Consider the following 124,123-nt stretch of genomic DNA (forward strand, 5'->3'; position numbering starts at 1 on the left):
CTCCATTCAAACTTACCTTCCAATTGACTTGACCCTTAACCCTACTGTACCTAATAACCTTGCTCTTATTCACATTTACTCTTAACTTTCTTCTTTCACACACTTTACTAAACTCAGTCACCAGCTTCTGCAGTTTCTCACATGAATCAGCCACCAGCGCTGTATCATCAGCGAACAACAACTGACTCACTTCCCAAGCTCTCTCATCCACAACAGACTGCATACTTGCACCTCTTTCCAAAACTCTTGCATTCACCTCCATAACAACCCCATCCATAAACATAGTTATGTGAATACATAACTGAACTGTTTCACACAGCAGTAATCTCTACTCACATATCTATCCTACCACCAACAAACATAACATTGAAAAAACACATACACACTGAAATAACCCTACGAGCATTAAATATCTGCCTTCCCAACTCAATTTTAAACTCCAACCTACCAGACATGCACCCAACAGAAGCATCACTTCCCAGACAAACACATGTCACCTCTCCTATCTACGTGATAAACACCACCCATCCGTATGCCAATACAAACCATTACAACATATTGGAAGACCCTTCGTGCCCACAGAGCAACTGCCACATTGCTCCAGTTCGTTCTGTTCAATGCACACCTCACTTCCTCCTGCATATTCAAGCCCAGAGTGCCCAAAATCTTCTCAATTACATCTTCCCATCTCCATTTCAGTCTTCCTCTTTTCTTTGTTCCCTCCATTTCTGACACATATATCCTCTTTCTCTTCCCTAATTTTCTCCATATGTCCCAAACATTACATCACACCCTCTTCAGCTATAGTCTTATTACCACTCCTCTTTCTTTATTCTATCATTTCTTACTTGATCAACCCTTCTTACAGGACATACTGTTCTCAAAAATTTCATTTCCAACACACATCCTCTTCTATACATTCTCATCTACGTCATATGCCTTGCATCTATATATCATTTGCCTTGCATCTATATAGCATCACTACAACTATACCTTTAAACATACCCTTCAAGTAAATCGGAATAATGTGGTATACTGGGATCGACGTGCTGTCAATGGACTGAACCAGGGCATGTGAAGTGTCTGAGGTAAATCATGGAAAGCCCTGTGAGGCCTGGATATGGACAGGGAGCTGTGGTTTCCGTGCATTACACGACAGCTAGTGACTATGAACGAATGTGGCCTTTTTTTTTTTTTCCTGGCACTACCTCACTGAAGCAGAGTAGCAATGCTATTTCCTGTGGGACAGGGTAGTGCCAGGAATGAATGAAAGCAAGCAAGTATATGTATATATGTATATGTCTGTGTATGTATATGTGTACATGGTGATATGTAAATGTATGTATATGTGCGTGTATGGGCATTTATGTGTATACATATATATATATATATATGCAGTGGAATTTATTAAAAAAGGGGGTGACTGTATTATTGACTGGTTGGTAAGGTTATTTAATGTATGTATGACTCATGGTGAGGTGCCTGAGGATTGGCGGAATGCGTGCATAGTGCCATTGTACAAAGGCAAAGGGGATAAGAGTGAGTGCTCAAATTTCAGAGGTATAAGTTTGTTGAGTATTCCTGGTAAATTATATGGGAGGGTATTGACTGAGAGGGTGAAGGCATGTACAGAGCATCAGATTGGGGAAGAGCAGTGTGGTTTCAGAAGTGGTAGAGGATGTGTGGATCAGGTGTTTGCTTTGAACAATGTATGTGAGAAATACTTAGAAAAGCAAATGGATTTGTATGTAGCATTTATGGATCTGGAGAAGGCATATGATAGAGTTGATAGAGATGCTCTGTGGAAGGTATTAAGAATATATGGTGTGGGAGGCAAGTTGTTAGAAGCAGTGAAAAGTTTTTATCGAGGATGTAAGGCATGTGTGCGGGTAGGAAGAGAGGAAGGTGATTGGTTCTCAGTGAATGTAGGTTTGCGGCAGGGGTGTGTGATGTCTCCATGGTTGTTTAATTTGTTTATGGATGGGGTTGTTAGGGAGGTGAATGCAAGAGTTTTGGAAAGAGGGGCAAGTATGAAGTCTGTTGTGGATGAGAGAGCTTGGGAAGTGAGTCAGTTGTTGTTCGCTGATGATACAGCGCTGGTGGCTAATTCATGTGAGAAACTGCAGAAGCTGGTGACTGAGTTTGGTAAAGTGTGTGAAAGAAGAAAGTTAAGAGTAAATGTGAATAAGAGCAAGGTTATTAGGTACAGTAGGGTTGAGGGTCAAGTCAATTGGGAGGTAAGTTTGAATGGAGAAAAACTGGAGGAAGTAAAGTGTTTTACATATCTGGGAGTAGATCTGGCAGCGGATGGAACCATGGAAGCGGAGGTGGATCATAGGGTGGGGGAGGGGGCGAAAATCCTAGGAGCCTTGAAGAATGTGTGGAAGTCGAGAACATTATCTCGGAAAGCAAAAATGGGTATGTTTGAAGGAATAGTGGTTCCAACAATGTTGTACGGTTGTGAGGCGTGGGCTTTGGATAGAGTTGTGCGCAGGAGGGTGGGTGTGCTGGAAATGAGATGTTTGAGGACAATGTGTGGTGTGAGGTGGTTTGATCGAGTAAGTAACGTAAGGGTAAGAGAGATGTGTGGAAATAAAAAGAGCGTGGTTGAGAGAGCAGAAGAGGGTGTTTTGAAATGGTTTGGGCACATGGAGAGAATGAGTGAGGAAAGATTGACCAAGAGGATATATGTGTCGGAGGTGGAGGGAACGAGGAGAAGTGGGAGACCAAATTGGAGGTGGAAAGATGGAGTGAAAAAGATTTTGTGTGATCGGGGCCTGAACAAGCAGGAGGGTGAAAGGAGGGCAAGGAATAGAGTGAATTGGATCGATGTGGTATACCGGGGTTGACGTGCTGTCAGTGGATTGAATCAGGGCATGTGAAGCGTCTGGGGTAAACCATGGAAAGCTGTGTAGGTATGTATATTTGCGTGTGTGGACGTGTATGTATATACATGTGTATGGGGGTGGGTTGGGCCACTTCTTTCGTCTGTTTCCTTGCGCTACCTTGCAAACGCGGGAGACAGCGACAAAGCAAAAAAAAAAAAAATAAATAAATATATATATATATATATATATATATATGTGTGTATGTGAGTGGGGGTGGATAATTCGTCTGTTTCCAGACACTACCTTACAGACGCGGGAAACAGCAATTGAGTATAATAAAAAATAATATTTTTTTCATACATATTCGCCGTTTCCTGCGTTAGCAAGGTCCCATTAAGAATAAAAGACTGAGCCTTAGGTGGAATATCCTCACTTGGCCCCCTTCTCTGTTCCTTCTTTTGGAAACTTAAAAAATGGGAGGGGAGTATTTCCAGCCCCCTGCTCCCTCCCCTTTTAGTCGCCTTCTACGATATGCAGGGAACATGTGGGAAGTACTCTTTCTCCCCTATCCCCAATATTCATCGCTCAAGAATAAATTTTACTTTCTACTCTTTCATAATCACAATGCTACATTTCTGTCTGGTCACTGCTGAGTATTTATATACTGTCATTGTAGCTGGATGATTGATAACAGATACAGTAAGATCTTTTAATGAACCATCATATTACTGAAATTTCAACTGAACCAGTATTTGTGAAAACTGTAATGACTTCTAACTGCATGGGTTTACTTTATACTGGATTTTTTGTTCTTACATCCATTGTTCCAGCTGTAATTCCTAAACAGGAAAGAAGACCTAAGAGGTGCAGCATGCTTCTTGAAATTGAGATGTAATTACTACAAATATGTTCTATATATCTGGGAGAGATATAACTGCTGGACTAACTGATCTTGAATGATATCTAAAAACTTGTTCTAGGATTATGAAATATGTATTAAACAGAATTATTGGAATTTCATATTTGTGTGAATGACAAGTGGTGAAGAATTTCCAAAGTTGTGGGCAAATTGATTTTAGACAGAATATTCTTGGATGAAAGTTGTAATATGGGTCCAATTTGCAGGGAGGCACTTCAGGGTGCACATTGTTTTCTTGGGAGGTGGCATCCATTAATGGTGAAAAATTTTGTAAATTTTTTCCTAACTTTAGACATTAACAACTAAAGTATTTCTATACAATTATAAAAGTAATTTAAGGCAAGTATACAAATAATCTAGTGCCTGTATGATAAATTTCACTAAAATTGTAGCAGTATGAAGTTGAAGTGTGTGGTAGTTTCTGCAAATATATAGTAAAATGGGAACTTAATCAATAAATCATATATGTAAGCCACATTGTCACATTTGCTCATATACTCGTGTTTCTTACTGTTTTGTTTTGAGGCTTCTATGTTATTATATTCTCATGTTGCTGTGTCACAGGTCATTGGCCTGAGATGAGTCTTGAATTGTTATCTTTACTGTTTCAGGAATAATTTCAGGAAATAATTCTGTTAAAAGAATTATATTATGGGGAGACCAAACTGAGGATGGAAGGATGGAGTGAAAAGGACTTTGAGCAATCGGAGCCTGAACATACAAGAGGGTGAAAGGTATGCACAGAATAGAGTGAATTGGAAAGATGTGGTATACTGGGGTCAATATGCTGTAAGTGGACTGAACCAGAGCACGTGAAGCATCTGGGGTAAACCATGGAAAGGTCTGTGGGACCTGGTTGTGGATATGAAATTGTGGTTTCAGTGCATTACAAGACAGCTTGAAAATGGATGCGAGCCAATGAGGCTTCTCTTCATCTGTTCCGGTGCTACCTCGCCAACACAGTATGAAAATAAATATATATTACAGTGTTGCCCACCAGAAACCACACGTGTGGTTTCCAGACAAACATGATTAACACTTTCCCACAAATACTCTGGAAATCATCCATCACCACAATAATGCAAACACCGTTTCAACATATCCCAATACCCTTCATAACCACAGAGCAGCTAACATAAAGAAGACGCTGAGCACTTACTACTCAATAGTCCTGCCTTCCCTTCACATAGGTGCAGGCACATTACACTCATCCCGACTGGTGGGTGTGGCCAGTTTCCTGGGTGCTCAAGGATCCTCATAAGGATAGGAGGGACACCTGAGGCAGGAAGTAAGTACATAGCTTTCATGTGTAGTGTACCAAAATTAAAACCAAAGTACATAAATATTACTTTAGTATAGTACATAAAGACCTCTTTTAACAGAGCCTTGTATTATAAATTTTCATTTAATGGACACTAAAAACTATTGATTTAATAAATACAAATAAATACTCTACATAATAGTCATTAAAAACAAAATATGTAAAATGTAAAAGAAAAAGAACTAAAGAATATATCCACCACCACCTTATTTTACACTCTTCCAAACAAGTGTACAGCCTGTCATAATTTCCATCAGTTGTCTCTGTTGCCCTCTTTTTAGCTATCTCGTATGTGTATTTAGAGGATATGTTAAAACCATTAGCTTCTTGTACCATTCAAATAATACTTTTTGGAAAAAAGTTGCAACAAGTTTTCCAAAACAATGAATAAACTGTTAGAGCTGATGAAGAACAGACCAGGAAGGTGTAGATGTGCTGCTGAAGTGCAGCAGCAGTGAATAGCAACACAAGCTTCAACAAACTTGTGAATAATGATTTGATTTAGTTTCATATGGTATTCTTATTAAAAAGGTTTTCATTTTATCTAAAAAAAACACCAAAATAACATCTTCAGAGCCATTACCATTCCCAAAGGAAGCTATTCTTCAGCAAAATACCAGTTTAAGAATTGATACTGTCAGGAACTGATTTCCATAGGCACCATGTTATAACAATCTCTTTCAAATTTTTTTCTGCCTAAAGGAAAGTCCTCTAGAATGCATCTCATCTGTTATAAGAGGTCTCTATGTACACTACTGTACTTATTAGTACATTGACTCCTGATGCAGTCCTGTTTGTCAGTTGATGAGCAGGGTTAAGAGTCCTACCATAAAAATGACAATGGAGGTACAGAACTAAGGTAATTACTTTTTAGGTCTCTTTGTAGGTCAAAGGAATGTAACTCCCTACAATGACACAGTCTGCAGGATCCTATGGTTATTTGTACTGGTTATTTTATGGGTCTAGTGGGATGAAATCCAAGGTTTATGTCACATTTCTTACATTAGTTTTCCTTATGAATGTATCAAAATCAGCTTCTCCAAATAAATGGGAGAACATTTTGAAAAGATGTTCAGCATCGCATACTATCCTCAGAAAATTGCATTGTTCCTTGTCATTTGTAATACAAATGGAAAACTGTGCATATGCCACTCCAAGAGTTTCAGGAGGGTTTGCCCCCTCTGGGCTATGCTATTTGCAAGTTATATCCTAGGAAAACCAGGCACATCCATTATAAACACACAAATGACAAGTATAGAGTTGGAAAAATATTGGCTTGCCTGTAACACTGGGGTAATGAAGTTGTAGGCTGCTGTTGCTGCTGATGTGAAGAGATTGTGAACTACCAGTAGTGCTAGGGTACTGAGACTGAGAGCTGCCAGTACTGTTGGGGTAGCGAGACTACAGGCTGTCAATACTGTTGGGGCAGTGATACTGTGGGCAATCAGTAGCACTAGGGTAGGGACGCTGTGGGCTGAATTTTGCCATGGAATAAACAAAGAAGAGCCCTGCTGTACTGAGCTTGCTGTGATGTAGTCTGCAGAGGTGAAGGAAAGAGAGCTTGTTGCACTGTGCTCTCCTGTGGTACAAAGGAAAACAGATAAAAGCCTTTGAGCTCAGTTATAAAGCATAGGTGCTAAATCGTGCAGTGATGAATTCTGCTACAGCATGGTCTACTAAGGTGAAAGAGAGAAAGTCTATTGTGTTCTGAACTCCCGTTGAGTGGAGTAAGATAGAAATCATTGTACTCCATCTGGCTGTCACTTGAATATGACATGAAGAAATGCCATCCCAATGCAAAGCCAGTTAGAGAATGTGAACCTTGGTGCAATACACTATGATCAGTCCTTACACAAATAGAGTCTGAGCTCAAATCAGTGGCTGAAAAGTGAAAGACAGAACATTCTAGAAAATACCATTCATGTTATTACAGTAGACATGGACTTCACCTTGGCTCATACTACATACTAATTCTACACAATATGTGTGGCGAGGTGGCGATGGGAATGAATAAAGGCAGACAGTGTGAATTGTGTGCATGGGTATACAGGTATGTGTCTGTGTGTGTATATATATGTGTACATTGAGATGTATAGGTATGTATATTTGCGTGTGTGGACGTGTATGTATATACATGTGTATGGGGGTGGGTTGGGCCATTTCTTTCGTCTGTTTCCTTGCGCTACCTCGCAAACGCAGGAGACAGCGACAAAGCAAAATAAATAAATATAAATGAGGAAAACCATTCACATAAATAGGTAATATACATTATTTACAATGTTTGTGTGCATAATACTCTTGGAATTCAGGCAAGACATAATGAATGTAGCATTCCACACATTTACTTGAATATACTATGCTTGCAAGATGACTCGAAGATTATATATCATCTTGAAGGTGCTGGCTAGGCTAACCCACCAATTTTATGAGTAAAGTAAGTGTGTTTTGTCTGTGACACATTATATAGATGTATTACAGTATATGAATGATATGGCATGGGATAACTCAGGTGACAGTAAGAATCTCAGACTTTAGGGAGCTTATTGGTTTGCTCATTCCCAGGTTCTATGGGTCCTTGGTACCTAAATAGGTGGATTGCTTTGTGGACATGGTATGGTAAATATGATTATGGACTAGTCTTTTAATTTTTCTTTCTAAGGTGTTCATGGACTATGAACTTTCTGTTTACATGAGATGACTCTGTAGTCTTAAATTCACTGGAAGATAGATGCTAGCTAGGATGTTAATCTCCTAATATTCCAGTTTCTACAGACAATGGGATAAAGAATGAGATAGACATATCATCAATTACTTTTAAAGGCTTGTATCACTGTTGCATAAATAGTGGATGTATTCTTAAAAACTATTCAAAGAGAGGAAAACAGAGCAGATATCATTTATTTAGATTTTCTGAAAACTAGCTGACCGGCCAAAAACAAAGAGCAACATAGAGATTAATGGTCAAGCCTCAAATGGTTAAATGTAACAAATGGAGTGGAGTGCCATGGGGTTCAATCCTGGAACTAATTTTGTTTTTGATATATATCAGGGACACTGATAATGGGTTATGAAGTAAGATATCAAAATTCACAGATGGAAACTGAACATCAACAGTTGCAAGTTTACAAAGACAAAGTGACGGTCTGGACTCATAAGGTGCAAACAGATTTTAACACCACTGAGTGCAAAGCTTTACACATTGGCATTAAGCACAAAAATATAAAGTATGAATTCTGCTGACCTACAAAATACATAGATGAAGGAAAAAGGTAGGATTAATAATCTCCCATGACCTACAGCAGAGTAAGCAGTGCAGAGTATCAATGAAAAAGGCAAACAACACTCAAGGTTTAAAACTAATCCTCACTATAAAATTCAATAGTACCCCCACCTTAAATATTGTATTGTTCGGCATCCCACTTAGGAAAAAAAAACAGAGGGGAAAGAGTACATAAGTAAGAAACCAAGATGACTCTTAGCCTGAGAAACAAATTTAATCAAAGCTGTCTAGAAGCCCTAAACTAGTTTACCTTAGAAAAGAGGTTAAGAGGGGATATGATATAGATATTCAATATTATCAAAGGCTTTAACATGATCTTAATAGCTATTTAAGGCTAGATCAGTCTGCTTTAACTCAAAGCAACTGATATAAACACTTGAACAAACATTTAGATTTAAATGAGGCAAGGTATGGAAAGATTTACCAGCATGAGCAATTGAAAGCAAAACCATAGAGACATTTAAAAAAGAACCTGACAGATAAATACCTTTAATTCCACAACCGATTACATTTACAACCCTGCACATACAATGTTTCAGTTTTCCTCTGTTTCTAATACCTTCTTTATCACAAACAACCTTAAAAGCCCCAGTGGTCTGTTGCTGTGTGCATTTTTCACTTTCCCATGTCAAAGGATGTTACATTCCACACCCCTCTCCCAGACCTGGATTCCTGAATTTGGGCATTTTAAAAAATCAAACAAGGAACACTTATAACATCTTATTTATTTTATATTATACTTAATCACCGCCTCCCACATTAGCAAGGTAGTGCAATGAAACAGACGAAGGAATGGCCCAACGCACCCACACACACCTGTATATACATAAACGCCCACATACGCAAATATACATACCTATACATTTCAACATATACATACACAGACATATACACATGTACATATTCATACTTGCTGCCTTCATCCATTCCCCTTGCCACCCCGCCACACATGAAATAGTACCTTCCCCCTGAGGTAGCACTAGGAAAAGACAAAACAGCCACATTCGTTAACACTCAGTCTGTCGCTGTCATGTGTAATGCAATGAAACAACAGGTCACCTTTCCACATCCAGGCCCCACAAAACTTTCCATGGTTTACCCCAGATGCTTCACATGCCCTGGTTCAATCCATTGACAGCACGTCAACTCTGGTTTACCACATCATTCCAATTCACTCTATCCCATGCCCCAATCACTCAAAATCTTCTTTTTACTCCATCCTTCCACCTTCAATTTGGTCTTCCACTTCTCCTCATTACCTCCACCTCTGACACATACATCCTCTTTGTCAATCTTTCCTCACTCATTCTCTCCACGTGAACAAACTATTTCAACACATCCTCTTATGCTCTCACAACCACACTCTTTTTATTACCACACACCTCTCTTACCCTTTCATTACTTACTCGATCAAACCACCTCACACCACATATTGCCCTTAAACATTTCATTTCCAACACATCCACCCTCCTCTGCACAACCCTATCTATAGCCTATGCCTTGCAACCATATAGCACTGTTGGAACCACTATTCCTTCAAACATACCCATTTTTGCTCTTTGAGATAACATTCTCACCTTCTACACATTTTTCAACACTCCCAGAACATTCACCCCATCCCCCACCCTCTGACTCACTTCCGCTTCCATAGTTCCATCCGCTGCTAAATCCACTCCCAGATATCTAAAACACTTCACTTCCTCCAGTTTTTCTCTATTCAAACTTACCTCCCAATCAACTTGTCCCTCAACCCTACTGAACCTAATAACCTTGCACTTATTCACATTTACTCTCAGCTTTCTTCTTTCACACACTTTAACAAACTCAGTCACCAACCTATGCAGTTTCTCACATCTATGGCTTATAAAACTACAAAGGAATTATATTGATAAGTAGTGTGCACAGATGCAGGTGATAGTTTTAAACTTTCTGCCTAAGGATTATGTGATGCAAGACGAGAGTAAAGCACTACAGGTTAGCACGAGAAGCTGGGCAATGATATTGTCGTGGTTACCATTTTTACATCTACTAAAGATAAACTGAAGTTGCGATACACTTAATGTATTTCCTAGTTCACTTCATGCTTTTCTCATGGGAAATCATTGTTCTGATTGTGTGGTTCTTGCCTAGCTTTTTGCTGATCACTGAGTTTATTCACGCAACTTTTACAGGCTTGGTGTTGCAATGATTGTGGTTGCCACTTTAGAGGCCAACTTACTTTTGTAATGAATAAATTGTACTTTTAGCTTTGAATTATAACTTGTGGTTGTGATTATACTTATGAATTACATGGTTCAATTCATTACTTTCGCTAAAGATTTTATTTTTCTGACAGTGCAGATTCTATCAAGTACTTGCTGATCATGTTGCAGTGATCCAGTTAGTTTTTACAAGTTTGGCATTGCTACAATGGTGTTCATCACTATAGAAGCCAACTTAATTTAGTAATGTATGTATAGTTTGTAATTTTGTCCTTAAAATGTAACATACTTGTGACAATTAATTTATTTAATTTCCTGGTTCTCCTCAGCATTCTCATTCTGACTGTGGTATTTCAGATTTACTCATGAATCAGTATAGGCCCTCCTGGGGATGGGCTTGCATGGGTTCAAATCTTGGGTGTGGCAATCAACCTACACCCAACCCAAGTGTTCATTCCTCCTACAAGGATGGTCAATAAATGGGTACATGGCTTTGGGTGGGGTGTGTGTATGTTCATAAACACAAAAAGGAGTAAAGATATAGTTAACATATAGAAGATTCAGAGGTGAGTCAACACAAGTTTAAAATTCTCTCCCCATAACATACAAAAAGTAATCACACACACAGACATAAGTTAGAAGCTATTCATGACTGTACTTGGACGATACAACCTCACCAAAGGTGAATTTTCACTCACAGGATAACCACAAGTAGGTGGGGTATAATAATGCCCACCTAATAAACACAACACCAACAAAACACATACACACTGAAATGACCAACAAGCCCTAAGTAACTGCCTTACCAACCCCATCTGAAATACTACCCAACCAGACATACAGCAATCTGAAGTCACACTCCCTAGATGTTGCATTAGTATTTTTTCTGTGATCATATGTTCTTTATGATTACAGTGTTCTTGCTGATAGTTGTTTGACTTATTTGAAAAAATATGAAACCATATAAGGTTAGTACTTCACTTTCTGCACTCTGGGCAGCACCATCTTTACGAAACTACAAACACTGATTCATGCATCACAAGACCCCTCACGCCCAAGATGCAACTTCCAAGATAAAGATACACAATACTTAATCCTAAATTGTCCCACACAGATATGCACACCATATGAACATCTCAACAATGATTTGTGATTTCCCTAACATCTGTGGATGAACTTCACTATCTAAGTATGACCTTACCAACAACCATGTATGAGCTTGCAAACACCCACATATGAACTGCCAAATACCCATATCTGAAGGTGTCAATATTAAGGTGAGATCCATCACAAGCTACAGGAGGTTTAGCTCAGTCAAGACTCTTGTAACTGCCTCCTTCACGGTATCCACGTACTTCAAAAGTGCTGTCTCTTCCTTCAGGTATCCCTCCGCCTGACATTTTTGTCCACATGTTCGTGTGAAGTGACCCAGATAGGCTAAGTCTGGGTTCACCTTCATTCCATCTGATGGACACAAACCTACAGGAAATTTAAATGCTTTCAGTGGTTTAATGATGCAGTCATGAGCAAGGTTCTATCAGTATTCAATGAAATATTGAATAAGGTTACCAAACTTGGGTTAGTTTTTCCATTTGTGATGGTCACCTGTATTTGAGAAAAATAAAACATTGCAGTGAAGGAAGTACTATTTAAGAGCAGCTGGTAACTTTTGTACTGCACTGACAGGCACAAGAATGACACTGCAGTTCTATTCAGCAATAAAGTAAATGAACATGGGTAACCAATACTAATGGAAATTTCCATGAAGGACATGAAAATATTATCACTATGAGTTAATGTCAGAAAGAAATATATTTTCTTAGGCTAAATCAAAAAGGATATTGACCAAATAAGACTTATTTGGGTCAGTCATTACTTGTCAAGTATAACTACCAGTGGAAAATCGATAGCCAGTTATGATGAAATGAGCTTTGTGGAAAGGAGTGTATATAATGTTCATTGTATGTGGAGGTTCTTTTGCACTTTTGACAGGCACCGAGCTAAAAAAAAAGAAAAAAAACACACTGATATTAAATACAGATAAATATTCCAAGTCCTATCCCTGGGGATAGGGGAGAAAGAATACTTCCCACGTATTCCCTGCGTGTTGTAGAAGGCAACTAAAAGGGAAGGGAGCGGGGGGCTGGAAATCCTCCCCTCTCATTTTTTTTTAATTTTCCAAAAGAAGGAACAGAGAAGGGGGCCAGGTGAGGTTATTCCCTCAAAGTCCCAGTCCTCTGTTCTTAGCGCTACCTCGCTAATGCGGGAAATGGCGAATAGTATGAAAAAAAAAAGTGAGAAAGACATAATGAAGAGTAGTAATCAGTGGCACTTTTCTATACGAGCACAAAGCTGTTGTTATACTAAAGTGAGTTTTGTGACCTACAAGTATTGTCAAAGTATTAAATGAGACATAAGGGACCATGTATTCTTTCATATGAGTCAGCATCTTGAGATGCACATGGTCTCTTTAACTTTGCTACATGAAAATTACTGATGAAAAATGGAAAGATTCGGTGAAAGGAAACATGCTAAACTTGTCACCCTTCAATTCTGATAGGCACTTCTTTATGACATACCAAAAGACCAGTTATGATGTAACTAAAAGTTTAAATTTCTTGTTTTCAAAGCCATTCACCGGTTGGACTGGAATTGATCATTATAAACTCAAACCTAGAGTACCTGTTTATCTCCAAGTACCTACAGCAAGATTCCACCCAGGAAGGGCTAGCAGAGCACAATGATTTCTTCTGTCATTACTCTCTGTATATAGTTATCTGTTCTTGACTGATCTAATGTGTTTTTAGCCACCCATCTCTATTTCTTTTGAAGATTTCAATGCTTACCCTAAGCTTATTCATCTCAGTGGGTAGTACACTGAAGTCTCCTCAACTTTTCCTCCTCTGCCAGTTAAACCTATGAGCAATGAAATATCTCTTGGATATTTTGGGGATTAGGACTCTCTAGCACCTGGTCAAACTGATGGGGCAGTTGTAGCTTTCCCTATCCATTGCTACCTACAAATCCACAGTAATGGAAGCTTCCTCGTCAGGGCCCACCCTCAACCAATTAGAGTATGTCACTTTGAAGGCGTGACTGACACACTCACTCTAGGGGAGTGATTTACTTGGCAGCATACAATTCTCTTGGACTACATGTAGACCTGCATGTCTGTCACCAGCCTTTTGCTTTTTGCCTCTTATTTATCCCCACTCTTCTATGATCAGTATTGCTGGAGAAATTTATGAAGGCCCTAGATAAAGATTTAAAAAGTGTAACAGATCAGCAAAGCTAAGGTGGTTAAGTGGGCAGTGGGCAACATTCTTTAATGGTTTGGTCGACTAACAACCCAACTCAGTATGTTGGACCACAGCCCATATCTGATGTGAGGTTAGAAGACTTCCAAAGTGATTACAAGGTTGTGAGCCATGTGCTCTCCGATTATCTTTTCTAATGTCTTGTAGACCACACTGATGTAAGAGATCAGCCTGTAGTTCAGTATAATTTTCCAATCTCCTTTCTAATGAAAGGCACGACATCTGTCCTTTTCCATTTCTGTGGCACTACATCTTCCTTTAGGAGTTACTTAACAATATTTTAGGCAGAAACTCATGTTTATTTACTTACTTCATACACACGTGGACAGACTTACTCAGGAAAATGAGTATTATATGAACCAAGGTTCCTCTGCAGTGTGCTCATGTCTTCTCTAGTAATTTCAATGCTTTCCAAGGCTTTCCAATTCCATTTTGCTAGTGTTGGCAATACAAAGTCTTCCACTGCAGAAGCATTTTTTAACTGGTCATTCAGCTCTTCACTTATATTCACATCATCCTTTATCACTCTTCCCTTTGAATCCTTTACTCTGATATGCTGATCTTTAATCTTTAAATAGCAGGATAGATTTGGAAATCCCATCACATGTGAAAAAATAACTGAATGACAGAATGGCAAGCAGAAATAAAATAAAAATACAGAGAGTAATATACTGTAACTTTGTACTGGCCTAGTGGAGGACTGAGTAAGTGGTAGGAAGGGATGTGGCTGATACATCTGAAAGCTTGAGATAACAGTGGTGGATATGAAGGTCATGTTTCTTTCTTTCCCTTGAACTATGTTTCACACTACCCATATTTCCCAAATGGGCACAGCAATGGTGATGAATAACATGGATATAATTAGAAATATTACACTTTGCACACTAAAAATGAGTGGCTAGTATGTCTCAAGATGATCCCTTCTCACCTCAAGATAAGAAGAAAGGTCTTCGAAGTCCCATTTGTCTGAATCATATCATACTATTATTTCTTTCAAGGGCAGAGCACTGATGGTGATTAATAAGGACTTGTAGAAATATTAACAATGACAATTCCCTACTCTATGAATGATACTTTACAGTCAAAATATACTGAGAAGTATTAATATCATCTCTTACCAAGGTCCTCCGTCATCCACGGATTAGATTAATAAAAATTAGACAAATTAGTTACTTAATCTGTTCCACATGATGACACAAATGCATGAAAGTGAGTATAGTCTGACTGAAAGGGACAACTATTGTATTCTGAACTGGCTTAAGCAAATGGGAATAATCAGTGAAGAGCAACTAACAGAGAGGATTCATGCATGGGAAACAAAGGGAGGGGAAGACCAAGGAGGATGTGGAAGGATGGAGTAGTGAGCTTTGGGTTACAATGACAACATTTAGGAGGACAAGAGACATACGTAGGAAGAATAGGATCACTGTATTATATGGGGGTGTTTGATGTGCTCTTTATGGGCTGAACCAGAGAATACGAAGCAGTCAAGCTAAATCATGGAGTAGTTTGTATGGCCTGGATGTGGAAGGTAACTTGGTTTGGGTGAATTAATACTTGACAGCTAAAGGATGAATAAGTGGAAATAAGGCCATTGTCTGTTCATTCCTGATCCTACCTTGCAAGGGCAGGATAGTAAGCACCCATAGTGACATCACATCTCATTAATATACACCCACTTTCATGGAGAAAAGGCTATTTAGTACAAATAATATTAAACAGTCATGAGCACATCATATACCCTTGATAAAGAGCCATCTTTACTAGACACCACTTTTTGTCATCCTTTCCTATTTATACACAGTCCTTACTGCCTAGGTAAAAACTCTTCTGTATTCAATACCTTCCCAATTATAACATTTCTGCAGCATCTTCCATAAGGCCTCTCCGTCAGCTCTACCATATATTTTCTCCAAATCCATAAATACAAGTTACACTCTCAAAGTATTTCTCATGTATTCATCAAAGCAAACACCTGGTCCTCATCCTTTACCTCTGAAACCAAATTGCTCCTTCATTCAGCTGCTCTGTGATGACACCACCCTTTCAATTACCAATGTCCCATACACCATACCAGGTATACTCACAAAACTCATACTTTTATAATTCAAATATTCATTTTTGTGCCCCTTATCCTTATACATAGGAATTCCTTCTCTACCTCTCCCTCTTACCAGATCCACAGATGATGGCTCCATGAGAGTATACTCCAGTGACGGTGTCCATGTCATACAGTGCCTTGAATCTGCCTAGTGTCTGTGGCTCATTCTCCTTTGGCCGCAGGATATGCTGCATTACATGAAGGAACTTTGGTAGGTTACTGGTTCTTGCAGGGGGGGGTATGTCATCATAAAAAATGCTCCAGTGTAGTTTGTAGGCCACAGGTAAACTGACATTTCTGCTGCCCAGCTCAGAGTGTGATCTAGAGACAATAAAGAATCAGCTTTAAACATGAAAATTCTTCCCAAGAAAATGAAGTAAATTACTGGGAATTAATGCGAGATGAATTACGTGATACAATACAAATTTGGGGCAATTTTCTGGGAGAAACTGTCTGCACAAAGATACTGAGGTAAAGTTACGGAAGGAAGAATATGAAGATTAAAACATAAGGCTGGGAGAACAAATACTTGAGATAACAAGGTATCAGAAACAAGCAATGTATATCAGAGAAAATAATTTAAAAATTCAGAAAAAAGCAGCCATCAGGGCCAACTATATACTACTCTCAAAAGCAGATCAGTTTTTGTCATACAGCCATCCTATACATTGGCCCTATCACTCTTCCCTGTGCTTGATAATAACCAGTTTATCTATAATATCGAAATCTAACAAAGAGTAAGGTGGGTGGAAGGTAATAATCTTATGAAAATTTTGAATCAACTATGATGAACTGATAAGAGGAAGCTAGTCACAGCAGAAATGAAGATCATCTAACTAATACCAGATACAAAAAAGGAGATAAAAGAAGATAACATCCCACTGAGGGGAGAAATGAACCTAACACCACTACTAACAAGGACAGAAATGGCAAAATAAAAATAGCTGGGACATATGGAAAGAATTAGAAAAGACTTCACAGCCTTAAACTGGAGACCCAAGGGAAGACTGTTGAGGACAACAAGAAATATTAAATTTAAAAGCAAGTAAGCCGTACACAGCAACCACCCAGGATAGTATTTTTATCCATCCAAGTTTAGGAAGGCCATGGTGGTGCCTGGTACTATCATACAACTACCATGTCAGGAATGCTGATTTTACTTAGTTTTACCTAGAAAAAAAAAGCCACTGGGCTATATCTTTTTTTCATGTACAGTGCTAATCTACCCTTCTTTTACTTTAACCTCTTACTTTTTCCTCACCCTTTTTTTCTATGAATAAAGTTTTTGTCATGAAGATATGAATTACAGAATAGGGAGATTACGTTAACTGGAAAAGAAGGCAGCATTTTGCAAGCAGGAGTTGGGTGAACATGCTCCACAATGATAGCTGGAAACCTACCTAGAGGATGAAGTACAAAAAGACTAAGTTACAGTATTATAACAATAAATCAGGAAAATCACCCTTTTGAGAACAATGACTTAACCCCTAGATTATGATGACTGACCTCTAGAATATGTTATCTTCAGCCTTCATGTATGATAGATTCCTTTTTTGCACTTCAAAAATCAACGAGAGAAATGAAATTTTTTTAAACATATGTTTGACGTTTACAGATTCTGGCCTAATGAACATACAAATGTCAACAGTCATTAATTCCAAAACCATATATCATACATTAGGGGAATTAAAGCACTGTTCATCATATGTTTTCCTTTTATTTGTGGTTAAAATGTTTATTGGCTGCAATCAAAGATTAAAGTGAGGATAATTAGTTTTTGAAAAGTAATGGTAGAGTATTTGCAAAGAGACTTTCTTAAGCACAAAAAGAGACAGAAAAATATAAAGGTAATAATGAAACTAACAAAATCTTTGAAGAACACAACTGACTTTCATCAGTTTCATACAGTAGTTTGATAACTGTGGCTGTACAGATATATAGTAGCAGTATTGTGGTATGAAAGTAATTAGAGAGTTGCATGGTAGTACAATAGCACTGCAGCATGATAGCAATATTTTTTTTTTTTTTTTTTTTTTTTTTTTTTTTTTTTTTTTTATACTTTGTCGCTGTCTCCCGCGTTTGCGAGGTAGCGCGAGGAAACAGACGAAAGAAATGGCCCAACCCCCATACACACGTACATACACACGTCCACACACGCAAATATACGTACCTACACAGCTTTCCATGGTTTACCCCAGACGCTTCACATGCCTTGATTCAATCCACTGACTATATTGTAGATGATAGCAATATAGTATAACTAAATCATTTCCAGTTACTTTTCTATAATATAATATTACTGATACTCCTGATGCTGTGACAAATATATTTTTATTTTCAACAATCTTGTCATAGCCAGGGTTCACAATTGATTATAAGAAATGATAACTAAGTTCACTTTCAGGGGAAGTCTGGGCTCAATTTCACAGGACAATTGGGCTCTGCAAAGGTAAAGTCTCACTTTTATGGCATTCTTAAATCTAATAATAACAGCCAAGTTCATTTACAATGCATAACTTTGTTTATTTAGCACAATTGAGTTTATTGATTTCCTGAATTCTATGTTTAACAACAGTGGAAAGTTTGGTATGATAATACTATTAGCAAAAACATCATAATAATAGGCTCTAAAAAGGGGCATAACAAGGATCAGATCTCTACATGGTAGAGATGAATGACACTAGAATATGTAACAGCCAACTAGATTAGGCTCATTTGAATAAATTAAGTTTTGGGAATGCAACAGGGTTATGAATTCCCTGTTACTACTGTCCAGAACCATATTATCCACATCTTTGAGGACCTAATTCAGTGTGGAACTTAGTGAATGGCTGTCCTAAAGTGGTATGAGTTATGAGTGAAGATGAGACCCCTCATCCTTCCTCACTGAAGGAAAGGGGATAAGGGAAGACATGATCATACATATAAAATACCAAGAAGATATGATTTTGGTGACACTGACCAAACATTTGAAGTCAGAAGGGATTCCATCAAAATGTCATAACTGGAAGTTAAGCAACAGATACAAGAGGAAGCACTTCAGCACTGGAGGAGCAGAAACATGGAATAAGCAAAGGAAAACTGGACATGCAGTTAGCACCAGGAAATTCAAAAAGCTTTATGACAGAAATGAGTGGTTGAGTGATGGGACCCCCATACATACAACTCCTTACATGCATAAATAACTCGTATATAATCAAATAAGCTAATCAACTGGTGATTTCACCAAAGATGCCTGACAAAGACCCTAACATGTTTAAATGTCATTAAGATCTATTAGCTATAATCTGTTGTATGGTCATTCGGGCAGGACGTCTGAAATGCATGCACTTTAAAGGAAAACACTTGTAGGACATTTACAGAGAAAGTGGTAAAGGAACCCCCATTTCACATCAGATATGACCCTCAAAGGGGTATAACTCAGACATAATTCTATTAACTACTGAAAATTTTACAGAGGAACTACTGGTTCACTAAATAGAAGAGTCCATGTCTCACCTTTTAAGAAGCTCACTGAGGAAGTCATTGTAGGTGTGGTGGTGAAGGAGGAGAGGCACCTCATCGGGGTCATAGTGAGCAATGAAGCGGTACTGGTGCATGTGTCGCAGGAGGCAATCATTGAAGTACATCCTCTCCTGTTTAAACATCTCCACACGGTTCACAAGCGTCCATAATCTAGTAATTTGAAAAAAAGGAATGATGGAACAGCTCAATGATCCAGCACAATGCTTTGTCATGTAAGAGTACATAGTAAAATAATGTGCTTTTTAAAGTTTTCTATGTTTGCAAGTATCTCTTTTGTGAGAAACTGTCTAATTGTAAAAAATTTGGGAGAGAGTCCTACACTCACAGGGCTTCATATCTTGAACTTTCTTCACTATCATATACCATTTTAAACTTCTGTGTATTGTTTGCATTCACAGTTTCATCACTTAGTTGATTCCAATCATCCACAGCCATAGTACTATAAATGCAATTTTTGTAAATCTTTTGCAGATGGTTTCTTACTACGACCCCTAGTTTTCTTCTCATATTTTGCAGCACTGTTCATTTGCATAACTCTCAGTGTGGATAAAAAATCTGAAAGTTGTGATGAAGTCTCTCCTTATTTTTTCCTCTACCATGGTGTGCAAATTTACAGCCTCAAACTTTCCCTAAAATTCAGCTGTCTTACTCCTGGTATCATCTCTGCTGCCCTCCTCTGGCCTTACAAGCTCAGATCATCATATCTCTGAAACTGTGTCAACCAAGCCTGCGATGCATATTCTAATTTGGTTTAATATCCATTGCAATTAGTTAATTGAACATATTGTATCCACATGCTTAAAGGCAATTCTAGTACATTAAGATGATTTGCCTCCTTAACAAATCTCCTGATGGTGTTCTGGCAATAAATTGGGTACTATGTCAACTCCACAGTCCCTTTCACACACACATAGCTTACTTCCTCCTAGATGATTATCCCATCTAGGCATTCCTACAGGGTTCCTGCAGCTTCAAGGCTGTGGTATATCCACAGCAGGAAAAGGATGAACTAATTTGAGACAAGAGGTTTATCAACAAAATTATACACCTTTTTGTTTACTAACAATGATACAGTTTTGTTGAAGATGACTTCTCACTTGTAGTATGACTACATATATATATATATATATTTTTTTTTTTGCTTTGTCGCTGTCTCCCGCGTTTGCGAGGTAGCACAAGGAAACAGACGAAAGAAATGGCCCAACCCACCCCCATACACATGTATATACATACATCCACACACGCAACTATACATACCTACACAGCTTTCCATGGTTTACCCCAGACGCTTCACATGCCCTGATTCAATCCACTGACAGCACGTCAACCCCGGTATACCACATCGCTCCAATTCACTCTATTCCTTGCCCTCCTTTCACCCTCCTGCATGTTCAGGCCCCGATCACACAAAATCTTTTTCACTCCATCTTTCCACCTCCAATTTGGTCTCCCTCTTCTCCTCGTTCCCTCCACCTCCGACACATATATCCTCTTGGTCAATCTTTCCTCACTCATTCTCTCCATGTGCCCAAACCATTTCAAAACACCCTCTTCTGCTCTCTCAACCACGCTCTTTTTATTTCCACACATCTCTCTTACCCTTACGTTACTTACTCGATCAAACCACCTCACACCACACATTGTCCACAAACATCTAATTTCCAGCACATCCATCCTCCTGCGCACAACTCTATCCATAGCCCACGCCTCGCAACCATACAACATTGTTGGAACCACTATTCCTTCAAACATACCCATTTTTGCTTTCCGAGATAATGTTCACGACTTTCACACATTCTTCAAGGCTCCCAGAATTTTCGCCCCCTCCCCCACCCCACGATCCACCATATTTTTTTCTTTTAAACTATTCGCCATTTCCTGCGTTAGCGAGGTAGCGTTAAGAACAGAGGACTGGGCCTTTTTTGGAATATCCTCACCTGGCCCCACTCTGTTCCTTCTTTTGGAAAATTAAAAAAAAAAAGAGAGGGGAGGATTTCCAGCCCCCCGCTCCCTTCCCTTTTAGTCGCCTTCTACGACACGCAGGGAATACGTGGGAAGTATTCTTCATCCCCTATCCCCAGGGATATATATATATATATTTTTTTTTTCATACTATTCGCTATTTCCCACGATAGCGAGGTAGCGTTAAGAACAGAGGACTGGGCCTTTGAGGGAATATCCTCACCTGGACCTCTTATATATATATATATATATATATATATATATATATATATATATATATATATATATATATATATATATATATATATATATATCATTCATTATACTTAATCACTGTTTCCCATATCAGCAAGGTAACACCCGGAAACAGACAAAGAATGGCCCATCCAGTCATATACACATTCTTTTCTTTTCTTTTCTACTATTTGCCATTTTCAGCATTAACGAGGTAGCATTAAGAACAGAGGACTGAGCCTTTGAGGGAATATCCTCTCTTAGCCCCCTTCTCTGTTCCTTCTTTTAGAAAATTAAAAATGAGAGGGGAGGATTTCCAGCCTCCCGCTCCCTCATATACACATATTTATACATAAACGCCCATACACAAACATATACATATGTATACATATCAACATATACACAAATACATACATACTTACATATACATATATACACATGTACATATTCATATCTATTATATGTTTATTACACTTGATCACTGTTTCCTACGTCAGCGAGGTAGCGCCAGAAAACAGATAAAGAATGGGCCATCCACTCATATACACACATATATATACATAAATGCCCATACACGCACATATACATATACGTATCAACATATACACATATACATACACATACACATACATATATACACATGTACATATTCATACTTGTTTGCCTTCAATCCATTCCCAGCGTCATCCCATCCCACAGGAAACAGCAGCCACAACCAGGCCCCACAGACCTTTCCATGGTTTACCCAAGATGTTTCAAATGCATTAGTTCAGTCCACTAACAGCATGCTAACCCCAGTATACCACATCGTTCCAATGCACTCCATTCCTTGCACACCTCTCACCCTCCTGCATGTTCAGGCCCCGATCACTCAAAATCTTTTTCACTCCATCCTTCCACCTCCAATTTGGTCTCCCGCTTCTCCTTATTCAAACTTGATCATCATTTCCCATGTTAGCGAGGTATCACCAGGTACAGATGAAGAAAGGCCACATCTACTCACATCCATACTCTTGCTGTCATGTGTAATCCACAGAAACCACAGCTTCCTATCCACAACCAGACCCCACATAACTTTCCATGGATGAGATTTTGCCGTGATGGCAGAGAGTGAGAGAGACGTAAGATCTCAAACACTCGCTCACTACCCACCTGCGTGTGCTTGGGTCGTTATTGTATGGTGGAGGGTAGGAATACTGAGTTACTTCAAGGAATCCCTCCTTCTCATAGTAGCGCAGGACCTTCTGCAAGTTGGGATGAACATCTGTCTCAAAAAGGAATACTTTAGCGATGCCCTGTGCTCGTAGGATCTCAAGCCACTCCACTAGGCGCCATGAGAAGTCTTGATGGTAAAAGAAGAGGGCAGGACCGCACACTGCCACTGAATACCTTGGCATGGACCTGACAAGAAGCATAATTTGTAACAGTCTAGCTAGACTACTAAACAACATTGTGATTCATATCTATTTTTCTTTTGCGATATGATTAGGTTCAAGCAAGTACCTTCTATAAGGAGCCTAAATACAAAACAAGGAAATGAAAATCTTAAGAATCTTTCAGTAGAGTATGATGTAAACCTTACTTCAAATCTGGCCATCAAAATATAATTTGTTGGGATGCATTAATCTGATTATGATATCCTCATAGCTGCTTTGGGAAACACTGTGTGGTTGAAACTCCACTGCTGACCTTACTAAATAGCTTATCCTTATAATGTTAACTAAATAATCTCCCATTCCCTGCCAGGTGTCTTATGCATACAGACTATCAGCAAAGGCTTTCTGTTCAGGTCTCCACTTCCCTCCTCTAGGAATACAAGATCAGCCTTTTCAAAACTCAGCTTTGCAGCATCTGAGCTGCAATCTTATGGCACAGGAAGTACCTTGAGACTTCACAAAAATTTTCTAAACACTTTGGGCTTAGCCTGTTGTGAAATCATACTAATGACAAAAAAGCTTGTTACGTTCTGCCTCCAACCCTTACATTAAAGGGTGTATAATCAGGCCATAGGCTTATTAAAACAGATAACTCTGAAATAACAGCTTCTGTTAACAGACAGATTTGGGCTAGACACAGATTCCCTTACCATCTGGCAAACATCTCCTGACAGATGATGGCCATAACCATATACCTCCTTTACCCTTCTTAAGTTGGTCAAATACCAAACAGATAAAAATCTATGAAAACATATCTATAATAGCAAAATAAACATGGCTCTCTCGTAACATGAATAATACAATTCATACTTGATATACTTCATATCTCGGAAAGCAAAAATGGGTATGTTTGAAGGAATAGTTGTTCCAACAATGTTGTATGGTTGCGAGGCGTGGGCTATGGATAGAGTTGTGCGCAGGAGGATGGATGTGCTGGAAATGAGATGTTTGAGGACAATGTGTGGTGTGAGGTGGTTTGATCGAGTGAGTAACGTAAGGGTAAGAGAGATGTGTGGAAATAAAAAGAGCATCGTTGAGAGAGCAGAAGAGGGTGTTTTGAAGTGGTTTGGGCACATGGAGAGGATGAGTGAGGAAAGATTGACCAAGAGGATATATGTGTCGGAGGTGGAGGGAACGAGGAGAAGAGGGAGACCAAATTGGAGGTGGAAAGATGGAGTGAAAAAGATTTTGTGTGATCGGGGCCTGAACATGCAGGAGGGTGAAAGGAGGGCAAGGAATAGAGTGAATTGGATCGATGTGGTATACCGGGGTTGACGTGCTGTCAGTGGATTGAATCAAGGCATGTGAAGCGTCTGGGGTAAACCATGGAAAGCTGTGCAGGTATGTATATTTGCGTGTGTGGACGTATGTATATACATGTGTATGGGGGTGGGTTGGGCCATTTCTTTCGTCTGTTTCCTTGCGCTACCTCGCAAACGCGGGAGACAGCGACAAAGTATAAAAAAAAAAAAAAAAAACTTGATACATAGATCTCTCTCTATATTACTCTATTTAACATAACTTTGGCAAATTTACTGGCCTCAATTACATACCATAAGGGTTTAAAATGACTGAGATGTGTAGATTACATTATACATTTACAAACAGCTTTGTATCACAACAAGCTTATTCTTAGACTACAGGAATAAAGTGTCTGCTGTAGTGAGTGCTTTAACCTATAAGATCTGTGACATCAAAAGCTCAAACTTCCAACAAGTTTTGGCATTAGTTTTTTTGTTTTTGTTTTTCTATGTTGAAGGCTCCAGTCTCTAAACTAAAGTCCACATTAAGGCCAGGCCTTAACTGAAATATAGAGAGAATTATGAAGCAGAAAAAGACAAGGGAAAGTACTTATGAATTTTTGAGAAAGTGAAAAACCTGTCTTTTGAAATGAGCTAGGTCATGGTTACTGGGAAAGACATGAGAAGTAGAGTTCCAGAGCTTTGACATAAAGGGAAAGAGGCAGGTATCAAAACAGCCCAGCCTTGAGTTATTGATGGCTACACAAAAATCATGTGATGGAGCAGCTTGCTGAGTATTGCATGGTCTAGCTAGTAGTGTGGGCATACAAGCAAAGTAATACCTAAAGAAGAGGGAAAGTGAACCAACATTGTGGGGTTTCCAAGAAAGAGTGGATGTTACAGTAATGCCAAGTAAGTTCACAGAGTCAAGAGGTGGAATTACAGAACTGTCAAAGGAGAGAATAAAGTTGTGGGAGCTTTTGATACAAAGATGGGTAGAAACTGGGTTTTGTAGGCATTAAACTTAACAAGATTTTGTGTAATCCACTGAGATATCCTGTCCAAGGCTGAGTTTAGTGAGGAGGCTGTGTCAAGAAGAGATGCAGATCGAGTGAAGGAGGGACCAGAATTGAAGGATGTGGAAGAATCCAGTATTGAGTTATCAGCATATGAGTGCATAGGATTACTTGTGAAGAGGAAATCACTGAAGAAAAGAAAATGTGTAGGTGACAGGACAGAACCTAGAGGGACACCACTCTTGGTGAAAGGGGAAGGGGAAGAGGGGTGGGGGCTAATCCATCAACAACCACGGAGATAGATTGGCCAGAAAGGAAGTTACATATGAAGGAGCAGTGAGGGATGAAAACCAAAAGAGGGGAGCTTAGAGATGAAACCCCAATGCAACCACCTGTCAAAAGCCTTAGATATGGCATGAGCAACTAAACGTGACTCCTAAATTTTTCAAGGATGATGACCAGACATTAATAAGATAGGAAAGAATATCACCAGTGGATCTTGCCTTATGGAATCTATACTGGTGATCAGAGAGAAGTCTGTGATTTTCGAGGAGCTTAAGGTTAAGAGAGTTGGAGGAAGGATTCAAAGAATTTGGAAATGGTGGATGTCAAAGCAATAGGACCCCACATTAGTGATGGAACTAGTTATATGGTAAGTTTACACTTCTACTAGATCTTGACCTGCTGTAAACGCAGATTGCAGGAAGATTTACCAACATAATCTGACAACATTAACTGGGGTTACCATGCTACAAGTCCCTACGAATGTAAGGGTTTACCATGTTATAACTGTAAACTAACGATGGTTTTCCATGCTACAAATCCACACTAATGTGACAGCTTGTCTTGCTAGAGGCCTACACTATCGTTTGGCTTTGGTATGGAGTAAATTCTCACTGGGTATAAGATTTGATATGTTCACACTACCGACAAAGCTTGCCTTGCAACAGGTGGTTCGGTATGTTACATGGCCACACTACTAACAAGATGTCAAAATGTGTTGTAAGTACAGAACATAACTCACCCTCTGGAATGCTGAGGAAGAACGCCACCAAGGTAAGCTGAAGGTTCCCGCGTCCCTGACCCTACCACCTGAAACATTATAATGCTACATCACAGATTACTCTATCATGGAAGGCAGTATCATTCTTGCGTGAATGTTTGCCTATGACATTCATACCAAGCGCCAAAGTGATCTCGATTTGTTATTCAGACATCTTAAAACTTCTTAGATAAATACGATTGATTAGTTTAAACGGTCAAGAACAACATTGGTACGCTACTATTTTTTCCCCCAATAAAAGAGATAATTTTCGTTAATAGCTCTTCAGATGGATTTACAAATTTTCTTCGAAAGATTTGGTATTGACTGACTTAAAGGATTCTTCGAATAACAGGATTTTAATTCGAGTTCATAAGATTCAAGAGAAAGAATCAATAATTGTATAGTAAACGATACAAGTTATTTCAGGATTTTATGTAAACTGCAAGGTAAATAATGAGATATACTTAAAGTGGCATTTAGTATAATACAGCGATGAAACATATGCGTGTACAGGGCCGGTTTATTCATGTGGAGCCGTATGCAAAACCTTAGCTGATAAACATCTTTGTTTCTAGTGACATATTTACATCCGCCATGTTGAGTGTGCAAGACACATACCTGGTGGAGTGCTTGGTCTAGTTCATTTGGATGTCACACGGAACCTTAGTCATTTTAGGTTAAGGTAAGTTATAAAAAAGTTGAAAATGAAAATGTACAAATGGTTGAAGAAGAGAACGTATATGGAAGAAAGACGTGTGGTGTGAAAATATAGTCAGAAAGAAGCATAGACGAGTTACTGACAATGGTTTGGTTGTGTTAACATATAGCAGATGATAAGCTGGACAATATGTATGGAAAATCCTGAGCTTAAGTTACAATAACGAGGTAAACAAACCTAGAGATGGAAGTAGATGATAAGCTGTACAAAAAGGAATATGGTAATACTGAGTTCGAGTTACAATAACGAGGTAACCTAACCAACTGGATGGACAGACGGTGTGTATGACGTCATTAGGGCTTGTATTTTGCATTGTTACAAGAGGAATATTTTTTGTCCATTGTAAGTAGGAAGTCTTTCGGGTATCATCGTGAAAAAGAGTAAGAGGTACTTACACCAATATGGGAGCCCATGCTGTGCTCATTATATTTGATATGGGTTGAGAATATATGATTCGAGATCCTATACTAACGCAATGCACTCCTTGTATATGTTAACAAAGGTACAGATAACTTTCATGTATTTTGAATGATTAATTTTTGACAGTTTCAGACCAAGAAATTCACTTTTTATATATAATAAAAAATGTATACCCATCCTTGCAAGTTGTGTTGGTCGCATGGCTTCCCCGGCGAGTCCTACAGCAATTCTTGTGTCGTAAACTGTTTTTCCCTATGTAATGATGTGTCTGTGCTTCGGTGAAGTACTGTGTCCCTTCTGTGTTCCTTTTGTGGTGATAGCTACGGCCTTGCCATGGAACTGAGTAGTATCCCTGAAGATGTTAGCTGACCAACGATGTGTACATCTTGTGGAACCTTGTAACACTACGAATTGTAAGCTTTTCTCTTAATTTCTTATGTTCATAAGTTAGTATTTGCAATTATTGAATAACATTTCCTCGTGTACGTTTTGTATGGTATTTTTGATACAGGAAAATTTGATTTTTTTGAAAATAAATGTGTTTACTTTTGGCATGTACCACATTGTACAGGTGAAGCGGTATTTTCGTGAGCCCTTGACGGGTCTTGATATAGTTAATGCTGAACTCTGAAACAGTGGATTTTAGAATTTTGTATCAGCATAGGGTCAGATTGGAGCAGCTGATTCTTTGAATTTTGTTTTAGGTGCTAATAAATCATGTGTACGTGAACCAGAAGGGCTCTAGTATTTCACATCTACATGTGAAGCCGCAGACTTGATTTTTATCAGAGACGTATATGTCACTTGGTACCCGGGAACTTTTTAATATACTGGAGGTTCCAGTTATGGACAAAAGTCCTCATCGAGGACATAATGGCGCACAACTTGCCGTCAGAAGGTTGGAAGCTCTGGTACATGGGCTAGGCAGGAGGGAGACTGCCTGGGGCTTGTTGAGTCCGGCCGGCACTGCACATGTTACTAGAAATGCCTGTTGTATATCGGATGAAATCTTCTCTGTGCCCACAAACTCTGAGGAAGAAGGGGATGGGAGGTGAAAGAGGATTTATATATTGTGGCAGAAGCATGTTCATGTTTGCTATATAGTTATTGTAGATGAAGCTTGGGGGGAATAGGTGTGGTTGGGTGTAGATATACATTATGTGCTTAACGTACAAAATAAACGATGCATCCTCGATAGTGTTGGGGTTTGTGGATATATCTGTAAGTGCAAAAAGGTAATTTATATATACATATAAGTTTATTAATGATTAAGTATTTGTAATTACCTTAATCTGCATTTTGGGGGTTAAGTTTTACACTCTTGGGGATCCATTTCCAAAATATTTTCACATTAAACATTTGATGTTCAGTTTTTTCACTTCTTTTCATCACCCACTCTATAATAGAATAATTTATTTACTTGTCTAACATCTTTCTTGTTTAGTTTCTTGGATGACTTCTGTGATACTTTTGGCTGTCTCGAAGAACTGGACGAAATGGAAGTTCTTCCAGAAGCCAGTCTTTCAATGAAAAATGAAAAGGGGCTGAAGAAATAATATAAAAAAAGTAGAATTGCTGAAGAGGAGGAAACCTGTGTGAAGAAGCTACATGATGTATTTTTGGTCTTTAGAGTACTGTTACATCAAATAATGGTAAAGTTTTGGACATACTAATGAGAAATAAATTGCTTTAAGAAACCACTATTTTAAATCATAATTTTAATTTAGTAATATCATTTTTAACTTAGTAACATATGGATATAAAGAAGGTATGGGGTTCACTCAAAAACCTTTAACACAGCATGTAGGGGGAACGACTGTGTCAAAGAATAGCTTATAAAATAATTTACAATTTTACATCATTCTCGGAACCATTTTGATTAATGTTGAAATCCATTCGTTCGTGGTAGGAAAGTTTTGTGGGTGTGCCAGATTAATATCCCGGTAATCTGGACAGGAAATGAGAGAACGCTGGGGCGAACAAAGGCAGTTATCTAGTGCTCGTTTCGGCGAGATATGCACATACATTTTGCTAATTTACAATAAATATTCATTCCTGGCGTGGCTTTATGCTCTCTCTCTCTCTCTCTCTCTCTCTCTCTCTCTCACACACACACACACACACACACACACACACACATATATATATATATATATATATATATATATATATATATATATATATATATATATATATATATATATATATATATATATATATATGTTCAGCCACCGATCACACAAAATCTTTTTCACTCCATCTTTCCACCTCCAATTTGGTCTCCCACTTCTCGTTCCCTCCACCTCCGACACATATATCCTCTTGGTCAATCTTTCCTCACTCATTCTCTCCATGTGCCCAAACCATTTCAAAACACCCTCTTCTGCTCTCTCAACCACGCTCTTTTTATTTCCACACATCTCTCTTACCCTTACATTACTTACTCGATCAAACCACCTCACACCACACATTGTCCTCAAACATCTCATTTCCAGCACAACTCTATCCATAGCCCACGCCTCGCAACCATACAACATTGTTGGAACCACTATTCCTTCAAACATACCCATTTTTGCTTTCCGAGATAATGTTCTCGACTTCCACACATTCTTCAAGGCTCCCAGGATTTTCGCCCCCTCCCCCACCCTATGATTCACTTCCGCTTCCATGGTTCCATCCGCTGCCAAATCCACTCCCAGATATCTAAAACACTTTACTTCCTCCAGTTTTTCTCCATTCAAACTTACCTCCCAATTGACTTGACCCTCAACCCTACTGTACGTAATAACCTTGCTCTTATTCACATTTACTCTTAACTTTCTTCTTTCACACACTTTATATATATATATATATATATATATATATATATATATATATATATATATATATATATATACACTTACCTATTCTGACGGCCCTGGTGAAGTCTGGTGGACCAGTAACATTGAACCACAGGTGACACCACGGCTTTGGGGGCCGGGAGGTCTTGGTCATCAACAGCACTCGAACACACGGCCGCACATCTGTGGGTTGAAGGAGAAGTGGAGAAGAGAGCAACAAGGGAAATGCAGGCAGATGAGGGGAAGCGAGATGAATAGAGGAAAGAAAAAGGGAAAGAAGTTAATGAAATCACTGTAGACTTCGGTGGCCATGTACAGGCAACAGTACGTTACTTTTTTTTTTTTGCATGCTGCTTTTATGTTTGTATTTGCGTGATGACAATGTTTAGTCTTATTATTAGACCCGATTTCGCATATATATATATATATATATATATATATATATATATATATATATATATATATATATATATATATATATATATAATGGAAAGGAACACAGTTTTGCGCGTGATCGAGATATTCCTATTAGTCCACTGGGAAAATGAAACAGGATGAGTTCCCAAGTGCACTTTCGTGTAATGATCACATCATCAGGGGAGACACAAGAGGGAAATAAAAGTCAGTTGATATACATCGAAGAGACGAAGCTAGGACGCCGGGTGACAAGTATGTACTTGGAAAGTGTCCAAATTCAAGCGAATTTCTCGATTCATATATCAACAGACTCGGGATTTTGTGCAGTGAATTTCATTATGGAGATCAGAAACGAGACGAGAAATCAATAATTGGATAATCACATGACTTTCTTCGTAAGAGATTCTTTAGATAGGATGACCTTAATTTTGGTGCAGCAATCAAAATCTGTGCGGCACACCAAGAATCAGAGAAGCATATGCAGTATTTCACAGTGAAGAATGGGAAGCTGTCAACAAGTTGACTCTGAAGAAACCCATGAGGAAGGCAAGTGAAATAAAGACATTCAACATAAGGAAGGTAACCCAATATATCATGTAAGCTGACCATTGACTCCTACAGAGAGAGAGAGAGAGAGAGAGAGAGAGAGAGGAGAGAGAGAGAGAGGGAGAGAGAGAGAGAGAGAGATGCTAACACTTGTATTTTCCCAAAGTTTCATCACCAAAGTAATGTGACAATCAATCATTAAAATACTTTTGGATCAAGCGCCCAAGCGACTGACACAAATGTTCCTCCGAGCTCACCAGTACGGCATAGAATATGACCGTGATAGGGACATGCACATTGGAAAATGTTTGAGATAGAAAAAAAAAGTAACAACAGACGATGAAACTGAATTTGCTCTTGGAAACCATAATCTTTGGTTGGCCCGAAACTATAGACACAGTCCCCAGCCAGCAACTGCCTTAGTTTTGTTCAGGAGATGAGTTCTTAGTAAAAAATGGTTTGATATTCAAAGGAGACAGGATACTCATACCTCATGCTTTGCGTGCCCTGATCACGAAGGGTATCCGCTCGACTTGATACAGGTGCAGATAGCTATCTGATTCGTGTATGGTAATGTGTATACTGTCCAAGATCAGAGTTCATCGCCCGGTGTGAGATATGCAACCGATTCAGCAGTGTCTGACGGAAGGAAACCTAACTGTCTCATGAGACAGCAGAACGACCATGGAAGAGAGTAGGTGTTGAACTGACCTCTCGGTAATAGCCGACTACGGAAACAGACGAAGACCTGAGTCCACGAAGCAATAACCGTGGAATATGAAAATTTCCGAAAAACGACACAAGAATTAACGGAATGACCATTGATGATGATGATAGCGTGAACTCATCACATATGATTGAATAATAGAACGTCAACATTAAACAAGACAAAGCTGGAATACTGACCTACTGTCTCATGTCTTTACTAGAAAGCAGAGCAACACAAAAATGTAAGGGTTAGAAATTATCAAGGACACAGAATGCAACAGAGGCCTTTAAAGATTACATTAAGATATTTACCACCAGTCGGTGTCTATCACATATAACAAGAAAATCACAAAACAGATATTATAAAAGAGAAAGACGTTAAAAGACAATGTACTAAAAACACACACAATCAGTAACATAACCGAAGAGTCAGGAGGACCTACCAATGAGAGGTCTGTTGTCATAAGTGGCCGAGTACAGGTATAGGCGAACGTCCTTCTTCATTTGAACCTCTTGCCAGTAGGTGTTGATCCAGGTGATGCTGCATCAGGACAGACACACACTTGAATCATTACTCAATCCACTCCCGGCTCAAGTACTTCCGTTTTCTAAAGAATACGATCTTACTGATTCAGATGCAAGAAAAAAAATTATCCCTTTCCCAGTTAAAAGCTTCAAAGTTGTGGAGACAATATATACCGGTAAATTGTTTAGTATTTTTTTTTAAGAAGCAAATTTTATCAAGAAATTAACTACTGAGAATGTCACAGCATACATTCTCTTATATGAAATATTGTCAACGAAAAAATAATGAATGGATAGATAAGTACATAGATGGATGAGTAAATTGAAAAATGAATATGTAGAAAGGATGATTAATCAACATATAGACAGATGAATGGAAGTGAAAACAAGAGAAGGTTAACAGAAAAAGTTATACTAGGCAAACCTAGAGGACGGGTATCCATTCCTTACTTGGAGAGCTCTGGAAGGAGGCTGCATCTGGTGCCCTCGATCATCATTTGCCTCACTAATTCGACGGGGAAGTTGGGATGTCGCCGCCGCAGGTACTCGGCCGTACTCATGTTCAGCCATGAGAGGGTCAGGTCCAAATAGTTCAGGGTCATTGATTGAAGCCGGATTGTAATCTGGTCACACCAGCACCTCTCCTCCCGCCGAGAGGGTGCCTCAGGCTCCCCATTTACTTCAATGAGGCTATTTTTCTCTGCTTCATCCTTCACTCCAGGCTTCGATTCCCCTCCTTTATTGATGTCTACTCTGACATTAGATTCCGTATCGTTTACCTTTTCTTTTCTTATGTCTGTTATCTGTGTTGGTACACTTGATTCTTGACTGTATATTGTCATTGTTGTAGCAGCTGCACCAGCTTCTATGCTGCTTACCGTCTCTCTTGCTGCTATGAGTGTGTATTCTGGCGAGCTGCTGGTGAGGGGTAGCGGCATGTGCACCTGTTGCACGGACGACGAAGACAGGAGGAGGGCGAGCATGTATAAGATTGCTAACAGGAAAACCGTCGTCACACTGGGAAGACCAACAAACAGATCACACACAGACACACACACACACACTAATATATATATATATATATATATATATATATATATATATATATATATATATATATATATATATATATATATATAAATGAATTAGTGATTGTTATAAAGATATAGGTAGTTAATCAATTATACCCGTTGACCATTTTCCTCGCCCTCACTTCCCCTACCTCATTAATCATCTATTTACTTAGTACCTGACACCATCACCCTTCCCTGGGTTCCTGCCATCGTTCCTGCCTTCACCGGGCTGCCTCACACTGCTTCTGCTCTTCCCGTGCCTGTTTCTTTCCCACAATCCATTATCTCTCCATCAAAGCAGTATCTACATAAGAATATATGTATATATATATATATATATATATATATATATATATATATATATATATATATATATATATATATTTTATCATTATTGTACTTTGTCGCTGTCTCCCGCGTTAGCGAGGTAGCTCAAGGACACAGAAGAAAGAATGGTCCAACCCACCCACATACACATGTATATACATAAACGCCCTCACACGCATACATAGACATATACATATACACACATGTACATATTCATACATGCTGCCTTTATCCATTCCAGCCGCCACCCCGCCACACATGAAATGGCACCCCCCAACCCCCCGCGTGCACGCGAGATGGCGCTAGGAAAAGAGAACAAAGGCCACATTCGTTCACACTCAGTCTCTAGGTGTCATGTGTAATGCACCGAAACCATAGTTCCCTTTCCACATCCAGGCCCCACAAAACTTTCCATGGTTTACCCCGGACGCTTCACATGCCCTGGTTCAATCCATTGACAGCACGTCGACCCCGGTATACCACTTCGTTCCAATCCACTCCATTTCTTGCACACCTTTCACCCTCCGGTATGTTCAGACCCCGATCGCTCAGAATCTTTTTCACTCCATCCTTCCACCTCCAATTTGATCTCCCACTTCTCGTTTCCTCCACCTCTGACACATATATCCTCTTTGTCAATCTTTCCTCATTCATTCTCACCATTTGACCAAACCATATAAATGCACCCTCTTCTGCTCTCTCAACCACACTCTTTTTATTACCACACATCTCTTACCTTTTCATTACTTATTTGATCAAACCACCTCACACCACATATTGTCCTCAAACATCTCGTTTCCATCACATCCACCCTCCTCCGCACAACCCTATCTATAGCCCATGCCTCACAACCATATAACATTGTTGGAACCACTATTCCTTCAAACATCCCCATTTTTGCTCTCAGAACCTTCGCCCCCTCCTTCACCCTGGATGATCCGCTTTCATGGTTCCATCCGCTGCCAAATCCATTCCCAGATATCTAAAACACTTCACTTCCTACAGTTTTTCTCCATTCAAACTTGCCTCCCAATTTACTTGTCCCTCAACCCTACTGAACCTTATAACCTTGCTCTTATTCACATTTACTCTCAGCTTTCTTATTTCACACACCAATCACTTTCCTCTCTTCCTACTCGTACACATGCCTTACATCCTTCATAAAAACTTTTCACTGCTTCTGGCAACTTACCTCCCACACCGTATACTCTTAATACCTTCCACAGAGCATCTCTATGAACTCTATCATATGCTTTCTCCAGATCCATAAATGCTACATACAAATCCATCTGTTTTTCTAAGTATTTCTCCATTCATTCTTCAAAGCAAACACCTGATCCACACATCCTCTACCACTTCTGAAACCACACTGCTCTTCCCCAGTCTGATGCTCTGTACATGCCTTCACCCTCTCAATCAATACCCTTCCATATAATTTCCCAGGAATACTCAACAAACGTAAACCTCTGTAATTTGAACACTCACCTTTATCCCCTTTGCCTATGTGCATTCCGCCAATCCTCAGGCACTTCACCATGAGCCATATATACATTGAATATCCTCACCAACAAGTCAACGACACAGTCACCCCCGTTTTTGATAAATAACACTGCAGTACCATCCAAACCTGCCGCCTTGCCGGCTTTCATCTTCCGCAAAGCTTTCACTATCTCTCCTCTGTATACCAAACCCTTCTCCCTGACTCCTCTCACTTCGCACACACATCAAACACATTCTACAAACTTTCAAAACACTCCATCTCCCTTTCACTTCACCACTACTTGTTATTACCTTCCCATTTGCCCCCTTCATCGTTGTTCCCATTTGTTCTCTTGTCTTACGCACTTTATATACCTCCTTCTAAAACATCTTTTTATTCTCCCAAAAATTTAATGACACTTACCCCAACTCTCATATGCCCTCTTTTTCACCTCTTGCACCTTTCTCTTGACCTCTTGTGTCTTTCTTTTATACATCTCCCAGTCATTTGCACTATTTTCCTGCAGAATTCGTCCGAATGCCTCTCTCTTCTCTTTCACTAACAATCTTACCTCTTCATCCCACCACTCACTACCCTTACTAATCTGCCCACCTCCCACCTTTCTCATGCCACAGGCATCGTTTACGCAAGCCATCACTGCTTCCCTAAATACATCCCATTCCTCCCCCACTCCCCTTACGTCATTTGCTCTCACCTTTTTCCATTCTGCACTCAATCTCTCTTGGTTCTTCCTCACACAAGTGTCCTTTCAAAGCTCACTTACTCTCACCACTCTCTTCACCCCAACATTCTCTCTTCTTTTCTGAAATCCTCTGTATATCTTCACCTTCGCCTCCACAAGATAATGATCCGACATCCCTCCAGTTGCCCCCCTCAGCACATTAACATCCAAAAGTCTCTCTTTCACGTGCCTATCAATTAACACGTAATCCAATAACGCTCTCTGGCCATCTCTCCTACTTACATACGTATACTTATGTACATCTCTCTTTTTAAGCCAGGTATTCCTAATCACCAGTCCTTTTTCAGCGCACAAATCTACAAGCTCTTCATTTCCATTTACAACGCTGAGCACCCCATGTACACCAGTTGTACCCTCAACTGCCACATTGCTCACCTTTGCATTCAAATCACCGATCACTATAACTCGGTCTCGTGCTTCAAAGCTGCTAACACACTCACTCATATATATATATATATATATATATATATATATATATATATATATATATATATATATATATATATATATATATATATATATATATGCATAAAACCACTATATTTTTTTTTTATACTTTGTCGCTGTCTCCCGCGTTTGCGAGGTAGCGCAAGGAAACAGACGAAAGAAATGGCCCAACCCCCCCCCCCCATACACATGTATATACATACGTCCACACACGCAAATATACATACCTACACAGCTTTCCATGGTTTACCCCGGACGCTTCACATGCCTTGATTCAATCCACTGACAGCACGTCAACCCCGGTATACCACATCGCTCCAATTCACTGTATTCCTTGCCCTCCTTTCACCCTCCTGCATGTTCAGGCCCCAATCACACAAAATTTTTTTCACTCCATCTTTCCACCTCCAATTTGGTCTCCCTCTTCTCCTTGCTCCCTCCACCTCCGACACATATATCCTCTTGGTCAATCTTTCCTCACTCATCCTCTCCATGTGCCCAAACCACTTCAAAACACCCTCTTCTGCTCTCTCAACCACGCTCTTTTTATTTCCACACATCTCTCTTACCCTTACGTTACTCACTCGATCAAACCACCTCACACCACACATTGTCCTCAAACATCTCATTTCCAGCACATCCATCCTCCTGCGCACAACTCTATCCATAGCCCACGCCTCGCAACCATACAACATTGTTGGAACCACTATTCCTTCAAACATACCCATTTTTGCTTTCCGAGATAATGTTCTCGACTTCCACACATTCTTCAAGGCCCCCAGAATTTTCGCTCCCTCCCCCACCCTATGATCCACTTCCGCTTCCATGGTTCCATCCGCTGCCAGATCCACTCCCAGATATCTAAAACACTTCACTTCCTCCAGTTTTTCTCCATTCCTAAATTGGTTCAGTCCCTTGTGTTCTCCCACAGTTACTCTCCATCCTGCCTTAGCTACGTACATACATATCTTTCTCTGGGTGACCCACCCAGAATTATACTTCCCTAACAGTAATGAGCACACACAGTATCATCCCATTAAGTCATGATGTTTCTCGCCGTATGGAGACAAACTGATTTGAAGGGCTATGCCGTTACAACATAGTCCATAAACATGATTTATCACCTACCACCATGATTAAATCATCCTCTTACTGACACCCGTGTTACAGTCATTGCCTAATGATCATTAGCTTCCTTAGGAAACAACTGTGATTCGGCCGGCGTGCCTAATAGGTCGCGCAACTCACCCTCTCTCGCTCCTGCCCCAGTTCCACAGAACCGTCATCGTACCCTCTGAAATAAAGGCGGTAAAGTCAGAATCATGACCTCTAGATTGTCTAATTATCATCTAAAGTCTTAACACAATATTTATCAAATGTTTATTTACTTCCTTCATCTATAATTGTTGAAAGACTTATACAATGGTTGTGGTAAATCAGTAGTTGTATAAAACCATCTGATTAACACTGTATTTATAAAGAATGAAATTTGATACGATTACTCTTAATTAGAACGCATACTTAATCAGGTAGGATATCTTTTCGACGTTTTGTAAAAAAAAAAAATGCATATTCACCCTTTTTTATGTTGTCCTGATGTACATTGAACACGAGAGGTTCTGTATCAAATCAACAGCGTTTATTCTTAGCTTTTGCTGCTGAATCACGTATATGAGAAGCCAGGCGTTTTAGAAAAGGTGGGGATGTGTAGATCAGATTTGAAAAGCGCTTTTGTGGATTTGGAAAAAAAAAAAGGGGGGGGGGGGATCGGCACATCACTACAGCTGAAAAGTCGAACGCCGTAGTGATTTAAAATATAGATGATTATTTAGATAAAACGTGCAGTTTGTTAGAGGATAGAAGTACATATTCTCCTATAAGAAGTGATCCAACAGAAACAGTAGACGGAAAGTTTTATATGAAAAGAGGTGCTTAAAAGACAATGATGAGAAATTTTCTTCCGTGCTCCACGAGTATGATTTGAATAAGACATACACCTGGAAAAACCTGTAAGACATAGAGTCTCTTCAGTGGGATCTGCAGTATATAAATTGTCAAAATGGCTCGTCAGTATTCTCTATCCATTAATTGACAAAATCTCTTCTCATATCAAAAACAATATTGATATAGTAGACACTCTCAGTAGTGTCCAGCATGATTATGCATTTAAGCATATCAGTTTTGATGTGTCTTTTCGTTAGTTATTGGAGTTTTTGGCGGAAGAGCTTGACGAACATACTTTACCGATGCCTAAAAGTACCGTTTTAGTTAATTAAACCATGTGTAAATGAATAAGTTTCAGTTCAATGATTTTCTTAACACAGCAGTTTGGTATGAGCATGGAATGAATGACAGTATCCCAAGCATTTCCTTGATTCAGCTTGTAATTTGGCTACAAAGTGTTTTAACACTGTTCAACCTAAAGGACCATTTGTGGGGGGAAAAAATTGGCTAGTATTGCCCTGTTGTGAAACCATGCTTAATGTTCCTGTTTTGTTGAAAGAAATTAGTATCAATGCAGTTTCGAGCAATAACAACACGGTCAGGGAATTTTTTTTTTTTTTTTTTTTTTATACTTTGTCGCTGTCTCCCGCGTTTGCGAGGTAGCGCAAGGAAACAGACGAAAGAAATGGCCCAACCCCCCCCATACACATGTATATACATACGTCCACACACGCAAATATACATACCTACACAGCTTTCCATGGTTTACCCCAGACGCTTCACGTGCCTTGATTCAATCCACTGACAGCACGTCAACCCCGGTATACCACATCGCTCCAATTCACTCTATTCCTTGCCCTCCTTTCACCCTCCTGCATGTTCAGGCCCCGATCACACAAAATCTTTTTCACTCCATCTTTCCACCTCCAATTTGGTCTCCCTCTTCTCCTCGTTCCCTCCACCTCCGACACATATATCCTCTTGGTCAATCTTTCCTCACTCATTCTCTCCATGTGCCCAAACCACTTCAAAACACCCTCTTCTGCTCTCTCAACCACGCTCTTTTTATTTCCACACATCTCTCTTACCCTTACGTTACTCACTCGGTCAGGGAATGTCTTTTAAAAAATTCTGTAACTTTTCAGAAGGGTTGTGTATACAGTATCCCATGTAAAGAGTGTGATCAGTTTTACATTGGTCAAACTGGTAACACCAGGGTTAAACAACACAAATGTCTTATAAAAAATTCTGTAACTTTTCAGAAGGGTTGTGTATACAGTATCCCATGTAAAGAGTGTGATCAGTTTTACATTGGTCAAACTGGTAACACCAGGGTTAAACAACACATTGTTAGATTAGATATTGTCGAGAATGCAATGCACAATTTGCCCACCATGGACTTGGTCATCAAAATGAGTGAAGCAGTGTTATCACAAACAATAACTTAGTAACGGATAGAAATACTGTTGAATCGTCTCTTATCAAACTTAGTAGAAATAGCAATGTGAATCATTAAGTTGGTTTATATAGATAACTTTATAGGAGAAAAAATTTCAATATGTTTCCGAGAACATAGGTTAACCTGAGTTTGTAAACTGGGAGAGGTGAGGTCATCGAAGGGAACCTGTGCCCTAATCTCCCTACTTGTTTGTAATTCATTTGCTTGAACCGCAGTTTTTGTACCTAGTCCTGACGATGATAGTACCAAAGCGCTTGACGTTTCATATTTTCCGTTCCCTTGTGGCTTAAGCTGCATCTGATGTACACTCGCTAATTGTGTATTTTTTGCATATGGCGTCGTAGCTACGTCTCTTCGTTGTATATGAGCTGACTTATATTTCTTTCTTGTATCTCCGCTGATGATGTGATTACTACACGAAAGTGCACTTGGGAACTTATCGTGTTTCATTTTCCCCATGGACTCATAGGGAAAAAAAGATATATATATATATATATATATATATATATATATATATATATATATATATATATATATATATATATATATATATATATCATGCTTGTGGCATGAGAAGAGTGGGAGGTGGGCTGTTTAGAAAGGGTAGTGAGTGGTGGGATGAAGAAGTAAGAGTATTAGTGAAAGAGAAGAGAGAGGCATTTGGACGATTTTTGCAGGGAAAAAATGCAATTGAGTGGGAGAAGTATAAAAGAAAGAGACAGGAGGTCAAGAGAAAGGTGCAAGAGGTGAAAAAGAGGGCAAATGAGAGTTGGGGTGAGAGACTATCAGTAAATTTTAGGGAGAATAAAAAGATGTTCTGGAAGGAGGTAAATAGGGTGCGTAAGACAAGGGAGCAAATGGGAACTTCAGTGAAGGGCGTAAATGGGGAGGTGATAACAAGTAGCGGTGATGTGAGAAGGAGATGGAATGAGTATTTTGAAGGTTTGTTGAATGTGTCTGATGACAGAGTGGCAGATATAGGGTGTTTTGGTCGAGGTGGTGTGCAAAGTGAGAGGGTTAGGGAAAATAATTTGGTAAACAGAGAAGAGGTAGTAAAAGCTTTGCGGAAGATGAAAGCCGGCAAGGCAGCAGGTTTGGATGGTATTGCAGTGGAATTTATTAAAAAAGGGGGTGACTGTATTGTTGACTGGTTGGTAAGGTTATTTAATGTATGTATGACTCATGGTGAGGTGCCCGAGGATTGGCGGAATGCGTGCATAGTGCCATTGTACAAAGGCAAAGGGGATAAGAGTGAGTGCTCAAATTACAGAGGTATAAGTTTGTTGAGTATTCCTGGTAAATTATATGGGAGGGTATTGATTGAGAGGGTGAAGGCATGTACAGAGCATCAGATTGGGGAAGAACAGTGCGGTTTCAGAAGTGGTAGAGGATGTGTGGATCAGGTGTTTGCTTTGAAGAATGTATGTGAGAAATACTTAGAAAAGCAAATGGATTTGTATGTAGCATTTATGGATCTGGAGAAGGCATATGATAGAGTTGATAGAGATGCTCTGTGGAAGGTATTAAGAATATATGGTGTGGGAGGCAAGTTGTTAGAAGCAGTGAAAAGTTTTTATCGAGGATGTAAGGCATGTGTACGTGTAGGAAGAGAGGAAAGTGATTGGTTCTCAGTGAATGTAGGTTTGCGGCAGGGGTGTGTGATGTCTCCATGGTTGTTTAATTTGTTTATGGATGGGGTTGTAAGGGAGGTAAATGCAAGAGTCCTGGAAAGAGGGGCAAGTATGAAGTCTGTTGGGGATGAGAGAGCTTGGGAAGTGAGTCAGTTGTTGTTCGCTGATGATACAGCGCTGGTGGCTGATTCATGTGAGAAACTGCAGAAGCTGGTGACTGAGTTTGGTAAAGTGTGTGGAAGAAGAAAGTTGAGAGTAAATGTGAATAAGAGCAAGGTTATTAGGTACAGTAGGGGTGAGGGTCAAGTCAATTGGGAGGTGAGTTTGAATGGAGAAAAACTGGAGGAAGTGAAGTGTTTTAGATATCTGGGAGTGGATCTGTCAGCGGATGGAACCATGGAAGCGGAAGTGGATCATAGGGTGGGGGAGGGGGCGAAAATTTTGGGAGCCTTGAAAAATGTGTGGAAGTCGAGAACATTATCTCGGAAAGCAAAAATGGGTATGTTTGAGGGAATAGTGGTTCCAACAATGTTGTATGGTTGCGAGGCGTGGGCTATGGATAGAGATGTGCGCAGGAGGATGGATGTGCTGGAAATGAGATGTTTGAGGACAATGTGTGGTGTGAGGTGGTTTGATCGAGTAAGTAACGTAAGGGTAAGAGAGATGTGTGGAAATAAAAAGAGCGTGGTTGAGAGAGCAGAAGAGGGTGTTTTGAAATGGTTTGGGCACATGGAGAGAATGAGTGAGGAGAGATTGACCAAGAGGATATATGTGTCGGAGGTGGAGGGAACGAGGAGAAGAGGGAGACCAAATTGGAGGTGGAAAGATGGAGTGAAAAAGATTTTGTGTGATCGGGGCCTGAACATGCAGGAGGGTGAAAGGAGGGCAAGAAATAGAGTGAATTGGAGTCATGTGGTATACAGGGGTTGACGTGCTGTCAGTGGATTGAAGCAAGGCATGTGAAGCGTCTGGGGTAAACCATGGAAAGCTGTGTAGGTATGTATATTTGCGTGTGTGGACGTGTGTATGTACATGTGTATGGGGGGGGGGGTTGGGCCATTTCTTTCGTCTGTTTCCTTGCGCTACCTCGCAAACGCGGGAGACAGCGACAAAGTATAAAAAAAAAAAAAAAAAAAAAAAAAAAATTTATAAAAAAAAAAAAATATATATATATATATATATATATATATATATATATATATATATATATATATATATATATGGTGAAAAAAGATTTTGAGCGATCGGGGCTTGAACATGCAGGAGGGTGAAAGGCGTGCAAAGGAATAGAGCAAATTGGAACGATGTGGTGTACCGGGGTCGACGTGCTGTCAATGGATTGAACAGGGCATGTGAAGCGTCTGGGGTAAAACATGAAAAGTTTTATGGGGCCTGGATGTGGAAAAGGAGCTGTGGTTTCGGTGCATTATACATGACAGCTATAGACTGAGTGTGAACGAATGTGGCCTTTGTTGTCTTTTCTTAGCGCTACCCCGCGCGCTTGCGGGGGGAGAGGGGTGTCATTTCATGTGTGGCGGGGTGGCGACGAGAATGAATAAAGGCAGCAAATATGAATTATGTACATGTGTATATATGTATATGTCTGTGTATGTATATATATGTATACGTTGAAGTGTATAGGTAAGTATATGTGTATGTGGGTGGGTTGGGCCATTCTTTCGTATGTTTCCTTGCGCTACCTCGCTATCGCGGGAGACAGCGACAGAGTATAATATAGATAAATGAATAAATAAATGAATATATATATATATATATATATATATATATATATATATATATATATATATATATATATATATAAATATAATAAATAGATAAATATATATATATATATATATATATATATATATATATATATATAATATATAAATAGATATATATATATATATATATATATATATATATATATATATATATATATATATATATATATATATATACTGTGCACACACACACACACACACACACACACACACACACACCAGCCTAAACTAGATGCCCATTTATCAGCTAACATCAAAGGACGGTGAGCACCTGGATTGGGGTGTGGGTCCGACTGCCGCGTCCAGAATTCGAATCACTGGGGACCCGACAGTAACATCAACCACTACTCCACGTGTGTGTGTTGTGTGTGTGTGTGTGTGTGTGTGTGTGTGTGTTGATGACACGGAAAAAGAATACATGTAACAGTAAAAAGAACGTTTATATATTCTGGCATGAAGCAGGAAAGGCTGCGCCACGTACTTCTTCCTGTATGCAGGTTCCTGCATTTATTGGTTACGGGACAGGGTCGTAGGGGAGGATGATCCAGCATGAACGGAGGAGCACTCCAGGGAAACATCTGTAGACTTTGATCGTGAAATAAATGTATACATCCGTTTGCTTAGAAACTAGAACATGTCATATACACTTGAAATGTATATACGCACATCAAGGACTGGAAATGACATTATGTGAACTTACTCGGGATTACTGTTTTCTTATGTATCTATATCTAATAAACAGGTGAAGGCATCAGAGTGACAAGGAACGACATATGCAAAAGAAATAATGCCGCACTTACTTTCTCGAATCCTGTAAATGTTCATTTTCACTTAGATTTCTGTTAATACTGGAATTAGAGGCTGACGTATTTTGTTCGTGGAAACTCAACGGCAGTCAGTTTTACACTAACCTCCGTTCACCGCCGTCCACTGTGTATGCTTTGTTGCGCTGCCACGTCAAGCATAAATGTCTGCTTGCTTTGAGACTTATTTGACAAGATTTTACGGATTCCTCAAAATCGATAGAAATACAACGCTTCGAAATTATGAGTAGGTCGACGTTTGTCTTTTTGATCATTCGTAACTATCATACATAGATGTGTCAGCCTTTGTGGCAGCTGTCTTTTTGTGCGTGCTTCAAGGACACCCAGTGGGTTGGGGGAATGGGGGGTTAAGATTTTCGAGTCATGAACCTAGGATGAGTGGCCTCATCAGGTAATAACATATACCTCTGCTCAAAGTCTGAATTTCTGAATTTTCTTAAAATGATATATATTGTTGAATGTAGCGAAATCGCAATACAATATATACATATGTTCATCTAACCTATCTCATTTACTCTTCTACCAAACTTTTTGTCACTAAGAAATGGATAATTCAAGTTCGTCTTTGACAATTTTCATACACCCCACCTCCTGAGCCTACTTTATTATCATCACCGGCATGAATCCCAAAGCTAAGCTAACCATATACCTTGAAGCCAGAACAGTTCCAAGTCAGATTTTTAAACATGGAGAAAAATGTGTATGTAAAAATCGGAGGCCCCTCACCTGAAAACGGATATTTTGTCATTCCCCTGAACAACGACACGTATAAAGTTACTTCACAATGCTTCAAAGATCATTTTCCTAAACAGAATAATATTGGTTTCGTATTTAACATAGTTGACCAAATCCGCTAATCAAGAGTAACATTGACTCAACACATGAAATGTAATAATTTACATTATGGGATATTTCAATTACGGGGCGTTACGTGTTTGTGTATACACTCAAGAAATGTGAAGACTCAGAGATAGGTACAGAAACATGTAAAACAGTGTCAGCATGGACAAAGAAGTAGTTTGGTGGTGCTGTTGTAGGGGAAAGTGAAGTTTTCCCATTTCCTTTGTTGCAAGTGCATAGGTGTAAGGCGCTTGTTATCTATAACGTTGCCAACAAGTTGTCAGTTTGTTTCATGTCATGAATAACATAGAATAAGGTGTCTATTGTCAAATTGCATACATGATACAAAATGAAATCCTTTATGGCTAGAGGTTCAAGTCAAGGATAAAAAGTATAAGAATTATAGAATGAAATAGAATATTAAAGTACCTTATAAAATATCACACAGTCACTCTTGTACTCGGAAGTTAAATCACAGAGGAGTTACGGGGTAATTACGTTGCGCAGCTTGTGTAGCAATGATTTGATAACTATTACATTACGGTAGAAGGGTGTTGCATATGTCACCTAACGATGTAATACATAGCTTTGTGTGGGCATCGTATGGTCACGTGTTCTTGATAAGTACGCAATTTTCTTTTCTGTAAAAGTGACAGAATTAGAAGAAAAAAATAAATGAAATTTGAAATATTTGTGCATTTAGATTTGGTCTAGTGCTCATATCTCTTAATATAATATTCTAAATATTATATAAAATGTTAGCGTTGTGATGGGCTCTTGCCATTGCAATTTCGAAGGGTGAGAGGGTGAATACTATACATTAATCTTGAACACGCGAAAAAGTTTTATGACCTGTATCTTCATGTTGATGGCCTTAGTGACACCGACTGTTTGTAGGTTCAGTTCTGTCGGCGGCCCAAACAAGCAACCAACCACGGTTCAAGAACCATACAAGCATTTTTTTCTCTCTTTTTGTTACAAGATGATATTAGCGGCCTTAACGATAGTGGTATACTTATTGGTCTTGAGATGAAATGGGCAACCAACCGTCTACAGTTTGACCTCAGAATTCGCCAAGCTACTGCCATTGATTCTATTAGTGTTTAGAAGTATATTAGCAAGTCAAGGTAAGTATAAGTGACCTGTGTTTTATGAACGTTCTTAGAGCATATATGTATCAAAACGTGATTGATAGAAGAAAAAAAGTCGCCGATGAATGGAAGGGATTTCAAGAATGTGTAGTTTGGAGCAATGTCGGCACAAGGATGAGTTACAATTGTCCACAGGTGTTAATTATTCTAGATGATTTTAAAAGTATGTTACTTCCAGACACATTTATTACAAATTATGGGTTTATTAGTTATCTGGAGAGTGAAAACGTTGAAATTATACATTTATAGGAAGTGACATTTAGAGGTAAAATTTAAATATACGTAAGTACAATGTATGATTTTCCGGAAGAAGGTGACGGATGCAAGATTTCGGAAAGAGAGATGGTTAAATGTGGAATATTTTGTGTATTTGTGCCATCCCTTCCTCCATCCACACCACAACCTCAACATGACAGCCGTCACCATGACGTCAAAGTAGCCATGGTCCGTTCACTCATATATTTCAAAAGAGACTGTAATACTGAATTCAGGTGATACGCAGTACTGGATTTTGTTTTCCAAACAAGGTATGAGTGAGTGTGGCTTCTGGGCGAAAATTTCTTCCTTCACAATATCCCCTGATTACAAATGAAATTTAGCCGAACCTGAGTTGTTATGTAAACTTCAAAATTATTCCGGCATTGTTACATTTTGCTTCTGCCAAAGATGAATAGAAAGAAGGAACATTAAGTGCCGTGCCTGCTTTCTATTAAACTTTTTTATTAGCTAGGACCGTACGGGCAAATGAATGTCCTAATCAAGATATATCCAATTTAACGACCAGCACCTGCGGGAGGTTGAACCGAGTACCGCGACCAGAATTCAAATCCATATGGGCCTATTTCGGTAGGTCCTTACGAAAAGGTAAAAAATCCCCTGCATCCTCTCTTGCCCACAGCCATAGTCCTCCTAGGGTTCCTCTAATGACGGTGATACAGCCGGTTGCTATCTGACGTGAATAACTTAGAGCTTTAAACAACGTCGTTTCCTACATCGATTCAACTTTTCTTGCCTGCTATAATACTTCAGACCCCATGTGGCGTAAATTACGTGGGAGCTATGCACAACTTAGGTTTGCTGCACAGCCTCTTTATATAAAAGTCGTAACTCACGTCTGGGATTGGTAAATGATCTCGGTATTTGGGGCAACCATAGGGTAATCCCATAGGCCATAAAAGCCGTGCACTGCCATCATGTCTGAAGTTGTTCAGCAACATACACCAAGACGCATATCCATCTGAAAACGTCTCGATTCATCGTGAGGCCTCAGCTATACCTCCTACTTCTTGCAGCATCACCATTGGTAATAGCAATTTTTGGAATGTTCAAGGAAGTGTAGGCAAGAGGCTGATATAACACCAGCCAAAGGTGGTATGAGAACAGAAAGAGGTGATCAAGAATGGGGGTGATACAGGAACAGAAGGGGGCGAGGGAGGAGTCCCGTGGTGCTGCTGTAAAGGAGGCGGATGTTGTCTGTTCGCATGGTTGTTCTGCCGTAGGCAGTGCTGTACGTCCCGAGGTAGTACCTCAAAAAGTGGGAGGCGTTGGTAAGGCCCCTTGGTATAAAAACGTTAATCCTACATGCCAATAAATATTTTCCCGCCGATACACGGAGAATTTCGATGCAATATTCAAGTTACTGTTTTATATCTTTGTGTGCTTATGTTCTCATGATGATTCAGAATCTTATACATAAGGTAATGAACTTAATCAGACGATCAACTCACTGGAATCAGTCATCTCCAGGCCTCCCACATCATTAATCTGCCTCTGGTGCATTTTGATGTCTAGATTTGGTAGCATTTGCGGCTCATAAGGCCAGTTCATTCTGAACGCCATCTGCTCTGTGAATTCGATAGTTACAAGCGTAATGGGTAGTGAAGGGACGAGGAGGGAGGTTACACAATTCACAAAACCTTCACGCCAAGTTGCAACCACATGTTGCTGCCAGAAAATGAGCTCCTAGTGACCAATGGCTTTGAGTTGGTCCTTATACCAACGCAGGGTGGTTGTCATTACTTTCACTGCATCTGGGGTGTGATTTGGTTACTTAATGCCGAAATCCCCAGGGGACTTGGACACAATTGATTATGCATAATTGTGTATTTGATAAGAATGATTAAGCATAATTGCATATTTTGTAAGAATGATTAAGCATAATTGCGTATTTATTGAGAATATTTCTTTAAGAATAGTTAATTTATTTGGTATTTGATAGCACCCTAAATTTGTCTTTTTCATATTTTAGTATCAGGAATTTAAAATCTATTGTAATTGAGATGAATGTCTCTTTGGTGTAATTTCTCCGATTAGATGAGGCAGTAATACGATATTAATATCTAACTAACTTTTATGACAAAATTATGAACTTTATGTCTGTAAGTTTGTTATTGAGATGTTTTTGCATTGATGTTGCCCCTTCTTAGTAGTCAATTCATCGACTCTCTTGTTAGAAAATTATAAAAACTTCGAGAAGATAAGCTGAAACATTAATTCCATCAATCCAGGTGGGAACGGGAATCGTCGGCCATATTGGAGTGCAGGGAAAGTGTTCGTTTTGAAACCCTCGAACCAGTCACCCTTGCCCAAAACCAACTCTGGTGCTAAACCCGAAAAATATGAGAAAATAGTATCTGTATAACACTTCTTTGACCTCTTGATCGACCAGTTCTGAAATATTGACTTGCCACCGGGAAAATAAACATTTCCCTTGAGTAATTGGTCGTACTACCCAACGGTATCATAGGTTGGCTTTCTGGAACCGCTTTTTTATACATAACTTATTATGTTTTAGTTTTCTTTGAGTAATTTGCAGTGCTAGTGTTGTATGTAGAGGATAAAATATCATATACTATGCATGATGTAGAATATTCTTTATTAAACGATACGTATTTCAGTATGATGATAGTTTGATTTGATAAATTGTTAAAGCAGGAAATATACAAATAGAATGTCATTATTCCCGATAAGAACCTGTCATTGATATAGCTTTTTAGATGATAGTTGAGCTGTATGTTATCATCTCCCATTACGGATTTCCCTGTGGTGTATGTTTACAGTGTCGTAGTGGTATGTTTTCATTATTGTGACTGGTCTATTTCATCTAGAATATTGAACATTACGATAAACCTTTATTGCTGTTAAGGTTGTGTGAGGTTCTCATATTTTCTGTTGGCTTCTTACAAGTGTATTACTTACTTTTACAATAACTAACCCATCATTTTTTTGAGATATTACTATCATCTTATTTGAGATTAGTTAAGATGAAAAATAAGATAGGCATTTGTCTAATCACTATGAATGGTATGAAGCACCTAAAAGTTCCTAAAACAGAAGTACCAGTTTCACAAAGCCAATAACTGCGGAGCTAAACTTATACATTACTGACATTTTTCTGTTTCTTTGCGGAATGATGGGATATATCATGGAGAAAAAAATCTTAAGCTTTATTAATGGGTACTTGAGGTATTTTACTTTATGGGTTTAGTGATTCTGATTAGGCTGTGGTCATGGGTACTTTGGAATCTTACTGTAGGGAAGTGGTAATTATAATTAAGATATGGTCATGGTTACTTAATATAGTTTACTTTAGGGATGTAGTGATCCTAATTATGCTGTAATTATGGATACTTAAGGTATTTTACTATAGGGATGTGGTGATTCAAATTAGGATTTGCTCATGGGTACATAAGGTAATTTACTTTAGGGGTGTGGTTATTGTAATTAAGCTGTGGTCATGGGTGCTAAAGTTAGTTTACATTAGGGATGTGGTGATTCTAATCAGGTTGTGGTCATGGGTACTTAAGGTATTTTACTTAAGGGATGTCATGATTCTAACATCAGTATTGACAAAAATTGTAATACCTGTAGTAACATAAGAACTTTTAGACAGCACACTTGTATAGAAAATATATTGTAGTTATAAGATGATATTACTCAGGAAATTGTGTATTTGGTGTATAACTATTTGAATATTGCTGTTAATATTTTTCTCATTTCTGGATCATGTTGTGTCTCCTTTAAGTTATGGATGCTACAGACACAGAGGAGTTTTCTGATGCCGATAGCGCAGGAGGTGGAGATGTCAGAAATCGATCCTTAAGTATGTCTGAGAGTCATTGTTCAGATTTTTCTGATGTGGATAACACCGACTCTCGAGATGTCAGTGACTCACAGTCAACCCCTCTTGGGAGTGACCCTCTTGCTCAACTGTTGGCAACCCCTGAGCATGCAGGTATTGCATATCCGGATGGATTATTATCATTTATTTTTTTTTTTTTTGATAATGTGATATATATATATTTTTTTTTTTTTTTTCATACTATTCGCTATTTCCCGCGATAGCGAGGTAGCGTTAAGAACAGAGGACTGGGCCTTTGAGGGAATATCCTCACCTGGACCTCTTCTCTGTTCCTTCTTTTGGAAAATTAAAAAAAAAAAAAAAAAAAAAAAAAAAGGTTGGAAGGTTAAACATTATGCAAATCAGATTCATTTTCTCACTGTTTAATAATACTTTTCTTTAGGCAGAGATAGCACAACACCTGGAAGGGACACTTCTACACCAGGTCGTGACAGTACACCACCAGGTCAGTGCTAAAGTTATTCATGATTTTGTGTGAAGAGTGTCTTAAAGTGCTTGCTTACTTTGCTCATCTCCACCCCCTTATAATGCTGAAATGTTTATAGTGATTATCTACAGCATATTGATTGATTGATTGTATAACACAGGACCCAAAGGTGAATATTTAGTTTTGGTGTAACCTCATTATAGACAAAGTCACTATTACCAGCTGTAAGATATAAACTAATACATTATATGCTGTAGCTATCTTCCGTATTGAAAAATGCATGTTTAGTGAAATTGTTTATTTGAGTCTTTCTGAAATATTGGTATTCTTCCAAAGATCATGCTTATACTGTTCCCAAGTGGATAGGTATTCCAATTAAATGAGGAAAAGAAAATCAGAACTATTGGGGACTATGCAGACAAGGATCTGGAACTTCTGTGTATGAATCTTAAGTGATTTAGATCATTTGTCTAACTGAAGGATCTAGAGGGAAGGGTTGTTGAAGGGGGGGAACTTTATGAGATGCAAAATGATGAATGTTTGACAGTATATATATATATATATATATATATATATATATATATATATATATATATATAGGGAGCGGAGGGCTAGAAATCTTCCCCTGAAGTTTTAATTTTTCCAAAAGAAGGAACAGAGAAGGGGGCCAAGTGACAATATCCCTCTAAGGCTCAGTCCTCTGTTCTTACTGCTACCTCGCTGATGCGGGAAATGACGAATATGTATGAAAAAGTTATATGAAATATATATTTATTATTATTTATATTATATTTGTTATACTTAATCGGTTTCCTGTGTCAGTGAGGTAACGCCAGGAAACATGAAGAATGGCCCATCCACTTATAAACACACACACACACACACACACACACACACATATATATATATATATATATATATATGAGTTTGAATGGAGAAAAACTGGAGGAAGTGAAGTGTTTTAGATATCTGGGAGTGGATCTGGCAGCGGATGGAACCATGGAAGCGGAAGTGGATCATAGGGTGGGGGAGGGGGCGAAAATCCTGGGGGCCTTGAAGAATGTGTGGAAGTCGAGAACATTATCTCGGAAAGCAAAAATGGGTATGTTTGAAGGAATAGTGGTTCCAACAATGTTGTATGGTTGCGAGGCGTGGGCTATGGATAGAGTTGTGCGCAGGAGGATGGATGTGCTGGAAATGAGATGTTTGAGGACAATGTGTGGTGTGAGGTGGTTTGATCGAGTGAGTAACGTAAGGGTAAGAGAGATGTGTGGAAATAAAAAGAGCGTGGTTGAGAGAGCAGAAGAGGGTGTTTTGAAGTGGTTTGGGCACATGGAGAGGATGAGTGAGGAAAGATTGACCAAGAGGATATATGTGTCGGAGGTGGAGGGAACAAGGAGAAGAGGGAGACCAAATTGGAGGTGGAAAGATGGAGTGAAAAAGATTTTGTGTGATCGGGGCCTGAACATGCAGGAGGGTGAAAGGAGGGCAAGGAATAGAGTGAATTGGAGCGATGTGGTATACCGGGGTTGACGTGCTGTCAGTGGATTGAAGCAAGGCATGTGAAGCGTCTGGGGTAAACCATGGAAAGCTGTGTAGGTATGTATATTTGCGTGTGTGGACGTATGTATATACATGTGTGTGGGGGTGGGTTGGGCCATTTCTTTCGTCTGTTTCCTTGCGCTACCTCGCAAACGCGGGAGACAGCGACAAAGTATAATAAAAAAAAAAAATAAAATATATATATATATATATATATATATATTATCCCTGGGGATAGAGGAGAAAGAATACTTCCCACGTATTCCCTGCGTGTCGTAGAAGGCGACTAAAAGGGGAGGGAGCGGGGAGCTGGAAATCCTCCCCTCTTGTTTTTTTTTAATTTTCCAAAAGAAAGAACAGAGAAGGGGGCCAGGCGAGGATATTCCCTCAGAGGCCCAGTCCTCTGTTCTTAACGCTACCTTGCTAATGCGGGAAATGGTGAATAGTTTGAAGGAAAAAAGAATATATATATATATATATATATATATATATATATATATATATATATATATATATATATGTGTGTGTGTGTGTGTGTGGATGTGTGGATCAGGTGTTTGCTTTGAAGAATGTATGTGAGAGATACTTAGAAAAGCAAATGGATTTGTATGTAGCATTTATGGATCTGGAGAAGGCATATGATAGAGTTGATAGAGATGCTCTGTGGAAGGTATTAAGAATATATGGTGTGGGAGGAAAGTTGTTAGAAGCAGTGAAAAGTTTTTATCGAGGATGTAAGGCATGTGTATGGGTAGGAAGAGAGGAAAGTGATTGGTTCTCAGTGAAACTAGGTTTGCGGCAGGGGTGTGTGATGTCTCCATGGTTGTTTAATTTGTTTATGGATGGGGTTGTTAGGGAGGTGAATGCAAGAGTTTTGGAAAGAGGGGCAAGTATGAAGTCTGTTGGGGATGAGAGAGCTTGGGAAGTGAGTCAGTTGTTGTTCGCTGATGATACAGCGCTGGTGGCTGATTCATGTGAGAAACTGCAGAAGCTGGTGACTGAGTTTGGTAAAGTGTGTGAAAGAAGAAAGTTGAGAGTAAATGTGAATAAGAGCAAGGTAATTAGGTACAGTAGGGTTGAGGGTCAAGTCAATTGGGAGGTAAGTTTGAATGGAGAAAAACTGGAGGAAGTAAAGTGTTTTAGATATCTGGGAGTGGATCTGGCAGTGGATGGAACCATGGAAGCGGAAGTGGATCATAGGGTGGGGGAGGGGGCGAAAATTCTGGGAGCCTTGAAGAATGTGTGGAAGTCGAGAACATTATCTCGGAAAGCAAAAATGGGTATGTTTGAAGGAATAGTGGTTCCAACAATGTTGTATGGTTGCGAGGCGTGGGCTATGGATAGAGTTGTGCGCAGGAGGATGGATGTGCTGGAAATGAGATGTTTGAGGACAATGTGTGGTGCGAGATGGTTTGATCGAGTAAGTAACGTAAGGGTAAGAGAGATGTGTGGAAATAAAAAGAGCATGGTTGAGAGAGCAGAAGAGGGTGTTTTGAAATGGTTTGGGCACATGGAGAGAATGAGTGAGGAAAGATTGACTAAGAGGATATATGTGTCGGAGGTGGAGGGAACGAGGAGAAGTGGGAAACCAAATTGGAGGTGGAAAGATGGAGTGAAAAAGATTTTGTGTGATCGGGGCCTGAACATGCAGGAGGGTGAAAGGAGGGCAAGGAATAGAGTGAATTGGATCAATGTGGTATACCGGGGTTGACGTGCTGTCAGTGGATTGAATCAGGGCATATGAAGCGTCTGGGGTAAACCATGGAAAGCTGTGTAGGTATGTATATTTGCGTGTGTGGACGTATATATATATATATGTATGTATATATATCTAAAACACTTCACTTCCTCCAGAATGATTCTATATCTACATCCAGATTCATATACCAAAGATGCCTTATGCTTTATAGAGGGAAGATAAGTATTAAGGGATACTTGTGACAGAATAACAAAGTGGGTAGGAGAAGCACTTAATAAAAGGTAGAAGATATGTGACAGGATATATGTGAGAACTTAATGAACAAAACACTGTTTTGTAAAGAATGTAGACTGCACGTTGCATATTTCATGAATGCTATGCTCCATTCACTGTTCTAAAAGTTATTCTTTTTACCTTCTATTACTATTGTTATATATAATTTTTCCAGGAAGAGAGTGGACCCCTGGGAGAGAAACAGATGTAGATGTTGGTGATGGCGGAGATATCCTACTTCCTAAACCAGCAACTCCACAACCTGGATGCAACAAAAATGACCGCAGAAAAGAGGGTAAAAGTAAACGAGAACAAGAGGAAGAGGAGAGAGAACGAATGCAGTTAGTATCATGTGTAATTGTTATTTTGAAATTGATTCTTTCCAATGATAATTTCACAAATTGTTTTAGCTTCTAGAGTGATTTGATGTGAAGGACTTTGTTCTTCCTTGCTGATTTTAGTGATTTATCAGGTTAAATAAGTTAGCATCCTATTTGGCAGTATTCTAAGTACAATATGGAACCTTCATGTGTATAAGTGTCCTGGATACTATTAAATTTTTGTTGTACTTGAGAAGATGTTTGTTTTGTAGTAAATTATTTCTTATGACATGAGCTTGAATTAAAGAAAAATTTTAAACAGTAGTATGTGATATTCAAATCTAATGATACATTTTCAGAGTTTTGGTCTCCAACTTCACAGAAGACCAGTTAGACCGGTATGAGATGTATCGCAGGTCAGCATTCCCAAAGGCTGCAATAAAGAGAGTAAGTATGTGTCTAGTTCCTTCACCCTTGATATTAATATGTCTATCTATCTATATCTATGACCCCTGTTCGCACCTGTATCCTTTAGTGGGGGGTGTCCATAGAAATAGTCTCCATATCTAGTGAACACCTGTGCTGCTTCATATCCTTTAGTGCCTCATCACTAACAGGCCACTGGCAGAGGGCAACTCTAATGCAGTGTTTGCATAGGCTCCTACCTAATTTTCCTGTTGACTACTACTACCTAATGCTCCTCCCTAATGTTCCTACCCTTTATCTCTACTTAATGTTTTTTCCTAATGCTCTTGTCTAAATGTTACTACCTACTCGTTCTATCTATTGCTCCTACCATTTTGCCAAAAGGGAGGGCTAGTGCATAGTGCTTGCCACAGAAAAATCTAGAGTTATGAAGAATGAACTGTGTGAGTTAAATGTTGTCAAGTGTTATGTATGACAAGGAAAGTTTGTATGTGTGGACTGAATTACAGTAGTACACATGTGACTGAGGCAGAAAGAAAGACAGCTATCTGGGTCAGAGAAGTACAACTTGACATCCACTGAAGTGTTGGCTCATGCTGTCACTAACCCTTCCAATATCCAGGTGGTTAATCATCGCAATATACCTCCCTGGTCATTGGCTTCCTACCACCTACTACCTACCTTGATATTCTAGCTCCTTTTTGTAAGGCTGTTTGTTTGTCTGCTGTTAACTGTCTAGTTGGAACACCCTTGATATTCTAGCTGTTTTGTAAGACTGTTTTTTGTCTTTTACCATTAGTTACCTACAACGTCTGATTTTACCTTACCTACAACATCTGATTTTACTTATTTGTTTTGTAAGGGGTGGGAGTTTTACACTCTTGGGGCCCTCATCTCTTGAATGTTCTCTACTCTCATACAGTTTCTTAAATTTATGTATGCTGTTTTCGTTAACTATGTCCTCAGCCAATTTTTTGCATTCATCCACCTCTCATATATTATTTATTATATAGTATTTTCTAATATGTTTTTTGCTTAATTTCATGTTATGTCTTGTGGTTACGTTATTCCTACATCTCTTGGAAAATTGTTCACTGTCTACATCATCAGTTAGTTTTAAAAACTTAAAGGTGTGATCACGTAATCCCTTACTCCTCTCTTTTTCAAGGTGGACAGAATTAAAGCATTTACATATGAATATTTTGAAACGTGTCTTTCTGTTGGTTTAGGGTAAGTGTTTATAAGAGACAACTTAGCTTCCTCTGGGCTCTCCAATTTTAGCATTAAAAAATTTCCCCTATGAAATAAGCCTTTTATTGATTAACATCAAGGATAGCCCTTTGGCAGAAAAATGTGGAAGTGTTCAGAAATTACTTTGGTGAGCCTGATAGCTTTAACAGTGACTTTAAAGTTACTAAGTATAAGGAATAAGTACTAATAAGTTCATTAGTAGCTGATCTAGTTTTTTAGGAATTTACTTATGATTTGAACCATGTCTTATGATGTTATCTATTAAGAATATAGGGATTACTTTAGCTATTTAATGCATGAATTTGATTACCACCAGGTTATGCAGACCATCACTGGATGCTCTGTGTCACAAAATGTTGTGATTGCCATGTCTGGCATTGCTAAAGTTTTCGTTGGTGAAGTTCTTGAGGAAGGTAAGATGTTTTGCTTTTTGCCTTTATACACAACAATTAGAATTAGACATGAAGCTTGTTACCACATAGTCAAACATGTATTGCTTCTTAACTTGTAATGTTAAAGAATGCCATAGGTATGGTCTTAACGAGTCACGACATTGACATGATTTTGACCTTCCTAATATGTACCATAGCAGTGACATACTGGCAGTTCTTTTATTCTCATCTTATAATGTATCAAATTCTAGGTCTACTTTATCATAGCCTTGTATAAGCCATGAAATCCTTGTCATATTATTTCCTCCAGTATAAAGAATTGATTCATTCAGTGACCACATCCACCAAAATAATCTTAATTCCAGTTCTGTTTACTTGCAGTTCCTCCAAAATTTAGCAGCTTTACTTATGAAGAAACCATAATTTTTTTATATGTTAAATGAGACTGGCACAGGCAGCTGAGGCCCTAATCCACCCCAATAGTCTTAATTCCAGTTCTGTTTACTTGCAGTTCCTCTAAAATTTAGCAGTTCTTTACTTATGAAGAAACCATAATTTTTTTTATGTTAACTGAGATGGTACAGGCAGCTGAGGCCCTAATAGAGGCCATGTGAAGCATCTGGGATAAACCATGGAATTGTCTGTGGGGCCTGGATGTGGAAAGGGAGCTATGGTTTCGGTGCATTACACATGACAGCTAGAGACTGAGTGTGGGCGAATGTGGCCTTTTTTGTCTTTTCCTAGCGCTACCTTGCTAGGGTGTGTGTGTGGATGCTATTTCATGTGTGGTGGGGTGGCGACAGGAATGGATGAAGGCTGCAAGTATGAATATGTACATGTGTATATATATATGTATATGTATGTACACATTGAAATGTATAGGTATGTATATGTGCATGTGTGGGCGTCAATGGATTGAACCAGGGCATGTGAAGCGTCTGGGGTAAACCATGGAAAGTTCTGTGGGGCCTGGATGTGGAAAGGGAGCTGTGGTTTCGGTGCATTATGACATGACAGCTAGAGACTGAGTGTGAATGAATGGGGCCTTTGTTGTCTTTTCCTAGCACTACCTTGCACACATGAGGGGGGAGGGGTTGTTATTACATGTGTGGCGAGGTGGCGATGGGAATGAATAAAGGCAGACAGTATGAATTATGTACACGTGTGTATATGTATGTGTGTGTGCGTGTATATACATGTATATGTTGAGATGTATAGGTATGTGTATTTGCGCTTGTGGACGTGTATGTATATACATGTGTATGTGTATGTGGGAAGTGAGTCAGTTGTTGTTCGCTGATGATACAGCGCTGGTGGCTGATTCATGTGAGAAACTGCAGAAGCTGGTGACTGAGTTTGGTAAAGTGTGTGAAAGAAGAAAGTTAAGAGTAAATGTGAATAAGAGCAAGGTAATTAGGTACAGTAGGGTTGAGGGTCAGGTCAATTGGGAGGTAAGTTTGAATGGAGAAAAACTGGAGGAAGTAAAGTGTTTTAGATATCTGGGAGTGGATCTGGCAGCGGATGGAACCATGGAAGCGGAAGTGGATCATAGGGTGGGGGAGGGGGCGAAAATCCTGGGAGCCTTGAAGAATGTGTGGAAGTCGAGAACATTATCTCGGAAAGCAAAAATGGGTATGTTTGAAGGAATAGTGGTTCCAACAATGTTGTATGGCTGCGAGGCGTGGGCTATGGATAGAGCTGTGCGCAGGAGGATGGATGTGCTGGAAATGAGATGTTTGAGGACAATATGTGGTGTGAGGTGGTTTGATTGAGTAAGTAACGTAAGGGTAAGAGAGATGTGTGGAAATAAAAAGAGCGTGGTTGAGAGAGCAGAAGAGGGTGTTTTGAAATGGTTTGGGCACATGGAGAGAATGAGTGAGGAAAGATTGACCAAGAGGATATATTTGTCGGAGGTGGAGGGAACGAGGAGAAGTGGGAGACCAAATTGGAGGTGGAAAGATGGAGTGAAAAAGATTTTGTGTGATCAGGGCCTGAACATGCAGGAGGGTGAAAGGAGGGCAAGGAATAGAGTGAATTGGATCGATGTGGTATGCCGGGGTTGATGTGCTGTCAGTGGATTGAATCAGGGCATATGAAGCGTCTGGGGTAAACCATGGAAAGCTGTGTAGGTATGTATATTTGCATGTGTGGACGTATGTATATACATGTGTATGGGGGTGGGTTGGGCCATTTCTTTCGTCTGTTTTCTTGTGCTACCTCGCAAACGCGGGGACAGCGACAAAGCAAAAAAACGCGGTATACCACATCGATCCAATTCACTCTATTCCTTGCCCGCCTTTCACCCTCCTGCATGTTCAGGCCCCGATCACACAAAATCTTTTTCCCTCCATCTTTCCACCTCCAATTTGGTCTCCCACTTCTCGTTCCCTCCACCTCCGACACATATATCCTCTTGGTCAATCTTTCCTCACTCATTCTCTCCATGTGCCCAAACCATTTCAAAACACCCTCTTCTGCTCTCTCAACCACGCTCTTTTTATTTCCATACATCTCTCTTACCTTTACGTTACTTACTCGATTAAACCACCTCACACCACACATTGTCCTCAAACATCTCATTTCCAGCATATTCATCCTCCTGCGCACAACTCTATCCATAGCCCACGCCTCGCAACCATACAACATTGTTGGAACCACTATTCCTTCAAACACACCCATTTTTGCTTTCCGAGATAATGTTCTTGACTTCCACACATTCTTCAAGGCTCCCAGGATTTTCGCCCCCTCCCCCACCCTATGATCCACTTCCGCTTCCATGGTTCCATCCACCGCCAGATCCACTCCCAGATATCTAAAACACTTTACTTCCTCCAGTTTTTCTCCATTCAAACTTACCTCCCAATTGACTTGACCCTCAACCCTACTGTACCTAATAACCTTGCTCTTATTCACATTTACTCTTAACTATATATATTTTTTTTTTTTTCATACTTTGTCGCTGTCTCCCGCGTTTGCGAGGTAGCGCAAGGAAACAGACGAAAGAAATGGCCCAACCCCCCCCCCCCATACACATGTACATACGTCCACACACGCAAATATACATACCTACACAGCCTTCCATGGTTTACCCCAGACGCTTCACATGCCTTGATTCAATCCACTGACAGCACGTCAACCCCTGTATACCACATCGCTCCAATTCACTCTATTCCTTGCCCTCCTTTCACCCTCCTGCATGTTCAGGCCCCGATCACACAAAATCTTTTTCACTCCATCTTTCCACCTCCAATTTGGTCTCCCTCTTCTCCTCGTTCCCTCCACCTCCGACACATATATCCTCTTGGTCAATCTTTCCTCACTCATTCTCTCCATGTGCCCAAACCATTTCAAAACACCCTCTTCTGCTCTCTCAACCACGCTCTTTTTATTTCCACACATCTCTCTTACCCTTACGTTACTTACTCGATCAAACCACCTCACACCACACATTGTCCTCAAACATCTCATTTCCAGCACATCCATCCTCCTGCGCACATCTCTATCCATAGCCCACGCCTCGCAACCATACAACATTGTTGGAACCACTATTCCTTCAAACATACCCATTTTTGCTTTCCGAGATAATGTTCTCGACTTCCACACATTTTTCAAGGCTCCCAAAATTTTCGCCCCCTCCCCCACCCTATGATCCACTTCCGCTTCCATGGTTCCATCCGCTGACAGATCCACTCCCAGATATCTAAAACACTTCACTTCCTCCAGTTTTTCTCCATTCAAACTCACCTCCCAATTGACTTGACCCTCACCCCTACTGTACCTAATAACCTTGCTCTTATTCACATTTACTCTTAACTTTCTTCTTCCACACACTTTACCAAACTCAGTCACCAGCTTCTGCAGTTTCTCACATGAATCAGCCACCAGCGCTGTATCATCAGCGAACAACAACTGACTCACTTCCCAAGCTCTCTCATCCCCAACAGACTTCATACTTGCCCCTCTTTCCAGGACTCTTGCATTTACCTCCCTAACAACCCCATCCATAAACAAATTAAACAACCATGGAGACATCACACACCCCTGCCGCAAACCTACATATATATATATATATATATATATATATATATATATATATATATATACACCCAGCAGGGGGCTGGAAATCCTACCTTACCATTTTGATTTTTCCAAAAGATGGAACAGAGAAGAGGGCCAATTAAGGATATTCCCTCTACGGCCCAGTGCTCTGTTCTTAATGCTACCTCGTTAAAGTGGGAAACAGCGAATATGTATGAAAAAAATATATACCCTAGCCTGAGCTAGGCATCCATTTTATTGACCAACCCACAGGGGTGGATAAACAGCTGGGTTGACTGTGGACCAACTGCCATAACCAGGATTCGAACCTATGTGCTCGGCCCTGGGCAGCCCATAAATGCATCACTGTCAGGAACACTAACTGCTACACCCCGGAGTCCCAAGATGCAGGCATGCCCCCACACTCATTTCCAATGGTGCATTTGCTTCAGGTTGCTTATAGAGTAGTTTCTTCTAGCTTTTTCTTCTCTTTCATTTCCTCTGCCACACACCATATATCTCTAGTATGTTGTAAACAGCAAATGTCAAGGACAATGCTATCATCTTGACTTAAGGGTGCCCAATTTTGCCCACAGCCATCTTACACTCTCCATGTCAGGATTACCAAGGTATGAGTCTGGCCTTGATATCTTACTGCAAGCACTGTACACTTACCCTCTTTGTTACACCTTGTCTTTACATTCCTTTTGTCAACCACACTTTCTGAATGTGTTTTATTCTATAAAACAAGATTCACATTGTATGTCTTAGGATTCTCTCATTAGATTTTCATATAACTGCTCCTGAAAATTAAGTCAGATCTTCAGTAGTCAACCCAACAGATTTCTTATGTCTCATTGTTTCATTCATATTTTTATCCTGTACCAGGTTTGGTGAAAGGCTAAAGTGTATACCACTACGACATAATTTTTAACAAATCCTATTTTAGACCACACCTCATTCACAATGATTATCATATTCCTTCTAGGAACATATTAATCATACCCTGTCATCTTTGTATCTGTACCAGTCATATGTACGAAGAGATATAGATACATTATTTATATTTGAAGTATGTACTTCCATTACTTATACCTGCTGTGATACATACCATGTACATGTTCTTTTTCTGTTGTGATTGATGCCTGAGACTCCAAACCCACACATCACTCTCTTCTCCAAATTGTCCCATACAGTCATCCATCTCACAATTTTTTTCCTAGATCTAACACCCTTTATTGGTTCATTAATTCTTATTTCAGAAAAAATTATATTTTTATTTCTAGTATCGAAACATTTTTATTTGATAATGTCTCAAAAAGCATGGTTTGTTATTTTTTCATTATTATGTATAGCCTTGGATGTGATGGAATCACAAGGGGAGGTAGGACCAGTGCAGCCCAAGCACCTCCGTGAGGCTATTCGTCGGCTACGTCGTCGTTCAGGTCTACACATACCAACAATGAAACAGCAAAAACCCCTTTTTAGATTATGAACTCAGTCAGTTAGATGAAGATGTTAGTCATGCTATGAGTCAGTATTTTATATATATTAAAGTCAGATTTTCCAAAAACCTCTCAGCAGGAGAAACACAAGGTTATAAGTTGATGGATAGTTAACTAAAGGGAAATATGCCAACATGCTGAAGTCATACATGTCCAGGAGGAGATTGAAAATTCAAGAGATTGTTACTAGATAGTTAGCTGTAAATTTGTATTATCTTTGGTAGTTTACAGTTTAATTTTGGTAAGATATGTATCACTTTATAATAAATTATTATGAAATGAGTTTTAGTCCTTTTCTTTCCTTGAATTTTTATGAAAGGAGTTACAGTCCTTTTCTCTCCTTGTACCTTGTACTTGTAACTTGGACCTCCATGCTGTAGCAGTTAGTGTTGCTGAGTGTGAAACATTCATAGGCCATCCAGGTTGAATAATTAAGTAAAATATTCCCCTTTATGGTAGCAGAGACAGCATGAGCAGCACTGTACCCCACTCTTGCCCTTTACAGTTATGCTAGAATTGATTTTTAACCATACAACGATGGAACCCCTTTTATGGAGCTCGTGCAGCTTTATGGTAAGGCTTCAGTTAGGAGCAGGGGAAATGACGGACCCCTTTAGAATGAGAAATTCCTCAAAAAACTGTACTCCTTTTTGTCCATTGACAATAATACAGCTTCACCAAATGCAGTTTTTCCTTTGTGGTATAACCACATGCAGTTGGAGTCCTGTATGTATTTCCAAAGGCTTTGAATCCATCCTTAACCCCCATATCCTTAAATACCTCTTCAGTCACAGTTTTCTCTTTGATAACCAGTATGGCTTCTGTAAGGTGAGATCCACTGGTGATATTCATAACTTGCTAATGTTTGGTCATCATCCCTGAAAGATTTTTAGGAGTCATGTGTAATTGCTCTTGACATACCTAAGGCTTTTGACATGGTGTGGCATCAGGGTCTTATCTCTAAGCTCCCCTCTTTTTGCTTCTTTCCCTCACTTTGCTCCGTCATATCTAGCTTCCTCTCCAGCTGATCTGTCTCTGTGGTTGTTAATGGATCAGCCTACCCCTTTTCTCCATCAACAGTGGTGTCCTTAAAGGTTCTGTCCTGTCTCCTTATATTTTTCCTCCTCTTTTTTTTTTCAATGATTTCCTCTCCTCAGATAATCAATTGCAATCATATGCTGATGACTCAACACTGCATTCAGCCACATACTTCAATTCTGCTTCCTCCTTTCTCTTTCATTTGCATCTCTTCTTAACACAGCTTCCTCGATAAACTCAGACTTGGACAGGATTTTTTAGTGGGGTAGACAAAATCTTGTTAAGTTTAATGCTTCCAGGACCCAGTTTCTACCCATCTCTCAATTGGAAACTCGCGAAAACTTCTCACACCTGTCGCCTCTCCTTTGATGGCTCTATGATTCCATCTCTTGGCTCAAACCTTCTTGGTATTACTGTGATATCCACGCTCTTGGAAACCCCACATTATGGAAATAGTTAAGTCTGCCTCTTAAGAAATTGGGTGTCCAGTTTAGATGTAGGAACTTCTCTTCTGAACAGTTGCTTCACTTATACAAGAGATTGATTCATCCTTGTATGGAGTACTGCTCTCACATTTGGGGTGGTTCTTGCTCTATATCTTTACTTGACATAGGTGAGTTGAGAGCAGTCTGACTTATAAACTGTACCAGGCTAACTTCCAAACTTGACCCTCTTGCCCTAAACTGCAATATTGGCTCACTTTCCCTCTTTTATAGGTGTTATTTTAGTTTTTTGTTCTCAAAAGTTGGCTGCTTGTGTGCCCCCACCACTAGGAAGACCATGAAGTACTCGGCAAGCTGCTGCATCACATGATTATTGTGTGGCCATCAACTTTCCATCTTTTGTCAACTGATAATGATACAGCCACTCCAGAGGTGACTTTTCACTCACAGTGTAATGACAAGCAGGTTTAGCAGGGCAGAGAAACATGTTAGATGCGGTATGAGGTTAAAAATGTGGAAAAATTGAAGAAAAGTGGTATGTTTTAGATACCTGAGAGTGGACATGGGAGTGAATGGAATCATGGAAGTGATTCATAGGGTAGGTGAGGGGATAAAGCTTCTTCAAACATTGAGGAACATGTGGAAAGAGAGTTCAGTATCTGGAAGAGTGAGAATGGGATTTTCTCATGGTAATGTAGTCCCAATATTGTATGGATGCAAGGCATGGGTTATATATATATGATGTACACAGAAGGGTGAAGGTGTTAGAAATGATATGCTTGAAGCCAGGAAGCGTTGAGGTAGTTTGATCAAATAAATAATAAAAGGCGAAGAGAGAGTTGTGGTTATAAGAAGAGTGTGGCTAAGAGAGTTGGAGAGGTATGGAAATGGTTTGAACATATAGAGAGAATGCTCAAGAAGTTGACAAAGGATATGTGTTGGAAGTGGAGGGGAGATTAATTGGTGATGGAGTGAAAAAGATTTAGTTGGTTGCCACCTAAACAGGCAGGAGAATGCATGAAATGAATGAATTGGAAGGATGTGGTATACAGGGGGCGACGTGCTGTCAACGGACTGAACCAGGGTAATCAATGGAGAGGTCTGTGTGGCTTGTTTGTGAATAGAGGGCTGTTGATTACACATGAATGCTAGAGAATGGATGTAAATGAAAGAATCTTGTCTTCATGCATTCTTGACGCCACCTTGATAACGCGGGAAACTGTGGACATGTATGTGAGAGAAAAATACCCCCAGGTAACTTAAGTGTAGTGAATTTTCACGTGGAATAAACCTGGGGCCAATCTTCTAGCTGAGCGCTAAGGTAGTGGAAGTGACAGCTTACTCTCAAATACATGAATGGGTGTCACGTTCTAAAGGATGAATGTGGCTCACCCTGATTCAACAGCGACTCTCCTTGACACATGACAGTGGCTGCAAACGATTTATGAAGTGCAAGCAGTAATTTCTATAACAGTTGTTTTTAATATGTTTGTGGTTGTGCTTCTTTACCATATACAATGTTATGACTTTTAGTAGACATTGTGTATTCTTGTGCTTTAATATTATAATACAGTCCAAAAAGTGAATTCATTAAAGGGAAACTGGTGTGGGAGGGCAATAAATAAGCTGGACCAAATTGAAGTGGTTGGAGTTATGACTAGTATTAGTAGACACATCTATTTTCGCCGTTGTAAAAAAATATTTATTTTTCTAATTTTTGCAACGTAAGTGACAGTAACAGCAGTCAGCAAATTACGTAGTTTATATATATATATATATATATATATATATATATATATATATATATATATATATATATATATATATATATATACGGTGCTTGAAGTTGGAACTGCATAGACGTGAGTAAAGTTTGATGGTACATTTTGACACACGTTTACTGAGAAATATATATGTATATATATGTATATATATATATATATATATATATATGTATATATATATTATCCCTGGGGATAGGGGAGAAAGAATACTTCCCACGTATTCCCTGCGTGTCGTAGAAGGCGACTAAAAGGGAAGGGAGCGGGGGGCTGGAAATCCTCCCCTCTCGTTTTTTTTTTTTTCTTTTAATTTTCCAAAAGAAGGAACAGAGAAGGGGGCCAGGTGAGGGTATTCCCTCAAAGGCCCAGTCCTCTGTTCTTAACGCTACCTCGCTATCGCGGGAAATGGTGAATAGTATGAAAAAAAATATATATATATATAAATATATATATATATATATATATATATATATATATATATATATATATATATATATATATATATATATAATGGATGGGGTGCCATGTCATCTTACCCCAGTTCAAGAATGTCCTCGAAGAGCTCGCATAATATTACAAAGTAAAGAGTAAAGTAATTGAAGTTATATTGGCGGTAGATATTTTCACAATTTATGATTATCATTGGCTGTGTTACCCCTCCCCTTCCCTGGCAAAAATGTATAGATTCACTTCTAGTGTCTTTCGAGAATTATTGATCCTCTCTTACGAATTTCAGGCCTGCATTGCGACGGTTCCTCATGCTTTCTTGTTTTTACTATCCCTCTTGTGAATCCCTCCCGCTTGCATGACTGTAGTTCAAGTGTTTAGACTTCTTAAGAAACAACCTGAAGGGAGAACACCATAGGATCAGGAGTTTGGAGGGTGCTCGAGGATAACTGGAGGATGCTTTGTAGTGAAGCAATGAGATGAGAAAGATGAGAGATGATAGGGTTTAGGTTATACCAAGATTGCTCGATGTTGATTTTGGTATGTCTGTATTTTCTCCTGAATCCCTTAATTTGGTTGTGCTTGTGTGCGTGCGTGTGTGTACACGTGAATTATCATGGTATGGGTTTATTTTTATAATTATTCGAAAACGGGCCGTGTGGCCGCCAATACCCACAATGCTCGGGTGTAAACACTGGGTGCATGCGGTCGTCTCCCTGACAGACAACTGGAAGACGGTGAAGGGTGCAAAGTCATATTAGACTAGAGGACTTAGAAACTGCTGATCATAATGTTTAAGAAGTAAGATATATTTATGATGTGTCAAGCACTTGATCTGTTGATTTTAAGATATAGATTAGTGGAACCTCGTGATGCTGTAGTATTTTTCATATCTTCCTCAAATCTTTTCATCATCGTAGTCGGCTTTCGCTAGTCGGCTGTGGCTGACATTGAAACGTGTTTTTTTCATCTTTTTGGCCCATCTTCATGATATAATTACTGTAGTTAAGGGGCCAAAGTGCTATCTTGGTCCACAGGGCGAAGGGTGGTCCACCGGGGGGACGTTTGGTCCGCAGTATGACGCATAGGGTAAAGATCCATTACTAAGTTGCGACATAAATAATCAAAAGATTTCCAAGAAACGCCTATTTATTGATCACCTTATACTTAGGAGGTGATTTAACTTAGGAATGTGATGTGAACCAACACATATCTTATAATATGGTAATAGGTAGTAATAGAATTTGCCAGAGGAAGCCTAGAGAAATGTGTTTGACTTAGTGATGCCAAGGGTAATGTATTTGTCTTGCTGATGTCTCAAGTTTGACCTGGGGGTGCCTAGGGGTACTTTGTTTGACCAGATGTCTAGGGTTTCATTTAGGGATGTTTAGGATGTCTCCTTAAAACAATATTGCAGAATAGCACTGATTATCAACAGAAACCATATAATACATTTCATTGACACTAAATAGCTATAATTAAAAGTAATGGAGACGTGGAACAGGGGTATTATGAAAGAGGCATGAGTAGCAAGTGGAGTTTGTGCAAATATTAAAACACAAGTGCCACCTGGTGAAACATTTCAACACTAGACTATGTAGTGCTTACCGCACACTTAGTAATATGCTGTCAGTCCAGTTGTAGGTTGGTAAAAGTTCGTTTTTTTTTTTTTATCAGGGTAAGTTAAAGCCTATAGTACATGTTCCTGATTGTTTAATTTTTCTTGTATGATAGTTTATTTCTTAGGAGAAAAACTTTTTTATTTTACTTGAAACCCATTTTACTGAGATTTGACTGGATCTTCTTTGGTATTTTAGGTGTATTTTACTGAACTTACTGCAATGCTCTTGAATTTTGGTGGTATTTGAAGTTAAAGGACAATGCTTAGGGTACTGTTTTACTAGGAGATGCTTAGGACATTTGTTTGACTAGAGAATGCCCTGGGTAGTGTGCTTGACCAGGGGATTTCTAATATTATGTGTTTGACCAGGGGATATCTAGGATAATGTGTTTGATCAGGGAATGCTTAGGATGATATGTTTGACCATGGGATACCTAGGGTAATGTGTTTGACCTGGCGATGCTTAAAATTGACCAGGGGATTACTAGGGTTTAACGAGGGGGGTGCCAAGGATATTGTGTTTGCTTAGGGGAACTGTCAGATATTGTATTTGACTAGAGGATGTTGATGATGATGTGTTTGACCATGGTATGTTTAGGGTAGTGTTCGACTAAGGGTTACTTAGGATATTGTGTTGAACGAAGTGATATCTAGAATTTGATCAGAGGATGAATAGTGTATTGATCTTGACCTGGGGATGCATAGGGTAATGTTTTTGGTTAGGGGATACTTAAGGATAATATGTTTGACTTGGGGATGCTTAGAGTTTGACCATGGGATGCATATGGCAGTACATATGACCAGGAGATTTGTAAGGTAATGCATACGACCAAGGGATATTTAGGATAATGTATTTAACCAGGTTATGTTAAGGTTCTGATCAAATGTTGCCAAGGATTTTACCATGGCATGCTTTAGGTATTGTATTGATTCAGGGTGCTACTACTTTACCTCATCTGTAGAATTTCATGATTGTTCAGATATTTTTAACACCTAATAGGTTTTCATTGTAAGAATATGTGAAAAAAAATTTATTTGGTCAGCCTTAACTTGAAGAAGAATGTTCATTCTTTGCTTGCTATTTTTTTTTTAGAAGGCAGCCTTTTATGTATGAAGAACCAAATGAGAGTTGGGGTGAGAGAGTATCATTAAATTTTAGGGAGAATAAAAAGATATTTTGGAAGGAGGTAAATAAAGTGCGTAAGACAAGAGAGCAAATGGGAACATCAGTGAAGGGGGCTAATGGAGAGGTAATAACAAGTAGTGTTAGTGTGATAAGGAGATGGAGTGAGTATTTTGAAGGTTTGTTGAATGTGTTAGATGATAGAGTGGCAGATTTAGGATGTTTTGGTTGAAGTGGTGTGCGAAGTGAAAGGGTCAGGGAGAATGGTTTTGTAAACAGAGAAGAGGTTGTGAAAGCTTTGCGGAAGATGAAAGCCGGCAAGGCAGTGGGTTTGGATGGTATTGCAGTGGAATTTATTAAAAAAAGGGGGTGACTGTGTTGTTGAATGGTTGGTGAGGATATTCAGTGTATGTATGGCTCATGGTGAAATGGTTGAGGATTGGCAGAATGCATGCATAGTGCCATTGTACTAAAAGGTGAGTGTTCAAATTACAGAGGTATAAGTTTGTTGAGTATTCCTGGGGAAATTATATGGGAGGGTATTGATTGAGAGTGTGAAGGCATGTACAGAGCATCAGAGTAGGGAAGAGCAGTGTGGTTTTAGAAGTGGTAGAGGACATGTGGATCAGGTTTGCTTTGAAGAATGTATGTGAGAAATACTTAGAAAAACAAATGGATTTGTTTGTAGCATATATGGATCTGGAGAAGGCGTATGATAGAGTTGATAGAGATGCTTTGTGGAAGGTATTAAAAGTATATGGTGTGGGAGGCAGGTTGCTAGAAGCAGTGAGAAGTTTTTTCGAGGATGTAAGGCATGTGTGTGAGTAGGAAAAGAGGAAAGTGATTGGTTCCCAGTGAATGTCGGTTTGCAGCAGGGGTGTGTGATGTCTCCATGGTTGTTTAATTTGTTTATGGATGTGGTTGTTAGGGAGGTGAATGCAAGAGTTTTGGAGAGAGGGGCCAATTTGCAGTCTGTTGTGGATGGAGGGCTTGAGAAGTGAGTCAGTTGTTGTTCGCTGAAGATACAGCGCTGGTGGCTGATTCGGGTGAGAAACTGCAGGAGCTGGTGACTAGTTTGGTAAAGTGTGTGAAAGAAGAAAGCTGAGAGTAAATGTGAATAACAGCAAGGTTATTAGGTACAGTAAGGTTGAGGGACAAGTCAATTGGGAGGTAAGTTTGAATGGAGAAAAACTGGAGGAAGTGAAGTGTTTTAGATATCTGGGAGTGGATTTGGCAGTGGATGGAACTATGTAAGTGGAAGTGAGTCAGAGGGTGGGGGCGAAGAATGTGTGCAAGGCGAGAACATTATCTCGGAGAGCAAAAATGGGTATGTTCGAAGAAATAGTGGTTCCAACAATGTTATATGGTTGCGAGGTGTGGGCTATAGATAGGGTTGTGCGGAGGAGGGTGGATGTGTTGGAAATGAGATGTTTGAGGACAATACGTGGTGTGAGGTAGTTTGATTAAGTATTGAAAGGGTAAGAGAGATATGTGGTAATGATGAGAGTGTGGTTGAGAGAGCAGAAGAAGGTGTATTGAAATGGTTTGGTCACATGGAGAGAATGAGTAAGGAAAGATTGACCAAGAGGATATATGTGTCAGAGGTGGAGGGAACGAGGAGAAGTGGGAGACCAAATTGGAGGTGGAAAGATGGGGTGAAAAAGATTTTGAGCGATTGGGGCCAGAACATGCAGAAGGGTGAAAGGCGTGCAAGAAATAGAGTGAATTGGAATTATGTGGTATACCGGGGTCAATGTGCTGTCAATGGATTGAACGAGGGCATGTGAAGTATCTGGGGTAAACCATGGAAAGTTTTGTGGGGCCTGGATATGGAAAGGGAGCTGTGGTTTCGGTGCATTATACATGACAGCTAGAGACTGAGTGTGAACGAATGTGGCCTTTGCAGGGGGAGGGGGTGTCATTTCATATGTGACGGGAATGAATAAAGGCAGCAAGTATGAATTATGTATGTGTGTATATATGTATATGTCTTTGTGTGTATATATATGTATACATTGAAATGTATAGGTATTTATATGTGCGTGTGTGGATGTGTATGTATATGTGCGTGAGTGGACGTGTATGTATATGCATGTGTATGTGGGTCGGTTGGGCCATTCTTTCGTCTGTTTCCTTGCACTACCTCGCTAATGTGGGAGACAGCGACAAAGTATAATGAATGAATAAAGAAAAAATATTCATTATTGCCATATTGTATTGCATGCATTTTTGTCATTCTGATGAACAGTGATGTAATTCTTTGTTGCCCAACTTTATCTTTTAATAGGTTTGATGAGAAGGAGTCTGTGTCTGGCACTCAGCAGTTGAAGTCATCTGTGCAAAAAGGAATCCGAAACAGATTAATAGAATCTTTCCCTTCCCTTGGTGATCATCTTGAAAAAATTTTGCCTAAGAAAGATGCTTTTAGGATTGTTAAATGGTATGTTGAGATTATATTGCCTAGCTTGAGTGAATGATAAATTTCTTTGATTTATGGTGTCATGTGACATTGTCACATAGCTATAGGAAAACTTTATATAAGTCATGATTGTCACATGATTAAAGGAAAGCTTTGTAGATGTCAGGAGTACTGCACAATGATTATTTTTCATATTTAGTGAGTACACATAAAAGGTATGCTTTGATGATTAGATTAGATAAAGAAATCAGAAGACAAGTTTTTAAGATTTGTCATAAGAATATCTAGGTTTTTTTTTTCATCAATTTTATTTTCTGTATTTCATAACGGTCTAACTGGCTCTGTATGTGAGGCACTTGCTTCATTGCATTATACATGACAACTTGAGAGTGGATGTTACAAATAAGGCATTGTTCTTATGTTTTTGATGCTTCCTTACTAAGGTGAATGAGGCACTTGGGCATGAAAAAAAGTGTTTACAGATGTGGCTGTTATAATTGATGCATTATGGTAGCATAGAACTAGAGACCCATGAAACGAGAAGTCAGACTGCCACACAGAAGGGGTCCTAAATGAATAGTGACCATATTATTTTTGTTATGGACTGACTTGACTTAAATCCTTTAGTAATGAGGCTCAGTACCTTGATATATTATATATCATCCTGCTCCTCAGAGGTGATAGCTCACCCTTCAGTATGTAGCTCATTGGGTGGTTTTTCAATTAGCCTTATGATTCTAGTAGATTTGGCAGCAATACTTTTCCCTCACATTGTGACTTGCAAGTATACATATAGATTTTATGCAATACATAAATCCTGTGTTTTTTTTAAATGAACGAAGGTATTTAGAGCAGTCAGGGGAAACCATGGAAAGGTCTTTGGGGCTTGACTGTAGATAGGGGGCTCTGGTTTCTGTGCATTATATATGTCAGCTAGAGAGGGGATGTAGAAGAATGAAGCCTTTGTTTGTGATGCTACCAAACTAACTCAGGAAGTGACAAACAGGCATTATGGAAAAAAGTGTAATCTTTAGGGATGATACCTCAAAGTTTGCCAAATTACATTAGCTTTTGGTGCCTTTGACAACTTATACTTGGGAGATATGATGAATGTGACATCTTTACAAGCATTCTTATCATAAAACTTATTTCCTTCATTTCTGTAAGAGAAGAACTATTTTTCTCAATTTTGAAAATTCCTAGAATAGTCTTTTAGGACAGACACATGAAATCAGCAGTCTATTGGGGTTGCAAAAGATTGTCCCAATGGGCCTGAAAAAGTGTAAAGGTCTGAATTATGACCTTTTAATAAGTGCATTATATTCGTCATTGTTTTGAGGATTGTCCATGAAAAGTATAATGCAAAGTTAGAGGTGTCTCATAGTATCAAACTGTGTGAAATGATTAAAGGTGTGTGCAAAATTCTTTGCCAAATTTTCTTTTGTATGTCTGATATTCTCTATGTTGACAAAGGGGATATAGGTATCAAAAGTGGAAGGAACAAAAACGTTGAGTCCCAATTCAAAATAGAAGGGTGGAGTGAAAATGATTTTTAGCAATTGCAGCCTGAATATGTAGGATGGTGAAAGATGTGCATGGGATAGAGTGAATTGAAACAATGTGGCAAACTGTGGTTGAAATACTGTCATTGGCCTGAAATAGGGCATTTGAAGCATCTAGGGTAAACCATGGAAAGGTCTTTGAGGTCTGGTTTTGGTGCATTACACATGACAGCCAGAGAATGGATGTGAGTGGATGTGGCATGTGTTTGTCTGTTTTCTGGTGCTGTTTACCTAATGTTGGAAACAGTGATCAGGTATCAAAAAATTTTTTGATAATCCATATGGATTAGCAGAATGACCAGTGTTTTGCATTCCACCCAAACTTCCTCTATATGTAGAAAACAGCATATATGATGTAAACAGACTGGTTTTACTTAATAATCTTTCTTTACAGCCATGAGCACATAGAATTGCTTGTGAGAAGTGATGGAGAACTGCTTTTCTACAGACAGAGGGAAGGACCATGGATGCCTACTCTTAAACTCCTACACAAATGTAAGCCATTTTAAATTTAACATATTTTTTGTTCATTACATTTTATCTCTTTTTTGTGAAGTACTTATCTCAGCTCTTGGTAACCACATAAGGTTCAGGCCTTTTGGGGAAAGGAACAGATGTCATACTCAGTCATTATACTGTATGATCACTTTTCCAATTGGTATATCATTTCAGATGCTCTCAGCTTCCCTGCTGCTATTTACAAAGATTTTGTAAAGATGATGTATTTGTTTTGTTTCTGTTGTTGCCAGTTGCATGCTGATACTAGATATTATATCCTTTTTTTAGATTTTGTGTCCCAATGACTGTTAGGATCATGAGAGTCAACCAGCTCATTTCAGTGAAAGTCCCCCTTTATTATAACTTTACTACTGAGGAGTGCATGACTTCGGCTTCCTACATAATCCTAATTCTTCCCTTTTTGTAATTGTTTAGTATTTGTTTTGGTTTATTATATTTCACTGGATAATCTTGAATTATCATGACAGAGCAAATCTTTCTTAAAGTTACCAGTCCTTATATGTACTCTTTAAATGGGCCATTTGTCATTATTTCTTGAAACTTAATGGTGTCCCTCATTTAGCTTGATTACTCTTTTCTTGCTGTCATATATATCTAGACACATAAGGTCAGGTCTTATTTCTGGTAAATTGTATCTCCATTGCCTAAAAAATATATTTTTTTCACCAAATTTGTCTGTGAACTTAAACTCTTTTCATTTATTACCAGTTTTTCTGTTTACATTATTTCCACTCTCACTCGAATTTCTTATCATTCCTTATGTCTCAAAGTAAAAAGATATTTTTCAGTTTTACACTCATGTCTTACCTCTCTGAGTTAGTGTTGGGATTGTTCAGCTGTTTATACTCTTTCCTTTTTTTCCCCCCACTCCTTACAAGTAGACCATTGAGTTTTTTGTCAGATGCTTTGTAATCTAGCTTGAGTAGGAAGCATGCCAATAGTAAACTCTCAAGACCATATTTCTAGAGCCTTAGCCTTCAGTAATTTGGTTGCAATGTACTTTTTATATACTTGTGTTGGTGCTTGTGTTATCTGCACAAGATGTACATATGCTGTTCCTGCCTCCAACCTAACTTCAGTCTTCTTAAAGCCTTTCTTTGTAATAGCATTTATGGGGAAGGGTTATGGATGTACAAAGGTAGATAGCTATTTGAAGATGGATCAGCTGATGTGTATATAGTAGAATAGGCCAGGTAGTAGAGTTTTACTGGGTCAAGTGCAATGTACAGCATCACCTCATCTTTTTTGGTATCTTCTGATCTTTTTATTTCCTCCCCTTTTCTGGTTGTGTTATTGTTGGGAGATGTCCATTACATATTAACAGAAATTGCAAGAACCATGGAAAATGAAGCTTAGACTTTAGAAATTTATTAATGCATCATGAGTGGCTTGCCTTATAAAGTCTTGAGTTCTCTTTCCGCTCCATCATATTATCCAGATTGAGACAGATTGGACATATATCTTGGAGTTCATGACCAGATTATTTTTTTCTCCCATGAAAGAAGGTCACACTGGTATGTGAACAATATTTCCTTAAGGGCAGTTTTGAGGTCCCAGGCTCTGTGTTTTTTGGTGCCTATATTTTTGTGTAGTAAAAACTTAATTAAGATTTTCAGTAACCAAAAAGCTAATGTCTTCAATCACAAATGCCTGTTTTAGTAACCAACATGCATGTGGTTTTATCAGGCATGACTCAATCTGCTCTTAATGCTTATTGAAAAAAGTTTCCTTGGATTAGAATTGAAAAAGCTGTTGCTAAGTGAATTACTCTAGCAAAACCTAAATTATAGCAGGTAGACACCACACTGTATAAATGATGCAAGCTGAAACAGCTTGAAGGTAAACCAGTTATAAGTCCATTGGTGATCGAATAGAAGTATGCTAGGTGTGCATGGAATAGTGTGAGTTGGAGCAGTGTGTATATAGGTGGCAATTTGCGGCCAGTAGATTTAACCAGGGCATGTGCAGTAGTCAGGGGAAACCATGGAAAAGTTTGGTGCATTGAACATGATGACTAGAGAGGAGATGTAAGCCAATGGGGATGTTCATTGTACCTTGTGCTATCTTGTTATGCTGGAAATGGCACACAAGTATGAAAAAAATTTTCCATCTCTACTTTTATTTGAAACTTATAGATAGTTACAGAAACACAATACTGTAATTTACACGAGTATGGTTAAAAGAATTTTCAGTAAGATATTAAGGGAAAACCTTTGCCACCAGAAACTGCCAGAGCATAATTTTAGGAGAAATGTTAAGGAGGCACATCATCTGTTGGTAATTATGCTCACTAAGAAAATGAAGATCTATCAGGGAAGGTCCAGAGGAAGACAACAGAGAGCTGAAATAAGAGAACTATGGTACAGGAAAAGATTTAGAGGCTATTGATTTGACCACCATGGAAGAGAGAACAATGAGAGATGTGTTTCAAGTTCCTTGTTTAACCCTTTCATTGTGCCAAGCCACATTTGTGGTTAGATACTGTGGTGCACCATGTCATGTTTGTTGCTTTAAATCTTTATGCCCACATTTTGATTCTTAGCTGATGAATGATTTCCCTTCCTGTACATAATGACACTTGCAACCTAACAACACAGTTGGAAAAAATATCACTCATCACAGTCATACATAAATTGACAAAGAGAGTGTAATTATGATATCATAGTGGGAAGCCAGATATACACCTCAACTATTGCAGTTAAAATGTTTATAAGAAATATTTTCTCATGTATTGGTAATTATAATATTGGATAGATATATAGATATAAGGTTATATCATTTATTTATTTATTTTGCTCTGTCGCTGTCTCCCGCGTTTGCATAGATATGTAAGTGTACTCAGGTAATGAATATGAAATATAAGAAGTACACTAGTGCAGAAAATATGTAAATGATACGTATGGGGAATGTGAAATCACACCTGATAAAAAGAAACTATAAGTGTGTATGTAATGATTTTAGGTGTATGTAGAATGAAATTATACTAAGGAAAAACACTTATGTTGCACTTAAATGAGTAAGAATTTATGCTGCCAGCCAGAGGCTGTCTCTTGCATTAAGTATCCTCCCAGACCAATATAGAGGAAAATGCACTAGTTCGTAATGCTGCCTTGCTAATGTGGGAAATGGTGAATATGTATGCTGTTTCCTGTAGGGCGGGGTAGTGCCAGGAATGGAAGAAGACTAGCAAGTATGAATATGTACATTTGTATATATGTATATGTCTATGTATATGTGTAATGTTGATATATATATATATATATATATATATATATATATATATATATATATATATACAGCAACAAAGTATATATATATACAGCGACAAAGTATAAAAAAAAAAAAAAAAAAATATATATATATATATATATGTATATGTGCATTATGGGCTTTTATGCATATATATATGTGTATATGAGTGGATGGGCCATTCTTCATTTGTTTCCTGGCGCTACCTTGCTGACGCGGGAAACAGCGATTATCTTGAGAGCAAAAATGGGTATGTTTGAAGGAATAATAGTTCTAACAATGTTATATGGTTGTGAGGCATGGGCAAGAGATAGGGTTGTATGGAGGAGAGTGGGTGTGTTAGATATGAAATATTTGAGGACAGAATGTGATGTGAGGTGGTTTGATTGGTGGTTTGATCAAGTAATTAATGAAAGGGTAAGAGAGATGTGTGGAAATAAAAAGAGTGTGGTTGAGAGAGCAGAAGAGGATGTGTTGAAATGGTTTGAACATATGGAGAGAATAAGTGAATAAAGATTGACAAAAAGGATAATAGGTGAGGAAAGATTGACAAAGAGGATATATGTGTCAGAGGTGGAAGGAACAAGAAGTGGCAGACCAAATTGGAGGTGGAAAGATGGAGTGAAAAAGATTTTGAGTGATCGGGGCCTGAACATGCAGGAGGGTGAAAGGCATGCAAGGAATAGAGTGAATTCGAACGATGTGGTATACCGGGGTCAACGTGCTGTCAATGGATTGAACCAGGGCATGTGAAGCGTCTGGGGTAAACCATGGAAAGTTCTGTAGGGCCTGGATGTGGAAAGGGAGCTGTGGTTTTGGTGCATTATTACATGACAGCTAGTGACTGAGTGTGAACGAATGTGGCCTTTGTTGTCTTTTCCTAGTGCTACCTCGCACACATGAGGGGGGAGGGGGTTGTTATTTCATTGTGGCGAGGTGCCGATGGGAATGAATAAAGGCAGACAGTATGAATTATGTACATGTGTATATATGTCTGTGTGTGTATATATATGTATACGTTGAGATGTGTATTTATTTATATTTGTGTGTGTGGACTTGTATGTGGGTGGGTTGGGCCATTCTTTCGTCAGTATCCTTGCGCTACCTCACTAACGTGGGAGACAGCGACAAAGCAAAACAAATAAATATATAATAAATAAAAAAGTGTTTCTGTAGTATTAGACTTATGAGTGATTGGAATAAATGACGTGAAGAAACTGAGACTGCTGAAAGTATTGAAGTTTAAAGAGCTATACCTAAGTTTTAATGTTGGTTCCTCATGAATAATATACCTTTTTTGATAATGGTTGGGTAGCAGCGGCAATCATGTTGCGCTAACATAGGTTGTCTTTATATCTTTGTTTATCATATGTGTCACTGCTTTCATTCAAGTCAGTATCACATTTTCCTCCAAATCCTGGGTCACATGTACTCCAGTACATTAGAGATCCAGTAGCAGGGCATGAAACATTTGTCAAAGTATTTTGCATGTTTGTTGAATCATTGTAAAGCAGATGCAAGCTAATTTTTTTCAGAAAAGGAAAGCGGGATACTATAGTTTAAGAAAGATGAAGACATTGTTCATGATGAATTTTGAAACCATATAGATATGTTTGCCTTTTCTATGCTCAGCATATTTATGAAGGCACTTCAAGAGGATCAATTTTGTTTCTCCAATTTTGCAGATCCCTTCATGTTACCATGGATGCAGGTAGACAAGGGTGCTATTCGCTTCATCCTCAGTGGTGCCAATATAATGTGTCCAGGTTTGACTTCACCTGGAGCTAAAATGTCAAAAGTAGAACAGAATACAGTAGTGGCAGTGATGGCAGAAGGTAAAGAGCATGCACTCTGTGTTGGTATTACTTCGTTGTCTTCAGAAAATATTGCTAAGACTAATAAAGGCATTGGCATTGAAAACTGTCATTATCTGAATGATGGACTGTGGTACATGAAACCTGTTAAATAATCACCATAAAGTTTAGGTTATTGGAATATTGCTGAGTATGCAATTTTTCATTCATGTAATGGATAAAGTTGATGAAAAATGATTTTGTCTTTATTTCATTCTTTTTTGATTACTTAAACATCATCTCGGTAATATAAGACTGACATAAAGGATAGAAAATTGTAACTGCAATTCATTATATCCCAAGCACAATCTATCAAAATCTCATGGTGTTTGATCATGTTTGCTTATTTCTTCATGGTGTCACCACTGTCACACCTCCCTTCTCAACCTTTGCTTATCTCTCAACTTTACATATCAACACAAACTTGTTTTATTCTGATATTCGCCTTACACCCATTCTTCCCAAGTTCTTCATTTTTATGTAGAAGCTTCAACCACTACTATTATTTCATTCATAATTTCATATATCTCATACTCACCACTAGCTCTTATACAAAGACAGCTCTGCAATTCTGTCATCAGTCTCAACTCCAGTATCTAACATGTGGAATGAAACAAGGGCACTTAAGAACCTTGACAGAAGAAAATGAAATGTCAAATATTAGATTTTTTGTTATTCATTCCACTGATTGATTGCAAATAAAATAGTATGAAAGATGAAAATAATGTATTAATTTCACTTTAAGTGAGATGATGTCATATATCTTTAATTCATATCATGTGAAGTAATGAAAAGGGCATTTACACTTTTGCATGCTTGATATCCATTTTCTTTGCATGCTAGGATGATTCATCCATTAAACTTTAAGATCCCCTTTTTTTTTCTCAAGTTTCCATTCATAAACTGTCTCCCTTGTAAACATTTCTCTAGCAGTATTATGACTTTCACCTGTATTATAGCAATCTTGTCTGTCGAATATTACAGATGTCATTTCCTTACTCTTCCACAACTTCATGATTATGTGTTGATTTTGATGTGCAGCCAGGAGTGATTGAAGGTACCTGAAATTGCTTGGATTGGTACTGTTGGAGGTGTTATTAAGGGCTTGTTGGAGGTGTTTATTTAGATTCTCATTGTGTTGTGTGTCTGACCATAATTGAAATATGGGTCAACATTAGCCTCAGGATGGATTGTGCTTAGATCTTTCATGACTACCATTTAGGGGTGTGGTTGGTTTGTGCCTATTTTTTTTTTTTTTTAAGTGTTTCATGAGTACGTGTGTTTTTTTTTAGAAGGGATGATGTTTGTTTGGAATTGCATAAGTGCATGTGGAATTTGTGAATAATTTTTATTGTTCATCATAGTTGGTTGCTGGGGTTTTGTGGCTTGTAGTTTATCAGAAGCAGGGAATTGATGGACTCCTTTGGAATGAGAAGTTCTTTGATGAAACTGTACTCCCGTTTTTCCACAGACGAAGTTCACCAAAGATGACTTTTCATTTGGTTTAACCACAAGCAGGTGCAGTGTGTCGAGATAGATATGAAATATACATTATATTTTTATATTTATTATACTTGATTGCCGTTTCTTGCGTCAGTGAGGTAGCGCAAGGAAACAGACGAAGAAAAACCCATCCACTTGTATGCATAATACATGCATAGCATTTACATACACAAGCATATACATATATTCACATGTACATATTCCTACTTGCTTGCCTTCATCCATTCCTGGTGCCACTCCACCCCACAGGAAACAGCATTGCCACCCTGTGTCAGCAAGGTAGCACCAGGAAATGAAATATGGCCACATCCATGTACACTCATTCTCTAGCTGTCATGCGTAATGCACCGAAACCACAGCTCCCTATGCACATCCAGGCCCTACAGACCTTTCCATGGTTTACCGCTGGTGTTTCACATGCCCTGGTTCAGTCATTGACAGCATGTCGACCCCAGTATACCACATAGTTCCGGTTCACTCTATTCCGTGCACCCCTTTCGCCCTTCTGTATGTTCAGGCCCCAATCGCTCAAAATCTTTTTTGCTCCATCCTTCCACCTCCAATTTGGTCTCCCACTTCTTGTTCCCTCCACCTCAGACACATATATCCTCATTGTCAACCTTTCCTCACTAATTCATTCCATATGTCCAAACCATTTCTGCTCTCAACCACACTTTTTTATTACTACACCTCTCTCTTACCTTTATATTACTTACTTGATCAAACCTTTCCTTCTTCATTCGTTCCATATGCCCAAACCATTTCAACGAACCCTCTTCTGCTCTCTCAACCACACTTTTTATTACCACACATCTGTTACTCTTACATTACTTATTTGATCAAACCACCTCACACCACATATTGTTCTCAAACATTTCATTTCCAACACATCCACTCTCCTCCGTACAACCCTATCTATAGCCCATGATTCACAACCACATAATATAGTTGGAACTACCATGTTATCAAACATACCCATTTTTGCTTTTCGAGAGAACATTCTTTTTCCACACATTCTTCATCGCTCCGAGAACTTTCATCTCCTCCTCCACACCATGACGCACTTCCACTTCCATGGTTCCATTCACTGCTAAGTCCACTCCCAGATATCTAAAACACTTCACTTCCTCCAGTTTTTTCCATTCAAACTTACATCTCAACTAACTTGCCCCTCAACCCTGCTGAACCTAGTAATCTTGCTCTTATTCACATTTACTCTCAACTTTCTTCTTTCACACACTTTTGCAAACTCAGTCACTAACTTCTGCAGTTTCTCACTTGAATCAGCCACCAGAGCTGTGTCATTGGCAAGCAACAACTAACTCATTTCCCAGGCCCTCTCATCCCCAACAGACTGCATACTCACCCCTCTTTCCAAAACTCTTGTATTTCCTCCCTAACTGCCCCATCCATAAACAACCATTGGGACATCACCCACCCTTGCCACAGTCTGACCTTCAATGAGAACCAATCACTCTCCTGTCTTCATACTCATACCTTACATCCTTGGTAAAAAATTTTGTATGTATACCTCACCTTCCTGCTCCAGGAACATTTTCTACTGAGCTCATGTAGTACTCAGGAAGCTAGCCACATCCACTGGCCAGAACTGTAGGTCAAGAAGTGTGGAGACTTGTGAATAGACTTTGTGAGGTGAGTGAAGGACTATTAAGGTATAAGAGTCAAGTGTTTTCATTATGGTTTTACACTGGCAGGGCTACATCTTTGGAATGTTCTTTACTCTAGTACAACTTTAAATTTCTCTATGTTGTCTGCATTTATCATGTCTTCATTCCTTTTATTCCATTCATCCACCACTCCTATTCTATTAAAAGTATTTAAATCATTTTGACAATTGTTTTGCTTTAATTTTATGTCTTCTGGTTGTAAACCTATAAAGAACCTGTTCATTATCTGTATCGTCAGTCTTTTTTAAAAGCTTGAAGGTTGTGATCTAGTCACCTTTTACTTTTCACTTTTGCGTTGGGCAAATTGGTCAGTAGCTTTTTTCTGTAATTCAGCTTTCTTAATTCCAGAACCATCTTTGTTACTGTGCTCTGGATCTTCTCTATTTGGCACTTTGTGCTTCTTTAGGTGTGGTGTCCAATCTTGAGAAGCATGTTATATAGTATGGCCTTATGCAAGATGTTAACAGCTTGCTAAATATTTCCTTATCCATGAACTTGAACACATTTATAATATTTGCTAGTAGACAGTTGGTCTCCTTAACTATTCTCCTTAGGTGGGACTCTGGTGACAGTGTGTAACTACTCATTTGTGCTTCACTAGGAGACACGTGATATCCTGAACATTATTATCATACAACTTCTTAACTGTATGTATGCTGTGTATATTAAAAATATCTTGAAGGTCATTTTATTCCATTCATCCACCATTATATTATAATGGATTTGTATGTAGCATTTATGGATCTGGAGAAGGCATATGACAGAGTTGATAGAGATGCTCTGTGGAAGGTGTTAAGAATATATGGTGTGGGAGGCAAGTTGTTAGAGGCAGTGAAAAGTTTTTATCGAGGATGTAAGGCATGTGTATGTGTAGGAAGAGAGGAAAGTGATTGGTTCTCAGTGAATGTAGGTTTGCGGTAGGGGTGTGTGATGTCTCCATGGTTATTTAATTTGTTTATGGATGAGGTTGTTAGGGAGGTGAATGCAAGAGGTTTGGAAAGAGGGGCAAGTATGCAGTCTGTTGTGGATGAGAGAGCTTGGGAAGTGAGTCAGTTGTTGTTCGATGATGATACTACGCTGGTGGCTGATTCATGTGAGAAATTGCAGAAGCTGGTGACTGAGTTTGGTAAAGTGTGTGAAAGAAGAAAGTTGAGAGTAAATGTGAATAAGAGCAAGGTTATTAGGTGCAGTAGGGCTGAGGGTCAAGTCAGTTGGGAGGTAAGTTTGAAAGGAGAAAAACTGGAGGAAGTAAAAGTGTTTTAGATATCTGGGAGTGGATCTGGCAGCGGATGGGACCATGGAAGTGGAAGTGAATCATAGGGTGGGGGAGGGGGCAAAAATTCTGGGAGCCTTGAAGAATGTTTGGAAGTCGAGAACATTATCTTGGAAAGCAAAAATGGGTATGTTTGAAGGAATAGTGGTTCCAACAATGTTGTATGGTTGCTAGGCATGGGGTATGGATAGAGTTGTGTGCAGGAGGGTGGATGTGCTGGAAATGAGATGTTTGAGGACAATATGTGGTGTGAGATGGTTTGATCGAGTAAGTAATGTAAGGGTAAGAGAGATGTGTGGAAGTAAAAAGAATGTGGTTGAGAGAGCAGAAGAGGGTGTTTTGAAATGGTTTGGTCACATGGAAAGAATGAGTGAGGAAAGATTGACCAAGAGGATATATGTGTCAGAGGTGGAGGGAACGAGGAGAAGTGGGAGACCAAATTGGAGGTGGAAAGATGGAGTGAAAAAGATTTTGAGTGATCGGGGCCTGAACATGCAGGAGGGTGAAAGGCGTGCAAGGAATAGAGTGAATTGGAACGATGTGGTATACCTGGGTCGACGTGCTGTCAATGGATTGAACCAGGGCATGTGAAGCGTCTGGGGTAAACCATGGAAAGTTCTGTGGGGCCTGGCTGTGGAAAGGGAGCTGTGGTTGTGGTGCATTATTACATGACAGCTAGAGACTGAATGTGAACAAATGGGGCCTTTGTTGTCTTTTCCTAGCGCTACCTCGCACACATAAAGGGGGGAGGGGGTTGTTATTCCATATGTGGCGAGGTGGCGATGGGAATAAATAAAGGCAGACAGTATGAATTATGTACATGTGTATATAGGTATATGTCTGTGTGTATATATATATGTATACACTGAGATGTATAGGTATGTATATTTGTGTGTATGTGTGGACGTGTATGTATATACATGTGTATGTGGGTGGGTTGGGCCATTCTTTCGTCTGTTTCCTTGTGCTACCTCGCTAACGCGGGAGACAGCGACAAAGCAAAATAAATAACATCTTTAAATCTTTTTTTTTTTCTAAAGCTTCTCATAATTTCATTGAATGTCCTCTGGTTGTCCTATCTCTACATCTTTCAAAGAACTGTTAACCTCCTTTGTCATCAATTTAGTTTAAAAACGTTAAAGGTTAAGATTAGGTCTCCCCACACTCATCTCTTCCACACTGGGCAAATTTAGGGCATCTAAGCTTTTTCTGTAACTCACCTCTCTTAGTTTTCTCCCATCTTTGTTGCCCTTCTCGTATTAGCTCTTTGTTCTTATTAAGTTTGTGTTTACCAAACTTGAGAAGCATGTTCAGTTTTGGCCTTCTATAAGGTATGAACAGCTCGTTAAACTTTAGTTTTTATTCATATACTTTACATCTGTTTAATAGTTGCCAGCAGAAAGTTGGTCTCTATAACCATTCTCATAACATGGGGTTCTGTTGACAGTTTAAGCATGATGTCAACTTCCAAGTCCTTCTCAAGCATAGAATCTGAAGCTTGTTTCCTGCTAGATGATAATAATAATAATAATATTGAGGCCTTTTGCTTTGTCCCTTCCTTGTTACTTTACATTTGCTGGGGTAGCATTTCCTCAACCATGTATCACACCAACTTTGGAGTTTGTGTGGGAGGGAGAGAGAGAAAAAGAGACAAGAAATATACACAAGTATATGCTTAGCATTTACCATGAGGTAAATTACACTTTGGTAAAACATTACCTCCAAATGTATACTGTTGCACCATACAGAAAAAAGGTTATAAATCTGTCCACATTTTAAAAATAATCAAACAAGGAAGCCAGACAAATGAACCTCCTGCTGATCAAAGAATAGCCCTCATGGGTGGAGGATTTCACTGGAAAATGAATAACATCTCTTTGGTCATTTTTACTACTGAAATAACTTATTCAGAGAAAAATATAGCATTCTGAATGCAAATAAATGCATAAAGAAAATATCAGTATTTAATGAAGAAGTATGGTATACTAATGGTAGGGATCATATGTATGGTGCCAAATAGGTGAATACAGGTGCTGTTCAGTACTGGAATTGTCCCCACCTGTATAAGGCAATTATTCTCCATACATCTGTGCTGCAAGTGTACAGTTACAAAAATTTTACATCCTGAGCATTGGAGACATTCCTTTTGTAAAAGGAGCATCAAATTCTCACAACAAAGTAATGCTGCTTACTTTTGAGGTAACATCAATAATATACATGTGACAATGCAGGTAATTAATACTGGATAGAAATTAGTGTTAATAACAATAAAACAAAGTACACACAATTTCTATCAAACATGTTAGCATTAAGCAGAGCTGTCAAATGCAAACATGCAAAACCTGAACACTTTCCAAATAAAAAATGCTCTGTGACAAACTGGCATTAAAACTGCAAACTGTAACAGCATTACACATCCTAAATATAAATCAACAATTTATATCATAAAGTAAATAATGAAAGAGATGGAATAAGAGTGACCTGTGAAGCAATGTCAAAACTATTTTCAGGTCAGAAGTTTCATATAACATTACTCAATTATGAGCATCATGTTAGCATGAGTTTTTGCCTTTGTTTGATCACACATTCTTTGAAACAGAAAAGAAATAATTCTCAAGATGTTATGTTGCTTGCAAACTAGGTTTCATAACCTGCTATTCAACAAACCAATATGCTTCATTCTTATACTATATGATAACAATGAAATGAGTGGTAAGCCCTATACTTTGTTCTTTGTCTTGTAAAAAAGCATTAGATCTAGAGGGAATAAGGGACTTCCTAGTTAAATTAATCTGACACAAGCAAGAGGAAAAATCTTCAAGAAAAAGCGTTCTGCTTTGTCATATTGGTATGATGAACTACACGTAAATTGATGGATAACTTGAAAATGGGGAGGTGGTACATGGTAAATCTATAGATTTTAAACCTCATTTTTCTAAAATAAAATATATTAGCATAGACTATCCTCAGGTCCCACAAGTAAAGAGAATTTATATACAAGTATGCAATCAGAATTGGGATAGGAGATTCAAAACTGATATTAAAAGCGCATTGTAATCACTGTTCAAAACAAATCCTGAGGGTGTTCATCTTTCTGAAGAGACTTAAAAAGAGCTATGACAGTCTGTAACTTGAAGCAGTCATGACTGGCAGACTTACATATCTTGTGGTTAAATCAATAATGACAGCTTCCACATGAGTAACATTCTTCCAAGATACTTCAATATTTTCCCAACTTTCCTCTTGAATTGTTTCTAAAATAAAGGAAAGCATGTCCTTATGAGGTGAACAAAGATTTTGCTTTCACCTTCATTTGGCTGCTTGAAGGAAAGTGGTTGTTAAAGGAAAAGACAGTAACTGCTAGTGTTTGCAGCCATAAATCTTAATCATATACTTTTGTTCACAACACTTTGCATATAGGTGAAGCTAGCCATCTTGGCTTTATGCAGAATTGAGAGCAAGTTACTTCGTGAGGGAAAAGCCACTTTCTTTGGGCAATTTATTAACCAAGTGATAGCTTCTCTAGTGCCTGAACTGATAGACTGGTCTTAGCTAATGTCTCAGCAGCTGTAACTTCTTAATCTTTGATTAGTTTTTCTTTCATTTTCTTTTCACCTGGGATGACAGTTAACTGTGGTATGTTTTGTTGATGCCATATCTATTAATACAGGAAAGTTAAAAAAATGAATGAGTGTTCTTTTCACTGGGGTGTAGAAAGACTAAAAGTATTGAAAAAATTTAGTCTTTTACTAAATAACACCTACAACACAAGTAGAAGGCTGAATAAGTACTTTAGTATATGACTGAATATGGTGTCATATCTATTTTTCAAGGAAATGCCTAAGGCATCCTTAACAGAAGCTAGGCTAATCTGCCTACTTACACATGGTGCAGTACAGCATCAAGGCACCTGTCTTCAGACTTGGATGGGGTGGATTATACTCTAAAGCATAATATGAAATAGGAGCAATTTGCATCCATTCATCTGTATCATGCTATACATAAAGGATTCAGTCCAGCTACATTCATGCAACAGAACAAAGAGAACTTCATAAGGAATAATCCCCCAAAAGCAACTGACTATGACAACTCTTAGTACCAATGGAGTACAACACTTAAACTCCCATTACAAGTCTAGAAGTAATGTGAACCTTACATCTAACTCCAAAATATCAGAATCCCTCTACAGATATAAATCCAAACAGTCATTCATTGGTAAACATGAAGTCTGTTCCTTCAGACTACCTGACATAATAACAGTGGTTGCCAAAAGCTAGTGAATTCAAATGATGTCACAGCAAAACCAAGGGAAACAATCCCTACAGTAAGACCAAATTCTGATAATTACAACAATTGACATAAGGAATCTTGTACTCCCATTGGATTTGTGAGAAAAAACAAGTTTAACATAAATAGCTCTACATCTGATCAATGTGGTAGTAGCGATCACACAAAACACATCGGCTTCTCATCTGCAGTTTAAGATCACACTTTGTTCTCGAGAAAAGGTTGAGTTCAACAGTGTAGCTTCTTATACATGACTAAAAGAAACTGTCTTGTGAATCTAAAATATTTTTAAACTTTGCCCTAAGTTAAACAAAATTGAAATTCAATATAGCAAATGAGCATTCAAAAATATCCTAAGGAAACAACATAATTTTTCAAAGCTAAGTTCTGGATGAAATAAGAGCTCATATTTCATTTTCATAAAAAAAAATTTGACAACTGATAGTGTACCTGAGGTATGTGAAATTGCTTTGTGACAAAGTCTGAAGTTTCTAACAGAAGTGAGCAGTGGTGTGAGAGACATGGGTAATGGTACACTGAGATTAGATGGGTGCAGAACAAATTTAGGGAACAGGAAGACATTACCAAGATGAGATTACTGTTTGGGATGTAGATGCAATGCTGAGAGCATTGGGGAAGAGTGTAAGTGAAGGTTAGCATGAGCACGTTTGGAAACTGTGTGTGTAATTAACCACCTATTTGTACTGTACAGGAAGAAAGTTTTACTCCTATGGGGCCCCACTGTGTGTTAGGGAGACAGGATAATGGTCATAAGCCTGATGTTTGGATAAAGGTAGTGATTGTTCTGCTGTACAAAGTTGAAAGTAATTACAAAAAATAACCCCCTTACAAATCTGGTAAGGTGTACAGTGTAACTGAAAATGTTCTGAAAGATGATAATTCCTTGTAGGTGCAAAATAAGGACTTAGGAGGGGAAGAGGGGATGGAAGCCAAAATTTTGCACTAAGACAAGAAATGCAGAAAATCTCGGAGAAATAGAAGAAATGTATGCAGTATCCATGATTTGGAAAAGATATGTAATATGTCAATAACAGGAAAGGGACTAAGAAAAATCTGACAATAATGTACTTGAAAGACTTCTAAATGCTGTGAAAAGCTTTCAAAAGAAAGTTGGAATCTATGAGTAAATAGTGGTATGGGACAGTGGTTTCAGATAAATGAAGGTCCTGAACAATGGCACTACAAGCTAGCCCTGCCTTTCTGCAGTATGGTAGGAACAAGAGATAGAAGTAGTAGGTAAGAACATTTAGGCTAGAGATGAGGTAGACAATGTAGGTTGGAGCATTAGGTAGATGGGGTCAGTACAAACATTAGGTAGAAGCCTTTGTAAATACTGAGCCAGAGTTGCCTTCTGCTAGTGGCCTGTTAACCATGAGACACTACAGAATGAGGGAGGTGCGAAAAAGATTTGGTACGGCAGGGAATGAATTGTGGAGAGGCAAGGTGGGTGAAACATAATACAATGAGGTGGTTTGGGCTTGTGAAAGGAATGCAAGATGAGGAGTTTACAAGAACAGTGTACGATAGTACAATTAAAGGGGTTGGTGAGAGAGGTAAACCACCTGTGACCTGGGGAAATATGGAAGAGTGGTGGATGGAGAGAAACGGTGGAAGAATGTGTGGAATGGTGTATGCAAGGAAAGCATATCAGGACAGGGATAAGTGGAGACTTTTTGCTGTGGCCACCCCCTTGATGAGTTTCCACAGGGAACGGGCATCAACGATACAGATAGACAGAACTACTAAATACTTATTATAAATGCAAAATAAGTAAAGAGAAACCTACCTGTGAACAGCAGTTACTCAAAACTGAGGATGGAGTGGATGGACTCATCCTTCCCCAGTGGTGCAAGAGGGCATAAGCATTGCATGCCAAGGAGTATGACAGCAAAAAAAACAAGTAACAGTCAATCTGTGTATAGAACACCTAAATTCTTTTGCATTGAGGAAACAATGAGTAATGCAGTGGCCATACATTGCACAAATCATGCTAACGAGACAAAAGGAGAAAAAACCCTGACATCTTTTCATGTTTTACAATAAATCAGTACTCCTTTATACAGTACCTCATTCCTTTACATTATCAAGATTAATGTTCCAGAATGCACTGTAGTAACACAATTAAATCTGAACTCCTCTGAGGTTTTGTTACAATTTCCCTTCCCTTCAAAGATGTACCCTTCAGAATGGCATACAACAGAGTATACTGCACTATAATGTGTTCATTTTTCACTTTGCCATAATTTTTGCAAGTTTCACAAAATTTTCAAATCAAGGCAACCTCAAAATTCAAAAATGTGGGCCTTACTGTACTCTTTTTTTCCTACAAAAAATATCTTTTCATCCATGATTACATATGAGGCCTTAATCAAACCCACAAACCAAAACTGTAATTTAATAAAAGTTCTTCACTAATAATAAATATGTTGATGTAAAATGCACATGCTAATTATAACCCCTCAAATTCTGACAGGAACTAAATTCTGAAAATTTTACCATTTCAAGTGTACGTTAGTACATGAATTTCTTGTTTTATGATCAGGAAAATCTAAGAGCACATCAACTGCTTCATACAAATGATGCTCTGATGATTTTTATAAGTTTGCATAGATGCACACAGTAGTTAAAAACCATGTTAATATTGGTCACTATTTAGTCTCAGAATGTATTTCACTTTCCTGATGATGATAAGCAGGATTTGCCACATCTTGAGCTTCTGCTGCTACTGCTCCTTCAGGAGGCAGATCTCGGTCTTCTTCCCTTGTTATTCCTATGGCATCATCAACTGGTTCTGGTCTTCCATTTGATCTAGGTCTTTCTCTAATGTTACCACCAACCCCTGATCCTGCACCTAGTGCACCTCCACCTGCTCCACCCTCAACTCCAGCTGCTCCATAGACATCTACCATGACCACAGCTGCAGCTGCTTCCACAGCTTCTTGTGTTCCTCCAACCTCTTCTTCACTATCATTTGAATGATGAGGTCTTACAGGAGCAACTGCATGGTCAAGACCCCTAAGCCTTGGACGATTTTCAGAGCCCACTTGCGCAGGTGTTTCAAAGTGCACACAGTGGAAAACCTGAAGAAAAAAAGTATTACTTTTTACTCAAGTAATTCTTGATACCTATTAACTTGTGCCTTATCTCATTACTTAACACTTTCTACTGTCTAGCTCACCAACATAAATTCCTATGTATCCTCAATCCTGTCTCAAGCAATTCTAATGTCCACATCTATATCTCTGATGCCCGTTCCCTTCAGCAACTCTGATCAAGGGGGTGGCCTCCTATTTTTGCTGAGTCACTGGATAAATTACATTGTCTTTTCTAACTTAATGGAAAAAAGATGGCCCTCTTTCAATCTAGCAACAAGAAAGGTCTAACTCCTATGGATCATGACAGGTTAAAGGACTGCTTTTGAGCATGCTGGGAAATAGCTACCTTGCAGTATAAATTCCCTTTTAATTCCCAAAATAGGCCTGCATTGAAAGCAAGATCTTGTGATACCAAAAATTGTATTGGAAAGCTCTCTTTTGAATGCTTGTGTAGCTCATAGCTATAGGATTCTTTGGATTACAGGTTCCAAAAAATGGGCCATGGTGGATTTCATGGGGGTTATCCTAGGTTTATTTTATCATGTCTGAATGACCATAAGTAATGATTCTGTATGACATTTCAGAATACTTATACATATAAGAATTTATAGTACAGTATTTGTACACATTTTACTGGTTGACAAAATAAAAAGTGGACAACACATTCTTCAGATAAACTAAATTGGGCCATCATCTCAAAAGTTGGGAAGCACTGCTTTAAATGATCGTAAGGCTGGTTCTCCCATTCAGCACTGGCAGATCCTGAAAACTTGCTCTAATGGAGAAAAGCAGAGTCTCCATTTAGCATTTTGTATTAGGGCTGACCATGATGTCCTGTTTCACAGTGAGGAAGGCTTTATCAGGCTCTCCCTGATGCCAGTTCCATCCTGGGAACTCCCTAAAGGGGGTGGTCATGGCAACAGAGTCACCTGAACTAAAGAAAAGAACTCCAGTGCTGCTGGCAGAGGGCAACTCTAGCGCCGAGTATGCAAAGGCTCTTACTTAATGCTCCTACTGATTACTACTACCTGTGTCTACCTAATGTTCCAACCTTCTACTTCTACCTAATGTTCCAGCTTAAATGTTCCTACCTACTCTCTACTGCTCCTTCCATTTTGCCAAAAGGCAGGGCTAGTCCATGGTGCTCACTGTAGGAATATCAAATTTTATGTGTGACAAGGAGAGATTGTATGTTTGTGGACTGAATGTCAGTATTCCACATGTGGGTGAAGCAAAAAGAAAAGACAGCTACTTGGGTCAGAGGAGTGCAACTTGGCAACAACTGAAGTCCTCTCTCACTATGCAATTATCACTAACCCTCCTGATACCCAGGCAGGTAGCGCTGGTTATATACCTCCCTCATCACTGGTTGCCTACCAACTACTACCTACATGGCGAGCACAAGTGATGAGTGCCTCACCCTTAACACTGGCAAAGGGCAACTCTGGCACATTTCTAAAGGCTCTAACATAATGTTCCTACAAACTAAATGCTTCTACCTATTGCTCCAGCCTAAAGTTCCTACCTACCACCTCTATCTACTGCTCTTACCATTTTGTCAAAAGGCAGGGCTAAGGCATAGCACTCACCACAGAAAATCAAGAGTTGTAAAGAATGAGTTGTGAAAATTAAGTGTTGTCAAGTGTTATGAGGGACAATTAGATTTAATGTGTAAAGACTAATCCAACCTAAAGTCTTGCTAATATGAAATGGTTAAATTCAAGAATGATCTCAAACCTTAAATAGCAACCAGTAACATGTGATGTTGAATATAAGCTGTCAGTCAACATCGTGATATTTCAACTTTTTTCTCCCCCTTAATGGTGGTAGTCTACAAAAATTAACTTGCCTAGTACAGGTTAAAAAACATCCTGGAAAATTTTTTTCCTTTATGAAATCATGTTCTATGTCCTGTCAATACCCATAAAGATATCCTTGGTCTTCAGTAACTAAGCTGGAGAACAGTTGATTATTCATTCAGGCAACTTCAAGCCTGTTCATAAGGGAAGTTTCTATTGGACCCTGAAGTAGGTTCCCCTTTGCAACCAAGGCTCTCTACTTGAGCCCATGTGAGGAAAGTGGCTTTAACCTTATTCTAAGTAAGGACCTCTGTATGGGTGAAATTAGAAAGAAATGTCTTTGACATTTGAAAAACACCTCCATTCAATGAAACCTGGTTTACCTTCCTTCTATGGCTTTGGGTAAAGCAGTGTCCACTGAAGGTGGTCCAGAGTGGGGGCCAAAATGTCATAACAATAGTGACTGAAGACCTTTATATAATGGTATTATATGTCAGCTGGATATTCAGACATGATGTGGGAAGAGTTAGGACACCAATTACCGGACGGTGCTGTTCTCTAAGAGCACATCAACTGTTGTTGACACTGAGGTGTACAAGTGTTAAAGACAACAGCAAAAGTAATTATGATAGAACAAGGAATCTTTTGCCACTGCAGGTTTGACAATTCCTCTACCATTAAGTTCTCCATAACTACAGTCTAACAATGGGCTGACACGGTTAAAAAAAAACAACAGTTTCAGAGCTTAAGGATATAAAGTTGCATTGTGTCTCATACTACATCTACCCATTTATGCTTCCCTAGTCAAATATTAAACATCTAGTCATAGCTGAGTGGACTAAGGATGCACCTCAAGAAGGCATGACTAGAACTTTAACAACGTATAGTTTAATATTCAATCAGTTTGCCCACAAGATCATTCCCACAAAATGTTCCTTCATACAATTTTAACCATGCTATATATACCACATTAAATATTTAAAGCACTTTCATTGAAATAATCATAACATGATACTTACCTCATTAGCAGTATTAAATGTACCAACTATCTTAAAGTAGACAATAGCTCTCGGTGGGAAAGTCAAAGTTTGCCAAGATCTGCATGCTTCTCGTGTTTTGTCAACAATCAACTCCCAGTCTCTATTATTAACAGATGCCTCTATGTAGTAGTTGTATGAGCGATCATCACAGTCCCAAAGTAAGAGCCTAGAAAAATGGTGGACATTAATATCAGGAAAGTTTCAGCACTTTACAAGAACATGAATATACTATCCTGCATCTTAAAACTATGAACTTACAATTATCTGTGCCCAACACATGAAAGTAATCAGTAACAACATAAGGCAAATGCCTCTGGAAACACTGCCTTAAAGTTGCCCTCTGCCAATGGCCTGTTAAGGGTGAGGCACTGAAGGTTAAGAAGTGGCACTGGAGTATACCAGTTATGGAGACTCTAGCCATGGCATGGCCACCCCCATGAGGGAGTTCTTGGAGGGAATGGGCATCAGAGATATGAATACATATAGATAGAACACAATGCATCAATATCCTTTTAATAAAAATGACCCTTTATAGAATGATACCCAAACATTCTAACAACTGAATATCAACATATCCTACTCCAGAAAACCAATCAGCAATGATCTAAAAGAATTACAGAATATGGAGTGTTTTAAAACTATAAAACTCAAAGTTTTCAACCATATATGTAAACAACTTTTGCAAATTTTTAAATTTTACCCAAAAAGTCTGGAGAGTATAGGTGTGTTCCTAACATCCCTTTAAGCCAACAATGATGGCAACTTAGATAATGGACAAAGAAAGCAACAAGGATTACTGGTACAGGTACCACTGCTTACATCAATGAGTCATATTGGTACAAATTTTTTTTTCTTTTTTTTTGCTTTGTCGCTGTCTCCCGCGTTTGCGAGGTAGCGCAAGGAAACAGACGAAAGAAATGGCCCAACCCACCCCCATACACATGTATATACATACACGTCCACACACGTAAATATACATACCTACACAGCTTTCCATGGTTTACCCCAGACGCTTCACATGCCCTGATTCAATCCACTGACAGCACGTCAACCCCGGTATACCACATCGATCCAATTCACTCTATTCCTTGCCCTCCTTTCACCCTCCTGCATGTTTAGGCCCCGATCACACAAAATCTTTTGTACTCCATCTTTTCACCTCCAATTTGGTCTCCCACTTCTCTTTGTTCCCTCCACCTCCGACACATATATCCTCTTGGTCAATCTTTCCTCATTCATTCTCTCCATGTGCCCAAACCATTTCAAAACACCCTCTTCTGCTCTCTCAAACACGCTCTTTTTATTTCCACACATCTCTCTTACCCTTACGTTACTTACTCGATCAAACCACCTCACACCACACATTGTCCTCAAACATCTCATTTCCAGCACATCCACCCTCCTGTGCACAACTCTATCCATAGCCCACGCCTCGCAACCATACAACATTGTTGGAACTACTATTCCTTCAAACATACCCATTTTTGCTTTCATATATATATATATATATTATTTTTTTTTTTATCATACTTTGTTGCTGTCTCCCACGTATATATATATATATATATATATATATATATATATATATATATATATATATATATGGTTGTTTAATTTGTTTATGGATGGGGTTGTTAGGGAGGTGAATGCAAGAGTTTTGGAAAGAGGGGCAAGTATGAAGTCTGTTGGGAATGAGAGAGCTTGGGAAGTGAGTCAGTTGTTGTTCGCTGATGATACAGCGCTGGTGGCTGATTCATGTGAGAAACTGCAGAAGCTGGTGACTGAGTTTGGTAAAGTGTGTGAAAGAAGAAAGTTAAGAGTAAATGTGAATAAGAGCAAGGTTATTAGGTACAGTAGGGTTGAGGGTCAAGTCAATTTGGAGGTGAGTTTGAATGGAGAAAAACTGGAGGAAGTGAAGTGTTTTAGATATCTGGGAGTGGATCTGTCAGCGGATGGAACCATGGAAGCGGAAGTGGATCATAGGGTGGGGGAGGGGGCGAAAATTTTGGGAGCCTTGAAAAATGTGTGGAAGTCGAGAACATTATCTCGGAAAGCAAAAATGGGTATGTTTGAAGGAATAGTGGTTCCAACAATGTTGTATGGTTGCGAGGCGTGGGCTATGGATAGAGATGTGCGCAGGAGGATGGATGTGCTGGAAATGAGATGTTTGAGGAAAATGTGTGGTGTGAGGTGGTTTGATCGAGTAAGTAACGTAAGGGTAAGAGAGATGTGTGGAAATAAAAAGAGCGTGGTTGAGAGAGCAGAAGAGGGTGTTTTGAAATGGTTTGGGCACATGGAGAGAATGAGTGAGGAAAGATTGACCAAGAGGATATATGTGTCGGAGGTGGAGGGAACGAGGAGAAGAGGGAGACCAAATTGGAGGTGGAAAGATGGAGTGAAAAAGATTTTGTGTGATCGGGGCCTGAACATGCAGGAGGGTGAAAGGAGGGCAAGGAATAGAGTGAATTGGAGCGATGTGGTATACAGGGGTTGACGTGCTGTCAGTGGATTGAATCAAGGCATGTGAAGCGTCTGGGGTAAACCATGGAAAGCTGTGTAGGTATGTATATTTGCATGTGTGGACGTGTGTATTTACATGTGTATGGGGGGGGGGTTGGGCCATTTCTTTCGTCTGTTTCCTTGCGCTACCTCGCAAACGTGGGAGACAGCGACAAAGTATAAAAAAAAAAAAAAAAAAATATATATATATATATATATATATATATATATATATATATATATATTCCCTGGGGATAGGGGAGAAAGAATACTTCCCACGTATTCCCTGCGTGTCGTAGAAGGCGACTAAAAGGGAAGGGAGCGGGGGGCTGGAAATCCTCCCCTCTCGTTTTTTTTTTTTTTCCAAAAGAAGGAACAGAGAAGAGGTCCAGGTGAGGATATTCCCTCAAAGGCCCAGTCCTCTGTTCTTAACGCTACCTCGCTATCGCGGGAAATAGCGAATAGTATGAAAAAAAAAATGTATATATATATATATATATATATATATATATATATATATATATTTTTTTTTTTTTTTTTTTTTTTTTTCATACATATTCATCATTTCCTGTGTCAGCGAGGTAGTGTCAAGAACATAGAACTGAGCCTGAGAGGGAATATCCTCACTTGGCCCCCTTCTCTGTTCTTTCTTTTGGAAAATTAAAAGCGGGAGGGGAGGATTTCCAGCCCCCTGCCCCCTCCCCTTTTAGTCACCTTCTACAACACACAGGGTAAGAGAGATGAAAGGTAATAAAAAGAGTGTGGTTGAAAGAGCAGAAGAGGGTGTACTGAAATGGTTTAGTCACATGGAGAGAATGAGTGAGGAAAGATAGACAGAGAGGATATATGTGTCAGCGGTGGAAAGAATGAGAAGTGGGTGACCAAATTGGAGGTGGAAGGATGGAGTGAAAAACATTTTGAGCGATCAGGGTCTGAACATACAGGAGGGTGAAAGGCATATCAACATATATATACATATACATACACATATACACATAGACATATACATAAATACACATGTACATATTCATAGTTACTTGCCTTCATCCATTCCTGGCACCACCCTCTGTGTCAGCAAAGTAGTGCCAGGAATACAGACAAAAAAGGCCACATTAACGACTTTTGGGAGGAATCAAGAAGTAATACTGTACTGAATGGGAAGGAATTGGAGAGTAAACTGGTGATGAATAAACATGCTACTGAAAAAGTGTAAAGATACATAAATATATATTTTTCAATAAAAGCCAGGGCATTACACCATACATACTTGCAAGAGGATAGCCAATACGGTTGTCCTAATTGTACACATATAGATCCAGAGCCCAGTTGGTGGCAGGTGTAACCAGAGTCCCAGTTATAGTGGTGTATATCTCCATTTAGAAGGTTGTTCCGAGCACGACTTACTCCTTCAATTACCAATGCACTTTTAGAAACAAGTGCAATGTTTTCTTTTGGAACTGAAAGGGAGACAGTAAAAAAAGAAAAACAATCAAATAAATCTCAACAATTATGAGTGATTGACATCAACCATTTCAACTTATTATTATACTCTTAAAGAAGCACATAAGATCTGATATAAATGATAACTTGGTCACTTAACAGATGATGACATCATTTTGCTTAAACCATAATTCATCATTTCAAAGAAAAAAAGATACCTTATCAAATTTGAGGGGCAAAACTGTCTTTCCTTAAACTCCTGCAAAATACTTACCTGCAAGTCCTTTATGCAATTCAACGTCTTGTTTGGAGTAATATGCTTCAAAGGCCACCACATGGAAAACACGATTTACAGTGTTGTTTGTCCCTACAATACGAATATATCGGACAACTCGAGGAAGAAAGTAAAGATACTGCCACGAACGACAATGATAACGTGTATGGTCAATAACTCGAACCCAGTCTTTCTGATCCATAGAAACTTCAATGTAGTAGGAGTATCCCCTGTAAAATAGAATATGTTATGGATATATGAGACTCATATCAAGCAGCTGCAGTTACATTAATGCTGGCAGTAATTTTTTTATTTTCTTTGTCCCAACTTAAGTCTTCAACTCCAATGAACTTCATCTCCATCTTCTTACAACCCCTACCATTTCTCTCTCTCAAATATCACATAACCACTGCCTTTTCATCTTATGCATGTTACATTCATTCAAAAAATACATTACTCTCAAAAGCATATCCACCAAACTCCCCTACAGTTACAATCCTGTAAACAAACACCTAATTTTCAAGCAATTATTTCATTTAATCAATATCCTTAAGCAGCAGTGCCATAAGTTTCTTCTCCTTGTATGATTCAAAACTTGCACGCAAAGTAATGTGGTCACAGAGCACATCATACTCATTTGTTTTTTTTCCTCTCTTCCACGCTCCCTTAATCTTATCCTATCATCCTATCTTTAAAGTTCTGTATTTTCTCCCACTCACATTATTGAAATACATATCAAAGATAATTCAATTTGCACATGATACTACTACAGTGATTCCACACTTTCATAGGGTTTCATTCTTAGAAAATGTAGCTTGCTACTGACCTTTAACATTATCAACAAAATATATATTCCAAATGTGTCTTTGACAAAACTATAGGGGAAAAAAATAATTTAATAAAAGAATGGACTTACCGTTGATCTTTGTCCCAGAGCATCATTCTCATATGGTTGATGATACACTGCATTCCCAATTTGATTAATATACCTTGACCATTGTTGTCATCTATAGGATGTCTAGTAAAACCACGATCCATGTCGTAAGTTGATACATTCCCATCAAGAAGGTTTGCACGCATCTCTCCTTGAAGGACATGAGCCCCTTTGCTGGGTACAGCTATATTTTCTCCAGGCACTGAAAGTAAACAGATTTGTGTACATGAATAATTCTGAGAGAGAGACAGACCCTACCTACAAGAAACAAGACTTTGCCATGAGGAAGGGTAGCACGTATCACTCACTACATGTATTGCCAGATTCATAAGAAAACAAAGTGCAATGATGTGTAACAACTGCAGTGAGTTAGTTAATCTATCTATCTATCTATCTATATCTCTGATGTCTGTGAGTTAGTTAATCTATCTATCTATCTACATCTCTGATGTCCATTCCCTCCAGGAACTCCCTCAAGGGGGCAACCATAGCAAAAGTCTACATAACTGGTGAACTCCAGCACAACTTGCAGAGGGGAAACTCTAGTGCAGGATGAGTGGGGTTATGAGTATTCAGCTACTAACTGACACTTGTTTAGAAGAAGATACAGTTAGTATGGGTACTGTCTGTTGTCAAGTTCATTTGCACTATCTCCTTTCCAGCTCCCTAATTTCCATTCAGCCGTGCTTATTCTTTCTTCTTACATATTAATATTTCAAGTACAAGTATATACCATCTGCTTCACTTTAATGGCGGTGTTCAGTGCCTAAAATGATACAGTATATGTTTTGAAAAAAATGGGTTTTGGTCTTCACAAGGTGTACCATCAAAATCAGTGAACCAAAGATTAGGAAAAGTGTGCAACTGTCATCCTGCTTCAAGTGCAGGATAAAGGGTACATGAAAATGAAAGCCAAATAACATTCAGTTTAAACTGAGTAAATCTATGTTACAAAAAAAGAGCTCAAAAGAATTTTCTTGTTTTGGTTTTCTTCTCACACCATAAATGATCACCCATCTGGATGCCTTTTATGTGTATAGGACACTAGTTTACTGCCACAGCAGGTTGCCTTACTTAGAACTGTTGTATCACATGTGCTGCGATCCTGACATTCCTCATACATTCTGTCTTCTCACATACATACTCCATCACTCTGTTTACAATAATATTATTAGAAACTTACTTAAATACCCTCGATATTTTAAATCCATATCCCTGGACTCATTTTTTGCTTTCAAAGCATCCAATATTTGGTCTGGAGATATCAATGAAGTTGGCCGAACAATATTGAGCAGATCCTGAAAAAAGTCATTACAACACAGTAAAAAATATCTGTATAAAAACCTTTTTACATATAACAATGAACATGAAACTAGATACATGAGGTTTATCTACCTATGGGTGACATGAAAAATGGGTTAAATACTTACACTATTCAAAACTTAAACAGTTTAAGCTTTGCAGAACAGTTCACCCAAAAATAATGAATTTGTAATGAGAACTTTATAAGTAATCATTTCCCTATTTATGAGAATAATACTACATATACAATGATGCCGATGTTTGAAAAGTCACAAATGAGTCAGGGCTAATATGAATTTTTACCATTAAAATCTTTGTATAATGTACAAAACTACAAAAAACTAAACAGCCACAACTCTGAGATATGACCTACAGTTCTCACATATTTCATTCCTCATGAAATCTCACTAAGGATATGAAACAAGATAGCTCAAAAGAATTCTAGCAAATTTTCGAAGTATGAAATACCATTTCTCTACTGTAGGTAGAACCCTAAAAGTACCGCCAGAGAAAGACCGTCAACTCATTAAGTGTTTACTTCAAGCATCAATTAGTCCATTTAAGAAAGTACTTTCATCAGGATTACACCTTAATTGGCAATAGTAATATGTGAGGCCAGAAAATGCTTGTAGTACTACATTCATCCACTATTTCTTGGAATTTTCTGTCTTATACAATTTCTCTTATCAGCTTATACTGATCCTTCTACTATTTGGCTTACTGTCATAAAATATTGTTTTATCAATAGTGACATAAATGGCATGAACAAAACAAGCCCAAGTCATGGTAATCTTGGATGAAAAGAAAACAGAGTATGAAAAAATGATGAAGAAAATAGTTTGGGATTCTCAGGTATTTGTACTGCAAAATCATAAATGTAAAATGATTCAAGGAAGAGGAAAAGGTGAAATAAGGAAGAGAATTCCACAAATTTGCTCTCTGAGGAAAAAGAAAATATAAAATTCAATCCTCATGTAGACACTTTCCTCATGAGCTATGGACTCGCTAATGCAGGAAATGGCGAATAGTATGAAAGAAAAAAAGAGCTATGGAAAGCAGCAGCCTGGAGCATACTAAACATCCATGCCTTGGTGGTAGGGACACAAATATAGCTCACTAGAGCAGTGGCTGTACTAAAAACTGCAGAATGGTGGAAGAGCAGTAATATCAGGATGTACAGGAAGGGATGGTCTGAGAGGTGATGACCTAAATGGAAGGCTTCTGGTTTCAATCTTGGTAAAAAAGAGAAGGAAGAGCTACTCAAAATATGTGTGCAGTAATTCATATTAGGTCAAATAAAACCCATGTAGATATGAAACAACATGATCACAAGAAAAATAATAATGGGACATACAACATCCCATGCTACTGATAGCAAGATTATGTAATGTCGATAATGTAGGGTTTCCAAGATAGTTTGGAAGATATGGTTACGCGTACCATGTAATTACACTATTGCATGGGTGACTTGTGGTGTTTTAAATCTGGACAGAGGAATATGAATGAATCTTAAAAGCATAAAAGCAGAAATCTCATTCTAATAGTACCCTGAGTTCCCACTTAGCAATGCCTCATAAAGTGATCCTTTGTAATGACAAGAGTATACTTAGTGGTGGCATGATTGAAAAGGCTTTTTTTCATGATTTGGGTTAAATTCATTGTAAATAACTTTGTAACAAATCACATTTACTCTTCAGCAGCTGTTTTTTACACAAAGCAATGATTTAAGTACTGTACTTATTGTATCTATAAATATCCACCATTTTAATGTGAACCTTGTCAATCTATTGCTATCAATGACAAAACATTCTTTTTCTTGTTTTATATCTATTACCTTCAGAATCACTTTTGTGACTATATCCTTGTGGTATATGCTTCTTGCTGACTTGGTTGGCAGCGTTGATGAAGTGTGAGATGGCATAGTCTGGGGATGGGAAATTATCTATAGTAAAGTTTTGGAGCTTGGATTCTCTGTAATGTGTGAATGCTAACTAGTCTGCTTCTCTGCAGTTTGTTTTTTGGATGTTGTTTGGGTTGGGTAGGTTATGCAAAGTGTTATCAGAAAGGGTAAATGGTCAGAGGAGAGTTCATAAGGTGTGCTCCAGGTGGTCTTTGTGTGCAGTGCTAGAGTGTAAAAGGTAATGTTTTGTGAGGTTGGCTACTAGAAGTATTGGGTTGGGAGTCTAGTTGGATGAGTTAATAAGTAAAGCAAGTAAAGCTGTTCAAAGAATGTAGTTGTTCTATGAACAGCCTGTTTTGGGGATCTTGGATGAAAGAGTTGAGCCATGCAAGATGATGGGCTAAAATCTCCACACTTATAGGTGCTGGGTGTGCTGGTCAAGTTCTTTAATAGCTAGGGAGTGTACCTATGAAAGCATGTGGTGAGGGGGAGAAAAGTATGTAAGAGCTAATTAACTCGAAGAAAGTTCTGCATTATTTTATTCAAATGGATTGTATTTCAAGAGTGCTGTACGATGAGTGGTATTAGGTAATTGTCTGTGCGACTGCTTTATGCTCAAAGTTCAGAGTAGTCCTTTATAGAGGGGAGAGATATGCAAAAAAGATGATACCACTAAAAACAGTTGGAGCATAACTAATGCCCTCTGGTGATGGAAGTTTGGCACTGTATTCTGATGTACTCTGGTGGTCCAAGAAAGGTTTTAATGCTACCAGTTTGCATTAATAGCTAAGGGATGTTAACTGGAGCGTCAATCTCCAATTGTCAAAAATGTGTGACTGTTTAAAAACATATGAGTATCACCCATGGTCCAGCACAGAGGTTGAGGAATGCTTGAGGTTGTTTTCCAAGAGAGAGCAAGAAGTGGGCTCCACTGGGGCATTAGCTTTAGAGAGATTATCTCTCTAACAATATAAGGGATATAACTAATGAATAAAGAAGGTGGAAAACATGAAAATACCTTTATTCTGAGTACTATTACAGTACTAAACTTTGCTGCTTACTATAAAAGACTACAAAAAAATAAAGCAACTTACAGAAAGGCTGATAAGTGGTAGTCTAATCTGACTGAGAATCTCCTGCGTTTGTTCCTGTGTGAGATCTGAATTACGCTCTACCCACTCATGTACACCTTGGAAAATGTGGACCTCTGGAGCACAAAATGAATCTCGTCCAATAATCGATTTCAGTGCTGACTGCAAAAGAATGAGGGAGAAACATAAGATACACAGAAACACTGAAATTTTTACAACACTGATTCTTAATGTGTTTCTTTTTTAGACCTCTCTTGTAGTTACAATTACTTATCATAATAACTTTGCCCTCCATACTGGATTCACAGCAAAAATCTTGATCTCCACTTCACTAGTAGTTAAATATGTGTGATGCCATCTCGTTCCTAATCTTAAGTGTAACATTATATGAACGTAATTCAAAGCATAACCCTAACAAACAAAACACGCTGCAGTGAAATTCTTATTTTTACAATTCGCATCATAACCTATCCTTACTGATCTGCAGTTCTACTAGCAGGTCAGATTAGTTACCATAAGTGCCTGAATGCTCTCTAATAGTATCAACCAATGAATGTCAACTTATCCCATGATTGTGAGCCATATGGAAGAAACATAATCAGTCATTCTACATCAGTAAACTGTAATAATGTCTAGTCAAAATTGTCATTAATCAAGAGTGCCAGAGATCAGAAACCTACAAGACGAGCATGTATGTAATAATGTTGTAATTAGTCAAAGTCCAGAAATGTAAAAATTCAATATATATATTTCTTTTTCTTCTTTCAAACTATTCGCCATTCCCCGCATTAGCAAGGTAGCGTTAAGAACAGAGGACTGAGCCTCTGAGGGAATATCCTCACCTGGCCCCCTAATATATATATATATATATATATATATATATATATATATATATATATATATATATATATATATATATATATATATATATGTATTTTTATATATATATATATATATATATATATATATATATATATATATATATATATATATATATATATATATATATTATATATATATATATATATTTTTTTTTTTGCTTTGTCGCTGTCTCCCTCATTTGCGAGGTAGCGCAAGGAAACAGACGAAAGAAATGGCCCAACCCACCCCCATACACATGTATATACATACACGTCCACACACGCAAATATACATGCCTATACATCTCAATGTACACATATATATTACACACACAGACACATACATATATACCCATGCACACAATTCACATTGTCTACCTTTATTCATTCCCATCGCCACCTCGCCACACATGGAATACCATCCCCCTCCCCTCTCATGTGTGCAGGGTAGCGCTAGGAAAAGACAACAAAGGCCTCATTCGTTCACACTCAGTCCCTAGCTGTCATGCAATAATGCCCGAAACCACAGCTCCCTTTCCACATCCAGGCCCCACACAGCTTTCCATGGTTTACCCCAGATGCTTCACATGCCCTGATTCAATCCACTGACAGCCCGTCAACCCCGGTATACCACATCGATCCAATTCACTCTATTCCTTGCCCGCCTTTCACCCTCCTGCATGTTCAGGCCCCGATCACTCAAAATCTTTTTCACTCCATCTTTCCACCTCCAATTTGGTCTCCCACTTCTCGTTCCCTCCACCTCCGACACATATATCCTCTTGGTCAACTTTCCTCACTCATTCTCTCCATGTGCCCAAACCATTTCAAAACACCCTCTTCTACTCTCTCAACCACGCTCTTTTTATTTCCACACATCTCTCTTACCCTTACATTACTTACTCGATCAAACCACCTCACACCACACATTGTCCTCAAACATCTCATTTCCAGCACATCCACCCTCCTGCGCACAACTCTATCCATAGCCCACGCCTCGCAACCATGCAACATTGTTGGAACCACTATTCCTTCAAACATACCCATTTTTGCTTTCCGAGATAATGTTCTCGACTTCCACACATTCTTCAAGGCTCCCAGGATTTTCGCCCCCTCCCCCACCCTATGATTCACTTCCGCTTCCATGGTTCCATCCGCTGCCAGATCCACTCCCAGATATCTAAAACACTTTACTTCTTCCAATTTTTCTCCATTCAAACTTACCTCCCAATTGACTCAACCCTCAACCCTATTGTACCTAATAACCTTGCTCTTATTCACATTTACTCTTAACTTTCTTCTTTCACACACTTTACCAAACTCATATATATATATATATATATATATATATATATATATATATATATATTTTTGTCGCTGTCTCCCGTGTTTGCGAGGTAGCACAAGGAAACAGACGAAAGAAATGGCCCAACACACCAACATACACATGTATATATATACGTCCACACACGCAAATATACATACCTACACAGCTTTCCATGGTTTACCCCAGACGCTTCACATGCCCTGATTCAATCCACTGACAGCACGTCAACCCCGGTATACCACATCGATCCAATTCACTCTATTCCTTGCCCTCCTTTCACCCTCCTGCATGTTCAGGCCCCGATCACACAAAATCTTTTTCACTCCATCTTTCCACCTCCAATTTGGTCTCCCACTTCTCCTCGTTCCCTCCACCTCCGACACATATATCCTCTTGGTCAATCTTTCCTCACTCATTCTCTCCATGCGCCCAAACCATTTCAAAACACCCTCTTCTGCTCTCTCAACCACGCTCTTTTTATTTCCACACATCTCTCTTACCCTTACGTTACTTACTCGATCAAATCATCTCACACCACACATTGTCCTCAAACATCTCATTTCCAGCACATCCATCCTCCTGCGCACAACTCTATCCATAGCCCACGCCTCGCAACCATACAACATTGTTGGAACCACTATTCCTTCAAACATACCCATTTTTGCTTTCCGAGATAATGTTCTCGACTTCCACACATTCTTCAAGGCTCCCAGGATTTTCGCCCCCTCCCCCACCCTATGATCCACTTCCGCTTCCATGGTTCCATCCACTGACAGATCCACTCCCAGATATCTAAAACACTTTACTTCCTCCAGTTTTCTCCATTCAAACTTACCTCCCAGTTGACTTGACCCTCAACCCTACTGTACCTAATAACCTTGCTCTTATTCACATTTACTCTTAACTTTCTTCTTTCACACACTTTACCAAACTCAGTCACCAGCTTCTGCAGTTTCTCATATGAATCAGCCACCAGCGCTGTATCATCAGCGAACAACAACTGACTCACTTCCCAAGCTCTCTCATCCCCAACAGACTTCACACTTGCCCCTCTTTCCAAAACTCTTGCATTTACCTCCCTAACAACCCCATCCATAAACAAATTAAACAACCATGGAGACATCACACACCCCTGCCGCAAACGTGCATTCACTGGGGATAGGGGTGATAGAATACTTCCCAGGCATTCCTCGCATGTCGTAGAAGGCAACTAGAGGGGACGGGAGCGGGGGGCCAGAAATCCTCCCCTCCTTGTATTTTCTAACTTTCTAAAATGGGAGAATCGCCGTGACGGGAACTGTGTCCTTCAGCATGGCAAGGAAATTGCCCATCGCTGAACAACACTTCCACTGGACCTCTATCATCACCTCGTTAAGATCATCGTGTGTCAAGACATCATATAAAGCGCCTCTTCGCAAACGGAACTACCTTGGCCCACCAGTGATGCTCCTACGTTTGTGAATCGGGAACCATTGCAACACAAACCTCGCCAGGTGGTAGAGTTTCCCGCAGTGTATCGAGACAGACTTCCCCAGAAATTTTTTTAAAGGGGAAGTAAATGTTTATATAGTTGTGTTACTGGAGTGATAGTTTTCATACATGGTGTTTTGACAAGAAAATAGTGAAATTGGAGAAAAATGTAGCTTAGACATTGAAGCTTATTGATACAGTGGTTAAATAGATGAGAACTGCTATTGACGTTTGTGTAAATAAATTATACATTTCCTTTTTCCATAGCCAGAGGTTGAACCATTATGTGACATTCATTTTTTCATTCATTTCAAGCTAGAAGTTTCAGTTTTCTAAATTGTTTCTTACATTTTTCATATGTATATATATGTATGTGTGTGTGTGTGTATATATGTGTGTATGTATGTGTATGTGTGTGTATGTGTATATGTATATATATATGTATATTATCCCTGGGGATAGGGGTGAAAGAATACTTCCCACGTATTCCTCGCGTCGTAGAAAGCGACTAGAGGGGACGGGAGCGGGGGGCCAGAAATCCTCCCCTCCTTGTATTAACTTTCTAAAATGGGAAACAGAAGAAGGAGTCACGCGGGGAGTGCTCATCCTCCTCGAAGGCTCAGAGTGGGGTGCCTAAATGTGTGTGGATGTAACCAAGATGTGAAAAAAGGAGAGATAGGTAGTATGTTTGAGGAAAGGAACCTGGATGTTTTGGCTCTGAGTGAAACGAAGCTCAAGGGTAAAGGGGAAGAGTGGTTTGGGAATGTCTGGGGAGTAAAGTCAGGGGTTAGTGAGAGGACAAGAGCAAGGGAAGGAGTAGCAATACTCCTGAAACAGGAGTTGTGGGAGTATGTGATAGAATGTAAGAAAGTAAATTCTCGATTAATATGGGTAAAACTGAAAGTTGATGGAGAGAGGTGGGTGATTATTGGTGCATATGCACCTGGGCATGAGGAGAAAGATCATGAGAGGCAAGTGTTTTGAGAGCAGCTGAATGAGTGTGTTAGTGGTTTTGATGCACGAGACCGGGTTATAGTGATGGGTGATTTAAATGCAAAGGTGAGTAATGTGGCAGTTGAGGGAATAATTGGTATACATGGGGTGTTCAGTGTTGTAAATGGAAATGGTGAAGAGCTTGTAGATTTATGTGCTGAAAAAGGACTGATGATTGGGAATACCTGGTTTAAAAAGCGAGATATACATAAGTATACTTATGTAAGTAGGAGAGATGGCCAGAGAGCGTTATTGGATTACGTGTTAATTGACAGGCGTGCGAAAGAGAGACTTTTGGATGTTAATGTGCTGAGAGGTGCAACTGGAGGGATGTCTGATCATTATCTTGTGGAGGCTAAGGTGAAGATTTGTTTGGGTTTTCAGAAAAGAAGAGTGAATGTTGGGGTGAAGAGGGTGGTGAGAGTAAGTGAGCTTGGGAAGGAGACCTGTGTGAGGAAGTACCAGGAGAGACTGAGTACAGAATGGAAAAAGGTGAGAACAATGGAAGTAAGGGGAGTGGGGGAGGAATGGGATGTATTTAGGGAATCAGTGATGGATTGCGCAAAAGATGCTTGTGGCATGAGAAGAGTGGGAGGTGGGTTGATTAGAAAGGGTAGTGAGTGGTGGGATGAAGAAGTAAGAGTATTAGTGAAAGAGAAGAGAGAGGCATTTGGACGATTTTTGCAGGGAAAAAATGCAATTGAGTGGGAGATGTATAAAAGAAAGAGACAGGAGGTCAAGAGAAAGGTGCAAGAGGTGAAAAAAAGGGCAAATGAGAGTTGAGGTGAGAGAGTATCATTAAATTTTAGGGAGAATAAAAAGATGTTCTGGAAGGAGGTAAATAAAGTGCGTAAGACAAGGGAGCAAATGAGAACTTCAGTGAAGGGCGCAAATGGGGAGGTGATAACAAGTAGTGGTGATGTGAGAAGGAGATGGAGTGAGTATTTTGAAGGTTTGTTGAATGTGTTTGATGATAGAGTGGCAGATATAGGGTGTTTGGGTCGAGGTGGTGTGCAAAGTGAGAGGGTTAGGGAAAATGATTTGGTAAACAGAGAAGAGGTAGTGAAAGCTTTGCGGAAGATGAAAGCCGGCAAGGCAGCAGGTTTGGATGGTATTGCAGTGGAATTTATTAAAAAAGGGGGTGACTGTATTGTTGACTGGTTGGTAAGGTTATTTAATGTATGTATGACTCATGGTGAGGTGCCTGAGGATTGGCGGAATGCGTGCATAGTGCCATTGTACAAAGGCAAAGGGGATAAGAGTGAGTGTTCAAATTACAGAGGTATAAGTTTGTTGAGTATTCCTGGTAAATTATATGGGAGGGTATTGATTGAGAGGGTGAAGGCATGTACAGAGCATCAGATTGGGGAAGAGCAGTGTGGTTTCAGAAGTGGTAGAGGATGTGTGGATCAGGTGTTTGCTTTGAAGAATGTATGTGAGAAATACTTAGAAAAGCAAATCGATTTGTATGTAGCATTTATGGATCTGGAGAAGGCACATGATAGAGTTGATAGAGATGCTCTGTGGAAGGTATTAAGAATATATGGTGTGGGAGGAAAGTTGTTAGAAGCAGTGAAAAGTTTTTATCGAGGATGTAAGGCATGTGTACGTGTAGGAAGAGAGGAAAGTGATTGGTTCTCAGTGAATGTAGGTTTGCGGCAGGGGTGTGTGATGTCTCCATGGTTGTTTAATTTGTTTATGGATGGGGTTGTTAGGGAGGTAAATGCAAGAGTTTTGGAAAGAGGGGCAAGTATGAAGTCTGTTGGGGATGAGAGAGCTTGGGAAGTGAGTCAGTTGTTGTTCACTGATGATACAGCGCTGGTGGCTGATTCATGTGAGAAACTGCAGAAGCTGGTGACTGAGTTTGGAAAAGTGGGTGGAAGAAGAAAGTTAAGAGTAAATGTGAATAAGAGCAAGGTTATTAGGTACAGTAGGGTTGAGGGTCAAGTCAATTGGGAGGTGAGTTTGAATGGAGAAAAACTGGAGGAAGTGAAGTGTTTTAGATATCTGGGAGTGGATCTGGCAGCGGATGGAACCATGGAAGCGGAAGTGGATCATAGGGTGGGGGAGGGGGCAAAAATTCTGGGAGCCTTGAAGAATGTGTGGAAGTCGAGAATATTACCTCGGAAAGCAAAAATGGGTATGTTTGAAGGAATAGTGGTTCCAACAATGTTGTATGGTTGCGAGGTGTGGGCTATGGATAGAGTTGTGCGCAGGAGGATGGATGTGCTGGAAATGAGATGTTTGAGGACAATGTGTGGTGTGAGGTGGTTTGATCGAGTGAGTAACGTAAGGGTAAGAGAGATGTGTGGAAATAGAAAGAGCGTGGTTGAGAGAGCAGAAGAGGGTGTTTTGAAGTGGTTTGGGCACATGGAGAGGATGAGTGAGGAAAGATTGACCAAGAGGATATATGTGTCGGAGGTGGAGGGAACAAGGAGAAGAGGGAGACCAAATTGGAGGTGGAAAGATGGAGTGAAAAAGATTTTGTGTGATCGGGGCCTGAACATGCAGGAGGGTGAAAGGAGGGCAAGGAATAGAGTGAATTGGAGCGATGTGGTATACCGGGGTTGACGTGCTGTCAGTGGATTGAAGCAGGGCATGTAAAGCGTCTGGGGTAAGCCATGGAAAGCTGTGTAGGTATGTATATTTGCGTGTGTGGACGTATGTATATACATGTGTATGGGGGGGGGGCATTTCTTTCGTCTGTTTCCTTGCGCTACCTCGCAAACGCGGGAGACAGCGAAAAAAAAATATATATATAAATATCGAGGATGTAAGGCATGTGTACGTGTAGGAAGAGAGGAAAGTGATTGGTTCTCAGTGAATGTAGGTTTGCGGCAGGGGTGTGTGATGTCTCCATGGTTGTTTAATTTGTTTATGGATGGGGTTGTTAGGGAGGTGAATGCAAGAGTTTTGGAAAGAGGGGCAAGTATGAAGTCTGTTGGGAATGAGAGAGCTTGGGAAGTGAGTCAGTTGTTGTTTGCTGATGATACAGCACTGGTGGCTGATTCATGTGAGAAACTGCAGAAGCTGGTGACTGAGTTTGGTAAAGTGTGTGAAAGAAGAAAGTTAAGAGTAAATGTGAATAAGAGCAAGGTTATTAGGTACAGTAGGGTTGAGTCAATTGGGAGGTGAGTTTGAATGGAGAAAAACTGGAGGAAGTAAAGTGTTTTAGATATCTGGGAGTGGATCTGGCAGCGGATGGAAACATGGAAGCGGAAGTGGATCATAGGGTGGGGGAGGGGGCGAAAATTCTGGGAGCCTTGAAGAATGTGTGGAAGTCGAGAACATTATCTCGGAAAGCAAAAATGGGTATGTTTGAAGGAATAGTGGTTCCAACAATGTTGTATGGTTGCGAGGCGTGGACTATGGATAGAGTTGTGCGCAGGAGGATGGATGTGCTGGAAATGAGATGTTTGAGGACAATGTGTGGTGTGAGGTGGTTTGATCGAGTAAGTAACGTAAGGGTAAGAGAGATGTGTGGAAATAAAAAGAGTGTGGTTGAGAGAGCAGAAGAGGGTGTTTTGAAATGGTTTGGTCACATGGAGAGAATGAGTGAGGAAAGATTGACCAAGAGGATATATGTGTCGGAGGTGGAGGGAACGAGGAGAAGAGGGAGACCAAATTGGAGGTGGAAAGATGGAGTGAAAAAGATTTTGTGTGATCGGGGCCTGAACATGCAGGAGGGTGAAAGGAGGGCAAGGAATAGAGTGAATTGGAGCGATGTGGTATACCGGGGTTGACGTGCTGTCCGTGGATTGAATCAAGGCATGTGAAGCGTCTGGGGTAAACCATGGAAAGCTGTGTAGGTATGTATATTTGCGTGTGTGGACGTATGTATATGCATGTGTATGGGGGTGGGTTGGGCCATTTCTTTCGTCTGTTTCCTTGCGCTACCTCGCAAACGCGGGAGACAGCGACAAAGCAAAAAAAAAAAAAAAATATATATATATAAATGCAAACATAATTTGCCTCCATCTTTTATCTTTAACTGAAGTTCAGTGATATTCATGATCTAATCATGCTGAATCAAAATCTAATACAATTTCAGAGAGCCAGTTAAGCTAGAGTCAGTGAAGAACATACTGTACAAATCAATGTGAGAGAGTATGACTCATCTCCAACTCCCAGTTTTATCACAGGATCACTGAAATATATAACTTCTGAAAATTAATGAGAATACAGTAATTGCAAACTGTAATTTGGAATGTTGAGAAGTGTGTATTCTTATCAACTTAAAAATCCATCCAACATAGAAATTCTGTTCACGTTAAACTAAAAGATTCTGATGTTTGTACATACAAAAGGAAAAATTATTTGATCTTAAATTCAAACTTGGGTTAAAAACTGATGAAATAACTTATCTTACCACTTAAGCCATGGTGGAAAGTGTATGTAGAAAATTAATAAGAAACACAAATACAGAAGTGAAACTTGGCTCCATTTTCGAAAATAAGCCATGGTTTAATATAACCTTACCAAGTCTAAATGGAACATGAATCTGTAAAGTTAGCAACTGGAAAGCAAAGATTAGAAAATCAAGAATACATATGTATAAAAGTATGATTCAGCTTCATTTAGAACTTAAGCTAAGGGTGAATTTCAAAGTCTTATTCATCATCTATAGCCATGGAAATTATTGAACTTTTCCACCTAACACACATCAGAGCTTCTTCCACTTTGGTTTTCTTTCCAGTGCATTGGAAACAATGGAAAAGCCCAAAGCTGAATGTGTAATCTTGCAATGTCTGATCAAAATTTAACAATTCAGGAAAATCTGTAATAAGCTAAAGCTTGAACCATATGCATGGCCAGATGTGTGAATGTGCTACTCAGCCCTATCTTCTGTTTTGAGCAGAGAATCAGTTATATACTCTCTTAAGTTTCATAAAGAATCAGTGCAACTTTAGCAAATATCACTGATGAGAAACTTGAATTCAGGGCATATGTACATATCAATATTAGTTATAAAGCTCGGCTTCATTTTCCTCATGGTCAATGAAATTAGTCACCTCTACAATTTAGATCAAAATCCAATATACTTTAGCAATACTAATCATGAAAAAATAAGGCAATTCAGGATGCACAATTCAGTTTAATCTCTAACCCTAAGGATGAATGAAGTAGCCAACTAACAATGTGTGATACAATCAATGAAATGTAATCTTACCTAACTTGATCAAAATCTAGTCAAATCTATCAATGCTACTGAACTAAATATTATGGCTGGGATAATATGAAGAACAGACATAGGGAACACATGATTCAGTTGCTGCATTGAACCTAAACTTAGTAATAAGAGTAATTCAAAAACCCTGTTAAAATCATATATATTTCAGTTAACAAGTACATATATAAAATTCAGACCAACTTAAACCAGATCTAAGTATGAATGAATTAGCAAACTTATCATGTGTGATAAAATTCTAATATGATTGAATAAGTGAGTATTCAGAAACAATTATGCACTTTTTGAATTCAGTGACACCTATGAGTCATTTGTTTTGAACTTTTAATTTCAAAACACCATAATTCAACCCCAAAATAACACTTAACATTTTGGGGATAACCACAGCCTACACTCTATCGTGGAAACCCAACATAATCAATATCTTCAAGTCTGCTTTTTAAAAATGGCACCAGCCATTTCATATCTACAGAGGTTTTATTTGCCCTTGTATGGAGTACTTCTACAACTAAGGTGGTTCTTCCTCTACCTATCTCTTGCCCAAAGTGGAATCAAAAGCATTCTGTCTCATTTTCTAGATATCACCTCTATTCAACTGCCCCTTTGTATACAATAAAATGTTGCTGTTCCCTATGATTTACAGGGATTTTATTTTGGCCATTGCTACTGTGAGCCGTCCGTATGTGTCCTCACACCTAAGGCTTGGATCCATGGAAGGCATCTGGCTGCTGCTTTCCCAAGGTTCTGTAAGGACTTTCTTCCTCCTTTTGTCTTTCCTTCTTACAGCCTTTCTACGTTGAAGAGCCAGGTTTCCAAAACTTGCAGAGCCCTGAACAATTTCTACTTTTTTTTTTTCTCTCTTTATTCCTCTCATTTCAAATGGCCTGTGATTGAGGCAGGTTTTGCCCACACTCACGTCAGTATCTAACAAAAAAGGCAGACAACCACAGAAACTGTGAGCTCTAGGAAGCTGCTAATAAGTAGGTATATGAAGTGATACCAGTGGCTGTTGCTGAATGGCTAAGAACAGGCCATTCATAGAGGGTAAGAAAAGGCTGGTGCCTCCTCACTGAAATCATGAGGGAAGGGAGAGTCCTGATCCATATATTGTAAAAGAAATACATCTCTAACTTGCAAGACACACTGCAGAAGCAATAAATTACAGACAGTTGGGGATGTGATCAATAGTAAAAGGAAGTTTATTTGGTCAAAAAAATGAGACACTGTTTCTGAAAGAAGGGAGCCTGAGTCTGTAAAATCTTTAATGCTAAACAGAATAAAAAAAAAAAAAGAGCTGAAGTTCAAAGGGCATGTGATGAGCTGATCTTCACAAGTTAAAGCATTCAAGTTTTGGGTTCAGCATTATACAAATATGACATAATAAAAGGAAAAATGAAGGAGAAAGCTGCAAAAGGGTGAAACATGATTGGAATCTTTAGAAAGAATTTTCAAAGATGTGACTTGAGAGAGAGAGAGAGAGAGAGAGAGAGAGAGAGAGAGAGAGAGAGAGCATAGGCCTATCAATCCTAACTCGAATGTGTCACTGGGTGTTGAATACAGCATACAGTTCTAGGATTCAGACTACTCAAATAAGCTATTTGTGAGTTACTTGCAGTGTTACCAGTAAGGAAAGAGGGAAAGAGTAATTAATGCCAATATATACTAAAAAAGAGAGGGAGAGAATAAAATATAATGGGGATATGACCAAGGAAGGTGTGAGGGGGATGAAGCATGGTACAGAAATGTGTGATGATGGAGCAACCTGGAGACTTTTCTGGTTCGGCCAACCTAAGATAAGGGTTAAATGCAGCATACATTAAATAGGATAAAATCTTGTGAGACCAATGGTAAAATAACATAATCAACCTAAAATCAGAAGTTGCTACAAGCAAACTTTTCTCCTTAACGACTCAGTATTTCCCTAAAGTCATTCTTTTAAGGACAGGACCATTACTGATATGATCAACCACAGTTCACATTCATGCTTACTTACCGGTGATAGAGAGTAAAAGGATTCATGACTAAGTATTGGTAAAGCATTTTTATCCATAAAATCTTCACAAACAGCCTTCAAGTTTGTTAGGTTGTATAGAGAGGCTATGTCATATATAACACAAACATTGGCAATACATAAAGCATCCTTTAAGTAGTCACAAATGGCAGATTCCAAATCTTCAAAGCCATACTGATGAGCAAGCCCAAGTATTTCTAGAACAGTTTCTTCCTGGAAAGGAAAAAGTTATCATTTCATTATCAAAATAATAGCCAAAGAGGACAGGCACAAAGTATTATGGGAGAGTGAGTACAAACATTGTATTTCATGCAGACAAATACAGAGTAAACAAAGAAAAAAGTAAAAATGTTTAGAAATACTATTAATTAAAAGTCACTGCAAGGAGTGGCAGATGCAGTGGTAGTGGTCATGGGAAAAGGGTCACATAGAAACTAACTGTGGATGATAAGGTGGACAGACAATTGGATTGCAGTGAGGTACCCCAAAGCTTCATTCAAAGGGGTGCTAAAAGCCACAATGATTCTTTGTGTGTGACTCCAAACTTGTAACCTTAATAGGTGCAAAGACACAATTTTTCACTAATGAAAAAATGGGGAAATATTTTGTCAATTATCTTAACATGATTCTTATTTACATTCAATATCAGAGGAGTAGGATTACTCTTGGTAATTTACCCATTTCTCATTTACAAAGAGTATCAAAGAAACAAGTCTACCCTTAGGAATTAGGTATTCAAGATATGATAAAATGTTTAGAATTAAAGATGAAGACCAAAGAATTGCAAAATAATTTCCTATTTCAGGTGTAAAAATGAATAAAAAAAAATACTAACCTTTTCAGAACTGAGACTGACCAATCCTGTGTAAATATATTTCAAGAGAACTTTAAAAGCTGTCAAATTTGTGTCTTTTATCTCCACCTCAGCTTGATGAGATTCACGTAGTCCACCAAACAGAAGAGCCCTGAGATGCATGAGGAAAGTATGATATTACAATAAGATTTATGATAATTACAGCACAAAGCTAAACAAGAAAATTGTTGAGTGTATCTCATACTTCTCTGTCATCATACAAATAATATTTACAAGGAACAAACGAGATTATGGATTCAATAAATCAGGTCTTCCATAAACTTGGACATCAAAATGCAAGTTTTCTTTACTTTTTCCATTTCATTCTGGCTGCAGTTTAAGAATATGCGTTATATAATACCTTAGAAAATATTCTAATTGCAAAATGGATGAGCAATCTAGTTTTTTACTGCTCCATGGCCGATATATACTCTTATGCATACACACAATGGGAACTATTTTAACCTACCTGACCTAAAACTAGATAAACAATACCTAAAAGGCAGTGCAAGATAAATCCTGAATGAAAGTGAAAGATTTCATGCAAGATAAAGAAGGGGAGAGCCAACAAATAAATAAGAGTGGAATATTAGAGCACTTAATCTCACATGAAATTTGATGACATGACGTCATGCCTACTTTAAATGACATATCCTGAGCCCATCCACCTGTAAATAGGTACCAGGTTAATGCAACTGGGAATAAATACAGGTAGATGTAATGCTGGTCACATAACTTACTACAGCCAGCAGAACTGGCATTCCTAACTCATGCGAGTCCAATACTAAGCTACTGGCTAGGAATCTTAAACAATACATTTAAGAAAATAAAAATAAATAAGAACCTCTGTGGATGTATATATATGGCTGAACTAAGGCATATGTAGAGGTTAGGGGAAACCAAGGAGAGGTCTGTGGGGCCTGATAAGCTCTGGTTTCTGTGCATGATCCATGACAGCTGGAGACTTGGATGCATGTGAGACCACTATTCATTTGTTCCTGATGCTAACTGCTAAGGCTAAGGCCGGAGAAGAAATTATGAAAAAATATACATTGATGTATGCTCCATACTGTGGTTTAAAGTTTGTGTTCGCTTCTGAAAAGGTGGGTGACCAGGTAAGTGATGCACGGTTACAGAGGAACATACATATGGCTCATATAGGATACCAATAGATTCTTCTTGACTCAAAATGGTGTTATTGTGTTCTGAGGGTATTTAGTTTATGACCTATGTCATAATTATGACCTATGTCATAAAGTTTGAAAAAGGGGGAGTGAATGTCATGTGTATCACATGAGATGCTTAGTCATATGCCTCAGGAGTCCTTAAGATCTTTGTGAGGCTCATGTAATGCTCAGGAAGCCAGCCATGTCCACTGGTAATGATGGATGTGTGTCTATGTACAGAGAGTGCAGCACAAGTGAGTACTAAGTGCTTGGTGTTCTCACTGTGGTAGCTCCTTCATGGGCATGACAGGTCTTGGGATATGGTGAGTTGCTGTTTGTGGTTATGTCCACAGCACAGACAGGAAAATGTTGACTCATGTTTATTTGCGGAGAGTGGTTTCAAATGGATGTGTCTGGTATGGTGGTGTTTAAGAATGAGTTGGGAGGGTGGTACTTTAATGTGTGTCAGGTTATTTCAATGTCTATGTGTTTTTTCAGTGTTGCATTTGCTGGGAGTGTTAGAAGAGGTTGCTTAAAAGTGAGGCTGAGGTAAGCTTGTTATTTCTACTTGGGTGTTTGTTGTAATTATAGAGCAGTTTGGGTAAGAGAGGTATAATTCTGATGAAAAGAATTTTATGCCGAGGATATTCAGATGATTCTGTGTTGGGAGGACCTTTGTTTCTTAGTGTAACTGTTAAGTATTTGTGGTTGTAAGAAGCCAAAGACTGTTCTCTGTGCTCTACTTTGTGTGGTTTGCAGCTTTGTAACATTTGCTTTTAAGAAGGGGGAAGGCAAAGCAGGTGAGGCATAGCTTTGAAGGGAGAAGATGACGTTTGTTAAGAATGCAATAGGATTCTTTTTCTTGGAAGTCTGGTACCAGTCAGTGTTCTGAGTACATTCAGTTTGTGTTGTGTTAACACTGATGTTTTTCATTACGGGAATGAAAGTCATTTGTGTATTAATGTAATGCCTACATTTATGTGCATAAGCATTATACCATACCTGAAATATTGACTTCTTGCTGCCAGTATGACTTTGTGAGCACGAAAAGTCTGTCCATTGACCTGCAAAGTGACATCACTATACTCATCATTGAGGTAAAGAGCACCTATGTCGTGTGCAAGGTTGCTGGAGTGATCCACTACTCCACCAGGGAAAGGAAGGCCCAAGTGGATATTGGACATGGTTCCCTCTGTACTTGAGGAAGGGGATCACAATGAAAGACCAGTCTACTGTCTATAGTGTTTTCAAGCGGTTTTCTTCATATCTGAAATATCAAAACAATTCAAATTTTAGTAAATGCAGGTAGTGTGATGAATGTGATGTATACAAAAGTTAGCTACTGATATGTCAAGTAAACATCATAATAACTTTAGGGGCACACCATAACTTCATTTACTTATGTACAGTATTCAGATAAGCAATCTTAGAGCACAGCTATGTTAATGGGTTTGCAATATTCTTTTAGCCCTTAAACAACACTTTTCCCTCCTTTGTTCATTTACACATATAGAGAAAAAACTTTTTCCCTTAAAATATGTCTATATCAAATTCTATTAAAGGAAATGCCCCCAAAATTATAATACTCTCCTCTGAGTAAAAGTGGGAAGGTACTAAGTGGAAAAACATGCTCCTCTCTATGTTAATAAGCGATAGGTATAGGTTTGAGTTTTTCCAGGCATGATTTCCATCTATACATATACATATATACTTAATCACATAACATAATTCATGATTTTTGTTAAGGCATAATTCAAAATAATACACATATTTTTTTATGTATCTTTTTCAGATATTATCTTTTATATGCACAGTATGCTTGTAGGTGTTTACATGTCATTTACATACAAAACTTTATCTACATTAACGAATGAACAGAACTTTTTGTGCACCAAATATATCAACACAGTTTTTTATTCTCAAATAACTAAAACTGAGTGCATACATCTGGTATAAAACCCAGATGAAATATAAGCACCCTCTTTGACATTTTGTAGGTAACTGAAGATCCATATTTTTTTCCAGCTATGTCAGTAAGCTGCTAGTGACATCTATGGATAAATGGTGAAAAAAAAATCAACATCTGGGATTTTAAATAGCCAGGAAGCTTTAAATCATGATGTGATAACTGGAAAAGTCCTAAAAGACAAAGGTAAGGGGGAGCAGATTACAGGTTAATTCTGAAATGATAAAGAATTTGCATTCAATATGCAACATCAATTTATGTAATTACAAATAGCTTGGCTCTGATGGACACCATTGGAATGACAAGCCAATGTTCTTAAGAATCTTCATTACAGTTGCAACCATTCACTCTGAATAGGAGTGCAGCCCACTTACCATTGCTTTCACTGGACTCTGGAGGAACATGTTTCTTCACTAATACTGAAGTTTGAAGTCAGTGACCTGATCTGCTGTTGGACACAGGTAATGAACTATGGCTGTTCAATGTAGGTCAAGGCAGTCCAGTACACTATCCCCTGCCTTCAATAGCTCCCAGGGCCTACATCCTGTCGGGAAAGGGACTAATTTTTTGTTCATTCCCTTTGGTTTCTGACTTTTACTTGAGTACATCAATTTATACATTAAATTTACAAAACATAGTATGTGTTGCCATGGAGTTTTCAACTCCAAAATGTGAGATGTATAGTTAAAATGATTAAGGAAAATCCTGTCGTCTCATGCTCCTATAAGTGCATGAAACGGTGTGATCCATTATATGAGATACAAAATACATCAGTGCCTCTTTCTGAAACGAAATGTCAAGAGTGGGAGCTACCTAACTAGTTACAATAATAACCACTGCAGTGCATATTTTACTACACATACAAATAGGTGAACAATTTTTTTTCAGTTGACAGACTGCAAATGCATTTAACCAAGCATTAGTACCCTTGTTGTATGGAAAAACATGACCGTGAGTCATCAATGTAAACAGACCACTGTATATTATGGTTTAGTTTCACTTATATTTCCCAGTAAGCCAACTGCTAGAACAGGTATTGCATATCTCTTTAATAAAACTTATTTCTTCAAAACAGTTTTGTGGATACCCATAGCAACTGCTCTGTCAGCCCTGCTATAAATCCAGCTATGGTATTTGCTATGCAATTATGGCCATTGAGCTTGGTGAATTTAAATTTTTGTAAAAAAAATCTATTTTAGCTCCACATCGAAACTACCTTTAAGAAATTATGTTTAGAAGCTATATACATACTTTGATATTATTACAGAAATACTTGTTAAGCATGTTTTAGGACATTACCTTTTACTGAACAATATCATATAAAGTAACCAGTTTATATAGGAAAATGTGTTACTAATACACTCGTAAAAAAAATCAACACATATGAAATCCTCACCTAACCTCCAATGCTGTCAAAAATTATCTTAATTCTCAATATTCTGGTCACCAGTCACACTCACAAAAATGAAACGCTAACATGGCATCAAATGTCAATACACTGACAACAGAGAGCAACCATGTATTCCCAAGCAGTAGACATTTCATGTCCTTCACTGGTTCTGTTGATACTTTTCACATTTAACCTGTTTTTAACAATCATTTTCATATTTTCAGTGATATTCCTTAAAGCTAATGCTTTTAAACACGTTCGGTAGATATTACAACTATCAGAATAAACACTATAAAGCACCTAAAATATTACTAACAATTTCCCAAAGATAATTTCAATGAAGAGCTAGAACAAACTTTCACCAAAATTCATCTATTTCCATCAAAAATGATCTTTGTAATCATCTCAGTACCTGTACATACTCTTAATATATAGACCAGTCAGGGAATGAAGTATTGCAGGGGTAAAGGTAAAAATGATATAAAATGGCAGTATAATACCGTCTAAACCTACCAGTGCCGACATAATCTACAACGGCCTCATATTTTCATCAATAGTGATTGTAACTGCCACGCCCCTTCCATAGATAATACCTAAATTGATAAACAAGCAAACCATTGTTCTTTACCTACATGTAAACAGAGATAAGTCTTCAAGAGCCACTTCAGTAATTAGGTTTACGATGTTAACAAGATAGTTTACCCAGTACGTTATCTCCTTCAGTTACGTTAATATGTTTCCTTATTTTTTTCAACCAACCATTCCAAATCAGCTTTTAATGCCACGCCCACTTGTTGGTAACTACTCCTATATGGATAGGTGTTTTGGCTGTAGCTAAAACCTTATGCTCGCTAGTGTTCTATTAGGCGCAACAAATCCTTTGATCAGGTTTTGGCGAATGCTTCAGCAGCAACGGTGACGTCCTTAATCTCTCCTACTTACTAAACTAACTGCTAGTTAGTGGACAACCTTGGAAAAGGTGACTCCTGCCTAGTTTGCATTAGCCTGGTATTGCTCAGCTCCTGTTCCGTTCGCGTTATTATCCTATCCTATCATTCCTATTGACGAATGTCTATTTATAAATCATGGCAGCCACATAAGGAAGTTACAGCCCATTCAAAAAAATCAAGGATCAGACACGAGTGTATGTATTGTTATTCATCCCAAAATCGAGAAAACGATCTATGCCAAATTCTAGAATACTCACCTGCGCCTCAAATGTAAACAGACGCCATGATTTTCTGCCTTTAAACCATAAAGTTACCAAACCGTAATTTTGAGTTGAACCATTGATACAAAATTCTTATGATTTATTTCGAAATAAGTCATTGGTACTATAGAGGTATAAACACAAACAGATGTCAAGGATGTTCCTTGACCTATAATTCAAAATCATTTCATGACAACCAATTTTATTTTTTTTCTGCGCCATACATTAAAGTTACGTATTGTAGTTATATAAGAATAATGTCGTTTGTCTGCACTGAATACGCAGAAACCGTTAAAGCAAACGCAAGTTGAAAAGTTATAATTTAAACATAAGATCTTGAGGCAACTGGGAAAGCTGATGATCACATTGCTTCCATTAATTGCCGAGTTTGCCTTGACCTCTTCAATTTCTATAGCGTAAATGCTACTACTAATACTACCACTACTATACTACTACTAGACCACTACTACTACTACGACTACTACGCAGCGTGAGAAGCGAGTGAGTTTGCGCAGAACCGAAATGAATGGAAGATTGGGTACATATCATGTCGGGGAGATCCTTAAGGATTTCTAGTGTCATTGTATACACGTCATAACCCCAGTAACCCTTTGTGAGAGGGTTCCTGGTGCTCCTCCACAAACCCTTTTCCAGGAGCAACTGCAGTTTCAAGGCTGCGCTACACTCTGTTGCAGGGGCAGGATGGACTCTTCAGAAATGAGAAATTCTTTGACGAGATTTCGTACGTTTTCCAACTGACCAACTTGGTCAAATTTTTGTGACTTCATTCACTGTGTAACCTTAAGCAGGTGCATTCCGTTAATATATATATATATATATATATATATATATATATATATATATATATATATATATATATATATATATTTTTTTTTTTTATTTTTATTATACTTTGTCGCTGTCTCCCGCGTTTGCGAGGTAGCGCAAGGAAACAGACGAAAGAAATGGCCCCCCCCCCCCCATACACATGTATATACATACGTCCACACACGCAAATATACATACCTACACAGCTTTCCATGGTTTACCCCAGACGCTTCAATGCCTTGATTCAATCCACTGACAGCACGTCAACCCCGGTATACCACATCGCTCCAATTCACTCTATTCCTTGCCCTCCTTTCACTCTCCTGCATGTTCAGGCCCCGATCACACAAAATATTTTTCACTCCATCTTTCCACCTCCAATTTGGTCTCCCTCTTCTCCTCGTTCCCTCCACCTCCGACACATATATCCTCTTGGTCAATCTTTCCTCACTCATTCTCTCCATGTGCCCAAACCACTTCAAAACACCCTCTTCTGCTCTCTCAACCACGCTCTTTTTATTTCCACACATCTCTCTTACCCTTACGTTACTCACTCGATCAAACCACCTCACACCACACATTGTCCTCAAACATCTCATTTCCAGCACATCCATCCTCCTGCGCACAACTCTATCCATAGCCCACGCCTCGCAACCATACAACATTGTTGGAACCACTATTCCTTCAAATATATATATATATATATATATATATATATATATATATATATATATATATATATATATATATATATTCTTTCTTCTTTTAAACTATTCGCCATTTCCCGCGTTAGCGAGGTAGCGTTAAGAACAGAGGACTGAGCCTTTTTTGGAATATCCTCACCTGGCCCCACTCTCTTCCTTCTTTTGGAAAATTAAAAAAAAACGAGAGGGGAGGATTTCCAGCCCCCCGCTCCCTCCCCTTTTAGTCGCCTTCTACGACACTCAGGGAATACGTGGGAAGTATTCTTAATCCCTTTTCCCCAGGGATAATATATATATGTCGACATTTGTTCCAAAGTCGCAGTAAAACCCTTCCCAGCATTTTCCCGTGAGCTTGGTAACTTGTGCAACCTTTGGCAGTATTCCATTCCATGTCACTCAACAGCCCAATTGGCCGGCAGTCATTGTTTACCTCCAGATGATGTAAAAGACCAGGTGCATGCAATACACGTCACCCGTCAGGCTCTTCTAGGACGTCGTCATAATTCACATCTCTGTTGAAATCGTCCACGTGTAGTGTTCTGGGACACCATGAGACCTCAGCAATGCTTTCTCCCTCCCGCAGCCTAACCACGAGTTCTCCGCAACACCCCATTTCCCCCTACAGCCTAACCATGAGACATCATCAACACCTTCCCGCAAACAAATCTACGGAACCTTAGCAATGCCTCCTTCCCTAAAGCACAGCCATGGGGTCGGGACCTTAGCAGTGCCCTCTTGCGGTACAACTGTATCGTACCAACGCCCCCTCCCTCCTGTAGTACACGTATCAGTCACGAAAACAGGCAGACAACTCTACTGTAGCAGACACCGAGCTTCTATCTCATATACTTCCTCATTTCTCCTGTTCTTTTGCCAGCAGTAGGAATTTACTCCTGATCAGCACTTTCCTTTACTCACTCCTACATGAAAGAATGGAGATGGTTATGTTCATATGATCATGTACGTCAAGGCCATGTAGCATCACAGTGCATGCAAAGGGGGTGCTGACCCTGTTGCAAAGGAATGTTGGTTGCACAAATCTGGGCCAGTGTAACTCTGAACCCTTCCTGTTCGATTGCACTCAGGTAGTATGCGATTCTAGTGAAGTTCAGTACCCTATCAGAATTTTGAGGGCACAGGGGCCCCTCACAATACGCTGGTAAAGGGGCCAATCCTACGTATGGAGTATTACCTTACTATCTAGAGTGCGCTGATCAAGTGTCTGTGTCCAGACTGTATACTGGTGAGGGATGAGGATCATACACCTATGACGGGCACTCAGCCCCTGCTGAGTAACGATATTAGTGGGATCCCAGAGTGTCAAAAATGTCCAACCGGGGGAATGACGCTGTGATACTAGAAGCTGAGATGCTTCGAATGACCCATGGTACCAATTCAGGCGACAGAAGACCATATAACTATGTTGGGGTTTAATGGGTGGGTAGATGTCAATGTAGCACCAGTGAGATGCAGTCTCATGAGGTAGAACTGTGTGGAGGAGGGAGGGGGTGTTTGTTCCCCTTTCGTGGCATTGGCTGTGGCTCGTCTTGTTAACCTGGGGTTATCAGTAAGGTTCCTCTTCAGGAAATGTTAACTAAAGCTCAGCAGGCGGATTTGAC

At 38.9% G+C, this 124,123-nt stretch overlaps 4 protein-coding genes across 15 annotated transcripts; 2 read left to right on the forward strand and 2 right to left on the reverse strand.

Annotated features, from left to right (window-relative positions):
- Positions 1-9,056: 9,056 nt before the first annotated feature.
- Positions 9,057-44,441, reverse strand: LOC139753692 (uncharacterized). 4 transcript variants are annotated; one of them, XM_071670390.1, is made up of 11 exons: positions 44,309-44,437; positions 37,939-37,984; positions 33,051-33,617; positions 32,519-32,616; positions 30,468-30,587; positions 28,454-28,593; positions 26,406-26,473; positions 22,841-23,089; positions 19,466-19,642; positions 16,041-16,288; positions 9,057-12,028 (listed from the first exon to the last, which is right to left on the reverse strand). In XM_071670390.1, the coding sequence occupies exons 1-11, from the start codon at positions 44,331-44,333 to the stop codon at positions 11,844-11,846; spliced, it is 1,923 nt and encodes a 640-aa protein (XP_071526491.1). In that variant the 5' UTR covers positions 44,334-44,437; the 3' UTR covers positions 9,057-11,843. The 4 variants fall into 4 exon arrangements, with proteins under 4 accessions (XP_071526491.1, XP_071526493.1, XP_071526492.1 ...); XM_071670392.1 differs by having other exon boundaries at positions 33,051-33,544; positions 44,309-44,412; XM_071670391.1 differs by lacking the exon at positions 44,309-44,437 and having other exon boundaries at positions 37,819-37,950.
- Taf11 (TATA-box binding protein associated factor 11) lies at positions 27,827-62,620 on the forward strand. 6 transcript variants are annotated; one of them, XM_071670397.1, is made up of 7 exons: positions 27,827-27,977; positions 50,348-50,557; positions 50,847-50,909; positions 54,581-54,746; positions 55,085-55,172; positions 56,719-56,815; positions 62,188-62,620. In XM_071670397.1, exons 1-7 carry the CDS (start codon positions 27,923-27,925, stop codon positions 62,325-62,327), a joined length of 819 nt encoding a protein of 272 aa, XP_071526498.1. In that variant the 5' UTR covers positions 27,827-27,922; the 3' UTR covers positions 62,328-62,620. The 6 variants fall into 6 exon arrangements, with proteins under 6 accessions (XP_071526498.1, XP_071526497.1, XP_071526499.1 ...); XM_071670396.1 differs by lacking the exon at positions 27,827-27,977 and adding an exon at positions 48,247-48,328; XM_071670398.1 differs by lacking the exon at positions 27,827-27,977 and adding an exon at positions 48,424-48,463.
- Positions 62,621-66,710: 4,090 nt separating this feature from the next.
- MCTS1 (malignant T-cell-amplified sequence 1 homolog) lies at positions 66,711-78,590 on the forward strand. Its single transcript, XM_071670406.1, has 4 exons — positions 66,711-66,847; positions 71,078-71,230; positions 73,166-73,266; positions 78,225-78,590. The coding sequence occupies exons 1-4, from the start codon at positions 66,837-66,839 to the stop codon at positions 78,506-78,508; spliced, it is 549 nt and encodes a 182-aa protein (XP_071526507.1). The 5' UTR covers positions 66,711-66,836; the 3' UTR covers positions 78,509-78,590.
- Positions 78,591-84,730: 6,140 nt separating this feature from the next.
- LOC139753694 (BTB/POZ domain-containing protein 9-like) lies at positions 84,731-121,104 on the reverse strand. 4 transcript variants are annotated; one of them, XM_071670401.1, is made up of 13 exons: positions 120,970-121,104; positions 118,747-118,916; positions 117,409-117,673; positions 115,223-115,352; positions 114,370-114,600; positions 102,542-102,700; positions 101,382-101,471; positions 99,429-99,543; positions 98,228-98,447; positions 97,312-97,541; positions 96,865-97,054; positions 93,078-93,264; positions 84,731-90,244 (listed from the first exon to the last, which is right to left on the reverse strand). In XM_071670401.1, exons 3-13 carry the CDS (start codon positions 117,588-117,590, stop codon positions 89,813-89,815), a joined length of 2,166 nt encoding a protein of 721 aa, XP_071526502.1. In that variant the 5' UTR covers positions 117,591-117,673; positions 118,747-118,916; positions 120,970-121,104; the 3' UTR covers positions 84,731-89,812. The 4 variants fall into 4 exon arrangements, with proteins under 4 accessions (XP_071526502.1, XP_071526505.1, XP_071526503.1 ...); XM_071670404.1 differs by lacking the exon at positions 101,382-101,471 and having other exon boundaries at positions 89,546-90,244; XM_071670402.1 differs by lacking the exon at positions 118,747-118,916 and having other exon boundaries at positions 89,546-90,244; positions 120,970-121,023.
- Between the last annotated feature and the right edge of the window lie 3,019 nt (positions 121,105-124,123).

This window comes from Panulirus ornatus, chromosome 15, assembly GCF_036320965.1.
Source record: "Panulirus ornatus isolate Po-2019 chromosome 15, ASM3632096v1, whole genome shotgun sequence".
In the NCBI taxonomy this organism is placed as follows: Eukaryota; Metazoa; Arthropoda; class Malacostraca; order Decapoda; family Palinuridae; genus Panulirus; species Panulirus ornatus.

Bases quoted from the DNA above. Each gene is read 5' to 3' on its own strand.
- LOC139753692 (XM_071670390.1), bottom strand. From the start codon at position 44,333: ATGAACATTTACAGGATTCGAGAAA. The intron at 32,617-33,050 runs GTAAGGAATGGA...GTCCTGATGCAG, and splicing joins CTCCTTCCAGAGCTCTCCAA to CATCACCTGGATCAACACCT. The intron at 16,289-19,465 runs GTGAGACATGGA...TATTGTCTCTAG, and splicing joins CTCAGTGAGCTTCTTAAAAG to ATCACACTCTGAGCTGGGCA.
- Taf11 (XM_071670395.1), top strand. From the start codon at position 49,320: ATGATAGTTGAGCTGTATGTTATCATCTCCCATTACGGATTTCCCTGT. The intron at 50,558-50,846 runs GTATTGCATATC...ACTTTTCTTTAG, and splicing joins GGCAACCCCTGAGCATGCAG to GCAGAGATAGCACAACACCT. The intron at 54,747-55,084 runs GTTAGTATCATG...ATACATTTTCAG, and splicing joins GAGGAGAGAGAACGAATGCA to AGTTTTGGTCTCCAACTTCA.
- MCTS1 (XM_071670406.1), top strand. The intron at 71,231-73,165 runs GTATGTTGAGAT...CTTTCTTTACAG, and splicing joins GCTTTTAGGATTGTTAAATG to CCATGAGCACATAGAATTGC. The intron at 73,267-78,224 runs GTAAGCCATTTT...CCAATTTTGCAG, and splicing joins TCTTAAACTCCTACACAAAT to ATCCCTTCATGTTACCATGG.
- LOC139753694 (XM_071670401.1), bottom strand. From the start codon at position 117,590: ATGTCCAATATCCACTTGGGCCTTCCTTTCCCTGGTGGAGTAGTGGAT. The intron at 115,353-117,408 runs GTATGGTATAAT...CATGCATCTCAG, and splicing joins GCAAGAAGTCAATATTTCAG to GGCTCTTCTGTTTGGTGGAC. The intron at 97,055-97,311 runs GTAAGTATTTTG...TCTCCCTTTCAG, and splicing joins ATTGCATAAAGGACTTGCAG to TTCCAAAAGAAAACATTGCA.